This window comes from Malus domestica, chromosome 03 (genome assembly GCF_042453785.1).
Source record: "Malus domestica chromosome 03, GDT2T_hap1".
In the NCBI taxonomy this organism is placed as follows: domain Eukaryota; kingdom Viridiplantae; phylum Streptophyta; class Magnoliopsida; order Rosales; family Rosaceae; genus Malus; species Malus domestica.
The window spans coordinates 7,682,709-7,826,887 of record NC_091663.1 but is presented as its reverse complement, the minus strand read 5'-3'; the positions used below and the strand labels follow the sequence as shown (position 1 = coordinate 7,826,887).

Genomic DNA, 144,179 nt, shown 5'->3' with positions numbered 1-144,179 from the left:
CGGGCCGCCAACACGGTCACGGCGTCGTTGCAGCTTCCCATTTCATTGCATTTGCCGAGCTTTTCACTGACCGTTGTCGGAATGGCTTTCACGTAGACGACGTTGACGAGAGCGTCGTTATCTCTTTCGTACCTCAGGCCACACTGTCGTCTTAAGCTTCGAGGCTGAAATCGGTGCTTCGTCAACATCAACGGCGTCGTTTGGTTGCCGGTCCAGAACTTGAGATTTGCGATTACCGGCTAGTGTTTCGAAATGTCTGTCTCCGAGAAACCGAGGTATGAATTTTGAACTCAAATGCACGTGATTTAGGAAAACCGAGTTGGGACTCTGTATTTTTGGGTAACCAAACAGAGGATTAGCTGAGAAATTTATGATTTCGTGTATTGATCTTTGTGATTCTGCTTTTTTTGTTGTTTGCAATTTGAAATGGACTGTTTGGTTGCTGGGAAAATTTGGGGGCAAACAAAAGTAAAATGAATGGTAGAGTCCTGACTGATCAGTTTTTTGGTGGGTTTTATTTAAGTCTAATCCACAGATTCCACACACATCTTGACACATCTACCCTTGCAGATGTTTTGCTTGTTAGTTTTAAATCATAAATAGCTGATTAGTGGTACAAATCTTCTTGCGCGTAGATTTGAGTTGTTTAGAATATCGTTATAAGAAAAGAATTTATATAATAAATAGCAGACGCGCTTAGGCCTTTTGGTTAGGATATTATGCTCTCACTTGCGCATTCGAGTTCAAACTCCCTTATCCGGTAGTTTAGCTATCGACTTGTCATTTTTTTATGTAATAATACATTTTGAAACCGATAACTTTTAAAACTATAGCGATTCTGTCTACACCAATATGTAATAAATAACAACATTCATTTGTTAGATGTTTTTCTTGTATCTCATGATATACCGAAGCCAAAATATTTTACTTTAACATTTTCAAATACACAGAACTTCGATTAACTTCTTACTTTTCAAAAACGTTTGGCTAAATTTACCAAAGTCTAAAACTGCATAGATTCATGTATGTACTCATCCTAATTCACGACAAATAGATCTTGATGTCAAACATTGAAGATACAACATTTCCAATTGCAGGAGTACTACACCTTTTTACTTTTGACTTTTGTTCTAACAGCCATAAGCCCGAGCAGAGTACATGAACGGGTTTACTTAAAAAGTTACCAAATTTGGACGAAACTTATTCAATGGCAAACACTGAAGTAGCATTGAAAATATCTCGAAATGAAACGAAAGGGAAGTAAATAACCATGAAAAGAGATTAAAAAATGCAACAAATATATTTGAATTCCTTTGCTCTTGGAAACATTCTCCATGTTGTTTGACTAGCAGGTCCCCTCAGCATCTAGAATGAGGAAAGGAAGTTTGTAGTCACCATTTCTCCTGAAAGAAAAAAAGATCAAAGCACAATTCACACAGATATGAAAACACATCTATCTAAAAGCCAAATCATTATGCATCATAGAACTAGAAATTGAGGAAGGATGATATGAAACCTAAAACTTCTTGTACTACCTTGAATTGGGCAATTGACGAAAAATGATATGAAACCTAAAATTTGTTGTACTACCTTGAATTGGAAAATTTTCTATATTTGACTTGCTAGAACAAGTTCCTACATAAATTTTCGTTATGAACTGGATGGTACGATATTTGGTAATGTGGAATCGGTACTTATGCTTGTGTTTAGTTGCACGTCAAATTTACCATGTTCAAAGGAAAATGTTGAAATTGGTAAATAATTATCAAGACTCTATACAACAACAACAACAACAACAAAGCCTTTTCCCACTAAGTGGGGTCGGCTATATGAATCCTAGAACGCCATTGCGCTCGGTTTTGTGTCACAGCGACCCATGCTCACTTATCACTGTGCTCGGGCCACACAGCGCGCCACTTACGAGTGACGCCCTAGTTTTAGCGCGATTTCGTTCTGAATTCATTTTCATAAGGATTCGACGTAACCGAGGAGTGCCGGCTGTCGACTACCTGACGCCCTCCCCCTCCTCTTTTATCCGGGCTTGGGACCGGCAATGGAAGATAAACTTACACAGGCGGAGTAAAATTGGTATATTTATCAATCAATTACGACATCTTGCTGTATACGTAGGTTTACTTTTCTCAATACTCTTTGTAGGAAATCTTGAGTGGAGCAAGCTTAAAGAGCTTCGGTAGCTGTCAAGACTCTAAATGTTGAAATTGGTAAATAATTATCAAGACTCTAAATGCTCTTTTCTATTGCGTATATGTTCTGAATAGATTTAAAATTAAGAATTTTCTTTTAGCATCAGATGTAACTATATTAGTTGCGGGTAGCTTTGGAACATATATATAATTTTGTGCAGGGTCTCAAACATAAGATGTTAGATTTGTATCTGTTTAAAACCTCATCAATCTAGCAACCAATGTCCCGAACAAGCCTTGGTGTTTCTCCAACTATTGAATTTCTACCTATGTAACTACTATTTTACGAAATTATAGTTACTAACCCTTATGATATGATTGAATTAAATTCCATTGTTTTCCTCTTTCATGAATATTGGAGCAATATCACCTAGTCCCTATCACTATACCAATTTTGTCTTTTGATCAAAGAATATAGACTGATTTCTAGATGGGAGGTTGAGGAAACTGTTTCCATATGCTTATGATTATATGAATATATAATATCCGAGAAAAAAAAAATGATTGTCATCGAATGTGTTTAAATTTCGAGACTTGTATAGCAGTTAGATTAAATCACATTCATCGAACATTAATCCATGTGGTGATAATGCTCGCGGGCCGTTAAAACGGTAGAGCACATTAGTTGCTGTTGGATGCAAGCAAAATGCACTCTTCAACTAGCTTGGCAAAAAATGCACAATTGTTCAGAATATTTTGTGTTTAGCTTCTACCTTTTTTTTATACGACATATTTACACGATGGGAAATGCTAGGAAGACAATTTTAAACTAAATTTTATAAATCAAATGATGTGGATGTTGACAATTGAATTATTATTTAATTTTTTATTAATGTGCTTATTTACTATTGGTGACATATCATTTGATTTGCAAATTTAGTTTAAAATTTTGGTCTTCCTAGCATTATCCATACGCGATAGGGTGAGAAAACAAATTGATATGACGAACTAATGGTAAATGAAACGAACGGGAGATAGGTCTAGGAATTGCTCAACCAAGGGCGACGAAACACTCACTTCAATTGCACAAAGAAATATATATTTTTTTGGGGAAACTTGAAACAAGTCCAATTTTGTGAACAATTATTATTGGGTATAGTTGAATTTTATTTAATTATTGGATTAGATCCGATAACTCATTGTCCACATCAGTTTATTGTTATGTTTTTGCCAAAACTACCCCTTAATGATTAGTAAAATAATTAATATTATTACTTAATTTTATACTTACTTGTATTGTGAAATTAATTATAATTGATTATTTATCCTTAAAATAATCCCCTACTTGTAGAATTAGTTTTAAAGCATATCTCTTCTTCCATAACTGCCGTATACAATTTGTGCCGTGTTCTCCTCCCCTTCCTTCTTCTTCAATCTTCTTCTTTCTTCTTTCAAGCTCCTATGATTTCTTCCTCTTTTTTGAAATACAAGATCACAATTTCTACTTTCTTTGCAGTGGTATAGAGCTTTGAAGTATTGCCATGAAAATATAAGTTTCATGCGTGCACTATTAATTTCTTCCTAAGTTTTAGTTTGAACTTGGATTATACATATTTTTTTTTTTCTAAGTGAAAACTTTAGAGGAAATTATGCACTTTTTGTTTGCTTTGTTTATCTACCCGTATTATATATTTCTTTTATGAATCTATCTCTATATTTTTCTTATTCTACCTATACTATAGATTAATTGTATTCCTATATATGACAAATTAATTGTGTTATCTACCTATACAATAGGTTTTTGTTTGTAATCTATCTGTATCACAGATTATTTTGTATTATCTATCTATACAATATGTTTTTGTTCATAGTCTACCTCTATTATAGATTAATTAATATCATCTACCTACATCACAAATTTTTTATTTTATTTTTTATCTACCTCTGGCAATGTTTCTTTTAATTTTTGATAAACTTGTAAGATTTGTAATAATGTGTTTTTAAAATGTTTTAATTAGAAAACGGGTAGATAAAGGTATTTCAAGATTCAAATTTTAAAAATTCAAATTTAAAGAATTAAAAAAAAATTATTTTCAAGGGGAAAAACAGGTGTAATAGAAAATCAAATAAAATTGGATCCAATTCAAAAAGAGCTGAATTTTTTGAGCCTGGATCAAAGTACCTTTCTAATACAATATTTATAAGAATTCACAAGTTAATATACCTACATCTTCCAAAATAACTTAACTCATTCAAATTTTCAAACTCAATTAAGCCATATTCCCCATACCAATGACTCCCCTTTTCTCCTTTAAAGAAAAACAAATAGCTTGACTCTTGCCCTACCCTTGCCACGGTCTCTTTATTTAATTACCAATCGGACGCGTGCCTTTCATGCACCACATGATCAGAACAAAAATAGTCCATAAACAGTCATTATGTTCTCTTTTTCTTTTTAGGTTTTCAAGTTTATCTTTTCATCTTCCTGAACTCAAAGGAACGGAGTTTTTTGCGGAGGACTCAATAAGGGGGGTGAGGATTATCTTATCTGCATGAACAGTCATTATGTTTTTTGTTATTGTTCATAAAAATGAAATGCATTGGTTTCTAAGAAGAAATCAGAAAAAAGAAAGTGGAATATATATTGTGCTGATATAGTTTGGGGGCTTGTTCTTTGTATACCTTGTTTCCATCTAAATTTGGTTTTCTTCGAATCTCTAACATCTGTTTCTTCTATTTATTGTAGTTTTGAATTGGAAATGTCTCACAGTTTAGAAGAAATGGATATTGGTGAGTATGATCAAACTTCAAGATGCTCCATGCATGTTGTCTTTGCCTTTGAAAAGGGCTGCAAGATTAGCTGAATTTTGAATTTTTTATTCCATGTTAAATAGGAAAATTGCAACAAAATGTTCTTGACCACATCGAGAAGCTATTCTTCGAGCAGAAGGAAGCCTTGTCAAAATTTCAAACTGAAGTGTTTGGTCTTAAGAACGAGCTCGAGTTGAGTGAACGTAAAAAAAAGGAGTTTGAGTATATGCTTGTGCAGAATGCAGCACAAATGAAAGAGCTGCAGAAAAAGCTAGAGCATGGCGAAGCTCAGAAGAATGAGCTTCAGAGAAAGCACGAGCAGAGCGAAGCGGAGAAGGAAGAGCTTGAACGTAAAACAAAGGAGTTTGAGGATATGCTTGTGCAGAATGCAGCACAAATGAAAGAGCTGCATAAAAATCTAGAATGTGGCGAAGCTCAGAAGAATGAGTTTCAGAAAAAGGACGAGCAGAGCGAAGCGGAGAAGGAAGAGCTCCGGATAAAGCATGAAAGGAGTGAAGTTGAGAAGAAAGAACTTCAGAAAAAGCTTGACCAAAGTGAAGGGCTTCAGAAAACGCACGAGGAGAGCGAAGCGGAGAAGAAAGAGCTCCAGATAAAGCAGAAAAAGAGTAAAGCTGATAAGAAAGAGCATCAGAAAAAGTTTGAGCAAAGTGAAGTCCAGAACAAAGAACTTCAGAAGAATCGTAATCAAAGCGAAGTTCAGAAGCAAAAGCTTCAGAAAAATCTTGACCAGCGTGACGTGCAATTAAAAAAAAAGGTATGCTTAAATTACTTATTTCTGTCGTTGGCTAATCGACTGGCCAGAATATGACCGTCTAAGACATTATTTAACATGAGCTAATTCTGTACCTTTTTCTTTCAGCATAAGAAGCTTACCAATAGGGAGGCTGATGAGACAATTTTTGCACAAACGGTTTGTTTTCAATCTATTATTAAGCCTAGGAGAAATGTTTCAAATTAATCATAAACAAATGAGTTTTGAAATGTCCGTTTTGTGATTGACTGACAATGGCAGGAAGAAATTGTGCTACTTTATAGGAAAATCGAGGTGTTGGAAAAGTTTTGTTTTCAATATAAGGATCAATTTTGTGTTAAGGATGTCAAGCAGGAGCCAATGGAGCACGATCAGGATGATGAGGATGGGCATGTGATGGATAACATTCAAGAAAAGTTAGAACATATGAAAGAGGAGTTGGATAATGCTGAAGCTCTTAACACTACACTTGCTATAAAGGAGCGCATGAGTAATGATGAATTACAGGAGGCTCGTAAGGAGTTAATCAATGTATGTATGCTAAGGGTCTTCAATTTCTGTGCATGTATTTTATTCATTCTACTAATTTTAAATACAATTATTCAATCTGTCAAAAAAATATTTTGGATAGGTATCTACATTGAATTTAAATTAGTAAAAAATTTAACTCTAAAATAGAAAACTTTTCATCAAAGACAAATCATTCTGCATTAATCTTATCTGCATCTGTTGTTGATAATTTCTTTTTGTATTATTTAGATGTTTACATTATGCAGGTCCAATGTCAGATCCCATTGACCATATTCTTAAGTTTCTGAAATTTTGGTATACAATCACTACTACAAAAGGGTGTTATAGTGTCGGTGGGTGGTGTCGCTTTAATCTAACATAGTGGCGGATTAGGCCGTTACGACACTAACTGAACATTATATATATATATATATATATATATTAAATTAAATTTTATATCCCTAAAAACTATAATAATTATATATATATATATATATATTAAATTAAATTTTTAAAAATTGGTGATCATTGGATTGGCTTAAATATACATACGATTCAATTTCTTAAGTGTTATACATACAAAATAAATAAATTTAAATCTACTTAATATATATATATATATACACACACAATTGAACTTGATTGGATACGAATTCTATGAAACTAATTTCGACAGTTATAAACGAAAAATCACGATTTAACGGTTATTTTAACTTCGATTTTGATGATTTTTTACAGCTACACTCATTGACCCTATATCAATACAATGAATGAATTCGATCCTCAATTTAAAATATTTACACGAGTGGATACCACAAAATCTTATGTTATACTTAATGAAAGTATAAATAAACTTTAAGTGTTAGTCAATCTATTGTTTTGATGGGATACGAATTCTCCGAAACAAATTTCAACGATCCCAACTGTCAAACTTGTTTGTATATGCTTCGAGATCACATCAACAAAAAATCACAAAAAACAAACATTCAGAGATCAAGTAACGGGACAAAGCTTTTCGACGGTTATAAACGAAAAATCACGATTTAACGGTTATTTTAACTCCGATTTTGATGATTTTTTACAGCTACACTCCTTGACCCTATATGAATACAATGAATGAATTCGAGCTTCAATTTAAAATATTTACACAAGTGGATACCACAAAATCTTATGTTATACTTAATGAAAGTATAAATAAACTCTAAGTGTTAGTCAATCTATTGTTTTGATGGGATACGAATTCTCCGAAACAAATTTCAACGATCCCAACCGTCAAACTTGTTTGTATATGCTTCGAGATCACATCAGGAAAAAAAATCACAAAAAACAAACATTCAGAGATCAAGTAACGGAACAAAGCTTTTCGACGGTTATAAACGAAAAATCACGATTTAACGGTTATTTTAACTCCGATTTTGATGATTTTTTTACAGCTACACTCCTTGACCCTATATGAATACAATGAATGAATTCAATCTTCAATTTAAAATATTTACACAAGTGGATACCATAAAATCTTATGTTATACTTAATGAAAGTATAAATAAACTCTAAGTGTTAGTCAATCTATTGTTTTGATGGGATACGAATTCTCCGAAACAAATTTCAACGATCCCAACCGTCAAACTTGTTTGTATATGCTTCGAGATCACATCAACAAAAAATCACAAAAAACAAACATTCAGAGATCAAGTAACGGGACAAAGCTTTTCGACGGTTATAAACGAAAAATCACGATTTAACGGTTATTTTAACTCTGATTTTGATGATTTTTTACAGCTACACTCCTTGACCCTATATGAATACAATGAATGAATTCGATCTTCAATTTAAAATATTTACACAAGTGGATACCACAAAATCTTATGTTATACTTAATGAAAGTATAAATAAACTCTAAGTGTTAGTCAATCTATTGTTTTGATGGGATACGAATTCTCCGAAACAAATTTCAACGATCCCAACCGTCAAACTTGTTTGTATATGCTTCAAGATCACATCAGCAAAAAATCACAAAAAACAAACATTCAGAGATCAAGTAACGGGACAAAGCTTTTCGACGGTTATAAACGAAAAATCACGATTTAACAGTTATTTTAACTCCGATTTTGATGATTTTTTACAGCTACACTCCTTGACCCTATATGAATACAATGAATGAATTCGATCTTCAATTTAAAATATTTACACAAGTGGATACCACAAAATCTTATGTTATACTTAATGAAAGTATAAATAAACTCTAAGTGTTAGTCAATCTATTGTTTTGATGGGATACAAATTCTTTGAAACAAATTTCAATGATCCCAACCGTCAAACTTGTTTGCATATGCTTCGAGATCACATCAGCAAAAAATCACAAAAAACAAACTTGATATTTTATGTATTTTAAATATCAATTAGACTATATTTCAATTCATGTGTGATGATATTTTATCATAAAAATATATTATTGTTTTATCATATAATTATATTATTGTTTTTTATTATGTATTAAATATTATGTATTAAAATATTATATGAGATAACTTGAAATATTTTAGGCGGGAATGAATGTTTGAAATGTTTTAGACGGGAATGAATGTTTGAAATGTTTGAAATATTTTAGTGTGTTAGACCTTGCGTTGGTTTTAACCGACGCAACGATTTCTTATTTCGACGCAAAGATGTCCCTACTCCGACGCCACGACCTTTTAGTCAAAAGTGTGTCAGGCTGCTTGTATGTAGGTCGTGTCAAAGATAGTGTCGGTTTAAATCGACGCAAAGTTAAATTATTCCGACGCTACTGACAATTATTCCGACGCAATGTTCAATTATTCCGACGCTATTGACAAATTTGTCAGTTTGTCAGAGATAGTGTCGGTTTTGACCGACGTAACGTGTTCATATTTCGACGCTAAGTTTTAATCCATATTCAAACCCCCTTCTTTCCCATTACTTCCGTGCTTCCATTTCTGTCTCTCATTTCTGTCTCGTTTACTCCCTCTCCTTCTCCCATTTCAGCCTTACTCCTTCCCCCATTTCTTCCATACTCCTGCTCCTTCCACTAACTTGTGCTATGGATAATTCTAGTGAGATCAACGCTCTAACGAACATCATTTGGAAGATGAGGAGTTCGAAGCCAGTACTTTTTTGAATTATTATTAAATTCAGTTTTTGTTTTGTGTTTAAACTTATATTATGCTTAAACTGAAAATTTACTTTACTTTCCTGGTTTTTAATTGTTTTTTTTTTTTATTAATAAGGAACATCTCAATGGAGGCGCGGATCCTCAATTCCCAAATGGACGAAACAACTTTGTTCGTTTGATTCTTCCGGCAAATGCATTAGTGACAATTCTAGTACTTTTGCAAAATATGTAGCAGGGAGGTTAGAGACCACAGAAATATTCCGTTGGTGAGTGATTGGCGTAAGATTAAGGAAGAAGATAAGGAAGTTTTCTGAAATAGAATAAAGGTATAGATATTTTTATTTTTACTTGAAAATAGAAGAACAAGTCAATGATAATAATAATAATTGGTTAGCTTGGTTTTTTTTTTTTTTATGGATGTAGGGAAATATTTTTTTTGAAGATGCAGATATAGTAAAAATGTCTATGATCCGCCATATGACGCTTAAGGTTGCGGAGCATGCGCACAAAGAGTTTAGAAATAAGTTAAAAAAAAAGTTTTATACTAACAGAGCAGCGGAGGTGCGCAGCCACCCTCCTTGCGAAGTGAATCCTGCACAATGGGTTGCATTGGTGGCTTACTGGAATAGAGAAAAAACAAAGGTAATCGTTATGATTTATTTCATTATCACTTTAAATTTGTCTAAAAATTTCTGTTTTTTTTTCAGGAGGTTGCTGAAAAAAAAAAAAAGATTAATAGGCAAAAGAAAACAATGAACCATACTACTGGAATCAAATCTTTTGTAAGAGTGCGGCAAGAATTTGTACGGATTGTAAATTTTGGCACTATTTGTATGGATGAATTTTTGTATATTATGTGGAATGTTAAATAAAAAATATTCGTATATTTTGGCACTATTTTTCTTGTTAATTATTTTTATTAATGTTTGATTTGGCCTATACTTAAATTTATTATTTTGGTTATATAGTTTTTTTTAGTTACAATTAATTGGAAACAAGTGCAGATTCTCAATTTTTTTTTTATTATTATTAACAAAGGTAGTGTCGGTTAAGAGCGTCACTAGTTTGAATATTTTATTTTATTAATTGTTATCGGACGTCGATTTAAGGATATTCAAATAGTTTATTTTATCATGATGTCGGATAAAACCGACACTAGGTTGGATATTATATAGTTTATTTTATTAGTTTATGTCGCTTTGAACCGACACTAGGTTGAATTATACGTCGCTTTAAATCGACGTCAGCTTCAGTGTCGCTTTTAACCGACGCTGAGTAGTGGCGGATTAAGCGTACAAACCGACACTGAAGCTCTTTTGTGACGCGAGCATTAGTGTCGCTATTGCAATCCGACATTACATTGTTTTATGTCGGATTTTTGCCAAATTACCGACATAAATTGGATGTCTTGTCGGTTTTAGCTCTGCCGGGGATAGCTTGTATTGTAGTAGTGAATGGCATTGGACTTTAAGTGTTGCTACATCGCCTGTATATATATTAGCACTTGTGTTGTTTGAAAGATCATGCGGTAGGGTCTAAAGACCACCAGATAGAGGATTTATTTACACTGTGCAACATGCAATTCTCATTATAACATGCTTCTTTTCTGGTTTGATCTTTTGAATACTCTGTACAATTGGTTGGAGAATCCATAAATTTTTAGCTACAGTTTTATTTTATTTTATTTTTTTTAAATTCAATTGGCAATCATTGTTCTTGCTTGTGAATGTGATTTTCTCTTGTCGTTTGGTGGGATTACTTTGCAGGGATGGGAATCAACAAGTCCTGCTGTTATTGGCGTGAAGAGAATGGGTGATCTGGATTGTGAACCATTTCAAACTGCATGCAAGAGAAAATATCCAACGGACGAAGCAGCAGATGACCAGGCAGCAATGCTGTGCTCTTTGTGGGAGGATTATCTTGCAGATTCAAGCTGGTATCCATTCAAGATGAGCATGGATCCTTCTGGAGTTGCGAAGGCAAGTATTTTAACTTGTAAAGCACTATCAAGCATCCATAGAATACAATTGATTGTTGCTCCTATTACACCAGCTTGTACTTCTCATGAGTGCATGTGGTTTCACTTAAAAAAGTTATCCATGTTATTGTTCCATATCCAGTTTTTGTTCAGGATATATCTAAGCGCGACCGGTCCCATGAATTGGCATTTTCATATTTACTATGGCCTTTCTTCTTCAAGGTTTAGGTTTAGTCCTGTGAATTTGCATCTTCATGTATGCCTCCTATAGCCTTTCATCTTGAAGGTTTAGGCTTCTGAAGCTCGCACTGGCTAGGTTTTGTATAACAAGGAGCTTGTTCTGTGTGTTGAGTCAGGCTCCATTTATATGACATTGGCAGTGGTGTAGTGTACAGTCTATTCACATTTTGATTGCCGTTCTTTTGGCCCATCATTATCATGCTCTAATTTTGTTGTACTCAATTGATTTGTCATGCCCTTGTAACTGGATTATGTTTGTTTTAACCATACAGCAAACTATTGATGAGAAAGATGACAAACTGAAAAATTTAAAGCATGAGTACGGTGTTCATGTTTACAATGCTGTGACAACTGCCTTGCTGGAATTGAATGAGTATAATCCCAGTGGTAGGTACGCAATACCAGAATTATGGAACTTTGAGCAAAAGAGGAGGGCCTCACTGAAGGAGGGTATCTCAGCTTTACTGAAGCAGTTTGAACTCCAGAAACGGAAAAGAAGCTGACGGTCCGTACATTTCGTAAATTATTCTGGTTGTACATTCTCTTGTTACTTGTTTTGTTTGATCATACGTGTTTCACATCACTGAATTTGGAAGGGCTAGCTGGAGGAATTTGGATGGAAGTATATAGTTGACAACATCTTTTCTAATTTCTATGAAGTTCTCGTGAACACACACAACCCCTACACACACCTAGGCGCACCCCATGGTTTCTTCAGAATTACCATAGTTTAGGCAGTTCATGTTGATCGTTTTCCTACATGCCAAACACACAGATGTTTTTCTGAAGACCACTCATCACTTCACTGATAGAGATATGCTGACGGTAGATTTGATTTCGATCAATTCCTCATGTTTTCTCCTGTATCATAATTTAGTTTAACCGGTGCCACTAATAGTTATACTCTTAATTCCCTGTTAATTAATTTCACTGATATAGATAGGCTCCACGACACATCTTCACTTGTCATCAATGTGGGAGATGGGGACTGCAAGAAAACACATTGATAAACAAAAAGGTTATTTTTTACGAATGAAATATTTGAAATCGTTGTTTGGATGCTGCGCATGAAGTATGATTACATTTTTCTTAATTTTGCATAATATGACTACTTTTTTTATTTTATTTTTATAAATTTCGCATCAATTTGAACGGCGTCAAATGCTTGGAAAACCCTAAACCTTGATTTTCGGCCGTCGGATCGGATAAATTGAAGAAGATCAAAGAACAGAAATTAACAAGGGGTGTGGGAGAAGTAAAAAGGGGTGTGTGGATAGCACACCCCTAAGTTATTTCAGTGGATACGTGGTAAAATATTGAATCCTTTCATTTGTCACGGATTCACGTACTCTAAGGTTAGAGCCTACTGAAAATACGCACAGCTTCGGTAGGTACCTGCTGAAATTACATATAGTTATGATAGATATAACTGTTGAAATGTGTACAGTTTTGGTAGACACATGCTGAAACTTTATGTGGAGATTGTGGACCATGTGATTAGTTTGGGTAAGCTGGATGTTCTCTAAATTATTTAGGGTTGTCTTAAGGTGACGTCATTGACACTTTGAAAAATTATTATACACTTCTAAGTGTATTTGTTGGAGAGTGCACGGTAAGGTACATTAAGGTACTTTTTTTTTGTTTTTTTCAAGGTACATTAAGGTACATAATCTCTCACATTCTGTTAGAGAAAAAATGATAAACTTTATAAGATGAAGCCACAAATTCCATCCACAAAAACAAACCATGTCCAAAATTAAACCAACCCCTTGACTGCCACAATTGGACTTCAAAGTAGGGCAATTAAAAAATTTCACCCAATTGAGCACCTCTAGCTCAAAGTTTGAGTCGAAATAGGTAAGTTGATAATACAATGAATAGTGGGACATGTTTTTGACTTAAAGTTGGGGTGAGTTTTTGATGGATGAAATTGAAATAAAGTTTTATTCCAAAACTTCAGTTCATATCGGATACATATTTCCAAAAGGGTTTTTTTATTCACACTCCACATTGTATTGAATACACCATACATGGTGAATACACTCTACATCTACCATTTCAATTACAATTCTAAAAGAAAAAACAAATGATACAACTAATGTGGAGCTTCGATTTTCAATTATTCTTTCCGTCCTACCACTTGAGTCTTGAGTTACATCATGACCTTATTTATCTTAAGTAAAAACACCATAACGCTAAAGCTTGTTGAATAATCTTCAATCCATTGCATGACAAATTGAATATAATCTCGAAGAAACATGTCACTCTGATCTTTCTTCCAGCATTTGAACGCCAAAATACCTGCCCAAAGAACAAAATTTGGCGTGGGAAAAGAACAACTATATATTCTTACACAAATAAATAAAAAAACCAATTTAAGGACTTAGTTAAATATTTACTTAGTTGTATTATGTACATGTAATTTCTTGTGGTTGTGTACTTAAATGCACATGTAACATGCATACCTGCCCAACATCATAAGAGTGGCTTGAGGATTGGTCCCTGGTGATAATACATTGAATACAGATCCATCAACAACACGTAATGCCTTGATCCCCATGACCCGCAAATCTTCATCAACTACCTTTCCGACCAGGCATCCACCATGGTAGTGCCAAAATGTGGCTACTGTATCTCGACAAAAGGTTTCAAAAGATGCATCGTCTGACTGGTTCACTGGTAAAGGTGGTCCAAAAAGGTTGAAACCTTCTACACCGGGCAAATCTTGAGCCTTATACGGTTTCAATGAGTTTGTTTTTAATAAATCACCTATTTTCCTCACGGCACTAACACAATGAGAAAGGTCTGCCTCCTGTGCAAAGTAGTTGAATTTGACATTTGGAGCAACTTTGACATCATAGGATGATTGCAGTTCAAGAGAACCATAGGACAAGGGTCCTGGAAATTTGACCATAATGTGCCCGAAACTTGAATTTATGGTCATGGGAATAGTTGGACTGGGGAAAAGACTAAAGGCCTGTCTAGAAAATGGCAAGCCGGAGAAAGTCTCTATGTAATAATCACTAGTGATACCGACAACCTGTACAGTAGAAGCTTCTACTTGAAACGGGGGCAAAATGGTAATGTAATTACGAGGATTATCACGCATAAACTGCCCAACGTAAGGTTGTGGGTGAACAACTGGGATTTTACGAGATGAAAGGTAAGATTTTGGGCCAACACCACTAAGTAGTAGAAGTTGAGGACTTCCAATTGCACCTGCACTCAATATAACCTCACCCTTACCACGTATCAATGCCCGATGAGACCTCCCGTTAGAATCACTGTATATGATTCCTTTAGCCGACAAACCTACATAAAATCGATATTAGAATTGGACATATATTTAATTTACAAGTAAACAGAATAGATTCAAATCCTTCAAATATATCAAAGATTCTCTCTTTTTAAAGCCATGATAGATTCAATTTTGGTTTATGGAAATTTTGTTGAGAATGAATGCTATATTAATGGAATGATGAACCTTGCATAGGCTTATAAGTAACTTGGATCACTCCCCGTATTGTCAATTGGTTTTACGTTTGAAGCTCAACTATCTTCAAATTTAAATGACCTATAATTGTATATATCAAATGTGTTTGGATACCTGATGCTTTGGAAGAGAAAATGATCCTCTCTACTGTGGCAAGAATTGCAACTCTCAGGTTTTTTGGATGTGCTTTATTTAGGTGTTCCACAGCTCCATGTCTTTTTCCACGATCGTCAAAGAGCGTAGCCGAGACTTTACTTCCCAGAATGTGATCCAAAGTCAGTCCATTGTCTGGACGAACACCAGCTTCTAACATTGCATCTTTCACAACAGACTGCCAGTGTGTTACATTCGGACGGAATGCTACAGTGTTTTCAACCCATTCATATGAATTATTGACTAAGTTCATGTCCAATTTAATTCCTGATTTCTGGTAGAATTCACCGTCGGCTCTTGAGTAAAAACCAATATTGATCATACTTGACCCGCCTAGGATCCGTCCTCTTAGATTAGCTACACCATCTTCTGATGTGAACCTCTGGGCCGGCGTCTTACCGTCATCTTCTTGCATGAAATTTGCAAGAGTCCCATTGGCACGCAACACATTTGGATATGCTGATGGAATATTACCCCTTTCTAGAAGGAGCACGGAGTAGTTTGCAGATAAAGTTGTTGCCAACGGGCACCCTGCCGTGCCCCCTCCCACAACAATGTAGTCATATTCTTCTTGTAATGGTAGATCAGTTGCGTTACGTACAAATTTCACGTAGCTAAAATCTGCATTATATGAACAAAAGAGATGAGGAAAAAAGTTTGTATAAGGAGAACTGCTTTTTATTAAATTTATTTGTCATGTAAGTTACTTTGAAAAACCAATGAGACTTTCATACTATATTTACCAAGGTCATCAGATGGATTGGCGAATGAGGGAACCCCTGGTTGAGGGCAGAACCCAAAAAAGTACAAGAGCAATAATATAGCAGCCGTTGTTGATTTCTCCATATTACGTCTTTCTATCCTGAAAATAAAATATATACAAAAAAAAAGGTTAGTCTCATGCCAGTTTGTTTTTTATGTAGAAATAATAACATGCTTATTGATAATATCTAGTTATTGTAAAAAAAAATAATTGAAATTTGGAGAACAAGTAATGAAATCCCTGGCCATGATTTAGTTGAGAACATTTCACAATGCTCACAGATGACTCATCGTTAACGGTAAGTTATTTTAAAGCATGCATATATATCATAAACAAGAGACGATATTTACCTCAGACCAAAATATTTCCGTTGGTTTTGAAGCTGTTTCCAATAACTCCTTAAGCACAATGGATGGATCTTGATATAGGAGGACTCCGATTCCTTCTTATATAGATGCGCGGTAGGCACCTGAAAATATTGTTGGGTGCCAAATTTTTGACATCTGTCACTTCCCTCGTTGTGCGAATTTTATTTCTTCAGTTCTCATGATTCCTAATTGGTTGGTTTTTGAACAAAGATACAGCTGAAATATACAGATATTTAAGACACGGAAGGCGGCGATTAGATACTGACCAGGATACGCAACGCAATGCATTTATCCGGTTCAACCTTAATTTGGTCCATGAAGTTGGCAGGCATTTTTATTATAATAATGGAGAAGTTACACATGAGTTTGGTCAACTAAATAATTGAGTCTCACAAGTGTAGGAGAGGACTCCTCTATATGGGAGGGACTGAGGTAAATTAGATTGCGGAAGAGACAGAAAATCAAGCCAAAAGGTGCAAATCGAGCAGCAAGAATAACGCTTTATAGATAATATGAGCTTCAGTGTTTGATTTGGAATCATTATATATCGTTTCGAAAAGACTTACGATGCATATCAAACTCATTACTATAAGGTGTTAACATTTCGAAGAGACTGTTGTTTTTTATTTTTTGTTACTTGTTTAATTGTATTCCTATTTACTCTTCTAGAGTTTCTAGGGCTATATACAGGAAGAGGTACCATAGATAAAATGTTTAGCGTGTTATTTTATCAATTGTCATTCAATTTTGTTTGAGATTTTCTAATTAATACTTTATGATAAATTTCGGTAATATTTTGTTTGGTTTATGTTCTCGAATGTGGAATAATGTGGAATTGTGGTCATTCTCATTCATAACTTATCCCAACATATCAAAACTTAATTTATAGTATTTTAATGTTAAAGAAGTTACATAATTGATATGTAAAGCTTGATGAATGCGATAGGAAGGTATCCTTTGAATCGATGTACATAATTCCATCGAAGAGAAAAATGGCTAGGTATATATGGAATTGTGCATGTTCGGCGTTGAAACAAAACTCTGTTAAGTATCTGAAGTGGTAGGCGGCGGCGTGTGGTTATCTTTCCACCTCTGCACTTAGACATTTGGTGGCTTGGTGGTTCCAAGTTAAACACATTTACACATTTATTTATTGGGAGTTTTAACAAAACACTCCCGGTACTGTTCATTTTTAACGAAAAACCACATTTTTACCTTTAACTGGCACTATTCACTATACCTTTAAAAATGATTTTTGTTTAAAAGAGAATTTTTTTTTTACTTTTCATTAGTTTTCCTTTATTTATTTGTTTATCAACTTGCATGCATTTTTTTTCCAAAAATAGAACTATTTGCACCCCGTTTGAAATAACAATTGAAACTGTGATACTATATGGCCCACTGATTGAGTTTATATTCACACATGAAGAAAATTAGGACAATAGTTAGCCTCAAGTGTCATTGAATAATCCGACGAGGTATTAGATGACATATTCACCCATGAAAAAAGTTGTTGAATAGAAATATTTACGTGCCCCGTTTGAAATATCAATTGAAACTATGATACTCTATGGCCCACTGATTGAGTTTATATTCACCCATGCAGCAAATTAGGACAATAGTTACCCTCAAGTGTCAACGAATAATCCGATGAGGTATTAGATGACATATCCACCCATGAAAAAAGTTGTTGAATAAAAATATTTGCGTGCCCCGTTGGAACTAACAATTGAAACTGTGATACTATGTGGCCCATTGATTATATTCACCCATGAAGCAAATTAGGACAATAGTTAGCCTCAAATGTCATCGAATAATCCGATGAGGTATTAGATGACATATCCATGCTCCGCCGCACGATCTGACCTGCAGGTTTACACTACTACAATATTAGCTTTAGGTAGGCCTGGCAATTCCTGACACGACCCGATAACCCGACACGACACGACACGAAATTAACAGGTGTTCGAGTCGACACGATAATGAATTGGGTGTTATCGGGTAACCCGATAAGCACCTGTTAAGATAACGGGTTGGTTCGGGTATACACGCGGGTAACACGATACACGATAAGCAGAATATTACTTTAATAAATTTACAACCCTAAAAAATACTATAATTATATATATATATATATATTAAATTAACTATAATAATCATATATACTATAATAATTATATGTATATATTAAGTTTTAAATTAAATTATATACCCCTAAAAACTATAATAATTATACGTACAAAATAAACAGATTTAAATCTACATAATATATATATATAGACACACCATTGAACTTGATGGGATACACGAAACTAATTTCAACAATCCAACCGTTAAACTTATTTATATATGCTTCTAGATCGCATCAGCAAAAAATCGCAAAAAACAAACATTCAGAGATCAAGTAACGGGACAAAACTTTACTACGGTTATAAAACAAAAAATCACGATTTAACGGTTATTTTAACTCTGATTATGATGATTTTTTACAACTACACTCCTTGACCCAATACGAATACAATGAATGAATTTGATCGTCAATTTAAAATATTTACACAAGTGGATACAAAAAAATCTTATGTTATACTAAATGAAAGAATAAATAAACTCTAAGTGTTAGTGAATCTATAGTTTTAATGGGATACGAATTCTATAAAACTAATTTTAACGATCCAACCGTCAAACTTGTTTGTATATGCTTCGAGATCCCATACACCAAATATCACAAAAAACAAACATTCAGAGATCAAGAAATGAGACAAAACTTTTCGACGGTTATAAAACAAAAAATCACGATTTCACGGTTATTTTAACTCCGATTTTATTAATTTTTTACAACAACACTCCTTGACCCTATACGAATACGATGAATGAATTTAATCGTCAATTTAAAATAATTACACAAGTGGATACCACAAAATCTTATATTATACTTAATGAAAGTATAAATAAACTCTAAGTGTTAGTGAATCTATAGTTTTGATGCGATACGAATTCTATGAAACTAATTTTAACGATCCAACCGTCAAACTTGTTTGCATATGCTTCGAGATCGTATACGCAAAAAATCAAGAAAAAACAAACATTCAGAGATCAAGTAATGAGACAAAACTTTTCGACGGTTATAAAACAAAAAATCACGATTTAACGGTTATTTTAACTCCGATTTTGATGACTTTTTACAACTACACTCCTTGACCCCATACGAATACAATGAAGGAATTTGATCGTCAATTTAAAATATTTACACAAGTGGATACCACAAAATCTTATGTCATACTTAATGAAAGTATAGATAAACTCTAAGTGTTAGTGAATCTATAGTTTTGATGGGATACAAATTCTATGAAATTAATTTTAATGATCCAACCGTCAAACTTGTTTGTATATGCTTCAAGATCACTTACGCCAAAAATCACAAAAAACAAACATTCAGAGATCAAGTAATGAGACAAAACCTTTCGACGGTTATAAAACAAAAAATCACGATTTAACGGTTACTTTAACTCCGATTATGATGATTTTGTACAACTACACTCCTTTACCATATACGAGTACAATGAATGAATTCGATCGTCAATTTAAATTATTTACACAAGTGGATACCACAAAATCTTATGTTATACTTAATGAAAGTATAAATAAACTCCAAGTGTTAGTGAATCTATAGTTTTGATGGGATACGAATTCTATGAAAGTACTTTTAACGATCCAATCGTCAAACTTGTTTGTATATGCTTCGAGATCGCATACGCCAAAAATCACAAAAAACAAACATTCAGAGATCAAGAAATGAGACAAAGCTTTTTGACGGTTATAAAACAAAAAATCACGATTTAAAGGTTATTTTAACTCCGATTTTGATGATTTTTTTACAACTACACTCCTTGACCCTATACGAATACATTGAATAGATTTAATCGTCAATTTCAAATATTTACACAAGTGGATACCACAAAATCTTATGTTAAACTTAATGAATGTATAAATAAAATCTTAGTGAATCTATCATTTTGATGGGATACGAATTCTATGAAACTAATTTTAACGATCCAACCGTCAAACTTGTTTGTATATGCTTCGAGATCGTATACGCCAAAAATCAAGAAAAAAAAACATTCAGAGATCAAGTAATGAGACAAAACTTTTCGACGGTTATAAAACAAAAAATCACGATTTAACAGTTATTTTAACTCCGATTTTGATGATTTTTCACAACTACACACCTTGACCCTGTACGAATACAATGAATGAATTTGATACAATTTAAAATATTTACACAAGTGGATACCACAAAATCTTATGTGATACTTAATGAAAGTATAAATAAACTCTAAGTGTTAGTGAATCTATCGTTTTGATGGGATACGAATTCTATGAAACTAATTTTAACGATCCAACCATCAAACTTGTTTGTATATGCTTCGAGATTGCATACGCCAAAAAGCACAAAAAAACAAACATTCAGAGATCAAGTAATGAGACAAAACATTTCAACCGTTATAAAACAAAAAATCACGATTTAACGGTTATTTTAACTCCGATTTTGATGATTTTTTACAACTACACTCCTTGACCCTATACGAATACAGTGAATGAATTTGATCGTCAATTTAAATTATTTACACAAGTGGATACAACAAAATCTTATGTTATACTTAATTAAAGTATAAATAAAATCTAAGTATTAGTGAATCTATTGTTTTGATGGGATACGAATTCTACGAAACTAATTTTAACGATCCAACCGTCAAACTTGTTTGTATATGCTTCAAGATCGCTTATGCCAAAAAAAAAAAAAAAAGAAACATTTAGAGATCAAGTAATGAGACAAAGCTTTTCGATGGTTATCAAACAAAAAATCACGATTTAACGGTTATTTTAACTCCGATTTTGATGATTTTTTTCAACTACACTCCTTGACCGTATACGAATACAATGAATGAATATGATCGTCAATTTAAATTATTTACACAAGTGGATACAACAAAATCTTATGTTATACTTAATGAAAGTATAAATAAACTCTAAGTGTTAGTGAATCTATAGTTTTGATGGGATACAAATTCTATGAAAGTAATTTTAATGATCCAACCGTCAAACTTGTTTGTATATGCTTCGAGATCGCATACGCCAAAAATCACAAAAAACAAACATTCAGAGATCAAGTAATGAGACAAAACATTTCGACCGTTATAAACAAAAAAATCACGATTTAACAGTTATTTTAACTCCGATTTTGATGATTTTTTACGATTACACTCCTTGACCCTATACGAATACAATGAATGCATTTGATCGTCAATTTAAAATATTTACACAAGTGGATACCACAAAATCTTATGTTATACTTAAGGAAAGTATAAATAAACTCTAAATATTAGTGAATCTATCGTTTTGATGGGATACGAATTCTATGAAACTAATTTTAACGATCCAACTGTCAAACTTGTTTGTATATGCTTCGAGATCGCATACACCAAAAATCACAAAAAAACAAACATTCAGAGATGAAGTAATGTGACAAAACTTTTTGACGGTTATAAAACAAAAAATCACGATTTAACGGTTACTTTAACTCCGATTTTGATGATTTTTTACAACTACACTCCTTGACCCTATTCTAATACAATGGAGGAATTTGATCGTCAATTTAAATTATTTACACAAGTGGATACCACAAAATCTTATGTTATACTTAATGAAAATATAAATAACCTCCAAGTGTGTGAATCTATAGTTTTGATGGGATACGAATTCTATGAACCTAATTTTAACGATCCAACCGTAAAACGTGTTTGTATATGTTTCGAGATCGCATACGCCAAAAAACACAGAAAACAAACATTCAGAGATTAAGTAATGAGACAACACTTTTCGACCGTTAGAAAACAAAATATCACGATTTAACGGTTATTTTAACTCCGATTTTGATGATTTTTTACAACAACACTCCTTGACCCTATACGAATACAATGAATGTATTTGATCGTCAATTTAAAATATTTACACAAGTGGATATCACAAAATCTTCTGTTATACTTAATGAAAGTATAAATAAACTCTAAGTGTTAATGAATCTATCGTTTTGATAAGATACGAATTCTATAAAAGTAATTTTGGCAATCCAACTGTCAAACTTGTTTGTATATGCTTCGAGATCGCATACACCAAAAATCACAAAAAGCAAACATTCAGAGATGAAGTAATGAGACAAAACTTTTTGAAGGTTTTAAAACAAAAAATCACGATTTAACGGTTACTTTAACTCCAATTTTGATGATTTTTTACAACTACACTCCTTGACCCTATTCTAATACAATGGATGAATTTGATCGTCAATTTAAATTATTTACACAAGGGGATACCACAAAATCTTATGTTATACTTAATGAAATTATAAATAACCTCCAAGTGTTAGTGAATCTATATTTTTGATGGGATACGAATTCTATGAAACTAATTTTAAGGATCCAACCGTGAAACGTGTTTGTATATGCTTCGAGATCGCATACGCCAAAAAACACAAAAAACAAACATTCAGAGATCAAGTAATGAGACAACACTTTTCGACCGTTAGAAAACAAAATATCACGATTTAACGGTTATTTTAACTCCGATTTTGATGATTTTTTACAACTACACTCCTTGACCCTATAGGAATACAATGAATGTATTTGATCGTCAATTTAAAATATTTACACAAGTGGATATCACAAAATCTTCTGTTATACTTAATGAAAGTATAAATAAACTCTAAGTGTTAGTGAATCTATCGTTTTGATGGGATACGAATTCTATAAAAGTAATTTTGGCGATCCAACTGTCAAACTTGTTTGTATATGCTTCGAGATCGCATACAAAAAAAATCACAAAAAACAAATATTCAGAGATCAAGGAATGAGACAAAACTTTTTGACGGTTATAAAACAAAAAATCACGATTTAACGGTTATTTTAACTCCGATTTTGATGATTTTTTACAACTACACTCCTTGACCCTATACGAATACAATGAATGAATTTGATCGTCAATTTAAATTATTTACACAAGTGGATACCACAAAATCTTATGTTATACTTAATGAAAGTATAACTAAAGTGTTAGTGAATCTATCGTTTTGATTGGATACGAATTCTATGAAACTAATTGTAACGATCCATCCGTCAAACTTGTTTGTATATGCTTCGAGATCGCATACGGAAAAAATCACAAAAAAAAAACATTCAGAGATCACGTAATGAGTCAAAACTTTTCGACGGTTAAAAAACAAAAAATCACAATTTAACGGTTATTTTAACTCCGATTTTGATGATTTTGTACAACTACACTCCTTGACAGTATACGAATACAATGAATGAATTTGATCGTCAATTTAAATTATTTACACAAGTGGATACCATAAAATCTTATGTTATACTTAATGAAAGTATAAATAAACTCTAAGTGTTAGTGAATCTATAGTTTTGATGGGATACGAATTCTATGAAACTAATTTTAACGATCCAACCGTCAAACTTATTTGTATAGCTTCTAGATCGCATATGCCAAAAATAAAAAAAACAAACATTCAGAGATTAAGAATTGAGACAACACATTTCGACGGTTATAAAACAAAAAATCACGATTTAACGGTTATTTTAACTCTGATTTTGATGATTTTTTACAACTACACTCCTTGACCCTATACGAATACAATGAATGAATTTGATCCTCAATTTAAATTATTTACACAAGTGGATGCCACAGAATCTTATGTTATACTTGATGAAAGTATAAACAAACTCTACGTGTTAGTGAATCTATAGTTTTGATGGGATACAAATTCTATGAAACTAATTTTAACAATCCAACCATCAAATCTATTTGTATATGCTTCTAGATCTCATACGCCAAAAATCACAAAAAACAAACAGTCAGAGATTAAGAAATGAGACAAAACTTTTCGACAGTTATAAAATAAAAAATCACGATTTAATGGTTATTTTAACTCCGATTTTGATGATTTTTTGCTACTACACTCCTTCACCCTATACGAATACAATGAATGAATTTAATCGTCAATTTAAAATATTTACACTAGTGGATACCACAAAATCCTATGTTATATTTAATGAAAGTATAAATAAACTTTAAGTATTAGTGAATCTATCGTTTTGATGGGATACGAATTCTAAGAAACTAATTTTAACGATCCAACCGTCAAACCCGTTTGCATATGCTTCGAGATCGCATACGCCAAAAATCATAAAAATCAAACATTCAGAGATCAAGTAATGAGACAACGCTTTTCGACGGTTATAAAACAAAAAATCACGATTTAACGGTTATTTTAACTCCGATTTTGATGATTTTTTACAACTACACTCCTTGACCCTATACGAATACAATGAATGAATTTAATCGTCAATTTAAAATATTTACACAAGTGGATACGACAAAATCCTATGTTATACTTAATGAAAGTATAAATAAACTCTAAGTATTAGTGAATCTATCGTTTTGATGGGATACGAATTCTATGAAACTAATTTTAACGATCCAACCGTCAAACTTGTTTGTATATGCTTCAAGATCGCTTATGCCAAAAATAAAAAAAAAAGAAACATTTAGAGATCAAGTAATGAGACAAAGCTTTTCGATGGTTATCAAACAAAAAATCACGATTTAACGGTTATTTTAACTCCGATTTTGATGATTTTTTACAACTACACTCCTTGACCCTATACGAATACAATGAATTAATATGATCGTCAATTTAAAATATTTATACAAGTGGATACCAGAAAATCTTATGTTATACTTAATGAAAGTGTAAATCAAGTGTTAGTGAATCTATCGTTTCGATGGGATACGAATTCTATGAAACTAATTTTAACGATCCAACCATCAAACTTGTTTGTATACGCTGCGAGATCGCATATGCCAAAAGTCACAGAAAACAAACATTCAGAGATCAAGTAATAAGACAAAACTTATCGATGGTTGTAAAACAAAAAATCACGATTGAACGGTTATTTTAACTCTGATTTTGATGATTTTTTACAACTACACTACTTGACCCTATATGAATACAATGAATAAATTTGATCGTCAATTTAAAGTATTTACACAAGTGGATACCACAAAATCTTATGTTATACTTAATGAAAGTATAAATAAACACTAAATGTTAGTGAATCTATAGTTTTTATGGGATACGAATTCTATGAAACTAATTTTAACGATTCAACCGTCAAACTTGTTTGTATATGCTTCAAGATCGCATACGCCAAAAATCACAAAAAACAAACATACAGAGATCAAGTAATGAGACAAACCTTTTCGACAGTTATAAAACAAAAAATCACGATTTAACGGTTATTTTTTCTCCGATTTTGATGATTTTTTACAACTACACTCCTTGACTTTATAAGAATACAATGAATGAATTTGATCGTTAATTTAAAATATTTAAACAAGTAGATACCACAAAATCTTATGTTATACTTAATGAAAGTAGAAATAAACTCTAAGTGTTAGTGAATCTGTCGTTTTGATGGGATACGAATTCTATGAAACTAATTGTAACGATCAAATAGTTAAACTTGTTTGTATATGCTTCGAGATCGTATACGCCAAAAATCAGAAAAACAAACATTCAGAGATCAAGTAACGAGACAAAACTTTTTTACGGTGATAAAAGAAAAAATCAAGATTTAATGGTTATTTTAACTCCGATTTTGATGATTTTGTACAACTACACTCCTTGACCCTATACGAATACAATGAATGAATTTGATCGTCAATTTAAATTATTTACACAAGTGGATACCACAAAATCTTATGTTATAATTAATGAAAGTATAAATAAACTCCAAGTGTTAGTGAATCTATAGTTTTGATGGGATACAAATTCTATGAAACTAATTTTAACGATCCAACCGTCAAACTTATTTGTATATGCTTCTATATCGCATATGCCAAAAATCACAAAAAACAAACATTCAGTGAACAAGTAATGAGACAAAACTTTTTGACGGTTATAAAACAAAAAATTACGATTTAACGGTTAATTTAACTCCGATTTGATGATTTTTTACAACTACACTCCTTGAACCTATACGAATATAATGAATGAATTTCATCGTCAATTTAAATTATTTACAGAAGTGGATACCACAAAATCTTATGTTATACTGAATGAAAGTATAAATAAACTCTAAGTGTTAGTGAATCTATAGTTTTGATGGGATACGAATTCTATGAAATTAATTTTAACGATCCATCCGTCAAACGTATTTGTATATGCTTGTAGATTACATATGCCAAAAATCACAAAAACAACCATTGAGAGATTAACAAATGAGACAAAACTTTTTGACGGTTATAAAACAAAAAATCACGATCTAACGGTTATTTTAACTCCGATTTTGATGATTTTTAGCAGCTACACTCCTTGACCCAGTAGGAATACAATTAATGAATTTGATCGTCAATTTAAAATATTTACACAAGGCGATACCACAAAATCTTGTGTTATACTTAATGAAAGTATAAATAAACTCTAAGTGTTAGTGAATCTATCGTTTTGATGGGATACGAATTCTATGAACGTAATTTTAACGATCCAACTGTCAAAATTGTTTGCATATGCTTCAAGATCGCATACGCCAAAAATCACAAAAAACAAACATTCAGAGATCAAGTAATGAGACAAAACTTTTCGACGGTTATAAAACAAAAAATCACGATTTAACGGTTATTTTAACTTCGATTTTGATGAGTTTTTACAACTACACTCCTTGAATCTATACGAATACAATGAATGAATTTTGTGACAACCCGTCCCTGATTTTAAGAGTTTTAAAGTTTTAATAAAGGATTTTACAAAAATGCCTTTTGAGGTACGCGCATTATTCGAGATTAATCGTTGTGTCATGCCATCTAAGATTTGTTTTCTTGACATATCCTCGTAGTACTCGTCGCTACGGACGTGTGGGCGCTGACGGTTCGTTATTTGGAGTTATAACGAAAAAGATTTTAAAGTTTGAAGTTTGGGCATTTTATAAATTTTATTATTAAAATTTGGATGGCCCAGATTAAAGGAATTTGAAATGGATGGTGGTGATGAGAGAAAGAAGGTTTGTGCGTGTGTGTGCATAAGAAGAAGAAGAAGAAGAATGAGGATTGGGCATCGGGAAGAAGAAAGGAAAAATGGGATTAGGCAAAACTGCCCAATCAGAAAGAAGAAGAAGGGGACGAATCAGGAGAAGAGAGAAGGAGAATCTGGCCAACCAGGAAAGAGGAAAGGAGGAAAGGAGGGAGAGAGAGACACGGGGGATCGGCCGGATCCCCTTGGCCCATTTTTGACGCGGTCGGCACCCATGCCGATTTTCGGTGATTTTCACCCGTTTTTCCGGCGAATTGCTTCATGAAAATTCATGGGAAACACTCTAGGAGCCTTCCTCTATCCATTCCATCTCAAATTTGGAGAGATTTGGCTTTGAAAATGGAGAAAACCGAAAGAAGGGGTGCGGCGGCTTTGGCTTCGAATCACCCAATCCTGAAGCAATTTCTTCCAATTTCCACTACCCATAGCTTCCTCTTGAGGCCTAGAACAAAGCCCAAGCAGTAGTTGGAGCATCGGAGTTGATTTGAAGGTCGAATTGAAAGCACCCAATTCTAGGGTTCTTCATGGTTTTGGTGAAATTGAAGTGTTTCCAAGCCAAATTGGCTTTTTCCTCAGGTATAAAGTTTACTCTACTCATTGAGATCTTCAATTCTGTATTTTTTGAGAATTTTTGGAAATAGTTGGATTTTCCGGCGAGCCGGGGCGGCCAACCGCCATCCGCGGAGGCCCGTGCGGCGGCGCATGGCCAGTGGCCCGCCAATATCATTCTTAGCATATGTTTAATGTTCTAGGTTCAGTTTTGATAATTGATGGACGTAAATTGAGTAATTGAACCTAAGTTCGTTACGATTCGTGGTTAGGTGAAAATGTGAATTGACGATCCGACCGTTGGATCGTCACCAAACTTTGATACGTTGTAATACGTAATATTTGAGAATTATAGGAACTTACGGATTGGGAATCCGATTTACGGATCTTCCGGAATTAGAGTTGTAAGTTCATAAAATAGAATGTTAACCGTCACTTGGTTTTGGAAATTGACGGAGATCCGACCGTTGGATTGTAATGAAATTTTAGGATGTTGTCCTAGAGGTATATTGTGGACCTCTGGAAGTTATGGATTGGAAATCTAAGTTGCAGATCTTCCAGATCGAATTACGTAGTGACGTGTTTTATATAAGTTACATATTCTATCGATATGAATTCTGAGGTTGGATTTGATTATTGTTCTAGGCGCCGATCGTCATGACGCCTTGATGTGTGGTGCTAGGGAGTTGTTGGGCGAACTCCAGGTGAGTGGGCAGTATTTTCTGTTAATACCTATATACTATGAATTTTCCTAGAAATTGAGTTTTAATGAAAGTATGTTTCTAAAATGCCATGCATGCATAATATGAATGATATGAATGATATGAGTTATATGAATTGATAATTGATGCATATATATATGTGAATTGGTGCTGTGGACGCACACGTAAGTATCAGGTGAGTTTTATATTATTCATGTGCATTTTTGATGATGTATATTATGTTGATAGCTCATAACCTGCAATCATGGTGTTAGTGCTTATATTATTCACCTCGCACCGCACGCTCACCTTGGATCCAAGTAGGTGCATGTCGTACAAACCATGAGAGGGTTCCGACTGATAGGTGACCTTAGATATGTGCACAGATTATTGATGAGAGAAGCACTAGAGCGTATTATTACACCATTCATGTCATACAGACTACTTCAGGTAGTTCCGACTTATATGCAGTGTAGTACCGTACAGGTCACCGAGGTGACTCCGGTTAGATTGGATGTTGAGCTATAGAATTAACTGTACATGATCAACTGCAGGGTCTCCGGTTAATTCATTATTTCACCTGTTACATTGATGCATCATTCATTTTGTTTTTGAAATTATAACATGGCATACTTTCTGGTTTTTGAGAAAAATTGATGATTTGAGATAAATGAAAAGTATTATGCTATTATGCTATTTTCTGGGAAAGTATACAGGTTTTACAGCGAGGGGTTAGAAATGTTTTAAATGAAAAGTTTTCGAAAAACTTTGTTTTACTAACCCACTCAATTTTGTTTTGCGCCCCTCTAGGTTCTAGATAGTAGAGTTTTGGTGGCCACGAGGAATCCAACGGTGTTCTGACAGAATTCACAAAAGTAGGACTCACCCTCGGGTGTTTCATCTTAGTAATTGTATTTTTAAAGCTTCTGAACTGTGTAAATGGTTACGTCACTCTCACGTGACGGCCAGCATGCCCTCCTTCGGGACGGGGTGTGTCAATTTGATCGTCAATTTAAATTATTTACACAAGTGGATACCATAAAATCTTATGTTATACTTAATGAAAGTATAAATAAACTATAAATGTTAGTGAATCTATAGTTTTGATGGGATACGAATTCTATGAAACTAATTTTAACGATCCAACCGTCAAACTTTTTTGTATATGCTTCTAGATCGCAGATGCCAAAAATCACAAAAAACAAACATTCAAAGATTAAGAAATGAAACAAAAATTTTCGACGGTTATAAAACGAAAAATCATGATTTAACGGCTTTTTTAGCTCCGATTTTGATGATTTTTTACAACTACACTCCTTGACCCTATACGAATACAATGAATGAATTTAATCGTCAATTTAAAATATTTACACAAGTGGATACGACAAAATCCTATGGTATACTTAATGAAAGTATAAATAAACTCTAAGTGTTAGTGAATCTATCGTTTTGATGATATACGAATTCTATGAAACTAATTTTAACGATCCAACCGTCAAACTTGTTTGTATATGCTTCAAGATCGCTTATGCCAAAAAAAAAAAAAAACAAACATTCAGAGATCAAGTAATGAGACAAAGCTTTTCGACGGTTATCAAACAAAAAATCACGATTGAATGGTTATTTTAACTCTGATTTTGATGATTTTTTACAACTGCACTCCTTGACCCTATACGAATACAATGAATGAATTTGATCATCAATTTAAAATATTTACACAAGTGGATACCAGAAAATCTTATGTTATACTTAATGAAAGTGTAAATAAAGTGTTAGTGAATCTATCGTTTCGATGGGATACGAATTCTATGAAACTAATTTTAACGATCCAACCGTCAAACATGTTTGTATATGTTGCGAGATCGCATACACCAAAAATCACAGAAAACAAACATTCAGAGATCAAGTAATGAGACAAAACTTTTCGACGGTTATAAAACAGAAAATCACAATTTAACGGTTATTTTAACTCCGATTTTGATAATTTTTTACAACTACACTCCTTGACCCTATAGGAATTCAATGAATGAATTTGATCGTCAATTTAAAATATTTACACAAGTGCATACCACAAATCTTATGTTATACTTAATGAAAGTATAAATAAACTCTAAGTGTTAGTGAATCTATAGTTTTGATGGGATACGAATTCTATGAAAGTAATTTTAAAGATCCAACCGTCAAACTTGTTTTTATATGCTTGTAGATCGCATATGCCAAAAATCACAAAAAACAAACATTTAGAGATCAAGAAATGGGACAAAACTTTTTGACGGTTATAAAACAAAAAATCACGATTTAACGGTTATTTTAACTGCAATTTTGATGATTTTTTACAACTACACTCTTTGACCCTATATGAATTCAATGAATTAATTTAATCGTCAATTTAAAATATTTACACTAGTGGATACCCCAAAATCTTATGTTATACTTAATGAAAGTATAAATAAACTCTAAGTGTTAGTGAATCTATCGTTTTGATGGGATACGAATTCTATGAAACTAATTTTAACGATCCAACCGTCAAACTTGTTTTTATATGCTTCGAGATCGCATACGCCAAAAATCACAAAAAACAAACCTTTAGAGATCAAGTAATGAGACAAAGCTTTTCGACGGTTATAAAACAAAAAATCATGATTTAACGGTTATTTTAACTCCGAATTTGATGATTTTTTACATCTACACTCCTTGACCCTATACGAATACAATGAATGAATTTGATCGTCAATTTAAAATATTTACACAAGTGGATACCACAAAATCTTATGTTATACTTAATGAAAGTATAAATAAACTCTAAGTGAATTTATCGTTTTGATGGGATACAAATTTTATGAAACTAATTTTAATGATGCAACCGTCAAACTTGTTTTTTATTAGGCTCTTATTTTTTAGTGTAGATGTAATACTTAAATGACAAATCTGTTTTAATGTTTTGAAGTAATATTTATGTGGTAATGTGTGGTATGTGCAAATTTAGGAAAAAAATTTATTTTTCTTAATGGGTCATAACGTGTCGGGTAAAGTGACCTGACTTGTTAAGCACCCGTTAAGATAGCAGGTGTGACACGACACGACCGGTTAAGATAACAGGTGTTACACGAAAACAACACGAACACGACAGACACGACCCGTTTGCCAGGCTTAGCTTTATGTGTCGGACGATCTTGGCGGTGTTGAGCAAAAATTGTACATAATATGTAAACAAATAATTCACTCGACACAATTTCACCCTCGTTCATTTTTCCGAATAGGGTTTTATTAATTCGAGTTCGACCAATTCTAGGCTATGCGCCTATTAATTACAACCCTTCTTTTAGGAAAGGAATACCCTTTGATTCCAATTCGAATAAAATGTAACTTGAGGATTTTGGTGTTTGTTTGATTTTGTGACTGCACCTAGGTCGAATCCTAGATTGCCTACGTACCCTCTTGATGGATCAAGTTACTCGTAGTTCAGGTATTTGTTGAGATTTGATGCCTTGTGCAGTTTCAGTTCGTGCAGGCAATGAGCATTTGATGCCTTGTGCAGTTTTAACTCGTGCGGGTGAGGACTTTAAGCCATTGGAGCTATATGTAACTTCGTGATTTTTGAGACTTGTTGCAGCTTTGTGCCATTTGATACTTGATACGGCTTCATGCCATTTGAGACTTTTCTTCAGCTTCGTGCCATTGGCCACTTTTCTTCGGCTTCGTGCCATTTTGGTATTTGATAGCAGGAGTGAATTTAGTTTATATAAACCAGGGATTCGTTTCGGTTTCACAGTTGCGTCTAAAACTTGATATTAGACTGCCTACGTATCCTTAACGGAATCAAACCGGCGTAGTTCGTTATGTGCTTGATTTGGATTTGCATACTTGTATTCAGACTTGGCAAACTGAGTAGTCAATTGGATTTATTTAGAACCCATATATGACCTTCGTATTTGCCTAATAGGCTTTGTGAAGTAGGGGTTTTATTTTGTCTTTCCCTTACTTAATTGCTTGATGGAGATCTTTATTTCAATTCCTAATCTTAGGAATTTCGAATGGGACTTGGCCATCAATTGCACTAATTTTGGTATGGCTTCATTCCGTTTGGGCTTCTGAATAATTAATAGGTAAATGACCTATTAATTAGTATTGAGTAAAACAATCTTGGAAGGGCTTTAAGGACCACGTCACATCCACCCTTTTGTTTTTTTTTTTATAAATGGAACTTGATGGCGCCTTGTCCTGTCTTGTTGCATTTCTTGTTCTTCTATTTATTATGGGGTTTTGGACCATTTGACCCAAATATCTTTCCAATCTGACATCCATTTTCTTTATGTAACTTTTAAGACTTCTAAGTCCAAATAGGACTCGGTTTCAACAAACTCTCTTCCTCTTCACGTGAGCCAACTCCCACGTGAACCATTTTTCCTTCCTTGCGTTCCTTTTTCTTCTCAATTTGTCAGTTTGTCCTATAATAGGGATCCATGACTTTCTTTTGTTTTTCTCATGAGTGGCCTTCCTGTATGGGAAGAAGACTACATCAATCATTTTTTAATTTTTACTTTTGCTATAACAAAAGCTTCTTTTGATGACGTTGGCTGGAACTCTTCTCTTCCTTGTGGGTTTTAAACTCCTTTTTTTTTGTCCTCTTTCTCCAACTTTGAATTTATCTTTTGCCCAATATTTGACAATGGCTTACTCATCTTGAAGGTGCCACGTGCTAAGCTTTTTGAAAGCAAGCATTTTTTAGTTTTACCACTTCCTACATGGATTTGTCCTCGCAAGGAAAAAAAAATTTTCTGCAACTGTAGTCATGAATCCTTTTTGTTTGCTGGAGATTTTCCTTCCAATTCCCTTTGTTTTCTTCTTTTCCCTCTCTACTTTTCATTTTCTACTTTCTTTTGCAGAGTTTGTAATCTTCATTTACGGAGCAGCATCAACACACCAAGCTCCTAAAATGGAGCAGCAGCAACACGCCCAATTTTCCGAGTTGAATTCTTCTATTCTTGATGCGAAGTTTCTCAATGAGCTCCTAGCAGTAACCATTTCAATTCTACATGTGAGATACTGCGGTTGTTGTTCACACGGCGGAGGACTTCGTCTACGACAGCCTTCTTCTATGCTGTTGATGAGAAAAGGTAACAAGCTGCTGTCCAGATTGAAGAACGGCTTCGGGAACTCCGTGATGGTGTTTGAAGTGCCGGTGTTTGGGGGAGTTGATAGAGAAGGTTGCTGCTGTTTCTCTTTTCCTTAGGCCGCCATTGTTAGGCGGTACTAGACCATTGTAGCGTCTTGGAGTCCTGGGGGCTGTCTTCTCCGTTGTTGTCGGTTGATGGGTTTGCAGTAGCTGTTGATGAGGGCAAAGGCGCGGCGACGACAGTGCTTTTCTTTGTTGGTGCCGTTACTGGTGCTAGGATCTTTGACGAAGGATTGCAGAGAAGTTGAAGGTGTCGACAGGGTGGCGGTGACGGGTGTTGATCTATTCTTTCATTAACGCGATTTTCTTCGGGTTCTTCTGGTTTTATGCAACACGGCATTACCAAACCCATCTCTTTCAAGCCGCATAATACACGGACTTCTTCTAGAGGACCACCATTATACAATACTGCATCATCAAATCCATCTCCTTCATGTTGCGGAGTGCATGGGCTCATTCTAGAAGAGCACCGGACGGCTGGAGAGCGGTAGTGTTTGCGGTTTGGTTGCTGCAACTTGGGAGGACGTTGGGGAATGGTAGAGGTTGGAGAAGCAAATTGCTTATTTTCTTCCTGCGAAACCAAGAGAAACCAAACAAAGAAAAATTTAGAAGGATGGATTTGTACCTTTAGATGCTTTGTTGCTTGTAGTTTGCTCTCCTTCTTTGAAAGGCTTGGTTTGGAGTCACCGGTATTACTTTGTTGCTTCTTTCCTCCCTCAATTTCTATCTTAATTTCTGCAGCGTCTCCTCTCTTATTTTCGTTTCCCTCCCAGTGGGACTGATGCTTATTTATAGGCGTCATCAGAAGCCTCTGGAGCTTTTACGTGGGGGAGATAGAGGCCATATTTTTCGCCACCCTTTCCTGCTAACTGTGTAACCTCCCATGTTTTGCAGAAAACCTTCCACGTTTTGCAGAAAATGGGTAGTTTTTGCTCCACGTTCTCTCCCCTTTTGTAGGAAGAAACGTATTTTCTTTCTCTTCTTTTATTTTATTTTATTTTGGGTTCCTGTTTCCTTGTGGACTTGGATTCCTAAGTCTAAACTTCCTCACATGGGCAGCACTCCTATTTCCTTTTGAAGAGTTTGTTTGCCGCAAACTTCTCTTTTTATATATTTTTTATTTAGGGGTTTATCTCATGCTAGTTAACAGGGAAGGGAATTCAAATTCCCCTATTTTAGCATTCTCCAAAACCCTATTTGAATTTCTTTTGATCAGTTCTTCTGCACAAGCTTCTCCCGTACCATTTTTATTGTTCGTTATTTTTTGGAAAGAAGAACAGAACGGTCAGTAAAGCTTCATACTTTTTTTTTTGTTTTGTTTTGGATTTTAATGAATATTCTGCAACTTCATTTTTTTTTTCTTGATTTGTTGCAGGTGTCTTTTGGTGGTGACCCCTTGCTTTTGAAGGTTTGCCTGATGTCTTCGTACAAAACAGTAGGACTCTTTTTGTTTCTTTGATTTTGATGTACAGCCTTTCTTCCATTTATCTTTATTTGTATGTTATTTTTTTGTTTCAACGATACTTGTATGGAAGGAAACAGTGAGTATTCATCTACTGTACCATGAGGAACAAAGGAAATTATTGTGCCTTCTGTTTCGAGGAATCCCTCCTTTTATTATTATTTTTTATTTTTTTAATGCATGCATGGGACCTGGAAGTATTCAACGCATGCATGGGATTTGGATGCAGTGGGTATTTGGTCTTACTGTACCACAAAGACAATTTTGTACCTTCTGTTCCGAGGAGCCAACCTCCTTCAATTTATTTTTTATATTTTTTTTTTGTTCAACCGGCGGTTAATAAGTCATTCTGACGGATAAAAGATATTCGATACATAATTTATTTACTGTCGGATTAAAGTTATTTTCTGTCGGATATATCTGACATAAATTCCTGTCGGATTTTTCCTGGCGGATTTAACCGCCATAAAATTATTATAACCCTTAGTATTTTTGAATTCTTTTTTTTTTTAATATTTTTAACATATTCTGGCAGTTTCTAAGTTAATGGTGGCGGTTATAACCGACATAAATTTACTATTTTATTATTTTAAAATGTTACATTGATTAAAAATAAATAAATAAATAAACAAATGGTTAAATTTTTTTTTTCACTTACGGTCCCGTTACCTAATCTCTGAATGTTTTTTTTTTTTTTTGCGATTTTTTACACATGCTATCTCATAGTATATACAAACATATTTGACGGTTGGATCGTTGAAAATAGTTTCGTAGAATGCATATCCTATCAAATTGATAGATTTAACAAACACTTAAGAGTTAATGTTATACTTCCATTAAGTATAAAAATTATCCACTAGTGTAAATATTTTAAATTGAAGATTGAATTCATTCAATGCATTCTTATAGGGTTGAGTAGTGTAGCTGTAAAAAATCATCAAAATCGGAGCTAAAATAACCGTTAAATTGTGATTTTTTTGTTTATAACCATCGAAATTTTTTGTTTCGTTACTTAATATCTGAATGTTTGTTTTTTATGATTTTTTATGTATACAATCTCAGAGTGTGTAAAAATAAGTTTGATGGTTGGATCGTTGAAAAAAGTTTCATAGAATGCATACTGCATCAAAACTGTAGATTAAACAAACACTTAGAGTTAATGTTATACTTCCCCATCAAGTATAAAATAAGATTTTGTGGTATCCACTAGTGTAAATATTTTAAATTGAAGATCGAATTTTTTCAATGCATTCTTATAGGGGTCAAGGAGTGTAGCTGTAAAAAATCATCAAAATCGGAGCTAAAATAACCGTTAAATTTTGATTTATCGTTTATAACCGTCGAAAACTTTTGTTTTGTTACCTAATCTTTGAATGTTTTTTTTGTGATTTTTTTACGTATGTGATCTCGGAGTATGTACAAACAAATTTGACGGTTAGATCATTGAAAAAAGTTTCGTAGAATGTGTATCGCGTCAAAATGGTAGATTAAATAAACACTTAAGAGTTAATGTTATACTTCCATTAAGTATAAAACAAGATTTTGTGGTATCCACTAGTGTAAATTTTAAATTGAAGATCAAATTTATTCATTGCATTCTTATAGGGTCGATGAGTGTAGTTGTAAAAAATCATTAAAATCGGAGCTAAAGTAACCGTTAAATTGTGATTTTTCGTTTATAACCGTCGAAAACTTTTGTTATGTTACCTAATCTCTTAATGTTTTTTTTTTGTGATTTTTTACGTATGTGATCTTGGAGTGTGTATAAATAAGTTTGACGGTTGGATCATTGAAAAACGCTTCGTAGAATGCGTATCGCATTAAAACAGTAGATTAAACAAACACTCTAGTTAATGTTATACTTTCATTAAGTATAAAATAAGATTTGTGGTATCCACTAGTGTAAATATTTTAAATTGAAGATCAAATTTATTCATTACATTCTTATAGGGTCGAGCAGTGTAGCTGTAAAAAATTATTAAAATCGGTGCTAAAATAACCGTTAAATTGTGAATTTTCGTTTATAACCGTCGAAAACTTTTGTTCCGTTACGCAATCTCTGGATGTTTGATTTTTACAATTTTTTATGTATGCAATCTTAGAGTGTGTACAAATAAATTTGACGGTTGGATCGTTGAAAAATGTTTTGTAGAATGCATATCGAGTCAAAATGGTAGATTAAACAAACATTTAAGTTAATGTTATACTTCCCCATCAAGTATAAAATATGGTATCCACTAGTGTAAATATTTTAAATTGAAGATCAAATTTATTCATTACATTCTTATAGGGTCGAGGAGTGTAGTTGTAAAAAATCATTAAAATCAAAGCTAAAATAACAGTTAAATTGTGAATTTTCGTTTATAACCGTCGAAATTTTTTGTTCTGTTACGTAATATCTGAATGTTTGTTTTTTACGATTTTTTACGTATGCGATCTTGTAGTATCTACACACAAGTTTGACGGTTAGATCATGGAAACTAGTTTCGTAGAATGCATAAATTTGCCTAAATTTTGAAGTGAGAAAAGTAATTTGTGCTAAATTTTTATTTATGTTTTTCAAGTATTGATTAGACAATATTTAGTTTGTGTGATGACATTTTCATTGTACAATTCTCTTTTTGTTTCTTTATCGCATATTTTACATGGATTATTATCTATTAAACCAAAAGTGTAAAAATAATCTATTAAACCAAACAATTATTTATTTAATTTTTAAAAACTTATTCTATTTAATTACATATTATTTATTTATTTATTAAACCAAACAATTATTATTTTATTTTTTAAAATTGTAACAAAATTTCGGGGGGAATTTAAAATTTTTAGAGGGAATTTTGACGCAATTTTTTTTCTGTCGGTTATAACCGACAATAATAAATTTTTTCTGTCGCTTTTTATTTTTAAAAAATATGTCTGTCGGTTTTAACCAACAGTAATGAAAATAACCTAAATTTATAAAACTCCTCAATCTTCCCTGCACCGCTGCTTCTCCCTTCCCCCTTTTCTCCACTCGACTCCACTCCTGTCATCCTCCTCTGTACCTCCCTTTATAACACCTACACCATAAACCCTTCTTCTTATTCTCTCTCTTCTTTAGCTCCATCTCACTCTTCGTTCTTCCCTTTCTTCTTGGTCTGTGAAATAATCAAATCTCCAAGGTATTTTCACAGCCCCTAATTTCTCTCAAATTTTTCGATTTTAATTACCGAATCTTTGAAATTGGACACGGATTGCACCAGTTTTTTTTATCTCTAATGTTGTCATTCTCAGAGGATTTTAAGAAGCTATGAAGCTTGACACTAGCGGTCTCAAAGCATCTAGAAGCAGAGTCGCGCCTCCGTCTCTTCCAGATCGACCTTATCGACTACAACTCCATGCTCGCCGCCGTAAATGGCTGCTTCGGCGTCTTCCACCTCGCCTCTCCCTGCATTGTCGATCAAGTCCATGACCCCGAGGTTTGCGCCAGTACACATTATCAAATTCCTTCTAATTTTGATTATATTTAATTAATTATGCGTATTTTGAAAACGTGGTGCTATTTTTTGTTTAATTTGCAGAAGGAGCTTCTGGAGCCGGCGATCAAAGGAACGCTTAATGTTCTGACGACGTTTTAGCTCCTCCGTTATTCGAGGTTCCTATCACCAATGATGTGAGTTCCAATGTGCTTTTTGTGCTCTCTTTTCGTGGTCCTTAGTCTTTTGTGTGGTACGGTTTGGCTGATTTATGGTTATTTTTTTCTTCTTTTCCTGCTATTTCAATTTGATGGATTTCAGAAGGAAGCTATCCAGATGGTGAAGCCGGCCAAAGGGACAACCTCGCTTGCGTTCATCTTCAAAGATGGTGTCATGGTGGCGGCCGATTCTCGGGCTAGCATGGGCGGCTATATCTGTAAGTTGCTTTATAATGTCTATCCTATGTGAAGTCGTTGTATGCTTTGCACCATGAAGTTTTTGTCGGAGTAATTTGTAGTGATGCTTAAAAAAGGAGGGAGATAAGCTTTCTCTGTGCTCTCTGAAACTGCAAGTAGTGGTTAGATGGTGAATGCAGGGGATATGGAAAATGCAGAAGGTGATTTATATTGTTTATTATTATTAATTAATTCATGTTGGTTTTAGCCGACAGAAAATGCTAATATTTAATGATTATTAATTCTTTTCTGTCGGTTTTATCCGACATGAATTACTATTATTTATTCTTTGTTAATTCATTTCTGTCGTTTTCAGCCGACAAAAATGCGCTTATTTATTTATTATTAATATATTATCTGTCGGTTATATCCGACACAATTTCTGTCGGTTTTAGAATATTTTATGTCGGAAAATTCATTTCCTGATGCAGGCAATGCTGTCGCTTATTATATCCGTCACTGCATCCATTTTCTATCGGATTTTGCTTAAAATCCAACAATAATATATATTTTTTGTCGGTTTTCAAAACGCCACTGATAACTGGTTTTGTAGTAGTGTTAGACCGTGACCATGGAATGTTTGACGTTGCATGAAAGTACTAGATTGGTCATTGGCCATGATATGACTTGGTTTTTAGAAGCAGATGAGCTGCTGCTAGGCAAAGATGGAGACATTGCCACCGGCCAAGTGTAAGGTGGTTATGATAGACCTGAATAGGAAGGGTTAACTTAGGACAAGGATTACAAAAAACAATATAGCAGACGTTTGAAGTATTTAATTTAGAAAAGTATAATTTAACAGGATACATCCTTCGTTCCTTGGGGAATCTCTCGTTTCTCAGGAAGTCTGATGCATATATGAATAACCAAAATACCATGTTTTCAGTTTAGCTATCAATGGAAAAGTCAACCAAAACAATTCTATAAATATTACTTGTTGATGCACAAAATCAGCGGGGACTTTGGTACAACAAAAAATGTTATGTTTGTGACCTTCGCTAGATTGCATTGGTCACTAGGGTAATGTATCAATTTCATTTGAAGCTTACTTGTAGTTTCAGGCTTGGTCAAGCGCGATACAAACCATGTAGTAGGAGTCTCCCAAGTCACCGAGCTAGGAGATTTGGCAAAAGAGATGATAGACAAGGTAAGTAATCAGAGTTCCAAGCAATCAGTCTTAGATCAGAAGTTTGATTTCGAGTTTCGGCTGATTGTTCTCATTCTCCCTATCTTGTAGGCAGCAAGAAGGATAAAGAGAAGAAAAAGGAGAATATATGATATGAGATGCTTTTGCTTTTGAAGAAGTAACTTTCCACATACTTATTCTTGAACTGGGCTGGAGGGTTTTCTGGTTTCTTCCAGAATATAAGGCCGACTTAAGAATTTGAGGGTCAAAACAAGTCCATCAAATCTAGAGTACGTTCCACCCTGATGATATGCGATACTTTTGTTGTTGACAAAGTATTGGATGTGAGTAAAGGTTGGGCATTTTTGCCAGTCTGCCCTATATGCGAAACAACTATAAAAACGTTAATTTAAAGCACATAACCAATACTAGCTAATAACTTATCATACATTGCTCAAATAGGATGTTTGAATATACCAACGTGATCTACACAACCTCACAAACATCCTCATATTTTTAGAAAAATTTTTCGACGTCCCACGCGCCGGCAAGGGCACGGTAACACACGCCGGCATGGGCACGGCAACACACGCCGGCAAGGGCACGGCAACATTTGCCGCCACGTGCAAAGACCCTAACAGAATCCCTTAACCCCGTTAGGAATATTCCGTTAAAAAGTAACAGAAATCGTTAATTCTACCTGACGGCGTCAGAATATTCCGTCAACTTTGACGGAATATTCTATCTTCTTCTCCGGTTAGCCTCACCGGTCGCCGTTGCCGTCGCCGTTCGTCGGAAACTAGAAAAACACGAAAACCTTCATATCTTGTTCAATTCTCAACCAATTTCCATGAAACTTGAACCAAATTGAAGCTTAGGACGAGTATAACACAACTATACCTGTTTTGGGACCTAAAATCCATGGAAATTTACTGGAGAACCTTCGATAGTCCGACCAAACTTCAAATGCATCTATCTTGACTTCCCGACGTCTAAATCGTGCCATTTTTCTTCTCCGAGCTTCATGGAGAGATCCTTAAGCTCCCTATGAGCTTGAAATCTCCCAAAAATTCCACATTCACGTGTGCATGAACAATACCTCTATTCGGGGTTCTTGGTTCTCATGATCCCGAAGCTTCCACGTCTTAAAAATGGTATGGATGGGTTCTTGACGATGAGATGAAGATGATGATGGTGTTTACAAGCTCGATCCGTGAAGAAATGGGTGGTTTCGAAGGTTGTCCATACAGGTTGTACGGAAGTGGAAGAAGATCCGAGAGAGAGAGAAGGGAGAAAGGTCAACGGGAGGTGTGTGTGTGTGAGTGTGTGGTCCAGTTTTGGGTCACTAATCACCACAAAAAATTACTAACTTTTAGTTCCAAAAACTTAGGAACTAACCCATTTAGTTTAAACCCAAACTTAAACCATAACACCACATAAACATGCTCAATGTCCAAGGGCAATTTAGGCATTTCACACCATCGATAACAATAATTCGGGACGGGCTGTGACACGATGAGTAATGCTAGGAAGGCCAAAATTTTAAACTAAATTTTGTAAACTAAATGATGTGGATGTTGACGATTGAATTATTATTTAATTTTTTTTTATTAATGTGCTTATTTACTATTAATGACATATCATTTGTTTTGCAAATTTGGTTTAAAAATTTGATCTTCCTAGCATTATCCATATGAGATAGGATGAGAAAATAAATTGATATCAAACTTGTCATTCTCGAGATTTAAACCTAACAACTCTCACTTATAAGTGAAGATAATAACTCTTACTTATAAGTGAAGAAAAATACTATTAGATCATAGCTTCCACCTTTGAGACTATTAGTTTTAGTTATATTTTGGAGAGAGGCTAATTTTTTTCGTGGATGCCTTAGCTTCTCCCCCTCTATTAGTTTTACTTTTATGCTTGTGACCCTTGCCGCAGGACGAACTAGTGGTAAATGAAACGAACGGGGGATAGGTCTCCGATTTGCTCAACCAAGGGCGATGAAACACTCACTTCAATTGCACAAAGAAATATAATTTTTTTTTTTTTGAGAAAACTTGAAACAAGTCCAATTTTGTGAATAATTATTGGGTATAGTTGAATTTTATTTAATTATTGGATTAGATCCGATAACTCATTGTCCACTTCAGTTTATTGTTATGTTTTTGCCAAAACTACCCCTTAATGATTAGTAAAATAATTAATATTATTACTTAATTTTATACTTACTTGTATTGTGAAATTAATTATAATTCATTATTTATCTTTAAAATAATCCCCTACTTGTAGAATTAGTTTCGTTTGTACCATACTTGACCAATCCCGAAACTACTAAGCACCGGTCAACGTTATACCGTCAAGGACCCAGAAGAGTTTCCCTACAACCAGGAGGCCAATCACAGCACGACACGTGTCGACATTAGAAGCCAATCATAGTGCGACACGTGTCAACATCAGAAGCCAATCACAACACGACACGTGTCAATGTCAGAATGAAACTAGAAACTCTCTTCTATAAATAGAGATCATTCTCTCACAATATTTCATAATGTCATTTGTACTAAATCATTCACTAGTACTTACTAAAGGAGAGCTTGAACCTATGTACTTGTGTAAACCCTTCACAATTAATGATAACTCCTATACTCCGTGGACGTAGCCAATCTGGGTGAACCACGTATATCTTATGTTTGCTTCCCTGTTCCTATCCATTTACATACTTATCCACACTAGTGATCGGAGCAATCTAGCGAAGGTCACAAACTTACTACTTTCTGTTGTACGAAAGTCCCCACTGATTTTGTGCATCAACATTTGGCGCCGTCTATGGGAACGACACTTATTCCCACTCTCTTCAGCTTTGTCAAGTTGGTTTCCACCATTCGTACACTGTCTTTTGACCAGGCATCCCTCTCCAACATGGGGAGCGAAGGAAGCCACAACACATAGAATGACACCCCTCTTGCACCTAGTGCGAAGCAACGAAAGAAGGAAGGAAAAAGGGTTGCTCTTTAAGCTAAAGTCGATGAGCTAGAAGCTCAGAATAACAAGATAGTAATAAAGAATGAGGTCCTCCAGGAGCAGTATGAGAAGCTATTTGAGACGCTCCATGAAACTAGGCATACTCAAACACGTGAGCTCGTTGCCTATGTGGACATCAACCATCATCTGGGTGCCCTCCAACACGGAGGGTTACCTTCCTTCGACATGGGTATCCCTGATGAAGAGTGAGCTAATCATCAAAACATTGATCAATATGAGACATCTTTCAACCCAGTTGCTTTGACCCGAAACAAGAGAAGTGGAGGAAGACACCTCATTGCAGAAGGATTGGAAGGATTAAAAGCCGTTTATCGTGACTGCCGAGACTTCCTAAAGCAACGTCGAGAGAATCCCCTCCACATATGCTTAAAGATCAATGACCCAGGGGTTTTTGAAAGACTCGGTCCCCTCCCACGATCCAGGCCATTTGCTAATCTAAGGAAGGAATGACAGGTCCCAGAGGGACATGAAGGTACATGGGACTCCGAGGTATTCCGACAGACTCGCCCTAGAAGTCAGTACGGCGAGTCCAAGGAAAAATCACACGCCTTTGCTCAAACTTTCCTACTTCAAAGAGGCGATGGAGACTTACGAAAGAAAATCCCAGTGGTACATGACTCCACTCAGGACCCCCTTGTCCTACAACTCATTGAGGAAGTAAACAAGTTAAAGCCCGAATGTCAGGCTGAGATACCTGATTGGAACCAACCCAGGCCTGGCCTTCTTACAAGGAGGATCCTCGACACCCCCCTTCAAGCAAAGACAAAACAAAAGCTTGGTTTACAACTCTATACTGGAAATGAAGACCCAATTGAACACCTTAACCTCTTTGAGTCCACCATGGCATATCGGATGCACATCGACGAAGAGCGATGTCTTCTCTTCCTCTCTACCTTTTCTGGCGGAGCTCTAAATAGGTATTGCCGTCTTCCACCTGAGACAGTAGACTCATTTGAGGAACTGAGGAAACTGTTTGTCTCTTAACACATCTTCCAAACCGATTTCTTGCATTCTGCAGATGACTTGTACACTATTCGCCAGATGTCGGACAAGTCACTACGAGAGTATGCTGGTTGTTTCAGCCATGAGTATTCTCGCTGCGCTGAGGCAGATGACAAGACCGCCCTCAAGGCCTTCACGGTAGGCCTACATGATTGTTTCTTCAAGTACATGATCAATGCCAACACTTGGAAGACTTGCTCTGAGGTGATGGCACAGGCTTACAACCATGCCTCCGCCGAGGCAAGGACATATCAAGGGAAACCCCCCACAACCACCCCTTATCAGCAAGTAGGGAGTGGAAGCCAAATCCAACCAAATGAAGACCTCGATCTTCCAAACGGCAGCGGTGCCTCCCCATGCCTTACTTCATACTTTGCCAAGTCAACAGACATATCAATCTCAGGGCAAAAGGAAAGATTTCCATCATCACCAATCTCATTTTAGTAAAAGGAGTAAGGGACACTACCGCGATAACCAAGGGTCTCGCCATGATAATCCCCGACCCCAGGCAGTCAACACAGTGGGTCAAGCACGTGTTAGGATAGCCTCTACCCCGAGGTATGAGGCATACACACCTTTGAACGCCACATGCATGGCCATTTACCCCAGTATAGCACATTTGATACCGAAGCCAAAGCCGAGGCACCCGGATTACAAGCCCACAAAGAATACGAGCACGTTTTCCTGCTACCACGAGCATAACGGCCATGACGGCAAGAAGTGTCTCACCATTCGTGATCATATTGAAGCTTTGGCACGTGAAGGAAAAATTGATCAATTCCTCCTTCACCCTCTAAGGGGTAACCGTAACCAACGCCAGGTAAATGTGATATATTCCATAAGTGGTGGCACACCCATATCTAAATCTTCCAACAGGGCCATGAAAAATAGTGAACGAGCTTTAAGGTCTGGCCACCAAGTGTTTCATGTGGAAGACATCAGGGGAGGCAAGTATCAAAAGCCCAATTGGGATCCAGTATGTTTCTACCCTGAGGAAGAAAGAGGTATCATCTACCCTCATAACGACCCACTGATCGTGGAAGCTCACATAGCCAACTTTGAAGTACGACGAATCCTGGTAGACATAGGGGCTTCGGTCAATATCATGTTTGCTGAAGTTTTCAGGGCATTTAATGTAGCTGAACACTTAATCGACCGCTCGATTTCCCCTCTGTTAAGCTTCTCCGGTGATATCGTTCAACCTTTGGGAAGCATACACTTACCTTTCACCATTGGTACAGGCTCTTACACAGCTACCATTACCACTAACTTCCTGGTGGTTGATTGCCGAACGACATACAATGTCATCTTCGGACGCACATGCATCAATGATCTCAAGGCCATGGTATACACACATATGTTGTTGATGAAATTTCCAACCCTTTAAGGCAATGGTTACATCAGAGGATATCAACTTAGTGCACAATCATGTTATAACACTTCGGTCAAGCAACAGCACCTGTATATGCCCAAGGAAACCCTTTCTATACATGACCAAGTCATGAAGACCAGCCCAGACGAAGCCAACTTAGATCTTCACAGTGGCAACAATCAACCCGACGATCCTCGAGATGACTTTTTCACCCAGCAAGCACAACCCGCTGAAGAGTTAGAGAAGGTATCTGTCTCAAAAGATTATCCGGATCACATGGTGAAGATTGGCACCACCTTGTCACCACCCATTAGGTTGACATTGATCTCTTTTTTGCAAGAGAACACTGAGGTCTTCACCTGGTCATACGAGGATATGCCATGCATCTCTCCCGATCATCTGTCATCGCTTAAGTATTGACCCCAAGACCAAGCCAGTGAGATAGAAGCGAAGATCTTATGACGCTGAACGGTATGAGGTAATGAAGGCAGAAGTTGAAAAACTCAAAGGCATAGGCTTCGTCCGCGAAGTTAATTATCCAACGTGGGTAGCAAATGTTGTCCTTGTTAAGAAGAATCCGACCAAGGAAAGTCTCCTGCTCCAAAAGGTCTTATGGAGAATGTGTGTCGATTACACCGACCTAAACAAATGATGCCCGAATGATAGTTTTCCTCTTCCTCTTATAGACAGACTTATAGACTCTACGGCAGGGTGTGAATTTCTGAGCTTCATGGATGCTTACTCAGGATACAACCAAATCCTCATGAACCCTCCGGACCAAGAACACACAGCCTTCACTATTGACAGAGGACTATATTGCTATAAAGTCATGCCTTTTGGCCTAAAGAATGCAGAAGCGACTTATCAGAGACTGGTTAATTCAATGTTCGCCGAACAGATTGGGAATAGCATGGAAGTTTACGTTGATGATATGCTATTCAAGAGCAAACATGCTGACCAACACATCACCAACCTATCTGAAACTTTCACCATTCTGAAGAGGTATCGAATGAGGTTGAACCCCAACAAATGTGCATTCGGCGTAAGCTCTGGCAAATTCTTAGGTTTCATGATAAGCCAACGAGGCATTGAGGCTAATCCCTAGAAGATCAAAGCAATCCTTGACATGAAGGAATCGGTAACTTCAAAAGACATCCAGAGCCTTACTGGCAAGGTGGCAGCCTTAACTAGGTTCATCTCTAAGGCCACAGACAGATGTGCTCATTTCTTCAAAGCATTTAAGAGAAGTAAGAAGTATATTACATGGATTGATGAATGTGCTGAGGCATTCAAGAACCTCAAAGACTACATGAGTAAATCCCCTCTACTCTCCAAACCTGAGGTTGGTGACACTCTCATTATCTATTTGTCGGTATCGGCTTCAGCAGTAAGTTCCATTCTCATTCGAAATGATGGTAATGTCGAACAGCCTGTCTACTACGCTAGCAAGGCCTTGCAAGATGCAGAGACACGATACTCCAACATTGAGAAATTGGCTCTAGCATTGGTCATGTCCGCTCGAAAACTTCGCCCTTACTTCCAAACACACTCCATCATTGTGCTTACCAATCATCCGCTTCGACAGATACTCCAAAGTCATGACACTTCCGGACGAATGATCAAATGGGCAATAACATTGGGTTAGTTTGACATCTCTTACCAACCAAAGCCAGCTGAGAAAGGCCAAACAATGGCAGACTTCATCGCCGACTTCACATATCCTGTCGACATTGTTTCTACGCCTAAAGAAGTGGTTTCATTACCCTCAGAAGCTCAGAAAATAGAACCAACAGCCCCAGCATGAAGTCTATACGTTGATGGCTCGTTCAACCAATAGGGTTGTGGAGCAGGACTAATCCTTACGACCCCCGACAAAGTGGCGATGGAGTATGCTCTTCGTTTCAAATTCAAGGCGTTGAACAATGAAGCTGAATATGAAGCTCTCATAGCAGGCTTACGTTTAGCCAAACACCTTGAGGTTAAACAAATTTATATCTTCAGACCCAGTTGGTGGTTAACCAGGTCACCAACAACTTTGACGCTAAGGATAGCTCCATGACAGCATATCTGGCACAAACACAATTGTTGCTCAGGCACTTCCACTACCAAATCACCCAAATTCCTCAAGTGGCAAACAATCATGTAGATGCTTTGGCTCGCCTCGCTTCAGCGGTGGAAGACAAGATTGGGAGAAAAATTCAGGTCGAATTGTTGGCAGCATCAAACACCATGGTTGCGGAAGTGTGCAACTTACAACAGGGAGATAGTTGGATTGCCCCGATTTATAGATTCCTTGCTCATGGCACCCTTCCAAATGACAAAGTCCAATCTAAGCAGATTCGATACAAGGCTACATGTTACTTGATCATTAATGACCAACTCTACAAGCGGGGTTTTAACCTACCATACCTAAGATGCCTTACGCCCGCAGAGGCAGAAACTGTCATTCGAGAAATACATGAAGGAGTTTGCGAAGATCATGCTGGATCTCGATCCCTAGCACACAAGGCTTTTCGACAAGGATATTACTGGCCAACATTCCACCAAGATATCATCAGAATATCCCGCTCATGTGATAAGTGTCAACGCTACGCAACTATTCCTCACTCCCCTCCCGAGCCACTCACTCCTATGATCAGCCCTTGGCTCTTTGCCCAATGGGGACTTGATTTGATCGGCCCAATGCCTGCAGGGAAGGGTAAGGTTCGCTATGCAATCGTTGCAATTGACTACTTCACGAAGTAGGCTGAAGTAGAACCCTTGGCAACCATTACTGAGGCAAAAATAGAAGACTTCGTATGGAAGAACATCATTTGCAGATTCGGCATTCTCAATGCGATAGTCACTGACAACGGGCAACAGTTCGACAATCATAAGTTCAGGATGTTCTGCTCTAAGTTCAACATCAACTTATGTTTTTCCTCCCCAGCTCATCCCCAATCTAATGGACAAGTTGAAGTCATCAACAAAATAATCAAGCGAACTTTGAAAACCAGCTTGGACAAGGCTAAAGGTTATTGGCCAGAATTTGTACCCCAAGTTCTTTGGTCATATCGCACTTTGTATCGGACATCAACAGGAGAAACCCCATTCTCACTTGCCTTTGGTACAGAGGCAGTTGTCCTAGTTGAGCTTGAGCAAGCAACGTTCTGAGTCCAGAACTACGTGCAAAGCGAAAATGACAAACAACTTACCCTCAACTTAGATCTAGTCGAGGAACATAGAAACCAGGCTCACTTGAGGAATGTCGCCTACAAGCAGCGCATCTCCAACTACTATGACTCAAGGGTCAAACCTCGTTCTTTCAAAGTGGGGGGCTGGGTATTGAAGAAAAGATTACTCTGTGACAGAGTCCTGAGTGAAGGAACACTTAGTCTAAACTGGGATGAACCGTTTGAAGTTGTTGGCATCAGTCGCCCTGGCTCTTACAAGCTTAGAAGCTCTGATGGCAAGACCCTTGGCCATCCATGGAACGCTGATCACTTGAAGTACTATTACAAGTAAACTCACATTGTATAAGTGTTAAGCTTCAGCCGTTCGACATCCTATGTAACGAAGACTATTTGGCATGAATTCAATAAAAAGGTGATTTAGACAACTCGATCATAATCCTCTTACATTCCTAGCAATGAAACACTCGGGTTCAAAGCTTCAACATGAATGCTTCCAACATGAAACAAAGTCTAAGTATATGTCAACAAGACTATACAAATAAACGAACAGCTTCACAGTATATTCGTTCAATCATACATTCCAACACATTCATACATAAGCCAACTGTGCTTTGAAAGGGTTCAACATATTTTGTGTCATTCGACACTTGTTATAATGTGCCCAGACACCTTGCCTTTATTCTCACCAACCAGGTGATGAAAGGTGAAGAATGAACTCATCTTCATGCCACCAACCAGGTGATAAAATGTACAACCCGTACTCTCCTTCATGCCACCAACCAGATGATGAAATGTACAACCCATACTCTAATATCATTTGGCAACTTGCCACTCATGCCACCAACCAGGTGAAAAAGAAACTCATCTTCATGCCACCGCCCAGGTGATGAAATGTACAACCCGTACTCTCATTCATGTCACCAACCAGGTGATAAAATGTACAACCCGTACTCTAATATCATTTGGCAACTTCCCGTTCATGCCTCCAACCAGGTGATGAAATGTACAACCCGTACTCTCCTTCATGCCACTAACTAGGTGATGAAATGTACAACCCGTACTTTAATATCATTTGGTAACTTGCCACTCATGCCACCAACTAGGTGAAGAAGGAACTCATATTCATGCCACCAACCAGGTGATGAAATGTACAACCTGTACTCTCCTTTATGCCACCAACCAGGTGATGAAATGTACAACCCGTACTCTAATATCATTTGGCAACTTGCCATTCATGCCACCAACCAGGGGAAAAAGGAACTCACCTTCGTACCACCAACCAAGTGATGAAAGCAACTCACCATTTATTCCACCTACCAGAAGACGAGTGGTACAACTTGTACATGTGAACTCCTAGCATTCACAAATAATAAAAAACCCTAAAGCTTGACAACTCAACTAGAGGAGCACTTATGCCCAACAAGAGTTATAATCACAAACAAAGTCTTATTGCAAGCCAACAACAACTTCAGTTCATGGCATATGAAGATCAAGCTATTCAGCCCTCTTACATCAGTTTCAAACATTTCCCCTCTGTAACAATGCAAACACTACAACTCGTAGAAAGCTTCACACACTCTTGATCAAGACAGTGTGAAGCAAAACCAATTTATGGTGCCAACAAGAGTTTCATCAATGGAGGGCAACCACAATTCTCAAAAGCTTCACACACTTTTGATCAAGACAGTGTGAAGCAAAACCAATTTATGGTGCCAACAAGAGCTTTATCAAAGGAGTTTAACCACAATTCTCAAAAGCTCCACACACTCTTGATCAAGACAGTGTGAAGCAAAACCAATTTATGATGCCAACAAAAGCTTCATCAATAGAGGGCAACCACAATTCTCAAAAGCTTCACACACTCTTGATTAAGACAGTGTGAAGCAAAACCAATTTATGGTGCCAACAAGAGCTTCATTAATGGAGGGCAACCACAATTCTTAAAAGCTTCACACACTCTTGATCAAGACAGTGTGAAGCAAAACCAATTTATGGTGCCAACAAGAGCTTCATCAAAGGAGTTTAACCACAATTCTCAAAAGGTTCACACACTCTTGATTAAGATAGTGTGAAGCAAAACCAATTTATGGTGCCAACAAGAGCTTCATCAAAGGAGTTCAACCATAATTCTCAAAAGCTTCACACACTATTGATCAAGACAGTATGAAACAAAACCAATTTATGGTGCCAACAAGAGCTTCATCAATGGAGGGCAACCACAATTCTCAAAAGCTTCACACACTCTTGATTAAGACAGTGTGAAGCAAAACCAATTTATGGTGCCAACAAAAGCTTCATCAAATGAGTTCAACCATAATTCTCAAAAACTTCACACACTCTTGATCAAGACAGTGTGAAGCAAAACCAATTTATGGTATCAACAAAAGGGCAACTACAATTCTTAAACCTTCGAAGTAAATTCAAGACTGTTCGAAGCAAATTCAATTTATATGGTTCATCCAAACCTTCGACTACTACAAGGTGTGACTTGCATCACAATCTCTTGCTCAACAGTGTGGAAGCAAAATTTGTATATGTTGTCTCTCCCACATTTTCAAATTTCTAGTTTCCAAAAAAAAAAAAAAAAAAAAAAAAGGGAAATTCAACAAAGCTTCATCAATGGAGGACAACTACAAATTCTCAAAAGCTTCACACTATCTTGATCAAGATAGTGTGAAGCAAAATCAATTCATGGTACCCAAAAAAAGCTTCACCTACAAAGCTTCACCTATAAAGCTTTAACACAAAAGCTTCACCAACAAAAGCTTCATCAATAGAGGACAACTACAAATTCTCAAAAGCTTCACACTATCTTGATCAAGATAGTGTGAAGCAAAATCAATTCATGGCACCCAACAAAAGCTTCAACTCCAAAGCTTCACCTACAAAAGTTTGACCCACAAAAGCTTCACCTACAAAAGCTTGACCCATAAAAGCTTGACCCACAAAAGCTTGACCTACAAAAGCTTGACCCACAAAAGCTTGACCCACAAAAGCTTGACCCACAAAAACTTGACCCACAAAAGCTTCACCTACAAAAGCTTGACCCACAAAAGCTTGACCCACAAAACTTCACCCACAAAAGCTTCACCTACAAAACTTCAACACAAAAGCTTATCCTACAAAAGTTTCACACTATCTTGATCAAGATAGTGTGAAGCAAAATCAATTCATGGTGCCCAACAAAGCTTGACCCACAAAAGCTTGACCCACAAAAGCTTGACCCACAAAAGCTTCACCTACAAAACTTCACCTACAAAACTTCAACACACAAGCTTATCCTACAAAAGCTTCACACTATCTTGATCAAGATAGTGTGAAGCAAAATCAATTCATGGTGCCCAACAAAGCTTGACCCACAAAAGCTTGACCTACAAAAGCTTGACCCACAAAAGCTTGACCCACAAAAACTTGACCCACAAAACTTCACCACAAAAGCTTCACCTACAAAACTTCAACACAAAAGCTTATCCTACAAAAGCTTCACACTATCTTGATCAAGATAGTGTGAAGCAAAATCAATTCATGGTGCCCAACAAAGCTTGACCCACAAAAGCTTGACCTACAAAAGCTTGACCCACAAAAGCTTGACCCACAAAAGCTTCATCTATAAAAGCTTGACCACAAAAGCTTGACCTACAAAAGCTTCACCCATAAAAGCTTGACCCACAAAAGCTTGACCCACAAAAGCTTCACCTACAAAACTTCAACACAAAAGCTTCACCTATAAAAGTTTCACACTATCTTAATCAAGATAGTGTGAAGCAAAATCAATTCATGGTGCCCAACAAAGCTTCCACCTCAAAGCTTCACCTACAAAGCTTCAACATCAAAGTTTCACCTACAAAGCTTAAAATATATATATTTCTTTTTTTCCGAAAATCCAAAAATTCGAAAATTCGAAAAAAAATAAAATTGCCTAGGCCTCATCTTCTTTGGGCCTAACAACTTTCATAACAAATATATATGAAGGAGGAGTTTTGGGCTACCACTTAGAAAGGAAATGTCTCATTCGTCAACTCCCTCGACCGGAGACTTGGGGGACTCCTATCATATGCTACTGCACCTTGATACTCAGAAGTCTCACGACCACTTAGTGACTTGGATTTTTCAAGTCTCCAACCGAGAAGTTTTCCTCACTCGGGAAATTAAGGGAGCACTACCTCATCCTACATGCTTCACTCACAAAGCTTCAACATACAAGCTTCAACAAAAGGAAAATTCAAAGAACTTAGTGAAGAAGGCCTTGGTCTATTTAACACAATACGTTGAAATGAAGCAAAGCTTGTTTATTGATATCTCCGATAAGTTACAAATATGTACATACACATGAATCAAAATAAACAAACAAGAAGGAACCTTCACAAAGGTTGCTCAGAAGAACTCTCAGCAGTCGGCAGAACCCCAGAAAGAGGAGGCACCAGAGGGTGATTATTCAAAGCCTCAGTATTAGGCAGAACCCCAGAAGGAGAAGGCACCAAAGGTTGATCATTTGGAGCTTCATTACGTGGTACATCCCCAGAAGACGAAGGCAATAAATGCCTTTGGAACAAACCCATAAACCTCTAATGATCAAATAAAATCTGACCATCAAATTCCTACAGCTGGTCGAGCTTCATCTTCATGTTTATAGAATAGTCATGTGCGAGCATGTGCAACTGTTTATTCTCATGCTTGAGCCCTTTGATCTTCTATTTGAGACTTATCACTTCAGCCGCTAATGATTCAACTTGGCGGGTTCGAGCAAATAGGCGTTGAGCCATATTAGACACAGAACCTGCACACTGAACACTAAGAGCCAGAGAATCCTTAACAGCCAACTCATTAGACCGTTTGGAAAGTAGTCTGTTATCTTTAAGAGTGAGAAGGTTCCTGGCCACCGCTGCAGCGGTCATATCATTCTTCATCACAGAGTCCCCAACGGTAAGAGGACCAGTAGGATATAAGAAGGATGGGCGCCATATGTTATCTTGAGAAGGCAGTGCTACCTCTTTACCAAAGTTCAAGTCAAAACGACGGTCGGATGGGCCAGACATTCTCAGAAATGATAAAGGAGAAATGAGGTGCAATAAATCTCTGAAGTAAGGGGAAAATTCCTACAAGCAATAACTCTTTGAATTTACTTCTTGCAACCAATTGGTGCCCTTATAAAAGAAAGGGCAACAGGGCCGTTGGTTCAAAAATCGAAGAGGCACCACTCTTTGGATTTCGAAGAGGCACCACTTTCCACACGCAACATCAGCTCCTCGGGTACCACAAATAACTTTGCCAAAGATATCTGACAAAGTTTAGACATATAAATTTTGAAGATCCAGCTACCCTACTATTACCCATAAGGGTAAAGGAACAACACCACTGCTTGATAACTAGAAAGTCCCAATATGTGTCAACCTCCGTACTCCGTGGCAAGGCAGACTGGAAAAAATGCCTAACCTTTACTCACATTCGAGAAAACACTCCCAACAAGATTGCTTGCTAAAAAATCGAAGATGCACCACTCTCCGAATCTCGAGAGCCAGACTCTCAATATGATTACTTTCTCAAAAATCGAAGAGGCACTGCTCTCTGAATCTCAAGAGCCAGACTCCCAACAGGATTGCTTTCTCAAAAATAAAAAAGGCACCGCTCTTCGAATCTCGAGAGCCAGATCCCCAACAGGATTGCTTGTTCGAAAACCGAAGAGGCATCGTTCTCCGAACTTCGAGAGCCAGATTTCCTTGGATAAAGCTTTTCTATGCAAACCAGCCACACCAGAACAAGAGTCTCTCATATCATCAGGGTCAAAAGCAAGAGTATCCCATATCATGCTTTTTCCATGTCTTTTCCTTTGCCCTTGTTCTTACCTGCAAGACAAGGAGAAAGAGAGCAATCAGTCAGCACTTGGAATCAAGCTTCTAGTCAGGAACTGACTGCCTGTAACCCCTTGCCAGATTACTTACTTGGCATTGCTCTCGAGTACTCGTCTTCAACATCTTATGCTTCCAGAAAAGATACCACATCTACCTGAGGAACAGATAGGGCAAGTGAGAAGGATACAAGGAAGCATGCGGAGAGAAGCGCAACATAACACATGCCGATTCACCTATTACTTCATCAACAGCAAAAGTATCCTATATTATCAAGGTCGAACGCACTATTGATTTGATGGACTTGTTTTGACCCTCAAATTCTTGAGTCGGCCTTATACTCTGGAGGAAACCAGAAAACCCTCCAGCCCAGTTCAAGAATAAACCTGTGGAAAGTTACTTATTCAAAAGAAAAAGTATCTCATATCATCTATTCTTTATTTGCTTCTCCTTATCCTTGTTGCTGTTTACGACACAAGGAGAAGGAGAACAATCAACCGGAAGCCGAAGCCGAATCTCCGATCCAGGTTACTTGCTTGGAAGTCTGATTGCTTACCTTGTCTGTTACCTCTTTCGGCAAATCTCCTAGCTCGGCGACTTGGGGGACTCCTATTATAGGATTTTGTATCGCACTTGACCAAGCCCGAAACTACAAGTAAGCTTCAAGTGAAATTGATACATTACCTTGTGCATCTTCATCGGTTAAAGATACCACCCCTGGATGGAGGAAAAGTACTTCCAAAGAAGATGCCACATCTACGTATGAGATAGATAGGGCAAGTGAAAATGATACCACACTTTGGTACTTAGAAGTTTCGTGATTACTCAATGGCTTGGATCTTGCAAGTCCCCAACCGATGAGCTTCCCTCACTCGGGAACTTAGGGGAGCATTGTTTATACCATACTTGACCAATCCCGAAACTACTGAGCACTAGTCAACGTTATACCGTCAAGGACCCAGAAGAGTTTCCCTACAACCAGGAGGCCAATCATAGCACGACACGTGTCGACATCAGAAGTCAATCATAGTGCGACATGTGTCAACATCAGAAGCCAATCACAACACAACACGTGTCAATGTCAGAATGAAACTAGAAACTCTCTTCTATAAATATAGATCATTCTCTCACAATATTTCCTAATCTCATTTGTACTAAATCATTCACTAGTACTCACTAAAGGAGAGCTTGAACCTATGTACTTGTGTAAACCCTTCACAATTAATGAGAACTCCTCTACTCCATGGACGTAGCCAATCTGGGTGAACCACGTACATCTTGTGTTTGCTTCCCTGTCCCTATCCATTTACATACTTATCCACACTAGTGACCGGAGCAATCTAGCGAAGGTCACAAACTTAACACTTTCTGTTGTACCAAAGTCCCCACTGATTTTGTGCATCAACAAGTTTTAAAGCATATCTCTTCTTCCATAACTCCCGTATACAATTTGTGCCGTGTTCTCCTCCCCTTTCTTCTTCTTCAATCTTCTTCTTTCTTCTTTCAAGCTTTTATGATTTCTTCCTCTTTTTTGAAATACAAGATCACAATTTCTACTTTCTTTGCAGTGGTATAGAGCTTTGAAGTATTGCCATGAAAATATAAGTTTCATGCGTGCACTATTAATTTCTTCCTAAGTTTTAGTTTGAACTTTGATTATACATATTTTTCTTTTTTTCTAAGTGAAAACTTTATAGGAAATTAATGCACCTTTTGTTTGCTTTGTTTATCTACCTGTATTATATATTTCTTTTATGAATCTATCTCTATATTTTCTTATTCTACCTATATTATAGATTAATTGTATTTTATCTACCTATATATCACAAATTAATTGTGTTATCTACCTATACAATATGTTTTTGTTCGTAGTCTATCTATATCACATATTATTTTGTATTATCTATCTATACAATAGGTTTTTGTTCATAGTCTACCTCTATCATAGATTAATTAATATCATCTACCTACATCACAAATTTTTTATTTTATTTTTTTCTACCTCTGGCAATGTTTCTTTTAATTTTTTATAAACTTGTAAGATTTGTAATAATGTGTTTTTAAAATGTTTTTAATTAGAAAACGGGTAGATAAAGGCATTTGAAGTTTCAAATTTAAAGAATTTAAAAAAAAATTATTTTCAAAGGAAAAAACAGGTGTAATAGAAAATCAAATAAAATTGGATCCAATTCAAAAACAGCTGAATTTTTTGGACCGAGATCAAAGTGCCTTTCTAGTACAATATTTATAAGAATTCACAAGTTAATAGACCTACATCTTCCTAAATAACTTAACTAATTCAAATTTTCAAACTCAATTAAGCCGTATTCCCCATACCAATGACTCCCCTTTTCTCCTTAAAAGAAAAACAAATAGCTTGACTCTTGCCCTACCCTTGCCACTGTCTCTTTATTTAATTACCAATCTGACGCGTGCCTTTCATGCACCACTACATGACCAGAACAAAAAGAGTGCATAAACAGTCATTATGTTCTCTTTTTCTTTTTAGGTTTTCAAGTTAATCTTTTCATCTTACTGAACTCAAAGGAACGGAGTTTTTTTGCAGAGGACTCAATAAGGGGGGTGAGGATGATCTTATCTGGATGAACAATCATTATGTTTTTTTGTTATTGTTCATAAAAATGAAATGCATTGGTTTCTAAGAAGAAATCAGAAAAAAGTAGGTGGAAAATTGTGCTGATATAGTTTGGGAACTTGTTCTTTGTATACCTTGTTTCCATCTAAATTTGGTTTTCTTCGAATCTCTAACATCTGTTTCTTCTATTTATTGTAGTTTTGAATTGGAAATGTCTCACAGTTTAGAAGAAATGGATATTGGTGAGTCTGATCAAACTTCAAGATGCTCCATGCATGTTGTCTTTGCCTTTGAAAAGGGCTGCAAGATTAGCTGAATTTTGAATTTTTTATTCCATGTTAAATAGGAAAATTGCAACAAAATGTACTTGACCACATCGAGAAGCTATTCTTCGAGCAGAAGGAAGCCTTGTCAAATTTTCAAACTGAAGTGTTTGGTCTTAAGAACGAGCTCGAGTTGAGTGAACGTAAAAAAAAGGAGTTTGAGTATATGCTTGTGCAGAATGCAGCACAAATGAAAGAGCTGCAGAAAAGCTAGAGCATGGCGAAGCTCAGAAGAATGAGCATCAGAGAAAGCACGAGCATATCGAAGCGGAGAAGGAAGAGCTTGAACGTAAAAAAAAGGAGTTTGAGGATATGCTTGTGCAGAATGCAGCACAAATGAAAGAGCTGCATAAAAATCTAGAGTGTGGCGAAGCTCAGAAGAATGAGTTTCGGAAAAAGCACGAGCAGAGCGAAGCGGAGAAGAAAAAGCTCCGGATAAAGCATGAAAAGAGTGAAGTTGAGAAGAAAGAACTTCAGAAAAAGCTTGACCAAAGTGAAGGGCTTCAGAAAACGCACGAGGAGAGCGAAGCGGAGAAGAAGGAGCTCCAGATAAAGCAGAAAAAGAGTAAAGCTGATAAAAAAGAGCATCAGAAAAAGTTTGAGCAAAGTGAAGTCCAGAACAAAGAACTTCAGAAGAATCATAATCAAAGCGAAGTTCAGAAGCAAAAGCTTCAGAAAAATCTTGGCCAGCGTGACGTACAATTGAAAAAAAAAGGTATGCTTAAATTACTTATTTCTGTCGTTGGCTAATCGACTGGCCAGAATATGACCGTCTATGACATTATTTAATATGAGCTAATTCTGCACCTTTTTCTTTCAGCATAAGAAGCTTACCAATACGGAGGCTGATGAGACAATTTTTGCACAAACGGTTTGTTTTCAATCTTCTATTAAGCCTAGGAGAAATGTTTCAAATTAATCATATACAAATGAGGTTTGAAATTTCCGTTTTGTGATTGACTGACAATGGCAGGAAGAAATTGTGCTACTTTATAGGAAAATCGAGGTGTTTGGAAAAGTTTTGGTTTCAATATAAGGATCAATTTTGTGTTAAGGGTGTCAAGCAGGAGCCAATGGAGCACGATCGGGATGATGAGGATGGGCATGTGATGGATAACATTCAAGAAAAGTTAGAACATATGAAAGAGGAGTTGGATAATGCTGAAGCTCTTAACACTACACTTGCTATAAGACCATCTCCAACCCTTGGGCTAAAAGCCAAATTTTTTAGCCCGGAAAATTTTGCTTTTTGTCCAGAAACATTTTTTCTGTTCCAACCCTTTTGGGCTAAAATTTTAGCCCGGAATTATTAAAGAATGAACTTAGGCTAATTTTTTTCTTAAATAATTTTTTTTAAAATAAATAAATATGTAGACTATTATAAATTAATTTTATGAGCATTTTAATCTAAAAAAATTTAAATTCCGATAAATATTGAAAAATCATTAAATTTTTCACAAAGCAAGCTTTCAACTTTCGCCAAGCATAAAGAAACATCTTCCTCACAGGTCCAATTATGACCTCTAACATGCTCTCTTGCCATGTTGAACAATTTGGAAATGGAAAGACATGGTAGAAAGATAAATTGGAAGAATTGTATGAGAAAATTGAGTTTTGTGTGGATGTTTGAACAAATACATAGGTATTTATAGAGTTTTTGGGTAAATTTTGTGTTAAATAAATTTATTTAATTATTTTAGCCGTTGGATTTTAATTTGGGCCGTTAGATCTTTTTTTTTTACCGTTAGATTTGAGTATATTCAATCTCAACCATTGGATTCAATGTATTTTAAAATAACATATTTTTTAAAAATGAAATTTGAATATGGACCGTTGGATCAACCAACAGTCCTTAAACGATGGTCGTCAGATGCGGAAAAGAGCCATTGGGCTCGAGCAAGTGGCCGACATGGCCCTGATGTAACATCCCACATCACCCAGGGGAGTGATCCTTAAATGTATATTCTCATCCTTACCTAGCACGAGGCCTTTTGGGAGCTCACTCGTGAGTTTCCAAAAACAAAACCGTGAGGGAATGGTAAGCCCAAAGCGGACAATATCGTGCTACAGTGGTGGAACGGGCCTGGGATATGGTGGACCCGAGCTGGGATGTGACACCTGACGCTGGGGTCCCACGCTGTCGGGACGTGATGGCAAGCAGCCCGTGTGGGGCGCATCTGCGAGTGACCGGGTCGAGACTGGCCCAAAATCATGCGAGTCCACACGTGTTTGGGGGGAATTTGGGGGGGAATTTGGCCCAGCTTTAGCATTTGGCTTTTAGCCCAATGTTTTAGCTTGGGTTGGGTGGTGTTTGGGGGAAAATTTTGGGGGAAAATTTGGCAAATAGCCCAGGATTGGAGTTGGTCTAAAGGAGCGCATGAGTAATGATGAATTACAGGAGGCTCGTAAGGAGTTAATCAATGTATGTATGCTAAGGGTCTTCAATTTCTGTGCATGTATTTTATTCATTCTACTAATTTTAAATACAATTATTAAATCTGTCAAAAAAATATTTTGGATAGGTATCTACATTGAATTTAAATTAGTAAAAAATTTAACTCTAAAATAGAAAATTTTCATCAAAGACAAATCATTCTGCATTAATCTTATCTGCATCTGTTGTTGGTAATTTCTTTTTGTATTATTTAGATGTTTACATTATGCAGGTCCAATGTCAGATCCCATTGACCATATTCTTAAGTTTTTGAAATCTTGGTATACAATGGCATTGGACTTTAAATGTTGCTACATCGCCTGTATATATATTAGCACTTCTGTTGTTCGAAAGATCATGTGGTAGAGTCTAGAGACCACCAATAGAGGATTTATTTACACTGTGCAACATGCAATTCTCATTATAATATGCTTCTTTTCTGGTTTGATCTTTTGAATACTCTATACAAATGGTTGGAGAATCCATAAATTTTTAGCTACAGTGTTTTTAAATTTTTTTAATTTATTTTAAATTCAATTGGCAATTATTGTTCTTGCTTGTGAATGTGATTTTTCTCTTGTCGCTTGGTGGGACTACTTTGCAGGGATGGGAATCAACAAGTCCTTCTGTTATTGGCGTGAAGAGAATGGGTGATCTGGATAGCGAACCATTTCAAACTGCATGCAAGAGAAAATATTGTAAGCAGTATATGAATAAATAAACTACTGCAACATAGCAAACCAACACAACCCTAGGATTACCAACTAATATCAGATTCACCATAACTAGAGAAACACCAGTTTATAATCTGCAAGATACTCACCTGGAGGCATCGCCATTGAAGAAACAACAGAAGAAGAAGTCTTCTACTTCCAACACTCGAAAGTCTCTTCTCTAAGTGAATAGGGTATTAGATAATATCAAGAGCGTACGTGAGGAAGCAGGAACTTCAACTATATATATCCATCCATTTAGCTAGAGATTCACTCAGTCCAGCCTATTATCAGAAAGAGTGATAATCTCTATCTCTTAATAAGTTTTAGTCCTATCATGACTCGATATACTGGTATATATTTGATAAGGATCAAAATAGAACAGCTGCAACGTATAAAACTCCACAATTCTTGTCATACTAAAGCTCTCAGACTCCTTGTGTTTCGCATAACTAGTATAACTAGTTAGACGCCACCCAAGTAGTCCAGTTGTAATCTCATTGTCATTCAAACAAGTTTTACAAATATCCAATGGACGAAGCAGCAGATGACCAGGCAGCAATGCTGTGCTCTTTGTGGGTGGATTATCTTGCAGATTCAAGCTGGTATCCATTCAAGATGAGCATGGATCCTTCTGGAGTTGCGAAGGCAAGTATTTTAACTTGTAAAGCACTATCAAGCATCCATAGAATACAATTGATTGTTGCTCCTATTACGCCAGCTTGTACTTCTCATGAGTGCATGCGGTTTCACTTAAAAAAGTTATCCATGTTATTGTTCCATATCCAGTTTTTGTTCAGGATATATCTAAGCGCGACCAGTCCCGTGAATTGGCATTTTCATATTTACTATGGCCTTTCTTCTTCAAGGTTTAGGTTTAGTCCTGTGAATTTGCATCTTCACGTATGCCTCCTATATGTTAACTTTTCTAAAGAACAGAGAACAAAGAACAAAGAATAAAAGAAAGAGCTATCGAAGAGAAGAAGAGAGAAAGAATGAGATTTTTCATATATGTTTTTGTTAACCATCAATGGCTGTTTACATTTGGTTTTATAGAGCTAGATTGATGAGTTCAATTACACTAATACCCTCTAACAACTCTTAACCAATCTTATCCTTATAACAACCTAACAACACATTTCAACTACCTCTAACAACACTATCAAGAGATCAGCCATGTCATCACTAATGACTATGGTTAATACTCTCCCCTCAAGCTAAGTAGCCATAGCTTAGATTGCTTGACAGACATCTTCAAACACTTCTAAGTCTCGGAACTAGTGGTAGCAGCTTGAGAGAGAGCACCAAGATTGAGATTATGACAATGTTTGCTGAAAATTGGACTATGGAGGCCTTTAGTGAAAACATCAGCAACCTGTTCTTCAGTAGGAATGTACTACAATGTGATATCTCCTTTCTGTACCCGTTCCCGCACAAAATGATAATCTGTGTCAAGGTGTTTAATTTTAGAGTGAAACACTGGATTCAAACACAATGCAAGGGTTGACAGATTATCACAATGTAAATATGGTGGTACTGGAAGAAACTGAAAGAGGTATTTGAGTAAAGAACGAATCCAAAACACATCAGCTGCACAATGAGCTAATGCCTTATACTCGGCCTCTGTATAACTTCTAGATACAGTGGATTGTCATTTAGACTACCATGAAATTGGATTAGCACCAATATAAACCACATAACCTATTATAGACCGACGGGTATTGATGTCAGCCGCCCAATCCGAATCAGAGTAAACTGAAATGACAAAGTCAGGTGACTTTGTATACTTTAAACCATAATGGATTGTACCCTTCAAATACCGCAAAATTCTTTTCACTAAATGCATATGAAGGTCAGATGGTTGAGTCATATACTGACACACAACATTAACAGCATGAGCTATATCGGGTCGTGTGAAAGTCAGGTACTGAAGTGCCCCCACGATGCTTCTGTAATGGGTGGGATCAGCCATAGGACTTCCGTCAGATATGAGAACTTGAGAATGAGGTTTGGAAGGGGTTGAAGTAGGTTTGCAAGACTCCATACCTGCTCTCTTTAATAACTCGGTGGTATACTTGGATTGATTGACAAATATAGACCCATCTACTTGATAATGAATCTGAAGGCCTAAAAAATATTTCAAATGCCCCATATCTTTTAAGTCAAATACTTCTGCAAGTTGAGAGATAACAGATTGGACCTTTGTTGTACTTGACCCTGTCAATATTATGTCATCAACGTATAAGAGCATGATAACCACATCACCATCATCTTCCTTTACAAATAAACTTGTGTCAGCCATTGATGTTTTGAACCCCAAAGAAGGTAAGAAGCTAGTGAACTTTGAATTCCAAGCTCGTGGAGCTTGTTTAAGACCATAAAGAGATTTTACAAGTCTGCAAACGTGTGTTTGGTGTTTAGGATCCACAAAACCTTGTGGTTGTGTCATATAGACCTCCTCATCCAATTCTCCATGTAAAAATGCATTTTTCACGTCTAACTGTCTTAAACTCCAATTGTTTTGAACAGCCCGTGCAAGAATCAGTTGCACTATAGTATGTCGAACTACTGGACTGAAAGTCTCAGAATAATCCAAACCCTGTTCTTGACTATAACCTTGAGCAACCAACCTTGCTTTATACCTTGCAACTGTCCCATCCAGATTTCTTTTAACCTTATAGACCCATTTACTACCAATAACAGCCCGTTGAGCAGGAGGTGGAACTAATCTCCAAGTTCCTTGAACTCGTAATGCATCAAACTCTTCTTGCATGGCATTATGCCATTGCACCATTGTAGAAGCTGCCCTAAAATTCTTAGGTTCTGTCACTTCAGTTACATCAGCAATAAAAGATAATCCACCACTTATACAATTGAAGTCTGTAGAATCACACGAATCATGGAAATTTAATGATTGTAACTCTGGGAATGCAGCAACAAAAGATGAGTAATCCTTTCTTGTAATAGCTCATGTCTTCAACCGAGTTTGAATACTATCATTTATATGTGGAGAGGTAATAGGAGAATGAAGTGGAGAAATATGAAGAATTACCTGGAGTTGTGCAGAAGCAAAGAAGGTGTATCAGGTAAGGAGGAAACAGTATAGCCTATTACAGGAGCTGAACCTTAAATCTGATCACTGATATCTTGATGAATTGCAGTTGGAGATTCAGCAGAATTAAGATGTGTGCTAGTAGATTCCTCAGTATGGACAGAAACACTACCAGGCTGACTATATGAAAAAGCTGAATGGGAATAGTCACTTGGAGTATCGACATTCGCATGATGATCACTTTGTAGTGGAACCAGAACTGGAACAATAACTGGCCTAATCGCAGGAGAATGTGCACCCATATCATAAGAAGAAGCATCATGCCTTTTGGAATCTTGACTGTAGGGAAAAACCATTTCATCAAATAAAACATGCCTTGAAATAACACATTTCCTGGTTTTAGGATTAAAGCAAATGACCCCTTTATATCCCAATGAATATTCCAAGAAAACACATCGCTCAGACCGTGATTGAAGTTTATTGTTGTTATATGGACGCAACCATGGATATACAGCAGTACCAAAAATCCGCAGAGACTTCAAATCAGGTGGTTTAGTATACAACACTTGATAAGGAGATTCAAAAGGACAAAGATTTACAAACCATCATATTTATCAGAAAGACGGAGTGTGCATATGCATAATACCAGAATTCAGTAGATAACCCAGCAGTAATGAGCAAAGTAATACTTGTATCCACTACATGCCTGTGTTTCATTTCAACTAATCCATTCTACTGTGGTGTGTATGGACAAGCAATCATGTGTTCTATCCCTTTGGAATCAAGAAACCCTTTAAAAGCAAAACTGGTGTATTCACCTCCTCCATCAGTTTGCAAACATTTAATTGCAGTGCCAAACTGAGTGTGAACAAAATTATAAAACCTCATAAACACAGCAAGTATATCAGATTTATTGCACAATGGGAAGATCCAAGTATACTTTGTATATTCATCGACAAACAATACATAGTATCTATGCCCTTCAATGGATTTTACAGGAGATGGTCCCCAAATATCTGAGTGAACCTTTTGAAATGGCACAGAACACTTATCATTTCTAATCAAAAATGGAACTCTTGACATTTTTCCTTTTATACACTGAGAACATATACTATGTGTACTATCAGTATCTATACTAATATTTGCCTTTTTCAACATAACAGCCAATATGTCATGTGTGGGATGCCCCAATCTCTGATGCCACAAATTTGACTTGACCAATTTTCCCAAGAAAGCTGAACTCTGCATTGTAGACTGTACTCCTCTTGCTCATTTCATAACTAGAATTTGAAACAACTCCTTAGGCTTACTCTTTCCTTGATTCAACACCTCCTTTGTCTTCTTGTCCTGCACAAAGAACTCACTTTCATCACAAATAAACCAACTATGGTTATCAGCACAGAGTTGTTTTACAGACAGAAGACTTCTTGCAATTTTAGGGACATGTTTTACATTATTAAGAATCAATTCATGAGATTTATGTTTAAGAGTAGTAGAGCCAATATTGTCAATGGTTAAACCTGTTCCATTGCCAATAGTAATTTTATCAGAACCAGCAAAGGGAGTGACGTGACTCAGGGCATTCACATCGGCAGTAATATGGTGAGAAGCCCCGGTGTCAACAATCCAGGAATCTTGGTGACCATAGTGAGATGTTTGCTGTGCAGCCATATCAGTCATTGGTGATGGTGGAGAAGCCTATTGGAAAGCATAATTTGCCCTGTGAAAGCATTCAAGTGCCGAATGCCCTCTTTTCCCACAAATATGGTTAATACTATAGCCTTTCATCTTGAAGGTTTACGCTTCTGAAGCTCGTATTGGCTAGGTTTGTATAACAAGGAGCTTGTTCTGTGTGTCGAGTCAGGCTTCATTTATATGACAGTGGCAGTGGTGTAGTGTACAGTCTATTCGCTCTCACTTTGTTGTACTCAATTGATTTGTTCCAGCACATCTCATTTCTCATGCCCTTCTAACTGGATTATGTTTGTTTTAACCATACAGCAAACTATTGACGAGAAAGATGACAAACTGAAAAATATAAAGGATGAGTTCGGTGTTCATGTTTACAATGATGTGACAACTACCTTGCTGGAATTGAATGAGTATAATCCCAGTGGTAGGTACGCAATATCGGAATTATGGATCTTTGAGCAAAAGAGGAGGGCCTCACTGAATGAGGGTATCTCAGCTTTACTGAAGCAGTTTGAACTCCAGAAAAGGAAAAGAAGCTGACAGTCCGTATATTGCAATTTGACTTTCTATAGAAAAATGCATGTTGAATTAGGTAGAGCTTTCAACTTGGGTGATAGAAGGTTTATGTAGAAATTTATGTTAAAAGTTGGATAATAGGACTTTTGTTAATGGAGAATTGGTTATTCTATTGTTCAGTTCGATGTTATAGTTTGTGTGTCGCAAGGTTTATTGTTGAATTGGACTCCCGTCTTATCTTCCCTTGTTATGCCTAAGGGCCAGTTTTAAATCTCGGTTCGAAGCTTCAAAAGAACCTCTACAATTCTTGTTTTTGTCAAAGGTTGTTGTTGGTACATGTGTTAGTTGAGTTTATTTTTCTCGCCAATAAAACATTTTGTAAACTATTATGGTCGTACATTCCTTGTTACTTGTTTTGTTTGACCATATGTGTTTCACATCACTGAATTTGGAAGGGCTAGCCGAAGGGATTTGGATGGAAGTGTTGGGGCTTAAAAAGACTTCACTACTTAGGAGATGCTTATCTCACAAAGAAGAATGTAATGCAGCGGAATTGATAGGCAAGAGAAAGAACGAACACTCAAAGTTTTTTACACAAAACTTTTTTATTCACTCACAAACTAGTACAAGAGGAAACACTCAAACACTCTTAGAAGCTTTGTTGCTTCTTCTCACTTCTCACTACTTTCTTTCTTGGTTGTTTTTCAATACACACACACACACACACCTATTTATAGGCATGTTTGCCGACTTCAATGATGCTAGAATTTTCTAGCATATTATTATACACACACACCCACCAACCTAATTGGATAATGCTAGAATTATCTAGCATATTGTTATGCCTGCATGATGCACCGACTTTGGTGCTAGAATTTTCTAGCATTTGCACATTGGCTTTGGGTTGGATCACTCGTGTTGGGCTGAAAACAAGATTACTTTTTAACATCCCCCCTTAATCTTGTCTTGTGACGCCGATTGAGTTCCTCAGTCTGATAAAGTCTTCTTGTTTGAGTGGCTTGGTGAATATGTCGGTGACTTGGTCTTGAGACTTCACGTATTCCACTTGCACATCCTTTCTTGCAATGCACTCTCTTATGTAGTGATAACAGGTATCTATGTGCTTGCTCCTGTCATGAAATACTGGATTCTTTGCTAGAGCTATTGCAGCCTTGGTGTCGACATAGATCTCTGTTGGCTCTTCTTGTGGCATGCTTAATTCTTTTAGCAAGTTTCTCAGCCAAATTGCATGGCAGACACATGCGGTAGCAGCTACGTATTCAGCTTCGCAGGTAGAGAGAGTGACAATCGGTTGCTTCTTCGACATCCATGTGAATGCAGTGTCTCCCATGAAGAACACAAATCCAGTAGTGCTTTTTCTATCGTCGGAATCTCCTGCCCAATCACTGTCGCTATATCCAGCAAGTTTGTAGTTATCAGAACTTGAATAGAACAAGCCAAAGTTAACAGTACCTTTAAGGTATCGAAGAATTCTTTTGGCGGTTCAAATGTGTAGTTGTAGGATTCTCCATGTAGCGACTGACCAATCCGACGGCATAGCGAATGTCTGGTCTTGTGCAAGTCAAGTAGCGTAAACTTCCAACTAGACTTTTGAAAAATGTTGGATCTACCCTTTCTCCTTTGTCATGCTTGGTTAGTTTGACTCCGCACTCTACTGGCGTGCTTATGGGCTTGCAGTCGTCCATTTTGAACTTTTTCAATATCTCCTTTGTGTAGCTTTCTTGGGAGATAAAAATGCCTTCTTTGTTCTGCTTGACTTCGATGCCTAGGTAGTATGCCATCAAACCGATGTCGGTCATCTCGAATTCTTCGGTCATCACTCTCTTGAACTCTTCATACATGCTTGGATTACTTCCGGTGAAGATTAGATCATCCACATATAAGCACACAATCAGAATATCTTCATCTTTGACTTTGACGTAGAGAGCATGTTCATGAGGGCACTTGATGAAGTTGTTTTCTTGGAAGTACTTGTCGATGCAACTATTCCATGCTCGTGGTGCTTATTTTAACCCATAGAGGGCTTTCTTCAGCTTCAGAACTTTGTCTTCATGCCCTTTGATTTCATAGCCTGATGGTTGCTGAATGTAGACTTCTTCTTCAAGGACTCCATTTAGGAAAGTGGACTTCACATCCATTTGTTGAATCTTCCATTTGTTTTGAGCTGCCAAAGAAATTAGTAATCGTATAGTTTCCAACCAAGCAACGGGCGCAAATACCTCATCATAGTCGATTCCGGCTCTTTGACTATAGCCCTTTGCCACTAATCTCGCTTTGTATCTTTCGACCTCTCCGTTGGCATTCTTCTTTGTCTTATACACCCACTTGACTCCGATGGCTTTGTGTCCTTTCGGAAGAATAGCGAGTTCCTATGTATCGTTCTTCTGAATTGCTTCAATTTCTTCATCCATTGCTTTCATCCATTTAGTATCTTGCGCTGCTTCTTGGAAGTCAACTGGTTCACAATCAGCAAAGAGACAGAAAAGTGTAGGATTATCCAATCTTTCAGCTACCTCATAGAGATCTCGTAGACTTCTTGTGCGTGGTACTTCTCTTTCATTTAGACTCCCACTTGATGATGCTAATGCTAGTGAATTGCCTTGATTGGTTGATGTTGGTGAAGCAGGTGGAGTAGTGGATTCTTGTTGAACCTCTCTTGTTTGCTCCATCATCCCTTGTTCATTTTCTTCTTCAAACTGAGGAAAGAAATGAAGATCACCTGCATGAGGGCCAAAATCCTATTCTCCTTCTTCATTGAACGTCACATCTCGACTGATCACCATCTTCCCATTGTTTGGATTATACAACTTATAGCTTTTTGAATTTGAGTCATAACCGATGAAGCTGAACTTCTCACTTTTGTCGTCGAGTTTCGTCCTCCTCTCATTTGGTACATGTACATGGGCTATGCTTCCAAAAACTCTTAGATGAGAGATACCTGGTTTTCTTCCACTCCATGCTTCTTGCAGAGTCTTTCCCCACACACTTCTTGTTGGAGACCGATTGGATAGGTAGACAGCACATGATACAGCTTCTGCCCACAATTCCTTAGGCAATCTCTTACTTTTGAGCATGCTTCGAGCTATGTCGAGGATGGTTCAATTTTTTCTTTCCGCTACACCATTTTGTTGAGGGGATCTTGGAACTGTCAAAGGTCGACGAATTCCATTATCTTCACAGAATTCTTGAAATTCCTTTGAAGTGAATTCTCCTCCTCGATCAGATCTCATGGTTTTGATCTTGCAACCACTTTCTTTCTCTACAGCAGCTTTGAACTTCTTGAATGCTCCAAATACCTCTGATTTCTGCTTTAAGAAATATACCCAGGTTTTCCTTGAAAAATCATCAATGAAGAGAAGGAAATAATTATTTTTACCCAAAGAGCTTGGTTTTATTAGACCGCACACATCGGTGTGAATGAGCTCGAGTGGCTTCTGGGCTCTTGTGGTCGACTCATTTGGAAAGCTTTTCCTTAACTGTTTCCCAAGTAAACATCCTTCGCAAGCTTGATCAGGGCGACTGATGCACGGTAAGCCTCTCACCATCTCCTTCTTGGATAATAACTCCAGTCCCCCAAAGTTAAGATGCCCAAAACGAAGATGCCAAAGCCAGGATGTGGCTTTGTAACATATCTTGAGACACTTTGCAGCATCGTTTTGAATGTTCATGGGAAACATCCTATTCTTTGACATTTTCACCTTGGTAATTAATCTTCATTTGTCATCTCTAAGAAAAAGGCTATAATTTTTCATGTGAATATCATAACCTTTTTCTAAGAGTTGTCCCAAGCTCAAAATGTTGCTTTTCATATTGGGCACATAATAGACATTTGAAATTAATTGGTGACCGCCATTTTTTAGGGGAATAAGGATGTTACCTTTTCCTTTGACGGGTATTTTGGATTCGTCTCCAAAAGAAACGTTGCCACTCACCAATTCATTGAGCTCTACGAACATGCTTCTTCTTCCGCACATGTGGTTGTTAGCGCCGGTGTCAAGGTACCATGTATAGTCTTGGTCTCCATCATTGTTCTTGCATGCTAGTAGCACAATGCCATTATCTTTTTTCTCTTCTTTCACATAATTGACCTTCTCATCAGGCATGTTGCTTGGAGCTCTACATTCCCAAGCATAATGCCCAAACTTTTGACAATTGTAACATTGAACTTGAGATTTTTCATACCTCAAGTTTGAGCGTCTTCTTCCATGACCATTTGTTGAGCTTCCTCCTCTTTCGTAGTTGTTATGATTGTTGAAGTTCCAACCACGTCCACGTCCATGTCCACGTCCGCGACCTCGACCACGACTTCTTTCGTACTGGCTTCTCTCGTTGTCCAAGCTTTCTTCTTTCTTCTTTGGTTGGACATGCGTCTTGAGGAGCTGCTCATCATTCCTTTGCCTCTTCTTATGTTTCTCTTCATATGCTTGTAGTGAACCCATTAATTGCTCTATACTAATTTCTTCCAAGTTTTTAGTTTCTTCAATCGTCACGACAATGTGCTCGAACTTGGGGTCCAACGAACGTAGTATCTTCTCCATAATTCTAACATCTTCTAACTTTTCTCCGTTTCTTTTTAATTGATTGGAAACGGCTAAGACTCTTGAGAAATAATCAGAGATTGATTCAGACCCTTTCATTTGTAGAGATTTGAACTCACCTCTTAATACTTGAAGACGAATCTTTTTCACTTGTTCGGCTCCTTTGTAAGAGGTTTGAAGCTTCTCCCATGCTTGCTTGGCAGAGGTTGCACTCGAGACCTTCTCAAAGCCATTGGCATCTAATGCTTGGTAGATGAGGTAGAGAGCCTTCTTGTCTATCTTTCTTGAATCTTTCAAACTCTCCTTCTGAGGTTGGGACAAAGTAGCTTCATCTTCTGGCTCAGTGTAGCCTTTCTCCACGACTTCCCATACATCATGTGCTCCCAAAAGGGCCTTCATTTTGATAGTCCAATTATCGAAGTTGTTGTTGTTGAGCACTGGAACTTGGAAGGCTGCCATAGCGTTGCTAGCCATAGCTCTGGTACCACTTTGTTGGGGCTTAAAAAGACTTCACTACTTTGGAGATGTTTATCTCACAAAGAAGAATGTAATGCAGCGGAATTGATAGGCAAGAGAAAGAACGAACACTCAAAGTTTTTTACACCATTTTTTTTTATTCACTCACAAACTAGTACAAGAGGAAACACTCAAACACTCTTAGAAGCTTTGTTGCTTCTTCTCACTTCTCACTACTTTCTTTCTTGGTTGTTTTTCAATACACACACACACACCTATTTATAGGCATGTTTGCTGACTTCAATGATGCTAGAATTTTCTAGCATATTATTATACACACACACCCACCAACCTAATAGGATAATGCTAGAATTATCTAGCATATTGTTATGCCTGCATGATGCACCGACTTTGGTGCTAGAATTTTCTAGCATTTGCACATTGGCTTTGGGTTGGATCACTTGTCTTGGGCTGAAGACAAGATTACTTTTTAACAGGAAGTATATAGTTGACAACATCTTTTGTAATTTCTATGAAGTTCTCGTGAACACACACAACCCCAACACACACTAGGAGCAGTGGAGCACCCTATGGTTAATTTCTTCAGAATTACCCGGTTCTAACATGGTTAACGCAGTTCATGTTTATTGTTTTCCTACATGCCAAACACAGAGATGTTTTCTGAAGATCACTCATCACTTCACTGATATAGATATGCTGACGGTAGATTTGATTTCGATCAATTCCTCATGTTTTCTCCTGTATCATAACAACTTGGTAGGAAAGCTTTTGCCTATGTTGTGTTTATACTTGTTAGTGTAAATTGAAATATAGCTCAGTAAATTCGGGAACTCTCATTCTCCGACAACTATCCTAGCGTTGTGGTAGGCTCTACGACACATCTTCGCTTGTCATCTATGTGAGAGATGGGGATTGCAAGAACACACATTGATTAAAAAAAAAAAAAGCTTATTTTTTGCGAATGAAATATTTGAAATCGTTGTTTGGATGCTGCGCATGAAGTATGACTACATTTTTCTTAATTTTGCATAATATGACTACATTTTTTTTTTTAAATTTCGCATCAATTTGAACGGCGTCATAATGCTTGGAAAGCCCTAAACCTTGATTTAGGTTTTTTGTAGGTTCCTATCGGAACTTTAACGATTTGGTAGGTCTTGACCAAATGGTTAAGTTATGGGATGTGATATCCACACACCATTTTTTACTCCTCTCACATCCTTTTAATTTTTGGCCGTCAGATCAGATGAATTGAAGAAGATCAAAGGACAAAAATTAACAAGGGGTGTGGGAGAAGTAAAAAGAGGTGTGTGGATAGCACACCCCAATATCGAGGGCTTTTCGTTAAAGTTCCCGTTATTGGGAAAACTAATTAAAAGGACTTGAAAACTTTGAGTTTTAACAATAAGGACAAAATAAAGGGTAAAGTGAATAGTACCATGATTGACTTTTTAGTGTAAAAATGTGGTTTTTCGTTAAAGTGAACAGTACGCGAGGACTTTTCGTTAAAGTTCCCTAAGTTATTTTAGTGGATACGTGCCAAAATATTGAATCCTTTCATTTGTCACAGATTCATGTACTCTAAGGCTGGAGCCTACTGAAAATACGCACAGCTTCGGTACGTACCCGCTGAAACTACATGTAGTTATGACATATATAACTGCAGTTTTGGTAGATACATGCCGAAACTTTATGTGGAGAGTGTGGACTATGTGATTAGTTTGGGTAAGATGGATGTTCTCTAGATTATTTAGGGTTGTCTTAAGGTGACGTCATTGACACTTTGAAAAAATTATTATACACTTCTAAGTGTATTTGTTGGAGAGTGCACAGTACGGTACATACTCTCTGATATTCTGTTAGAGAAAAAATGATAAACTTTATAAGATGAAGCCACAAATTCCATCCACAAAAACAAACCATGTCCAAAATTAAACCAACCCCTTGACTGCTATGAAAAACACAATTGGACTTCAAAGTAGGACAATTAAAAAATTTCACCCAATTTAGCACGTCTAGCTCAAAGTTTGAGTCGAAATAGCTAAATTGATAATACAATGAATAGTGGGACATGTTTATGACTTAAAGTTGGGGTGAGTTTTAGATGGATCAAATTGAAATAAAGTTTGATTCCAAAACTTCAGTTCATATCGGATACATATTTCCAAAAGGGTTTTTTATTCACACCTCATATTTTATTGAATACATCATACATGCTGAACACACTTTGCATCTACCTTTTCAATTACAATACTAAATGAAGAAACAAATGATACAACTAATGTGTGCCTCTAGCTTCGATTTTCAATTATTCTTTCCGTCCTACCACTTGAGTCTTGAGTTACATCATGACCTTATTAACTAAGTTTATCTTAAGTAAAAACACCATAACACTAAAGGTTGTTGAATAATCTTCAATCCATTCCATGACAAATTTAATATAATCTCGAAGAAACGTGTCACTCTGATCTTTCTTCCAGCATTTGAACGCCAACATACCTGCTCAAAGAACAAAATTTGGTGTGGGAAAAGAACAACTATATATTCTTACACAAATAAATAAAGTAATTTAAGGACTTAGTTAAATTTTTACTAAGTAGTTGTATTATGTACAGGTAATTTCTTGTGGCTGTGAACTTAAATGTACATGTGTAACATGCATACCTGCCCAACATCATGAGAGTGGCTTGAGGATTGGTCCCTGGTGATAAATTGAATACAGATCCATCAACAACACGTAATGCCTTGATCCCCATGACCCGCAAATCCTCATCAACTACCTTTCCGACCACGCATGCACCATGGTAGTGCCAAAATGTGGCTACTGTATCTCAACAAAAGTTTCAAAGGATGCATCATCTAACTATTTCACTGGTAAAAGCGGTCCAAAAAAGTTGAAACCTTCTAGACCTGGCAAATCTTGAGCCTTATACGGTTTCAATGAGTTTGTTTTTAATAAATCACCAATTTTCCTCACGGCACTAACACAACGAGAAAGGTCTGCCTCCTATGCAAAGTAGTTGAATTTGACATTTGGAGCAACTTTGACATCATAGGATGATTGCAGCTTAAGAGAACCATAGGACAAGGGTCCTGGAAATTTGAAAATAATGTGCCCGAAACTTGAATTTATGGTCATGGGAATTGTTGGACTAGGGAAAAGACTAAAGGCCTGAGTAGAAAATGGCAAGCCGGAGAAAGTCTCTATGTAATAATCACTTGTGATACCAACAAACTGTGCAGTAGAAGGTTCTACTTGAAACGGGGCCAAAGTGGTAATGTAATTACGAGGATTATCACGCATAAACTGCCCAACGTAAGGTTGTGGGTGAACAACTGGGATTTTACGAGATGAAAGGTAAGATTTTGGGCCAACACCACTAAGTAGTAGAAGTTGAGGACTTCCAATTTCACCTGCACTCAATATAACCTCACCCTTACCACGTATCAATGCCCGATGAGACCTCCCGTTAGAATCACTGTATATGATTCCTTTAGCTGACAAACCTACATAAAATCGATATTAGAATTGGACATATATTTAATTTACAAGTAAACAGAACATATTCAAATCCTTCAAATATATCATTTTTAATGCCATGATAGATTTAATTTTTGTTTTATGGAAATTTTGTTGAGAATGAATGTCATATTGATGGAAGGAAGAACCTTGTTTAGGCTTAAAAGTAAATTGGGCTACTCCCCGTATAGTCAATTTGTTTTATGGTGAAACCTCAACTTTCTTCAAATATAAATGACCTATAATTGAATATATCAAATGTGTTTGGATACCTGATGCTTTGGAAGAGAAAATGATCCTCTCTACTGTGGCATGAATTGCAACTCTCAGGTTTTTTGGATGTCCTTTATTTAGGTGTTCCACAGCTCCATGTCTTTTTCCACGATTGTCTAAGAGCGTACCCGTGACTTTACTTCCCAGAATGTGATCCAAAGTCAGTCCATTGTCTGGACGAACACCAGCTTCTAACATCGCATCTTTCACAACAGATTGCCAGCGTGTTACATTCGGACGGAATATTACAGTGTTTTCAACCCATTCATATGAATTATTCACTAAGTTCATGTCCAATTTAATTCCTGATTTCTCGTAGAATTCACTGTCGGCTCTTGAGTATATACCAATATTGATCATACTTGACCAGCCTAGGATCCGTCCTCTTACATTAGCTACACCATCTTCTGATGTGAACCTCTGGACCGGCGTCTTACCGTCATCTTCTTGCATGAAATTTGCAAGAGTCTCATTTTGACACAACACATTTGGATATGCTGATGGAATATTGCCCCTTTCTAGAAGGAGAACGGAGTAGTTTGCAGATAAAGTTGTTACCAACGGGCACCCTGCCGTGCCCACTCCCACAACAATGTAGTCATATTCTTCTTGTAATGGTAGATCAGTTGCGTTACATACAAATTTCAAGTAGCTAAAATCTGCATTATATGAACAAAAAAGATGAGGAAAAAAGTTTATATAAGGAGAACTGTTTTTTATTAAATTTATTTGTATGTAAGTTACTTTGAAAAACCAATGGGACTTTCAAACTATATTTACCAAGGTCATCAGATGGATTGGCGAATGAGGAAACCCCTGGTTGAGGGCAGAACTCAAAAAAGTACAAGAGCAATAATATAGCAGCCGTTGTTGATTTCTCCATATTGTTTTCGAAGCTAGATTTATGTCTTTCTATCTTGAAAATAAAATATATACAAAAAAAAGGTTAGTTTCATGCCAGGTTTTTTTTTATATAGAAATAATAACATGCTTATTGATAATATCTGGTTATTGTAAAAAAAAATAATTGAAATTTGGAGAACAAGTAATGAAATCCCTGGCCATGAGAACATTTCACAATGCTCACAGATGACTCATCGTTATTGGTAAATTATTTTAAAGCATGCATATATATCATAAACAAGAGACGATATCTACCTCAGACCAAAATATTGCCGTTGGTTTTGAACCTATTTCCAATAACTCCTTAAGCACAATGGATGGATCTTGATATAGGAGGACTCCGATTCCTTCTTATATAGATGCCCGGTAGGCAACTGTAAATATGGTTGGGTGCCAAATTTTAGACATCTGTCACTTCCTTCGTTGTACGAATTTTATTTCTTCAGTTCTCATGACTCCTAATTGGTTTTGAACACACATACAGCTGAAATAGACAGTTATTTAAGACACGGAAGCCGGCGATTAGATACTGACCAGGATACACAACGCAATGCATTTATCCGGTTCACCCTTAATTTGGTCCTTTAAGTTGGCTGGCATTTTTATTATAATAATGGAAAAGTTACACATGTGTTATAATGAGTTTGGTCATCTAAATAATTGAGTCTCACAAGTGTAGGAGAGGACTCCTCTATATGGGAGGGACTGATGTAAATTAGATTGCGGAAGAGACTGTTGTTTTTTATTTTTGTTACTTGTTTAATTGTATTCCTATTTAGTCTCCTAGAGTTTCTAGGGCTATATATAAGAAGAGGTACCATAGATAAAATGTTTAGCATGTTATCCTATTAATTGTTATTCAATTTTGTTTGAGATTTTCTAATTAATATTTTATGATAAATTTCGGTAATGTTTTCTTTGGTTTATGTTCTCGAATGTGGAATAATGTGGAATTGTGGTCATTCTCATTCATAACTTATCCCAACGTATCAAAACTTAATTTATAGTATTTTAATGTTAAAGAAGTTACGTAATTCATATGTATAGCTTGATGAATGCGACAGGTCGGTATCCTCTGAATCGATGTACATAATTCCATCTAAGAGAAAAATGGCGAGGTATATATGGAATTGTGCAAGTTCAGCGTTGAAACTAAATTCTGTTATGTATCTAAAGAGGTAGGAGGCGTCGTGTGGTTACCTTCCCACCTCTACACTTAAGACATTTGGAGGCTTGGTGGTTCCAAGTTCAACACATTTACACATTTATTTATTTGTTTATCAACTTGCATGCATTTTTTTCCAAAAATAGAACTATTTGCATGCTCCTGTTTGAAATAACAATTGAAACTGTGATACCATATGGCCCACTGATTGAGTTTATATTCACCCATCCATGAAGCAAATTAGGACAATAGTTAGCCTCAAGTGTCATCGAATAATCCGATGATGAGGTATTAGATGACATATCCACCTATGAAAAAAGTTGTCGAATAGAAATATTTGCATGCCCCGTTTGAAATAACAATTGAAACTATGATATTATATGGCCCACTGATTGAGTTTATATTCACCCATGGAGCAAATTAGGACAATAGTTAGCCTCAAGTGTCATCGAATAATCCGATGAGGTATTAGATGACATATCCATGATTCGCCGCATGATCTGACCTGCAGGTTTAGACCGTGACCGTGGAATGTTTGACGCTGCATGAAAGTAGTAGATTGGTCATTGGCCGTGATATGACTTGGTTTTTAGAAGCAGATGAGCTGCTGCTGGGCAAAGATGGAGGCATTGCCATCGCCAAGTGAAAGGTGGTTATGATAGACCTGAATAGGGTTAGCTCAGGACAAGGATTACAGAAAACAATATAGCAGACATTTGAAGTATTTATAATTTAGAAAAGTATAATTTAACATGACAGATCCTTCATTCCTTGGGGAATCTCTTGTTTCTCAGGATCTGATGCAGATATGAATAACCAAAATACCATGTTTTCAGTTTAGCTATCAATGGAAAAGTCAACCAAAACAATTCTATAAATATTACTAATTCAAATTAATTACATGATTGTCACTTAATTCTACCATGTTTTTCGACCGAGCAACTTTTTCTTGAAACCGATTGATCAAATTTTCCGACGACCAACATGACCTTCAAATTTTTAGGCGACCGATAACTTTTTTTAATCTCAATGTCACTCTCTAACAATGACCTTCAAAAGCACAAGCTAAGTAATGAATTTTCTCATAATTTCTCTAGTTTTATTGTAATTACATGTTTGGAAAAAAATAAACTCACACAACAAAACATAATTGAAAATGAAAAAGTTGCATGTATTTTTTTAAGTCACTGTGTAAAAGTGACTTGAAAAATTTCAGCGACTAGAAAAATTTGTAACCACCAGGATTGTGGCCAACAACAATTTTTGAAACTGGCACTGGTGGTATGTGGATCACGTGCAATGGGGACAAAAATATAAATGTTTGTATATAAGTGTATTTATTCACAATTTTTAGAAGGGATTAGTGGTATTTTCCCTAAAATCTTTATTGAAATGTGGTATTTCATCTGAATTTGCCTTACTTTTTAACTTTTAGGGGTGTGGTGTTTGTTGTATGCAGTGTCCTATTGCGATCAAAGAAAAGATAACTCTTATTCTTTATTTTGTCTATATTCTATAACAACTACAACAAAAGCCCTTCAAGTGCTTTAGAATTTGTAGCATTAATTTGTAGAATTTCTTACACAAGTTTTGATGCAATGCAAATTTCTGTTTTATGGCTGTGTCCCAGCAATGAACAAGAACGAGTTCCTTAACTTACCTGGAGATTAAAAACTTTTAGTCGAGGGTTATCGGGCAATGACGGTTTTAGAGGATACTTCTCCTCCACATACTTATCCAAACACATTGTACTCGGAACAAAACTAACGGTACAAAAAAACTGATAACATCAACAACTCCTTAATCAGTGAGTCATGAGAATCGCGTGGACAAACATATATGGACCTCTGAGTGCACTGGTAAATGCTCTTAACCAACTGAGCTACAAGCATATTCCTTTGTCCTATTCTTTTATCGTTGCCGTATGCCTCCTATTTAGGGTACGTAGTAGAATATGAAGGTTTATGAATTCCTCCTTATGGTGTTGTATTCCCTCGTTCACGCCTTTGTGTGTTGCTGACAAGCCCCGATCCCGATGTTCGGGGGACATCGGGATGGCCACGTTCTGGTCGACACCCAAGGATGACGCAAGCCATTTAATGAATGCATATGTTGAGAACATGTGAAACATGCATGTAAATTTCGCGCGAACTACGCAATGTAATTTTCCAACATAAACCTTATAAGATAATATAATAATATTTAACTCTCAACAATGATATTGATAGTGATAATGCATGACATGTTCAAAGCATACATCTAATTCAGAATACAAGCGGAATGTGCTATTACAATGATGTTAAGCAAAAAGGATGGCATGATGTCACTGGTAGGGGAATGCCTCGTAGCTCGGATCGTACGCCTCGTTCCTATGTCCTGATAGGGTGCAAAACAAACATGAGTGAACGCGCAAAACAAACATGAGTGAACCAAGTTGATATATATAATACTAAAACATATATTCATCAACGTACTAACCCCCAAAGTTTTATGGAAACTCAATAGTATAATATGTAATAGGTTTTCCGAAAACCCTAGCATGCCATAAAACTTCTTAAAACATATATCGTATATAATGTGCTAAATAGTGGTATCATAATCAACCCGTAAGCCCTTACATCACCCGAACCGTAAGCCAAAAATATGAATATCCTTCCGATCCGTAGGCCCCTACATCACCCAACCCGTAGGCCAATAAATATCTTCCAACCTGTAGGTCACTACATCACCCGACCGAAGCCAATATAAGTATCATTGCCCGTAGGCAAAACAGTGACCACTAGATAAGCACAAAACATTGAATATAATCTTTCCAACATAAGTAAATATATCTCAAAACATCTTTATAGTATATAGTCATCCATCATATATACTATAAAGAGTGAAAAAACATGTTCATAAATAGTATATAGTCATCCATCATATATACGACAAAGAACATAAATTTGATAAAGTATGGTGCTCCAAAATATTCTCAGTAAAGCATGATAATCATAAAGTGTAAATCCAATTTACTCATAAAATGTTTCATAAAACATAACCATTAAATCATGATTTTCATGTATGCATTTTTACTATTAAAATATGCATTTTAGAAGGGGTCTAGTCACAGATACTTCGTCGTCAAAGAGTCATGTGAAATAGGAAGGACATAAACGCTGCTAATAATTGCACCTAAGCACATAAAGGGTCCAATTAATAAAACTCTAACATAACGATTAAATTTTGGAAAACAGATGTCATAAACGGATTCAGGACATCAAAAAACATAAAAGAGGATCTCAGGTACCCTCACGCGCTGCCACAAGGTGGCGGCTCCGAATGCCACGCGCCGCTGTAGGTTGCTGAAGAGTTGGCCGGAAAAGTCATCGGCGCCGATGTGGATGGCGGCGCGTGCACTCCACGCGTCGACACCGGCTCGGCCTCACGCGTGGCTGGGCTCATGGTTTGGGCCAATTCTGGGTTTGGACTTGAGGGTTTTGGGTTGACTTAGTGGACTGGGCTAGGCCTATTGGGCTTTTGGGCTTCTCAAATGGGCCGGTTCTATGGCCCAAAGATCGAGGTTCCCTTGGGTTTCAAGTTAAGGGTTGGGTTGGGTTTCAAAGGGTTTAGCCCGAGGGTTTAACGGGCCTAAGGCCCGACTTGGATAGCCTAAGGGCCTGGTTTTCTTTGGGTTTGGGGTTGGGCTTTAAAGGGTTTGGGCTTGAAAGCCTGGCCCAAGGGTTTGGGCTAAAGGACTTGGGCTTCGGGTTTGGGTCAAAACAACCCGGTTCTCATGCTAGATTCACGAAGGAGGAAACCAGAGCTTCCCGAGCTCCGATTGACCTTGTTTCTCCACTAGAACCTATAACTAACTACCAAAGTGGAGATAAAAAAATGTAGGTTAGAATGGTACCTTTGGTTTCTCAAGTAGTGGCCGGAGTTGGCCGGATTTTGGCTCGAAAGCCATGGGGCTCGCCGGATCTGGGTTCTTGGGTTCTCTATGCTTCACAGAGACAAGAGAATGAGAGAGAAAGCCATCACGGTGGTGGTGGTGTCGTTGTTCGTTGTGGTGTCACGGTTAGGTGTGTGGGTGTGTGTGTTGCCGGGAAGGAAGAGAGAGTGTGTGTGTCGCTGGGAAGGGAAAGGGAGAGGGGTCCGAGAGAGAGAGAAAGTGAGTGAGCTGAGAGAGTGTGTGTGTGTCTCGAGGGGGTGAAGAGAGAAGAAGAGAAAGGGAGATATGGAACTGCCACGTGACAGGCAGAAAAAGGAGGAAAATTAGGGGAAAATCTAAAAAGGGGATCCGGATTGGGTAGGGAACAAAGGGTAAAAATGGTAATTTCATATGTTCATGTATATAAAATTACATAGTTTGGGATGGGGTTTAACAGTTGCGATAAAAAGTTGATTTAAATCATATTTATTAGTCTTTTCTTCTTCAACCTACGGTGTTTTGAATTCAAACCTTTATTTCTTTTTACTGTAAAATATCGTTTGTATTATGAAAAAACGCTAATTCAAATGGTTTTCATTTTCATGTTGTAGAGATGAAGAGTGGGTTCGGCCCACCAATATACATGCTGGTGGGCATGAGCAAAGTAGTCCACTTTCTTCTTCTTCGTTGAGAAATCCTCCCAAGAATTCCGAGTTCTCTGTTCTACTGTCCACTTGTTCAAACAAACACTGCTCAGATTTTCTTCTCTCACAAAACCCAGCTCTCTTCTCGCCCCAAAAATGGAAATTAAATAAATAAAAAATATTAAACCTGCTCTCCTTATGAATTCATGCAACAAAGCTAATTGGTGGGCTGAGGAATCAAAGCCCCCTTCACCTCACCGCCCTCAATTTCCATCAGTCACATAGTTGACTGTAAATTCTGCTTCTTTTTTCAATCTGCTTTTGCTTTCTGCCCAATTGTCAAAAGCACTTTTTTTTGCATGTGGGATCTTCTAATTCCCAGAAAATTGCGGTTTCAGAGATCCCCAGATTCCCCACAAGCTTAATCTGCCAGAAAAGCACAAAACCCAGGTGGGTTTTTTGTGCTGGAGTTCTGAAATGGCCAACTGCTTAGAGGAATTGGATAATGCAATTGGTGAGTTTTGAGTTTTTATTAGATACCCATGTTTCCATTTGCCTTTGATAATGGCTGCATGTTTTAAATTTCATTTCTTTTTGTTACAATTTGATTGGCCTGTAGTAGCTTACTAGATTTATTTTTGTTCTTTTTTTATGCTGTTAAATAGCAAAATTGCATCAAAACTTTCAGGAATTGAGGTACCACCTTGAGAAGTCGTTCTTAGAGCAGGGCAGGGCCCTGTTGAAATTTGAAGCTCAGTGGAAAGATCTTAAGAAAAATCACAGCAGAGAAAACGAGCAGCGGCAGGTTCGCCTGCAACAAATGGTATATTCTTATTGTTCTCTCAACTTAACTTTGGTTTTGCATATGGTGCATTTTCGTGTCAGTTTCAATGTGATCTGAATTTTAAGTTAGTGCATTGCCTTTGGGATTCGTCACACTTGTTCTAGAATTCTAGGAGTGCTTTTTGATGTTCAATGAAAATAAAAGGGATCTATATATACTCCTCCCCGGCTTCGTTCTGCGTCGAAGTTGATCACACACCTTGCAAACACAAAAGTAATCTTTACAAAGTAATCTTTCCAACATATCACCTGTCAAGGGTTCCAAATATCTAATGATAGATGGTGAATCAAACCCCACATAAATTCCCAGTCTACGCTGAGGTCCCATTTTAGTGCGTTGCGGGGGTGCAATAGGCACATAAACAGCACAACCAAAAACTCGTAAATGTGAAATGTTTGGCCGACGTCCAAACACGAGTTGTATTGAGAAGTATTGGTGGTTAGCTATAGGTCTCAATCGAACTAATGATGCAACATGTAGGATGACATGTCCCCATGCAGAAACTGGCAATTTGGTTTTCATAAGCAGAGTGCGGGCTATTAACTGAAGCTGCTTAATCAATGCTTCTGCTAAACCATTTTGAGTATGGACATGAGGAACATGGTGTTCAACATCAATGCCCAATGTCATGCAGTAATCATCAAAGGTTTGAGACGTAAATTCACCAGCATTATCAAGTCAGATTGACTTAATGGGATAATCTGGGAACTGTGCTCGTAATTTAGTTATCTGAGCAAGAAGTCTCACAAAAGCTACATTCCGAGTAGACAAGAGACAAACATGTGACCATCTGGTGGATGCATCAACCAAAACCATAAAATATCGAAATGGTCCACAAGATGGTTGAATAGGTCCATAAATATCCCCTTGAATTCTTTGCAGAAATGATGGGGATTCAGCATCAACCTTTAGTTGTGATGGTCTAATTACCAACTTCCCTTGAGAACAAGCCTTGCAAGGGTTATCATTTGAGATAACAATATCTCTGCTCAATAATGGATGTCCATTAGAGTTCGTAATGATCCTACGCATCATGGTGGATCCTGGATGACCTAGACAGTCATGCCAAAGCATGTAAACCGTTGAATCAATGAACTTCTGGTTCATGACAGTATGTGATTCAATTGTCCTTATGTATGTATAATATAATCCACTCGAAAAACCATGCAACTTCTCCAATATACGCTTCTGGGTATCATTGGAGGTAATGCATAAATACTCCACATTTTTTGCACTTTTCGTTTCAATGTGGTATCCATTTAAACGTATGTCTTTGAAACTCAACAAGTTACGAGTAGATCGAGTAGCATACAATTCATTTTGTATGGACAATGTTGTTCCATTTGGTAACATAATTTGGGCTTTCCCTGAGCCTTCAATTACATCTGAAGGTCCTGATATTGTTGTTACCCCTACTCTTGAAAGCATTAAGCTTGAGAAATACTTTCGATCACGAAGTATTGTATGTGTGGTTGTACTGTCTGCAAGACAAATATCTCTGCCATTTCTCATGTTATGAGAATAACCACAGTTTTTATCCATGCTTTCTGAGTAAATGGAATCACAGTTAACAAACAATTTATAACAGGAAATTTACATGCCACTTTTATTGAATATGAAAAATTAGTTTTACACAACAAGTTTAGCATAATAAAAGTACATTAAACATAAACGATTTAGTCGGACCGGTATACTTCATTTCCCTTTCCATAATGAAGTCTGAAACATCTAGGTGAGTTGTGTCCAATTACCCTGATAAATCAAACACTGGATCAGGTATATCCATTGGTTTAGCCTGGTTGAGAAAATTGGTCTTGACACCCTTCTCCTTGAGGGAGGCTTGATACAACTCTACTAGATGTTTTGGGGTACGATAAGTTCGTGCCCAATGCCCATTGCCACCACACCTATGGCAGGCTCCTTCAATGTTCCTGGGAGCATTGTTCATATGAGCTTTGCCTTTGTGACAATTCACATTTTTAAAGCTCGGGCCTGAATTATGCCTCAGAACCTGGTTGTGAAACTGAACACCATGGTTATTGCCTTTCCTATTCCATCGACCTCGCTTGTGGCTACGTCCTCGTTTATGATTATCACCACCAGAGGATGTGGCATTCACTTCGAGGGAAACAGCATTCACTCTGGGAATGGTGCAGATCCAGTAGGTCGGGAATTATGGTTTTTCATCAGGAGCTCATTATTTTGTTCAACTACCAGGAGCACAGATATCAGCTGGTTGTATTCAGTGTAGCCTCGCACTCTATACTGCTGCTGCAGGAGCACATTATTGGCATGAAATGTGTTGTAAGTCTTTTCCAGCAACATTTCCTCAGTAATGGTATCCCCACAGAGCTTCATCTGAGAGGTAATCCTGAACAACGCAGAATTGTACACTGCCACTGATTTGAAATCTTGGATTCTCAGGTGAGACCACTCATAGCGAGCTCTTGGAAGAATTACTGTTGTCTAGTGATTGTATCTGTTTCTCAAGGCCTCCCAGAGAGCTAACGAATCTTCAACCGTTAAGTACTCACTCTTTAGTCCCTCATCAAGATGGCGGCAAATAAAGATCATGGCCTTCGCCCGATCTTGAGAGGATGAGTTGCTTTCTTCCCTGATGGTATCTCCAAGATTCCATGCTTCCAGACGGATCTTGGTATCCAGTACCCAGGTAAGGTAATTCTTCCCGGTAATGTCCAGGGCAGCATATTCAAGTTTTGCCAAGTTCGCCATTTTCTTTTCTGAAAGAAAATGACATGTGTAAGAACTTGCAATAATATGTATTCCTGGAGGAATGTAATGTTAGAACTTCTGGTTCTTACAAATTTTTCATTTTGATCTTCAGGCCAAAATGATAAGCACTCGAAACTTTTGGCTCGAGATTTTCAGTGTGAATGAGAAGGGTGATTGTACCGCACCATTCTCATTGAAATAATGTAACATAAAATGGGCGATTATTCTGCACTACTCAAGTAGTAAGAAAATTGAAATACGCAGAGCAGGGTGGGCGATTATACCACACCACCTAAAAATTGCAATGAAATTAAACAGCGGGTAAATTTAAATTTGCAGAGCAAGGTGGGCGATTATACCGCTCCACCTGAATTTTGCAGTAAAAGTAGATCTGCAGTCCAAGATAGGCGATGATACCGCACCATCTTGGATTGCAGTAAGATGCAATTTGCAGTTCAAGATGGGCGATTGTACCGCACCATCTTGGATTGCAGTAAATCAAAGATGTATGTAACCGCCAGTTGGAGAACTACGAGCAGGCATGGAGCAAACAGTTCGTCGCGAGGGTATACCGCGCAGTTGAGGCAGAGGAAGAAGATGAACAGGAAAAATCGTAGAGGAAATATTTTTTTTTTTCGTTCGGCGGAGAGAAATGAGAGAATGATTTCTTTTTGGTGAATGTAAATGAGACATGGTTATATTTAGAAACTCGCGCTGATAACGTGTTATAAATATGTCAAAGTTAGAGGGATAACCTTTTAGATAGGTGCGAAGCAGATGTAAAATATCACACTGAAACTATAGCTCAAGTGAATGACAAATAAAAGATGGAGGAAGAGATTTCTTTTTTTCTGTATGCTTTCTCTCTGTATCTTCTTGTAGGCATATAGAGCGCTTTATTTATAGAGCAGCTCCGATCAAACCCATTAATTGTACATTCAAAATTTACAGCATATACTTTGAAAATGTGATTCCTACAATTCCAAAGTCTATTGCCAATATTTTCATTAGTCTGCAATGTTGAAAATCCATTTGTGGGCATTCAATTATCAGCCAATGTTGTCAACAATGCTGATATTTTCAACAAGCTTTAGTTAAAAACGAATAAAGCTTTAGTTAACTAACAGCCATACGATCCCATTAAAAGATAGGTTTATTAGTCAAAATAGTCCCTGAAATTTGCATAACACATCACTTTGGTCCCTAAGATTTGAAATCAATAGAAGTGGTCATTGAGATTGTCCACTATCAATCATTTTAGTCATTCCGTACAAAATTACGTTAAATAAGGATCAAAATGACAAATATACCTCAATTTATAAACAATGGGCTAAAATGATTTAATAAAAACTAGGAGTATTTTGGTCATTCTTATTTAATAGAGATTTTTCAAGGAATTGCCAAAATGATTGATGGTAGACAAACTCAGGGACCAATTCCATTGATTTCAAATTTTAATGACTAAAATGAGGAGTTATATGCAATTTTCATGAATCATTTTGGATTAAAAAAACCTAAAAAATATGTAATGACTGAGTCTGAGCATGTGATTCCCATTTTTTTGGGTCACCTGAAGAACCTGAATATTATAGGATTTAATTTAATTTAAGTCCAATTTTCATAGTCAATATTAAGAACAATCTATTTCTCGTGATTGTTGACATAAGTTCATTCCACGTCATTTTTATTATCTTTTAAATTATTAATCTTTATTTCAATTTTCCCTTATATTTTAAATAATCTCTATTCTTTTATTCAAGGATTTTTATTTCTCTTTTTAAATATCCATTGCTAGTTTGAATTTAGGGAGTTTTAACGAAAAGCCCGTGGTACTGTTCACTTTAACGAAAAATCACATTTTTACATTAAAAAGTCAAACCTGGTACTATTCATTTTACCCTTTATTTTGTCCTTATTGTTAAAACTCAAAGTTTTCAAGTCTTTTTCATTAGTTTTCTATTGAATTTAAGGGCGTTTTGATATAGAAGCCTCATTTTTAAATGCGATGGGTGATTTCAACCTTGCGCTCGTCATCGTCGCCATTGTTCTCTGCATCATCGTCTTTGTCTTCAATGTCTACCTGCTCATTAATTACCAGCACCTCGACAGCCGGGTCAGACCTACAAGTGAACTTCCCTTCACAATCCGCTTGCGTCCCACAATCGGGCTCCCTTAGCGACATATTTGATGAAATTTTATAAAACTAGGGTTTGGTGGGTTGGTGCAGAGGAGAGAAGGGAGGGATAAGGGAGGAAGAAGGAGATAAGGGAGGGTGGTGCAGTTTGTAGAAGAGAGAAGGGAGGGAAAGGGTGCGGGCTACAGAAGAGAAAAGGGAGGGAGAAGGTGCGGGGGGATGAGGGAGAGAGGAGACCGGGCTTTTTTCATTTTCTTTTTTTTTTTGAATTTTTTTAAGTCATTCTCAAAAAATATAATAATAATAATAATTCCACGTGAAATCTCTTAATGACACGTGGCGCCCAGTCATTGTCCACATGGGCACCACATCATCACTTAACGGGAGAATTAACAGTTTGACTAACGGATGTATGAGACTGTTCCAAAATTTACACTTTAGGTATGACTCTAGGATGAAAAAAACTTGATATACTAAATATTGAAAACCACGAAACTTCAGGATAGTAAACAGAGATTAATCCTAAATTTTAATGAAACAAGCATAATTTTAATAAAAAGGACAAAAAATCTGACGCGCGGACTCACGGTACACTGTGTATGAAACTTACTACACTATTTATGAAACTTAGGACACTGTTTATGAAAACTTACTACAAGGAGTGCCTCAAGAACCATGCAGTAGCCATAGAAGGGACTGCTACGGATGGCTATGGCGAATTCATGCCTAATGGAGAAGAGGGCACCATCAAAGCCCTCAAGGGCCTCACCTTTTCAATGGTGGATGTTATGTTGTGTTGCATATCCTTTCAACCACTGTGGCTATGCACACGCGTTCCTTTCTCTCTTGCATTTTAAATGCAAAATCAATTTGAACTCTGAACAAATCTCTATTTCTTCCCTTTATCAATGTTGGCATTAGGTTTTCTGAAAACTTGACAAAAGTATTCCACATATATTGGCACAGATGATGACTCAGTTAATTCAAGTTTTTTCATTATTATAACTTTAGTCACATTTTGCAGCCTGGATATCTTCGTGATCTTTTAGGCATTACATCGAACACTTGGCAGGCGTGCTAAGTGGAGCATATTTTCTTCAACTTATCGGTCGTAGATTCGTCCACTGAGTACTACAATCGCAAGAAACCCCAATTGGGTTCACCAGAAACTCACACGGAAGCGTCGAAAACCAAAAAAAAATAAAATGATGTTTCAGAAAGAAACTTGAAAGTAGAACATGACAACAAGGTCACTACGTCCACACTGATAACGGCCAAAGTGGGTTGGGAACTGGGGAGTGAGATCTTTCTAGCTTACACCAATGGAAGCATTCACCACAACAAAAGACCAAAAAGAAAAATCGAACTCAGTTTGTTCATTGTAACCTTTCCTTCCATATCCATTTGGATCATACACCATTATTTACCTTGTTGAGGACCCATAGGGAGTGATTGTAGGCCCTGAGGAAAAGCTCATGGAGGGCTTGGTCGTCGCTGGCCTTGTCGTCGCTGGCCTTGACAAAGTCCTCACGGGCGTACTTGGCGTAGTAAGTAGGGGTTGCACCAAACTTTTGTTATGTATTTTTTTTTTCTATTGTCCTTATCATTAAATAAAGTTAGTAGGTGGTTTTTAGTTAAAACGCAAAGTTTTGAAGCTCTTTTCATTAATTTTCATTTGAATTTATTCTTTTTGAATTCCAAAAAGATGGAGCAGCAGCCTATTTTTAACCTGCACATGAAATCAAACACATAGATAATGTAACTTGCACAAAAATTTGCTGACGTAGGGTCTGTACGCTGTAGTCCAGGTACGTTGGATCACATCCATTACGTGCCAATGAAAATGCATCTCTATTGAAATGCCCCAATATTATACGAGAAATGCTAAGAATTTTTTTTTTAAATTGAGATTTTATAAGCAATTCTTATCACTTCATAATTTAACGTCAATTATTGTACCAATATTTTAGATCATTATGCGAAAAAAAAAAAAAGTATCAGAAAATTTATCTAGAGTTGTACTTTTAAGAGAATAGCATTAATATTTCTCGATGTCGTATGGTATATAGACAAGAAAATATTATGGGATAAATTTAAATAATAAGTATAAGGCCATGTAGTCGTCGAAGAAATATCACACTTTTCACCAATCAGCTTGATGCCCCTCACTTCAACATTTGACTGATGAGTATGAATTCTGATCCTCTGCATGTTATTTTCCCTACCACGCTATTTCGTTGAGAAGAGATGATAAGGGGTGGGAGCCACCAACTCTGCTTTGGTATACATTTTGCTCGGGATCAAAAGTACATTATTGTCTTAATGCCTCATGTGGGACCAAGACTAAAGAGAAAATGAATTTTTTTAGGCAAAACGATAATGGTTTGATTAGCATTTTTTTTTAAAGTACAAACTTCATATAGAGTATCTTAGATCAAATTCGAATGATCCTCAAACAAAACGGTTCCAAAACAAAAAATAAACCCAACTTGACCAATCTAATAGTTACCATATCGGCAGATCTTCGAGTGTGACTAGCATGATAACACATCTAGCACTCTAAAGCTAAAAGTACTATAATCTTGGCAACTAAAAATTCAATCACTTCAAATCCGCCTCATGAGAAACTTTGCATACAAAATTGCCAACAAAACTAGTAAAGAGCACTGTTTACATATACAAGCAACGTCAACTTCAAAGAGGAATTGCAAAATAAATAAATAGTGACCATTACAATAAGGACTTTGCACACAAACCTACCAATGAAGCTATCGATTGCATCATGATCAATCCCATCAACGTCACCATGAGACATAAAAGAAAGACACAAAGCTCAAAAAGGTAAATTTAACATGGACGAAAGCCGCATTATATCTAGACAACCCACACCATAAAAATTCAGCTCCATCTCTTGCCACACCCCACACTACCCAAACAACCATAGAGGGAAGATTTTGAGAGGAAAAATGGATTGAAAAAGGACAAAAAAAATAAGTGATAGAGAACTCAAATCTAAGCAAGCTTAGACACAAACTTAATCACCACAAAATGGACTAAAAGGATTAGTATGTCATCGATGTGTGATAAAAAAAAAATTTACTTGGTGGCTTCGCCACAATAGTCTACTTTTTGGAGATCGAAAAGACTCACAGAGTCATTTCAACTTTCTTAACCATTATCATGTGAAACACACGCGTTAACAATCTAATCCAAAACGTACCGTGTATGAAATATAAGTTTGAAATTCGTTTTCAATCAGTGGGTCATCCCCTAGCAGGTTATAGAATGACCGTTTTCAATATAAAAATCAAAAGCGCTAGACCAAGGGCTGGTTTGGTATTGCTGTGCTTTGAAAAAAAAGCTGTTGTGAGAATAAGCGGCTGTGCTGTGAGAATAAGCGGCTGTGAAATAAATCAGCAAAGTGTTTAGTAAACTTTTTTGTAAAAGTGCTTTTGGAAAAAAAAAAAACAGTCTGATAGTGGGTCTTTTCATTAAAGGAGCACTGTAGCTCTGTGTGCTTTGAAAAAAAAGCCAGTTTTCCAAAGCTACAAATAGCAGCTTCAGCTTTTTCCTTTGATTTCAGTTTATTCTCACAGCAGCTTCCAAAATAAGCCATTTTTTTTCAGTTTACCAAACATCTAAAACCCTCACAGCTTTTTTTCATGGGTGCTTTTTTTTTAAGCACCTCACTCCCAAACCACCCCCAATTCCAGTGTACAGTTTTTTTTTTGTAAGGTTATTTTAGTGGGGGCAACGATATTAAGATTATGCACACATCACACAGAAGACAATCCCATCTTACTTGCATGTTGCAACGAACAGATAAGGAAAGGGTAGTTTTAAATATTTTCAATGTCTCGTTTTTCTATCTTCTGAAAAGTATTTTTGGAAGAGTAATCAACACGTCATTATTAATTAAATTGTCATTTTCAAGAGTTTTATAAAGGAAAGCATAATTTCAAGTATTTTGAATGTGTTACTATTTTTATATTTTGACTTTGTAAAGATAGATAGATAGATAGAATATAGACAAAAGTATTTTTGAACCACATTATTGTTAATTTATTTTGAGGCTAAACTCATTCTACTTCTTTTAGACCAAATCCAACCCTGGGCTAATTGCCAAATTTTAGGTTTAATTCTCCCCCAAATCCAACCCAACCCAACCTAAATGTGTGGGCTAAAAGCTAAAACCCAAACAAAAGCCAAATTCCACCTAGGATTTAGCCTAGATGCACGTGGACTCGCCAAAACCCAGCCCAGTCTCGGCCCAACCACGTGCCTCAAACGCCCCACGCGGGTTGAAGCCTTTAGCGCCCGACAGGGCCCACTGTCAGGGTAGCTGTCGGCCACCATTAGTGTGAAATCCCATTTCCGGATTTCACTGTTATAATCTACGTTTTTGTATTATTGAGATTTTATATTATTTCTAGAGAATTTATTTTAAATTGTTTGGATTTAGATTTTAATTAAACTAGTTACGAAGAGTGAAGTTTGGAAAATAATTATTTAAAATTCATTGACCTTTTGAGGTCACAAGTAACGTTTTCGAATAGGTCTCGAAGTCACGAGCGTATAGGAGAAAGCCGTTTGTGAGTCCGAATTATAACAGTATAGTTACGGAAGTTTGAAGTTGTGAACTATAGATTGTGGGAACTATTTAATTCCCACATGTGGGTTAAAGGTTAAGTGAGCTTAATAAAAGAGTGAGGGACCAATTAGAAAGAGAAAAGTTTTCAGAAAAAGGAAGGAGGGGTCTGGTTTTGACCCGTTTTTGGGGCGTTTTCAACCCTTTAACCCCTTGACCCGCTTGTATCTCCTTTATCCGAGCTCCGTTTTGGGTGATCTTGGTGTCCATGAAAAGCTCTTGATGAGCCTTACATCTTTGTAGTGTTAAATTTTCCATTTTCTTATCTATTTTTCCAATTCGAGGCAGCAAATTTCCGTGGGTTTTCCGACGGTTTTATCATTTTTCCGGTGATTCCGGCAATCATTTCCTTCGAGTGAGGTATGAAACTTCATCTACTCTTCATAATCTTCAAGTTGGTATGCTTGGTTTGTGCTTTCGTATTCGTTTTAGAGTTGGGTGTTAGAACCCTAGAAACTCGGTTTTCCCCGATGAATTTAGATGGTTTCCGGTTTGAATTTGTCATTGGTCTAGTTGTGATTAATGTTTCCCTTGTTGAGCTCTAGTTACCACGTAAATTTGAGCTCATCTAGTTAATGTTGAAAATTTGGGTTTTCAAACCCTTCACCATGACTAGCATCGTGTGTAGCTGTGCATGGGACCGTCCACAAGTGTTGTCTAAATACCAAATACCTTCTAGTGACCATATGAACCTATGTCTAGCTCAGTTTCCCGAAATTCAATTGTTCTGTGTGGTGATCAAATTGGACCACCACTTGTTTGCACGATTCACGACAATCCGATCGTTGGATCGTCGTACAATTTTATGATCATCCCAATTATCAGTTGTTGGACCTTAGGAACTTACTAGTGAAAATCTAGTGGTTGGATCTTACGGAGCAAGTGATGTAAGATCATGGACCATACCTTTAATCGACGGTTTGATTCTCATTAAATGTCATTGTGGGAGACTAATGAGAGTTTTAGGTATGTGAATTTATTGAGAGAAATCTAAATGTGGACTTGTGCTTTGTTTTTGGCAGTGATAGAGCTTGATGCCTTGAATTTCATGCTAGAGTGCGTTAGTGTGGACCTCAGGTGAGTGACTTTAATATATGTGATATTGGTGATTACCCTGTTTTCGTAATTGTTATCCTATGTGGATATTACTTAGTCTTATAAATATGTTTTCTATTGAATTGTTATTTTCAATGTTTAGCCAATGATTTAAGTTTATGAAATGAGATTTGACATGTATATATTGAAATATGGTTTGATTGGTTTGATTGACATGTTGTGATGAAATGTGAGGACTAGTGGTAGACTGTTAACCCGTGGTGATGGGGATTTGTTGTTTCGATATGGTTTCATCTTCCACTTTGTTGATTAGTTCTAAATTTAGTATTTGTGCCTTATTTCCCTTGGTTGAGCTTTTGTAAATTAAGTAACTTGTGCTTGTCTCATTTCTTTGAGCCGTTGTATATATGGTTGTTGGCCCTCCGCGATTCCATTGAGTGATGGTCCGGAATCGTATCCACTCGAATTCCGTTGAGAGATGGTTCAGAATACTTTCTAGTCCGCGATTCCGTTGAGTGATGGTCCGGGATCATATCCACCTCGGGTTTCATTGAGTTGGATTGAGATAGCTTCCAAGATGTAGGCTTCGGCCGAACTGCGTCCCTTTAGCCTAGTTTTTAATGTACATATGAACAATGGTTTTTGGGAATCTTGGGGTTTGAATTAGAGAAGCCGTTGGATGTCTAGGTGACTCATTTGCAGTTTTCAGCGACTTGATTATGATTTCATAAAGCATGATTCTATACTTGATATTTTGTTTCTGTTGAGGGGTTCATAACCCTATGTTGTTGGATTCTGTTGAGTGGTCCAGAATCCTTGCTTTTGCTCATTCCCATAAGATTAGTCTAGAACCCTAGATTCGAGTGAATGGGAATTACCCACAATAGACCTTGTGAATTTATATACCATGTTATTACTCATAACCTAAGTAGAGAATTATACAGAGTTCTCTAATTGAATTGGTGAAATGGTATGTTATCTCATTGGTTGATTAATATAGTTAAAGGTTAAAATCGTGCATCTTTGATTCATGAATTGATTAATTGACGGGATTGTGGAATGACGTTGGATATAGTTGCTATTAATACGATTAGATTAGTTAATGAATGTGACTTGAGAAATATTGTGCTTGGTTGATCCTTGATATGTTACATGACTGGATTGTAATATTATGTTGAAAACATAGTGACTTATATGATTGGTGGAATGGAAACCTTGATTGTCATATTGGATTGTTATGTAGCCTTGAATCTAGTACTTCCATACTTGTCAAGTTCTAATGATTGATTGAGGAATGTTATATCTTTCGGCTTGAATGTACTATGGTAAATGTAGATGGGTAGTGAGTGACGAACTACGAATGGCTTGATTCCTGTTGAGGGTACGTAGGCAGTCTAACGAGAAGGTTAGATGTAACCATAAAATATATGGAAATTACTACGCAATTTGGACCTTGAGTGGTGGTTTATTCATATCCAAGAGGCAAGGTACGTTAGATATACGAGTATTTGGTGACGTTGCGTGTCGATCTTGGATGTATGTTGGGATTGGGGCGTGACAATCAGGAGCCGAACGACTCTTTTGTTCATCCAACTGCTGATATATTTGGACCGTTGGTTGATCCAACGGTCCAGATTCAAATTTTGTTTTATTAAAAAATGTAATTTTAAAATACATTGAATCTAACGGCTGATATCGAATGTAATCAAATCGAATCGTAAAAAAAAGATCTAACGGTTGAAATTTAAATCCAATGGCTAAAATAATTAAAAAAAAATTATTTAACTCAAATTCACCCAAAAACTCTATCATGTGTTTTGTATGTATTTTGGTATGTATTTTGTGTGTGTCATGTGTTTCACATGTTTAGTGTGTTATACATCTCTATCATGTCCTTTGTATGTGCTTCATATGAGTTTTGTGTGTCTTGTGTGTTTCATGTATTTTGAGTTTATACATCTCTATCATGACTTTCATATTCTTCAGTAATGTTTCATGAGTGTCATGTATTGATTTAGTGATTTTTCAAAATTTATCGAACTTTAAATATTTTTAGGTTAAAATGTTCATAAAATTAATTTAGGATAGTCTACATAATTTTTTTTAAGTTAATTTAAAAAAAAAATAGCCTAAATTCATTCTTTAATAATCTAGGGCTAAAATTGTAGACTAGAAGGGTTGGAGCAGAAAAACTGCTTCTGGGCTAAAAATTTTAGGTTTTAGCCCAAGGGTTGGAGATGGTTTTAGTGTAGAAAATATTGTTTTTTTTTCTTTCAAAAAAGTAAAGAGAGTATAGTTTTGAAAAGTAATCAATCACGTCATTAACAAGCGAGAAAAGTCTTCCAAAAGCTACATAACGAAGCATCAATATGAGTAATTGCTCAAAAAAAAGCACAGATGAAGCAGCTCTAGAGGAGCACCAAAGTAGCAGTTGCTGCCTTCTCTAAATGGTCCCCTTGTTCTTCTCTAAAGAGACTCTTAAACTAACCAAGTTTTGTTTTCATGTGGTGGAAATATGGTAACTCATAAATAACTAACCAATTATATTATTACACGTATTAATTATGATTAAAAAATAAAATTAAATATATGCGGGTCAGTTTGGTTAACCGCACCCTAAGAATTTTGGGAACCAATTGCCAAACCGATTAAGATCGGTGCGGTTTGGTTTAGCCATTGAAAATAAAAAAACAAAAAAAAAAAACAAAACCAAACCAAGCCGCGGGTGCAATTCGAGCAATTTAGTTGGTTTTTTTTTAAATGCCCAGCACTATGTTCTACGTAGAACCCAACATAATTTTTTCTCTTAATAACTAAGATCCACATAAGCAAATTCATCAATTATACTTTACAGATTTTACATTTTTCGAATGCTTAAAATATTCCTATTGCATGTTTGATGTACACAATTAATTCTATGTGGGTTTCTATGTTTGATTATTGTCAAAGGAAAATTTGAACCACATTATTATTAACCTATTGTGAAGCTTAGCCCACTCCTCCACCTCTTTAATTTAGATAATATCTTTTGTTCAAAAAACAAAAAAAAAACAACGACAATCTATCTTTTACCTTTTAGTTAGTCATAATTTTTTTCATTTCTCCCCTCAACATGCCTCGAAGATAAAGAGTTATCTATTTCAAAACAACCATATGTACGAAACGAGAAATTTTTCATTGTGATCGGAATACGGATAGTACACCACATGTTTCTATATAAATGGTGCAGAATTTTATTTTTTAAGTTATTAACTTTTTAACACACATATTTCACTATTTATATAGTGACACATGGTGTAACACCCTGTGTTCGGATCACACTGAAAAATATCTCATACTAAAGCCCATACTCCTATATATACGTGTGTGTATGACAAGGCAAATCAACTTAAGCCTTTACCCAGTTCAATAAAAATCATTTTGCCTCTAGCTTTCTAATGATTGAGTTGCAAAAATGGATTCTCTCCCATATGCAAACTCTATCACTGCTGGCTTGTTCACAGTAATCATCGTGTTCTATTACTTATCACGAAGATGGAGAGCTGCAAATCACAAGGGCAAATTATCACTACCTGAAGCCAAGGGTGGATGGCCTATATTTGGTCACCTTCCTTTGTTTGGAGACTCCATACCTCCTCACAGAACTTTGGGAGCCATGGCGGACAAGTACGGACCCATTTTTACTATCCGCCTTGGCGTCCATCCGGCTTTGGTGATAAGCAGCAGTGAGATCGCAAAAGAATGCTACACAACCAAAGACGTGAGCTCACTCTCCCGCCCAAAGATGGTGGTTGTAGACCACGTTAGCTACGACTACGCCATGTTTGGGTTCGGACCATCTGGACCCTATTGGCGAGAAATTCGCAAGCTAGTCTCCTTGGAGTTGCTCTCAGTCCGGAAGGTTGAGCTGCTCAAGCACATTCGAGCATATGAAGTGACTGCTTTCTTGAAAGATTTATACGAACTTTGGAGTACAAAGAAGGAGAGCTCGAAAGATGGAGTGGTTGTAGACCTGAAACCATGGCTTGGGGACATGATGCTGAACGTGATTCTTAAAATGGTGGTCGGAAAGCGGTACTCCGTGGCTGCCACTGGGGATGAGAAGAAAGAAGCGCTTAAGGTTCAGACTGCATTGAAGGAGTTATTTGATTATATGGGCATGTTTTTGGTGGGTGATGCAGTTCCTTATCTGCGGTGGTTGGATTGGGGTGGATATGAGAAGGCGATGAAGAAAAGTGCAACGGAAATGCACGCAATTGCTGCAGAGTGGCTTGAAGAGCATAAGCAGAGGAGAGCAAAAGGTGATGCAAAAGGAGAACAGGACTTCATGGATGCGATGCTTTCTGTGCTTGATGGTGCAGACCTTGGCGGTTTTGATGCTGATACGATCGTCAAAGCCACAAGCTTGGTACGTACATATAATTCATTAATTTGCAGGCGAATAATTAACCATAAAAGGCTGGAGTTAAGACACTCAACACATCAAGATTTTATTTTTAGTGTCAATACTTAATTAAGCTAAATGCATGGTTTATAAAAAGAAAATGAAAACATAAGACAAGAAATTTTTTTGAAAACATATGATTTCCAATTTTATGTATGCCTCATGCAACATATTTGAGTGCTCACCAATAGGTGATGGTAGATAGATTATCTTTTTAGACTGTCTCTGTAGACCACATGATATGACGGTTGATCGTTAGATTCTTTCTTTAAACCTTTAAAAATAGAATCCAACTATTAACCGCCACATTCTTTGATTTTACAAGATGTGATTTATAAAAATAGTCTCTTTATTTTCGTCACCTAAAGAATGTATAGATGTTAAATATAGATATCCCCTAATCAATCAAGCAAATATTTTTTTTGGCAGACTGTTATTGCAGGAGGTAACGATACCACCATGGTGACAATGACGTGGGCAATATCGTTATTGCTGAACCACCCTCACGCTATGAAAAAAGCCCTAAACGAACTGGACACCAAAATAGGCGGACAAAGAGTTGTGAGTGAGGAAGATTTGAGCAACTTGGTCTACATCCAAGCTATTGTAAAGGAGACGTTACGTTTGTACCCAGCAGGACCATTATCAGGGCCGCGTGTATTCGAGGAAGATTGCACCATTGCTGGCTACCATATCCGAAAGGGCACCCGATTTATCCCAAACCTCTGGAAGATCCAAGTTGACCCAAAAAATTGGTCCGAGCCATTAGAGTTCAAGCCAGAGAGATTTCTAACCACGCACAAGGATGTTGATCTGAAGGGTCAGCATTTTCAGTTTATTCCTTTTGGAAGTGGTAGAAGATCATGCCCTGGTATGGCATTTGGCCTTCAATTGGTGCAATATACGTTGGCTAGTTTTCTACATGCATTTGAAATCTCAAACCCGTCGAGTGCACCAATTGATATGACGGAGAGTTTTGGACTGACCAACGTTAAGGCAACTCCACTCAATATTCTCATCGAACCTCACTTATCTTCTGAATTCTATGGATAAAAGAAGAAAACATAGAATATTATGTGTGTGATATGAATAAGAGGTTTTCGTTGTTATATATCTATGTAATCGTAAAATCAATAAAAACATTGGACAATGTAAGATACAAAACCTAGCAATAATGTGTGTTTGAGGAATAGGGATATTGCGCAGAGTATATTGACCTTCCCTAAGCAATAAATGGTATGTGTTTATTACATTTCCAATTAGGCTCTCTTTTGGACCTGTTGCCTTCGGATATATTTTTTTTAATTTTAAATTTGTTTGAAAAGAACCCACCCATTCGCTAGTACACAAACAGGACAACCAAAAAAAAAAAAAAGTCCATCTACGATTATTATCGAAAAGCTAACTTTTTGATTAGTTTTTTTTTTTTTAATTATTGATTGAAAAAAACTGAGAGAGATTTTAATATCAAACTAAAAATTTGCATAGCAATGATGTGTACTGCTTACATCACTTTGCTATATATAAGTAATGTGATATTTCTAACTTTATTTGTAGGGTAGGAAAGAAATCCGATTCGAAAAATCTGAACCAAACTCAAAAAAAAACAAAACCTGAAAATCCTGAATTATTCGGTAATGGAAACTGAATAATACCCGAAATTTCGATATGGAAATCGGGACTACAACACAGTATGTTCAATAATACAAAACCAAATCAAATATAATTATATAATATATATTGGTTCGATTGTCAATGTCCGTCTCTCTCCTCTCTATAATTATTTGCAAACTCCCTTACAAATTATTTTGTTGAAAATACTAGTGGGTATTGAATGCCCACGTAGAAACTGAAAATATTTGTAGAAGTTTTCAATGACCATGCAAATTAGAAAGTGACTTTGGATGCAGGAGATCATGTTTGTCAAAGGTTGCATGCTGTAAATTTCCATATGCAATTAATACGGTTGTTTGAGTTGCCCTATAAATAGAGCACTCGAATGCAATCAAAGGATACGGAAAAACAGATAGAAAACAAACAGATCAATAATATCATCCATTCCTCCCTCCTTAATTTATCAACTCCTTGTGTTTTAATTACAGTGTGATATTTTACTTCTGCTTCGTTCCACTCACTATAAAGGTTATCTCTCTAACTTTGACATATTTATAACACGTTATCAGCACGAGTCTCTAAATATAACCATGTCTCATTTACATTCACTAAACAAAAAGGAAATCATTCTCTCATTTCTCTCCGCCGAACGAAAAAAAAAAATGTTTCCTCTAAGGTTTTTCTTGTTCATCTTCTTCATCTGCCTCAACTGCGCGGTATAACCTCGCGACGAACTATTTGCTCCATGCCTGATTGTAGTTCTCCAACTAGCGGTTACATACATCTTTGATTACTTGTTTGGTTTGGATATTGATTACTAACCCAGTATTTATTTTACTGCAATCCAAGATGGTGCGGTACAATCGCCCATCTTGAACTGCAAATTTCATCTTACTGCAATCCAAGATGGTGCGGTATCATCGCCTATCTTGGACTGCAGATCTACTTTTACTGCAAATTTTTCAGGTGGAGCGGTATAATCGCCCACCTTGCTCTGCAAATTTAAATTCACCTGCTGTTTAATTTCATTGCAATTTTAGGTGGTGCGGTATAATCGCCCACCTTGCTCTGCATATTTCAATTTTCTGTTACTTGAGTGGTGTGGAATAATCACCCATTCTATGTTATGAGAGTGGTGCGGTACAATCGCCCTCCTCATTCATCTGGAAAATCTCGAGCCAGAAGTTTCGAGTGCTTATCATTTTGGTCTGAAGATCAAAATGAAAAATTTGTAAGAACCAGAAGTTCTAACATTATATTCCTCCAGGAATACATATGATTGCAAGTTCTTACACATCTCATTTTCTTTCAAAAAAGAAAATGGCGAACTTGGCAAAGCTTGAATATGCTGCCCTGGACATTACTGGGAAGAATTACCTTACCTGGGTACTGGATACCAAGATCCATCTAGAAGCAGGGAATCTTGGAGATACCATCAGGGAAGAAAGCAACTCATCCTCTCAAGATCGGGCGAAGGCCATGATCTTTATTCGCCGCCATCTTGATGAGGCACTAAAGAGTGAATACTTAACGGTTGAAGATCCGTTAGCTCTTTGGGAGGCCTTGAGAAGCAGATACAATCACCAGACAACGATGATTCTTCCAAGAGCTCGCTATGAGTGGTCTCACCTAAGAATCCAGGATTTCAAATCAGTGGCAAAATACAATTCTGCGTTGTTCATGATTACCTCTCAGATGAAGCTTTGTGGGGATACCATTACTGAGGAAATGTTGCTGGAAAAGACTTACAGCACATTTCATGCCAATAATGTGCTCCTGCAGCAGCAGTATAGAGCGCGAGGCTACATTGAATACAACCAGCTGATATCTGTGCTCCTGGTAGCTGAACAGAATAATGAGCTCCTGATGAAAAACCATAATTCTCGACCTACTGGATCTGCACCATTCCCAGAAGTGAATGCTGCTTCCCTCGAAGTAAACGCCACATCCTCTGGTGGTGATTATCATAAACGAGGACGTAGCCACAAACGAGGTCGATGGAATAGGAAAGGCAAGAACTGTTGTAAACTGAAAATAGAAAGGAACGAAGTTACCCGAAAAAATGTAAAAGCCTTGAGTGGTGAATGATTCTTGGGATGAGTCGCGGACTAAGTCGCTCTCTTTAAGACGTTTCGCGGCTCTGCCCAAAGTGTGCAAGCAGTTCACAAACACCACGTAGTCCCCAGGATAAAACAGCCCATAACATTCTTCTGATAAGATTCTTCCTTGCACATCGGAAGAACCTTCGAACTTACACCTTACCAATATGTTGCTTTTTATAAATCAATATATATAAAACTTTTCTTACTTCGTCTTTGTTCTGCACTTTTTCTAACCTATATATAATCTATATATATATAAAGAAATAGACATTGGAGGGTTTGAAACCGTAAGAAATCATGGATGTTTATGGGATGCACGTTGGAGGGTGTGAAACCGTACAAAATCAAGGATATTTATGGGGATTTATGGGATGCAAAACTGTCTACAATCAAAGGATGATAACAAATTATGTTTTAAATTTAATGTTTGTAATAAACTAAAATATAAATATTTAAAACATTTAAATAAAAACATAATTGCTCCAACAATCCCCCACTTGTTTTTATTTAAAAAATATATATCAAGCAACATATCATAAAGCTATGCATAAGTAAAGGTGTTTCTCAACTTGAACCTGTACATAGTGTTAGTGATCCAGATTATACTAGAGTAACTTATAGTTTTGAACTCTATCTCTGACAACACCACACACATAACTTTATTAAGGTGAAGTTCAAAAAGCCAGCACATTACGGCCATGTGCTTGTATCCCAGTATAGTGAACGCTCTAGAAACTTGCCCAAGATTTCATATTGATCAAACTTGTACAAAGTAATCTTTTGTGTTCTGCGTCGAAGTAATCTTTTGTGTTCTGGGTCGAAGTTGATCAAACTTGTACAAAGTAATCTTTCCAATAGAAAACTATGGTTGAACTGAGTTTCTAGGACTTTGCAAACACAAAAGAAATAAATGAGTTTTGTTCTGAAATTTATAATAGAAATTCGATCACACACCTTGACATTCCAAATTTTGTCTGAACATATTCCAATTAAAAGGCGTAACTGAATATCTAGGGTTATTCTGTCATATTGTTACTGTATAGGTACATCTTTTGTTACTGTCAAGGCAAATGCAGTGGTGGGTTTACTTCTGTCAACACATGGATAGTTGTTGTTGTAATCCTGATAATTCTTGCAGTTCCATTCGCTCATCACTTAAGCTTTTGGGGCCAGTGGTTATGTTTGGAAGAGGTATTGGGTTCAAAACTTTTGATCTTGATGCCTGCTTCTATGCTGTGTGAATGATGCACGGTCAGGCTGCACTATTATGTTATTTTTCTCCTACCATCTGTTTGTACCTCCACATGCTGCATGTGAGGGAGGGTGTAAGCTTGGCATCCCTTGTTCAGCCATTCCCTAACATCTTAAGCTTTTGGGACCAGGGGCTGTGTAATCTGTATGTATGGTAGAAGAATCTAAATATGGAATGCTTTCCCAATTAAAACTTCTTGCGGGGAGATTCAATCAATGGAAGAATATTTATTAGGCTTTGTTACAGTTATGATATGCGTCTAGCTCCCCCATCCCCAACCCCCTCCCTCCCTCCCTCCCTCCTTATGCCTTGTGTTTCAAAACACCCACATAGCTTCCCCCCTCCCTCCTTATGATATGCCTTGTGTTTCAAAATACCCCATTCCATCAAGTCTGTTGTGTTTCTGTTAACCAACCAAGTTGATGTGGCGTTCACGTGGAAAAAATTTATGGACATTTTGTTATATTTTTATTATTTCATTTCCTTATTGTGTTTCTTTGGCTCATCATTATCATGCTCTAACTTTGTTGTACTCAATTGATTTGTTCCAGTACATCTCATTTCTCATGCCCTTGTAACTGGATTATGTTTGTTTTAACCATACAGCAAACTATTGATGAGAAAGATGACAAACTGAAAATTTTAAAGGATGAGTACGGTGTTCATGTTTACAATGCTGTGACAACTGCCTTGCTGGAATTGAATGAGTATAATCCCAGTGGTAGGTACGCAATACCAGAATTATGGAACTTTGAGCAAAAGAGGAGGGCCTCAATGAAGGAGGGTATCTCAGCTTTACTGAAGCAGTTTGAACTCCAGAAAAGGAAAAGAAGCTGACGGTCCGTATATTGCAATTTGACTTGGGTGATAGAAGTTTTATGTAGAAATTTTTGTTAAAAGTTGGATAGTAGGACTTTTGTTAATGGAGAAGTGGTTATTCTATTGTTCAGTTCCATGTTATAGTTTGTTAATGGAGAAGTGGTTATTCTACAATTCTTGTTTTTGTCAAAGGTTGTTGGTACATGTTTTAGTTGAGTTTATTTTTCTCGCCAATATAACATTTCGTAAATTATTCTGGTTGTACATTCTCTTGTTACTTGTTTTGTTTGACCATACGTGTTTCACATCACTGACTTTGGAAGGGCTAGCTGGAGGGATTTGGACGGAAGTATATAGTTGACAACATCTTTTCTAATTTCTATGAAGTTCTCGTGAACACACACACACCTAGGAGCACCCTATGGTTTCTTCAGAATTATCCGGTTCTAACATAGTTAAGGCAGTTCATGTTGATTGTTTTCCTACATGCCAAACGCAGAGATGTTTTTCTGAAGATCAATCATCACTTCACTGATATAGATATGCTGACAGTAGATTTGATTTCGATCAATTCCTCATGTTTTCTCCTGTATCATAATTTAGTTTAACCGGTGCCACTAATAGTTATATTCTTAATTTCCTATTAATTAACTCATCATATATAGGTTCTACCCACACACTGTTATCTAACAACTTGGTAGGAAAGCTTTTGCCTATGTCGTGTGTATACTTGTTAGTGTAAATTGAAATATAGCTAGTAAATTGATATTTTGGAAGAAGAAGGAATTGAAGAGAGATGAATGCACAAGAAAGAGAAAATGGTTGCTTCTTTCTCTCTGCAAATCACAAGGGAAAATATTCTTCTCATTGATTGTTACTCTCACTCCCACACAAGTCGTGTAAAAGGGAATAATACCGTTAGAAACTCTTTAGCTGGATCTCTCTCTAGAAACTGTTCTCAGCCACTCATCTAGTTAATAACTACGATCATTACACATGACACTCATGGCCTTACATATTTGAGCCTTACACTTGGCAATATTAAGCACAAGTGAATACACAATTAAACATATGGATTATTCAGTAATACTAATCAGCTCAGTTTTTTTGAGGTCCTTATACTCATTATGCCTGGCATTGAATAGACAGGGAATTCACCTTATCAATATCTCAAATCAATGAGGGGTTCTGGCACCTAAATGGGCAACCGAATCGGACCAAACCCTTTGTCAGGCTATTGTTCTCTTGTTTTGTTCCCTAAAAGTCATAGAGTAAGACATCAATTTCTCAATAAGATCAAATCTTTTTGCTTATAATTCAACAATACTGTCCAGTAGCATATCAGTGTAGGGTCTTTGTAATCAAGTACACTAATTGTTGGAATGGAAAAATTTGAGTACTCTCATTCTCCAACAACTATCCTAGTGTTGTGGTAGGCTCCACGACACATCTTCACTTGTTATCAATGTGGGAGATGGGGACTGCAGGAACACACATTGATAAAAAATAAAAATAAAAAAAGCTTATTTTTTGCGAATGAAATATTTGAAATCGTTGTTTGGATGCTGCGCATCATGTATGATTACATTTTTCTTAATTTTGCATAATATGACTACATTTTTTTTTCTTTCTTTTTTCGCATCAATTTGAACGGCGTCATAATGCTTGGAAAACCCTAAGCCTTGATTCAGGTTTTTTGTAGGTTCCTATCGAAACTTTAATGATTTGGTAGGTCTTGACCGAATGGTTAAGTTATTTCAGTGGATACATGCCAAAATATTGAATCCTTTCATTTGTCAGAGACTCACGTACTCTAAGGCTGGAGCTTACTGGAAGTATGCACAGCTTTGGTAGGTACTTGTTGAAACTACATATAGTTTTTTATAGATGCCTGTTGAAACGTGTACAGTTTTGGTACATACATGGTGAAATTTGTGTGGAGAGTGTGGACTATGTGATTAGTTTGGGTAAGGTGGATGTTCTCTAAATTATTTAGGGTTGTCTTAAGGTGACGTAATTGACACTTTGAAAAAATTACTCCCAAGTGTTTGTTGGAGTGCACGGTACGGTAAGTAATCTCTCACATTTTGTTAGAGAAAAAATGATAAACTTTATAGGATGGCACCACAACTTCCATCCCCAAAAACAAACCATGTCCAAAATTAAACCAGCCCCTTGACTCCTATGAAAAACACAATTGGACTTCAAAGTAGGACAATTCAAAAATTTCACCCAATTGAGCACGTCTAGCTCAAAGTTGGAGTCGAAATAGGTAAATTGATAATACAATGAATAGTGGGACATGTTTATGACTTAAAGTTGGGGTGAGTTTTAGATGGATCAAATTGAAATACAATGAATAGTGGGACATGTTTATTCACACTCCACATTTTATTAAATACACCATACATGTTGAATACACTCTGCATCTATCTTTTCAATTACAATTCTAAAAGAAGAAACAACTGATACAACTAATGTGCCTTTAGCTTTGATTTTCAATTATTCTTTCCCTCCTACCACTTGAGTCTTGAGTTACATCATGACCTTATTAACTAAGTTTATCTTAAGTGAAAACACCATAACACTAAAGGTTGTTGAATAATCTTCAATCCATTGCATGGCAAATTGAATATAATCTCAAAGAAACGTGTCACTCTGATCTTTCTTCCAGCATTTGAACGCCAACATACCTGCCCAAAGAACAAAATTTGGTGTGGGAAAAGAACAACTATATATTCTTACACAAATAAATAAATAAATAAGCAATTTAAGGACTTAGTTAAATATTTACCAAGTAGTTGTATTATGTACAGGTAATTTCTTGTGGTTGTGTACTTAAATGCACATGTAACATGCATACCTGCCTAACATCATAATGCACATGTAACGTGCATACCTGCCCAACATCATAAGAGTGGCTTGAGGATTGGTCCTTGGTGATAAATTGAATACAGATCCATCAACAACACGTAATGCCTTGATCCCCATGACCCGCAAATCTTCATCAACTACCTTTCCGACCAGGCATCCACCATGGAAGTGCCAAAATGTGGCTACTGTATCTCGACAAAATGTTTCAAATGATGCATCATCTGACTGGTTCACTGGTAAGGGCGGTCCAAAAAGGTTGAAACCTTCTAGAACTAGCAAATCTTGAGCCTTATACGGTTTCAATGAGTTTGTTTTTAATAAATCACCCATTTTCCTCACGGCACTAACACAACGAAAAAGGTTTGCTTCCTGTGCAAAGTAGTTGAATTTGACATTTGGAGCAACTTTGACATCATAGGATGATTGCAGCTTAAGAGAACCTTAGGACAAGGGTCCTGGAATTTTGACAGCAATTTGCCCGAAACTTGAATTTATGATCATGGGAATAGTTGGACTAGGGAAAAGACTAAAGGCCTGAGTAGAAAATGGCAAGCCGGAGAAAGTCTCTATGTAATAATCACTTGTGATACCAGCAACCTGTGCAGTAGAAGGTTCTACTTGAAACGGGGGCACAATGGTAATGTAATTACGAGGATTATCACGCATAAACTGCCCAAAGTAAGGTTGTGGGTGAACAACTGGGATTTTACGAGATGAAAGGTAAGATTTTGGGCCAACACCACTAAGTAGTAGAAGTTGAGAACTTCCAATTGCATCTGCACTCAATATAACCTCACCCTTACCACGTATCAATGCCCGATGAGACCTCCCGTTAGAATCACTGTATATGATTCCTTTAGCCGACAAACCTACATAAAATCGATATTAGAATTGGACATATATTTAATTTACAAGTAAACAGAATAGATTCAAATCCTTCAAATAGATTCAAATCCTTCAAATATATCAAAGATTCTCTCTTTTTAAAGCCATGATAGATTCAATTTTGGTTTATGGAAATTTTGTTGAGAATGAATGCTATATTAATGGAATGATGAACCTTGCATAGGCTTATAAGTAACTTGGATCACTCCCTGTATTGTCAATTGGTTTTACGTTTGAAGCTCAACTATCTTCAAATTTAAATGACCTATAATTGTATATATCAAATGTGTTTGGATACCTGATGCTTTGGAAGAGAAAATGATCCTCTCTACTGTGGCAAGAATTGCAACTCTCAGGTTTTTCGGATGTGCTTTATTTAGGTGTTCCACAGCTCCATGTCTTTTTCCACGATCGTCAAAGAGCGTAGCCGAGACTTTACTTCCCAGAATGTGATCCAAAGTCAGTCCATTGTCTGGACGAACACCAGCTTCTAACATTGCATCTTTCACAACAGACTGCCAGTGTGTTACATTCGGACGGAATGCTACAGTGTTTTCAACCCATGCATATGAATTATTGACTAAGTTCATGTCCAATTTAATTCCTGATTTCTGGTAGAATTCACCGTCGGCTCTTGAGTAAAAACCAATATTGATCATACTTGACCCGCCTAGGATCCGTCCTCTTAGATTAGCTACACCATCTTCTGATGTGAACCTCTGGGCCGGCGTCTTACCGTCATCTTCTTGCATGAAATTTGCAAGAGTCCCATTGTCACGCAACACATTTGATGGAATATTGCCCCTTTCTAGAAGGAGCACGGATTAGTTTGCAGATAAAGTTGCTGCCAACGGACACCCTGCCGTGCCCCCTCCCACAACAATGTAGTCATATTCTTCTTGTAATGGTAGATCAGTTGCGTTACGTACAAATTTCAAGTAGCCAAAATCTGCATTATATGAACAAAAGAGATGAGGTAAAAAGTTTATATATAAGGAGAACTATTTTTTATCAAACTGATTTGTCATGTAAGTTACTTTGAAAAACCAATGGGACTTTCAAACTATATTTACCAAGGTCATCAGATGGATTGGCGAATGAGTGAACTTCTGGTTGAGGGAAGAACCCAAAAAAGTACAAGAGCAACAATATAGCAGCAGTTGTTGATTTCTCCATATTGTTTTCGAAGCTAGATATACGTCTTTCTATCCGGAAAATAGAATATATATATATATATATATATATATATATATATATATATATATATATATATATATATATATATATAAAGGGTTAGTTTTGTTTGTACCATACTTGACCAATCCCGAAACTACTGAGCACCGGTTAACGTTATACCGTCAAGGACCCAGAAGAGTTTCCCTCCAACCAGGAGGCCAATCACAACGCGACACATGTCGACATCAGAAGCCAATCATAGCGTGACACATGTTAACATCAGAAGCCAATCACAACACGACACGTGTCAATGTCAGAATGAAACTAGAAACTCTCTTCTATAAATAGAGATCATTCTCTCACAATATTTCCGAATGTCATTTGTACTAAATCATTTACTAGTACTCACTAAAGGAGAGCTTGAACCTATGTACTTGTGTAAACCCTTCACAATTAATGAGAACTCCTATACTCCGTGGACGTAGCCAATCTGGATGAACCACGTACATCTTGTGTTTGCTTCCTTGTCCCTATCCATTTACATACTTATCCACACTAGTGACCGGAGCAATCTAGCGAAGGTCACAAACTTAACACTTTCTGTTGAACCAAAGTCCTCACCGATTTTGTGCATCAACATTTGGCGCCGTCTGTGGGAACGACACTTATTCCCACTCTCTTTAGCTTTGTCAAGCTGGTTTCCACCATTCGTACACTCTCTTTTGACCAGGCATCCCTCTCCGACATGGGGAGCGAAGGAAGCCACAACACACAGAATGAAACCCCTCTTGCACCTAGTGCGAAGCAACGAAAGAAAGAAGGAAAGAGGGTTGCTCTTCAAGCTAAAGTCGATGAGCTAGAAGCTCAGAACAACAAGATAACAATGAAGAATGAGGTCTTCCAAGAGCAGTATGAGAAGCTCTTTGAGACGTTCCATGAAACTAGGCGTACTCAAACACACCAGCTCGTTGCCCCTGTGGACATCAACCATCATCTGAGTGCCCCCCAACACGGAGGGTCACCTTCCTTCGACATGGGTATCCCTGATGAGGAGCGAGCTAATCATCAAAACATTGATCAACATGAGACTTCTATCAACCCAGCTACTTCGATCCGAAGCAGGAGAAGTGGAGGAAGACACCTCCTGACATAAGGGTTGGAAGGATCAAAAGCCGTTTATCGTGATTGTCGAGACTTCCTAAAGCAACGTCGAGAGAATCCCCTCCACATATGCTCGAAGATCAATAACCCAAGGGTTTCTAAAAGACTCGGTCCCCTCCCACGACCCAGGCCAGCTGCCAATCTAGGGAAGGAACGACAAGTCCCAGAGGAACATGAAAGTACATGGGACTCTGAGGTATTCCGACAAACTCGCCCTAAAAGTGAGTACGGCGAGTCCAAGGAAAAACTACACGCCCTTGCTCAAACTTTCCTACTTCCAAGATGCGATGGAGACTTACGAAAGAAAATTCCAATGGTACATAACTCCACTCAGGACCCCATTGTCCTACAGCTCATTGAGGAAGTAAACAAGTTGAAGGTCGAACGTCAGGCTGAGATACCTGACTGGAACCAACCCAGGTCTGGCCCTCTCACAAGGAGGATCCTCGACACCCCCTTCAAGCGAAGACAAAATAAAAGCTTGGTTTGCAACTCTATACTGGAATGAAGGACCCAATTGAACACCTTAACCTCTTTGAGTCCACCATGGCATATCGGATGCATACCGATGAAGAGCGATGTCTTCTTTTCCCCTCCATCCTCTCTGGCGGAGCTCTAAACTAGTATTGCCGTCTTCCACCTGAGACAGTAGACTCATTTGAGGAACTGAGGAAACTGTTTGTCTCTCAACACATCTTCTAGACTGATCGCTTGCATTCTGCAGATGACTTGTACATTATTCACCAGAAGCCGGACGAGTCACTACGAGAGTATGTTGGTTGTTTCAGCCATGAGTATTCTCGCTGCGCTGAGGTAGATGACAAAACCGCCCTCAAGGCCTTCATGGCAGGCCTACGTGATTGTTTCTTCAAGTACATGATCAATGCCAACACTTGGAAGACTTACTCTGAGGTAATGACACAGGCTTACAACCATGCCTCTGCTGAGGCAATGACATATCAAGGGAAACCCCCAACAACCACCCCTTATCAGCAAGTAGGGAGTGGAAGCCAGATCCAACCAAATGAGAAGACCTCGACCTTCCAAACGGCAGCGGTGCATCCCCCTACCTTACTTAATACTTTGCCAAGTCAACAGACATATTAATCTTAGGGCAAAATGAAAGATTTTCATCCTCACCAGGCTTATTTTAGTAAAAAGAGTAAGGGACACTACCGCAATAATCAAGGGTATCGCCATGATAATCCCCGACCCCAGGCAGTCAACACAGTGGGTCAAGCACGTGTCAGGACTGCCTCTACCCCAAGGTATGAGGCATACACACCTTTGAACGCCACATGTGTGGCCATTTACCCCAGCATAGCACACCTGATACCGAAGCCAAAGCCGAGGCACCCGGATTACAAGCCTACGAAGAACACGGGCACGTTTTGCTGCTACCACGAGCATAACGGCCATGACGGCGAGAAGTGTATCACCCTTCGTGATCATATTGAAGCTTTGGCACGTGAAGGAAAAATTGTCAATTCCTCCTTCACCCTCCAAGGGGTAACCGTAACCAACGCCAGGTGAATGTGATATATTCCATAAGTGGTGGCACACCCATATCTAAATCTTCCAACAGGGCCATGAAAAATATTGAACGAGCTTTAAGGTCTGGCCACCAAGTGTTTCATGTGGAAGACATCAGAGGAGGTAAGTATCAAAAGCCTAACTGGGATCCAATATGTTTCTACCCTGAGGAAGAAAAAGGTATCATCTACCCTCACAACGACCCACTGATTGTGGAAGCTCACATAGCCAACTTTGAAGTACGACGAATCCTGGTAGACACAGGGGCTTCGGTCAATATCATGTTTGCTGAAGCTTTCAGGGCACTTAATGTAGCTGAACACTTGCTTGATCGCTCGATTTCCCCTCTGATAAGCTTCTCTGGTGATATCGTGCAACTTTGGGAAGCATACATTTACCTTTTACCATTGGTACAGACTCTTACACAGCTACCATTACCACTAACTTCCTGGTGGTTGATTGCCTAACAGCATACAATGTCATATTCGAACGCACATGCATCAATGATCTCAAGGCCATGGTATCCACACATATGTTGTTGATGAAATTTCCAACCCCCTATGGCAATGGTTACATCAGAGGAGATCAACTTAGTGCACGATCATGTTACAACACTTTGGTCAAGCAACAACACTTGTCTGTGCCCAAGGAAACCCTTTCTATACATGACAAAGTCCTAAAGACCATCCCAAACGAAGCCAACTTGGATCTTCACGGTGGCAACAGTCAACCCGACAATCCTCGAGATGACTCTTTCACCCAACAAGCACAACCCGTTGAAGAGTTGGAGAACGTCCCTATCTCAAAAGATTATCTGGATTGCATGATGAGGATTGGCACCACCTTGTCACCACCCATTCGGTTGGCATTGATCTCTTTTTTGCAAGAGAACACTGAGGTCTTTGCCTGGTCATACGAGGACATGCCAGGCATCTCTCTCAATATCATCTGTCATCGCTTAAGTATTGACCCCAAGACCAAGCCAGTGAAACAAAAGCGAAGATCTTATGACGCTGAACGGTACGAGGCAATGAAGGCAGAAGTTGAAAAACTCAAAGGTATAGGCTTCGTCCGCGAAGTCAATTATCTAACGTGGGTAGCAAATGTTGTCATTGTTAAGAAGAATTCGACCAAGGAAAGTCTCCTGCTCTAAAAGGCCTTGTGGAGAATGTGTGTCGATTACACCGACGTAAACAAAGGATGCCCGAAGGATAACTTTCCTCTTCATCTCATAGACAGACTTATAGACTCTACGGCAGGGTGTGAACTTTTGAGCTTTATGGATGCTTACTCAGGATACAACCAAATCCTCATGAACCCTCCGGACCAAGAACACACAGCCTTCACTACTGACAGGGGACTATTTTGCTATAAAGTCATGCCCTTCGGCCTAAAGAATGTAGGAGCAACTTATCAGAGACTGGTCAATTCAATGTTCGCCGAACAAATTGAGAAAAACATGGAAGTTTACGTTGATGATATGCTAGTCAAGAGCAAACATGCTGACCAACACATCACCAACCTATCTGAAACTTTCACCATTCTGAAGAGGTATCGAATGAGGTTGAAACCCAACAAATGTGCCTTCGGCGTAGGCTTTGGCAAATTCTTAGGCTTCATTATAAGCCAACGAGGCATTGAGGTCAATCCTGAGAAGATCAAAGCAATCCTTGACATGAAGGAACCGGTAACTTCAAAAGACATCCAGAGCTTTACTGGCAAGGTGGCAGCCTTAACTAGGTTCATCTCTAAGGTCACAGACATATGTGCTCCTTTCTTCAAAGCACTTAAGGGAAGTAAGAAGTACATTACATGGACTAATAAATGTGCTGAGGCATTCAAGAACCTCAAAGACTACATAAGTAAAGCCCATTTGCTATCCAAACCTGAGGTTGGTGACACTTTCGTTATCTATCTGTCGGTATCGGCTTCAACAGTAAGTTCCGTTCTCATTCGAAATGATGGTAATGTCGAACGACCTGTCTACTACGCTAGCAATGCCTTACAAGATGCGGAGACACGATACTCTAACATTGAGAAATTGGCTCTAGCATTAGTCATGTCTGCTTGAAAACTTCGCCCTTACTTCCAAGCACACTCCATCATAGTGTTTACCAATCATCCTCTTCGATAGATACTCCAAAGTCCTGACACTTCCGGGCAAATGATCAAATGGGCGATAACATTGGGTGAGTTTGAAATCTCCTACCAACCAAAGCTAGCTGAAAATGGCCAAGCAGTGGCAGACTTCATCGCCGACTTCACATATCCTGTTGACATTGTTTCTACACCTAAAGAAGTGGTTTCATTACCCTCGGAAGCTCAGAAAATAGAACCAATAGCCCCAACATGGAGTCTATACGTTGATGGCTCGTCCAACCAATAAGGTTGTGGAGCAGGACTAGTCCTTACAACCCCTGACAAAGTGGCGATGGAGTATGCTCTTTGTTTCAAATTCAAGGCGTCGAACAATGAGGCCGAATATGAAGCCCTCCTAGTAGGCTTACGTTTGGCCAAACACCTTGGGGTTAAATGAATTGATATCTTCAGTGACTCCCAATTGGTGGTTAACCAGGTCACTAACAACTTTAAAGCTAAGGATAGCTCCATGACAGCATATCTGGCACAAACACAATTGTTGCACAAGCACTTCCACTACCAGATCACCCAAATTCCTCGAGCGGCAAACAGTCATGCAGATGCTTTGGCTCGCCTCGCCTCAGCGGTAGAAGACAAGATTGGGAGAAAAATTCAGGTCGAATTGTTGGCAGCACCAAGCACCATGGCTGCGGAAGTGTGCAACTTATAACAGGGGGATTATTGGATTACCCCGATTTATAGATTCCTTGCTCGTGGCACCCTTCCAAATGACAAAGTCCAAGCTAAGCAGATTCGATACAAGGCTACCCGTTACTTGATCATTAATGACCAACTCTACAAGCGAGGTTTTAACCTAGCATACCTAAGATGCCTTACGCCTGCAGAGGCGGAAATTGTCCTTCGGAAAATACATGAAGAAGTCTGCGGAGATCATGCTGGATCTCGATCCCTAGCACCCAAGGCTTTTCTCCAAGGATATTACTGGCCAACACTCCACCATGATGCCATCAGAATATCCCGCTCATGTGATAAATGTCAATGCTACGTAACTATTCCTCACTCCCCTCCCGAGCCGCTCACTCCTGTGATCAGCCATTGGCCTTTCGCCCAATGGGGACTTGATTTGACCAGCCCAATGCATGCAGGGAAAGGCAATGTTCACTATGCAATCGTTGCAGTTGACTACTTCACAAAGTAGGCTGAAGTAGAACCCTTGGCAACCATTACTGAGGCAAAAATAGAAGACTTCATATGGAAGAACATCCTTTGCAGATTCAGCAATCCCAATGCGATAGTCACTAACAAAGGGCGACAGTTCGACAAGAATAAGTTCAGGATGTTCTGCTCTAAGTTCAACATCAACTTATGTTTTGCCTCCCCAGCTCATCCCCAGTCTAATGGACAAGTTGAAGCAATCAACAAAATAATCAAGCGAACTTTGAAAACCAGCTTGGACAAGGCTAAAGGTTGTTGGCCAGAATTTGTACCCCAAGTTCTTTGGTCATACCGCGGACATCAACAGGAGAAACCCCATTCTCACTTGCCTTTGGTACAGAGGCAATTGTCCCAGTTGTGCTTGAGCAAGCAACGTTGCGAGTCCAAAACTACTTCCAAAGTGAAAATGACAAACAACTTACCCTCAACTTAGATCTAGTAAAGGAACACAGAAACCAGGCTCACTTGAGGAATGTCGCCTACAAGCAGCGCATCTCTAACTACTATGACTCAAGGGTCAAACCTCGTTCTTTCAAAGTGGGGGACTGGGTATTGAAGAAAATATTACTTTGTGACAGAGTCTTGAGTGAAGGAACACTTAGTCCAAACTGGGATGGACCGTTTGAAGTTGTTGGCATCAATCGCCCTGGCTCTTACAAGCTTAGAAGCTCCGATGGCAAGACCCTTGGCCATCCATGGAACGCTGATCACTTAAAGTACTATTACAAGTAAACTCACATTGTACAAGTGTTAAGCTTCAGCCGTTCGACATCCTATGTAACGAAAACTATTTGGCATGAATTCAATAAAGAGGTGATTTAGACAACTCGGTCCTAATCCTCTTACATTCCTAGCAATGAAACACTCGGGTTCAAAGCTTCAACATGAATGCTTCCAACATGAAACAAAGTCTAAGTATATGTCAACAAGACTATATAAATACGAACAGCTTCACAGTATATTCGTTCAATCATACATTCCAACACATTCATACATAAGCCAACTGTGCTTTGAAATGGTTCAACATACTTTGTGTCATTCGACACTTGCTACAATGTGCCTAAACACCTTGCCCTTATTCTCACCAACTAGGTGATGAAATGTGAAGAATGAACTCATCTTCATGCCACCAACCAGGTGATGAAATGTACAACCCGTACTCTCCTTCATGCCACCAACCAGGTGATGAAATGTACAACCCGTACTCTAATATCATTTGGCAACTTGCCACTCATGCCACCAACCAGGTGAAGAAGGAACTCATCTTCATGCCACTAACCAGGTGATGAAATGTACAACCCGTACTCTCCTTCATGCCACCAACTAGGTGATGAAATGTACAACCCGTACTCTAATATCATTTGGCAACTTGTCATTCATGCCACCAACCAGGTGAAGAAGGAACTCATCTTCGTGCCACCAACCAGGTGATGAAATGTGATGAAGGAACTCACATTCGTATCACCAACCAAGTGATGAAAGCAACTCACCATTTATTCCACCTACCAGAAGACGAATGGTACAACTTGTACATGTGAACTCCTAGCATTCACAAATAATCAAAAACCCTCAAGCTTGACAACTCAACTAGGGGATCACTTATGCCTAACAAAAGTTATAGTCGCCAACAAAGTCTTATTGCAAGCCAACAACAACTTCAGTGCATGGCATACGAAGATCAAGCTATCCAGCCCTCTTGCATCTACTTCAGACATTTCTCCTCCGTAACAATGCAAACACTACAACTCGTAGAAAGCTTCACACACTCTTGATCAAGACAGTGTGAAGCAAAACCAATTTATGGTGCCAACAAGAGCTTCATCAATCGAGGGCAACCACAATTCTCAAAAGCTTCACACACTCTTGATCAAGACAATGTGAAGCAAAACCAATTTATGATGCCAACAAGAGCTTCATCAAAGGAGTTCAACCATAATTCTCAAAAGCTTCACACACTTTTGATCAAGATAGTGTGAAGAAAAACAAATTTATGGTGCCAACAAGAGCTTCATCAATGAAGGGCAACCATAATTCTCAAAAGCTTCACACACTCTTGATCAAGACAGTGTGAAGCAAAACCAATTTACAGTGCCAACAAGAGCTTCATCAATTGAGGGCAACCACAATTCTCAAAAGCTTCACACACTCTTGATCAAGACAGTGTGAAGCAAAACCAATTTATGGTGCCAACAAGAGCTTCATCAATGGAGGGCAACCACAATTCTCAAAAGCTTCACACACTCTTGATCAAGACATTGTGAAGCACAACCAATTTATGGTGCCAACAAGAGCTTCATCAAAGGAGTTCAAACACACTCTTGATCAAGACAGTGTGAAGCAAAACCAATTTATGGTGCCAACAAAAGCTTCATCAATGAAGGGCAACTACAACTCGTAAAAAGCTACACACACTCTTGATCAAGACTGTTCGAAGCAAATTCAATTTATATGGTTCATCCAAACCTTCGACTACTACAAGGTGTGGCTTACATCACAATCTCTTGCTCAACAGTGTGGAAGCAAAATTTGTATATGTTGTCTCTCCCACATTTTCAAATTTCTAGTTTCCCCAAAAAAAAAAAAAAAAAAAAAGGAAATTCAACAAAGCTTCATCAATGGAGGACAACTACAAATTCTCAAAAGCCTTACACTATCTTGATCAAGATAGTGTGAAGCAAAATCAATTCATGGTACCCAACAAAGCTTTACCACAAAAGCTTCATCAATTGAGGACAACTACAAATTCTCAAAAGCTTCACATTATCTTGATCAAGATAGTGTGAAGCAAAGTCAATTCATGGTACCCAACAAAGCTTCACCAACAAAAGCTTCATCAATGGAGGACAACTACAAATTCTAAAAAGCTTCACACTATCTTGATCAAGATAGTGTGAAGCAAAATCAATTCATGGTACCCAACAAAGCTTCACCACAAAAGCTTCACCAACAAAAGCTTCATCAAAGGAGGATAACTACAAATTCTCAAAAGCTTCACACTATCTTGCTCAAGATAGTGTGAAGCAAAATCAAGTCATGGTACCCAACAAAAGCTTCAACTCCAAAGCTTCACCTACAAAGCTTCAACATAAAATCTTCACCCACAAAAGCTTCACCACATTAGCTTCACCTACAAAAGCTTCACCCATAAAAGCTTCACCAACAAAAGCTTCACCCACAAAAGCTTCACCCACCACAAAAGCTTCACTCACCACAAAAGCTTCACCTACAAAAGCTTCACCCATAAAAGCTTCACCAACAAAAGCTTCACCCACTACAAAAGCTTCACCTATAAAAGCTTCACCAACAAAAGCTTCACCCATAAAAGCTTCACCAACAAAAGCTTCACCCACCACAAAAGCTTCACCTACAAAGCTTCAACACAAAAGCTTCACCTACAAAGCTTCAACACAAAAGCTTCACCTACAAAAGCTTCACACTATCTTGATCAAGATAGTGTGAAGCAAAATCAATTCATGGTACCCAACAAAACTTCAACCTCAAAGTTTCACCTACAAAGCTTCTACACCAAAGCTTCACCTACAAAGCTTAAAATATATAGATATATATATATATATATTTTTTTTTTTTCGGAAATTCAAAAATTCAAAAATTTGAAAATTCAAAAATTAAAAAAAAAATTCGAAAAACAAAAAACAAATTGCCTAGGCCTCCTCTTCTTTGGGCCTAACAACTTTTATAACAAATATATACGAATGAGGAGTTTTGGGCTACCCCTTAGAAAGGAAAATGGTGAAGTTTTGTTACTTTAGAAACTTGGCTACTAGCAAGACACCTCCTTTGTCAACTCCCTCAACCGGGGACTTGGGGGACTCCTACCATATGCTACTGCACCTTGATACTCGGAAGTCTCACGACCACTCAGTGACTTGGATTTTTCAAGTCTCCAACCGATAAGTTTTCCTCACTCGGGAAATTAAGGGAGCACTATCTCAACATACATGCTTCACTCACAAAGCTTCAACATACAAGCTTCAACAAAAGAAAAAATTCAAAGAACTTAGTGAAGAAGGCCTTGATGTATTTAACACAATACGTTGAAATGAAGCAAAGCTTGTTTATTGATATCTCCGATAAGTTACAAATATGTACATATACATGAATCAAAATAAACAAACAAGAGGGAGCCTTCACAAAGGTTGCTCAGGAGAAGTCTCAGCAATCGGCAGAGCCCCAAAAATAAGAGGCACCGGAGGGTGATTATTCGGAGCCTCAGTACTAGGCAGAACCCTAGAAGGAGGAGGCACCGAAGGTTGATCATTTGGAGCTTCAGTACGCGATACAGCCCTAGAAGACGAAGGCAATAAATGCCTTTGGAACAAACCAACAAACCTCTGATGATCAAGTAAAATCTGACCATCAGATTCCTGCATCTGGTCAAGCTTCCTCTTCATGTTTGTAGCATAGTCATGTGCGAGCCAGTGTAACTGTTTATTCTCATGCTTGAGCCCTCTAATCTCCTGTTTGAGACTTATCACTTCAGCAGCCAATGATTCAACTTGGCGGGTTCGAGCAAACAGGCGTTGGGCCATATTAGACACAGAACTTGCACACTGAACACTGAGAGCCAGAGAATCCTTAACAGCCTACTCATCAGATAGTTTGGAAAGTAGTCTGTTATCTTTGGGAGTGAGAAGGTTCCTAGCCACCACCGCAGCGTTCATATCATTCTTCATCACAGAGTCCCCAACAGTAAGAGGACCAGTAGGGGATAAGAAGGATGGGCGCCATATGTTGTCTTAAAAAGGCATGGCTGCCTCTTCACCAAAGTTCAAGTCAAAACGATGGTCGAATGGGCCAGATATTCTTAGAAATGATGAAGGAGAAATGAGATGCAATAAATCTCTGAAGTACAAAAATAAGGGGAAAATTCCTACAAGCAATAACTCTCCGAATGTACTTCTTGCACACAATGTGTGCCCTTATAAAAGAAAGGGCAACAGGGCCGTTGGTTCAAAAATCGAAGAGGCACCACTCTTCGGATTTCGAAGAGGCACCACTCTCCACACGCAACATCAGCTTATCGGGTACCACAGATAACTTTGCCAAAGATCTCTGACAAAGTTTAGACACATCAATTTTGAAGGTCCAGCTACCTTACTATTACCCACAAGGGTAAAGGAACAACACCACTACTTGATAACTGGAAAGTCCCTATGTGTGTCCACCTTCGTGCTCCATGGCAAGGCAGATTGGCAAAAATGTCCAACTTTTACTCACATTTGAGAAAACACTCCCAACAAGATTACTTGCTCAAAAATCGAAGAGGCACCACACTCCGAATCTCGAGAGCCAGACTTCCAACAAGATTACTTTCTCAAAAATCGAAGAGGCACCGCTCTCCGAATCTCCAGAGCCAGACTCCCAACATGATTGTTTTATCAAAAATCGAAGAGGCACTGCTATTCGAATCTCGAGAGCCAGACTTCCACCAGGATTACTTTCTCAAAAATCGAAGAGGCACCGCTCTCTAAACCTCGAGAGCTAGATCCCCAATAGGATTGCTTGTTCAAAAATCGAAGAGGCAACGCTCTCCGAATCTCGAAAGCCAAATCCCCAACAGTATTGCTTGTTTGAAAACCGAAGAGGCACCGCTCTCCGAACTTCAAGAGCCAGATTTCCTTGGATAAAGCTTGTCTGCAATCTTCACACGCAACATTAGCTTTCCAGATATCATAGACCACTTTTTCAAAGTGCTCTGACAAAGTTAAAACACTTGAATCTTGCAACTCCCACTACATTGCTATGACCGAGAAGGGTAAATGAACAATGTTACCACTAGCTGTTAGGACAATTCCTATATATGTCAACCTTCATCCTCCACAGCCAAGCAGACCTGCAAATAAAAAAATGCTCAACTTTTCTTCACATCCGAGAAGGCACTCTCAGCAGAGTCTCTGGAAATACTTAGCTTCTTTTCCCCCCGATAACACATCTGCAAACAAGCCACACCAGAGCAAGAGTATCTCATATCATCAAGGTTAAAAGCAAGAGTATCATATATCATGCTTTTTCCCTATCTTTTCCTTTGGCTTTGTTCTTACCTGCAAGATAAGGAGAAAGTGAGTAATCAGTCAGCACTTGGAATCAAGCTCCCAGTCAGGAACTGACTACCTGGAACTCCTTGCCTGATTACTTATCTGGCATTGCTCTCGAGTACTCATCTTCAACATCTTATGCTTCCAGAAAAGATGCCACATCTGCCTGAGGAACAGATAGGGCAAGTGAGAAGGATACAAGGAAACATATGGAGACAAGCGCAACAGAACACGTGCCAATTCATTTATTACTTTGTCAACAGCAAAAGTATCCCATATCATCAGGGTCGAACGTACTCTAGATTTGATTGACTTATTTTGACCCTCAAATTCTTGAGTCGGCCTTATACTCTGGAGAAAACCAGAAAACCTTTCAGCCCAGTTCAAGAATAAGCCTGTGGAAAGTTACTTCTTCAAAAGCAAAAATATCTCATATCACCTCTTCTCCATTTGCTTCTCCTTATCCTTGTTGCTGTTTACGACATAAGGAGAATGAGAACAATCAACCGAAAGTTGAAGTCGAACCTCCGATCTAGGTTGCTTGCTTGGAAGTCTGATTGCTTACCTTGTCGGTTATCTCTTTTGGCAAATCTCCTAGCTCGACAACTTGGGGAACTCTTACTATAGGGTTTGTATCTCACTTGACCAAGCTCGAAACTACAAGTAAGCTTCAAGTAAAATTTATACATTACCTTGTGCATCTTCATCGGTTAAGGATACCACCCCTGGATGGAGGAAAAGTACTTCAAGAGAAGATGCCATATCTACATATGAGACAGATAAGGCAAGTGAAAATGATACCACACTTCCATACTTATAAGTTTCGTGATTATTCAATGGCTTGGATTTTGCAAGTCCCTAACCGAAGAGCTTCCCTCACTCGGAAACTTAAGGGAGCACTGTTTGTACCATACTTGACCAATCCCGAAACTACTGAGCACCGGTTAATGTTATACCGTCAAGGACCCAGAAGAGTTTCCCTCCAACCAGGAGGCCAATCACAGCGCGACACGTGTCGACATCAGAAGCCAATCATAGCGCGACACGTGTCAACATCAGAAGCCAATCACAACACGACACGTGTCAATGTCAGAATGAAACTAGAAACTCTCTTCTATAAATAGAGATCATTCTCTCATAATATTTCCGAATGTCATTTGTACTAAATCATTCACTAGTACTCACTAAAGAAGAGCTTGAACCTATGTACTTGTGTAAACCCTTCACAATTAATGAGAACTCCTCTACTCCGTGGACGTAGCCAATCTGGGTGAACCACATACATCTTGTGTTTGCTTCCCTGTCCCTATCCATTTACATACTTATCCACACTAGTGACCGGAGCAATCTAGCGAAGGTCACAAACTTAACAGTTTCTATTGAACCAAAGTCCTCACCGATTTTGTGCATCAACAAGTTTCATGCCAAGTTTTTTTATATAGAAATAATAACATGCTTATTGATAATATCTGGTTATTGTAAACAAAATAATTGAAATTTGGAGAACAAGTAATGAAATCCTGGCCTTGATTTAGTTAAGAACATTTCACAATGCTCACAGATGACTCATAACGGTAAGTTATTTTAAAGCATGCATATATATCATAAACAAGAGACGAGATTTACCTCAGACCAAAATATTGCCGTTGGTTTTGAAGCTATTTCTAATAACTCCTTAAGCACAATGGATAGATCTTGATATAGGAAGACTCTGATTCCTTCTTATATAGATGCCCGCTAGTAGGGAAGGCAATTTAACCCGTCAAATCCGATCCCCGCAAGTAACCGATCCGAATGGTTCGGTTTCGGGCATCTAATTTCGGGTATTTTACGGTTATGGGTAACCATTGGGTAAATTTTTCGATTTCGGGTTCGGTTTTGGTTATTGGGGTATCCGCCCCAAACCCATACTCGAAACCGAACCATTTCATCTATGAATAAAAAAATATAAATATTTATTATATAAAAAGTGGTTGTTAATAATCATGCATTATTAAATATGAAATTAATTATTTACTTTTATATCATTAATAATAGGAATTATACGCTTATAATTTCCAAGAGTGTAAATGTTTTCTTAGTAATATAAATTTTTAATATTACTTATTAGATGCATTGTATTAATAATAGCAATTTATTTAATTTTCTTCATTTAGTTAATAATATAAATAACTATATAAATAACATAATGGGGAAAACCGTCCCCAATCAAAAATCTGTCACCTGACTGGTTTGGTTATGGGGAAAACCCATTCAGGGATTCTACGAGTTCGGGTTTGGGAAAAATAAACATGTTCGGGGTATGAGGATGGCACATCCGAACCAATCCACCCCATTGCCATCCCTACCCAATAGGCACCTAAAAATATGGTTGGGTGTCACTTCCTTCGTTGTACACAACGCAATGCATTTATCCGGTTCACCCTTAATTTGGTCCATGAAGTTGGCTGGCATTTTTATTATAATAATGGAGAAGTTACACATGTGTTATAATGAGTTTGGTCAACTAAATAATTGAGTCTCACAACTGTAGGAGAGGGCTCCTCTATATGGGAGGGACTGATATAAATTAGATTGCGGAACAGACTGAAATCAAGTCGAAAGGCGCAAATCGAGCAGCAAGAATAAAGCTTTATAGATTAATTTGAGCTTTAGTGTCTGATTTGGAATCATTATATATCATTTCAAAAAGACTGACAATGCACATCAAACTCATTGTTATAATGTGTTGACGTTTCGAAGAGATTGTTGTTTTTTATTTTTTTGTTACTTGTTTAATTGTATTCGTATTTAGGCTCCTAGAATTTCTAGGGCTATATAAAGGAGGAGGTACCGTAGATAAAATGTTTAGCATGTTATCTTTACCAATTGTCATTCAATTTTGTTAATTGTATTCGTATTTAGTCTCCTAAAGTTTCTGGGGCTATATACAGGAGGAGGTACCATACATAAAACGTTTAGCCTATTATCTTATCAATTGTCATTCAATTTTGTTTGAGATTTTCTAATACTATATGATAAATTTCAGTAATGTTTTCTTTGGTTTATGTTCTCGAATGTGGAATTGTGGTCATTCTCATACTTATCCCAACGTATCAAAACTTAATTATAGTATTTTAATGTTAAAGAAGTTACGTAATTGATATGTATAGCTTGATGAAGTTACGTAATCGATGTACATAATCGTTGGATTTTTGGATCGGTGGGGCCCATGGGGTTTCACTTTAATACTGTTTCTAACTTTACCACCTGCCAAATCCGTCAAATATGAAGTTTTACCATGAAAAATCACAATGTTAATTAATGTAAGGCAATCATATTTAAACCCATAATTTTCTTTTTCACCCACCGATGTGGGATTTCAACAATAATTCCATCTAAGAGAAAAATGGCGAGGTATATACGGAATTGTGCAAGTTCAGAGTTCAAACTAAACTCTGTTATGTATCTAAATTCTAAAGTGGTAGGCGGCGTCGTGTAGTTACCTTTCCACCTCTGCACTTAGACATTTGGTGGCTTGGTGGTTGCAAGTTCAACACATTTACACATTTATTTATTTGTTTATCAACTTGCATGCATTTTTTTTTTCTTCCAAAAATAGAACTATTTGCATGCCCTATTTGAAATAACAATTGAAACTATGATACTATACTGCCCACCGATTGAGTTTATATTCACCATGAAGCAAATTAGGACAATAGTTAGCCTCAAGTGTCATCAAATAATCTAATGAGGTGTTAGATGACATATCCATGCTCCACCGCACGGTCTGACCTGCAAGTTTAGACCGTGACCGTGGAATGTTTGACACTGCATGAAAGTAGTAGATTGGTCATTAGTCGTGATATGACTTGGTTTTTAGAAGCAAATGAGTTGCTGTTGGGCAAAGATGGAGGCATTGCCACCGGCCAAGTGGAAGGTGGTTATGATAGACCTGAATAGGGTTAGCTCAGGACAAGGATTACAGAAAACAATATAGCAGACGTTTGAAGTATTTAATTTAAAAAAGTATAATTTAACAGGATAGATCCTTCATTCCTTGGGGAATCTCTCGTTTCTCAGGAGGTCTGATGCATATATGAATAATACCATGTTTTTTCAGTTTAGCTATCAATGGAAAAATCAACCAAAACAATTCTATAAATATTACTAATTCAAATTAATTACATGATTGTCACTTAATTCTACCATGTTTTTCGACCGAGCAACTTTTTCTTGCAACTGATTGATCAAATTTTCCGACGACCAATATGACCTTCAAATTTTCAGGCGACCGACAACTTTTTCCAGTTTAATGTCACTCTCTAACAATGACCTTCAAAAAGAACATGCTAAGTAATGAATTTTCTCATAATTTCTCTAATTTTATTGTATTTACGTACATATGTGAAGAAGAAAAAAGTAAACTCACACAACAAAACATAATTGAAAATGAAAAAGTTGCACGTATTTTTTTAAGTCACTATGTAAAAGTGACTTGAAAATTTTCAGCAACTAGAAAAAATTTGTAACCACAAGGACTCTGGCCGACAACAATTTTTGAAATTGGCACTGGTGGTATGTGGAGCGCTTGCAATGGGGACAAAAATATAAACGTTTCTATGTAACGCTTGCAATGGGGACAAAAATATAAACGTTTCTATGTAAATGTATTTATTCACAATTTTTAGAATGGACTAGTGGTATTTTTCCTTAAAATCTTTATTGAAAGGTGGTATTTCATTTGAATTTGCCTTACTTTTTAACTTTTAGGGTGTGGTGTTGTTGTATGTAGCATCCTATTGCGATCAAAGAAAAGATAAGTCCTATTCTTTATTTTGTCTAAAACAACTAAAACAGAAAGCCCTTCAAGTGCTATAGAATTTGTAGCATTTGTAGAATCTTCTTACACAAGTTTTGATGCACTGCAAATTTCTGTTTCTTGGCTGTGTTCCAGCAATGAACAAAAATGAGTTCCTTAACTTACCTAGAGATTAATAACTTTTAGCTGAGGGTTATCGGGTAATGACGGTCTCAGAGGATACTTGTCCTCCACATACTAATCCAAACACATTGTACTCGGAACAAAACTAACGGTACAAACAAACTAATAACATCAACAACTCCTTAATCAGTGAGTCATGAGAATCGCATGGACAAACATATATGGACCTCAAGTGCAATGGTAAATGCTCTTAACCAAATGACCTACAAGCCTCTCCCTTTGTCCTATCCTTTTATCGTAAACTTGGCTATTGCCATATGCCTCTTGTTTAGGTTATGTAGTAGAATATAAAGATCTATGAATTCCTCCTTATGGTGTTGTATTCCCCCGTTCATGCCTCTGTATGTTGCGATAAAAAGTTGATTTAAATCACATTTATTAGTCTTTTCTTCTTCAACTCACGGTGTCTTGAATTCAACCCTCTCATTCTCCTTACTGTAAAATATCGTTTGTATTAGGAAAAAATGCTAATTCAAACTGTTTTTATTTTCATGTAGCAGAGATGAAAAGTGGGTTCGGCCTACCAATATACTTGCTGGTGGGCCTGAGCAGAGTAGTCCACTTTCTTCTTCTTCGTTGAGAAATCCTCCCAAGAATCCCGAGTTCTCTGTTCTACCGTCCAGGTCAAACAAACACTTCTCAGATTTTCTTCTCTCACAAAACCCAGCTCTCTTCTCACCCCAAAAATGGAAATTAAATAAATAAAAAATATTAAACCTGCTCTCCTTATGAATTCATGCAACAGAGCTAATTGGTGGGCTGAGGAATCGAAGCCTCCTTCACCTCACCGCCCTCAAATTCCATCACAGTCACATAGTTGACTGTAAATTCTCCTTCTTTCTTCAATCAGATCCCCAGATTCCCCACAAGCTTAATCTGCCAGAAAAGCACAATACCCAGGTGGGTATTTTGTGCTGGAGTTCTGAAATGGCGCCAACTGCTTAGAGGAATTGGATAATGCAATTGGTGAGTTTTGAGTTTTTATTAGATACCCATGTTTCCATTTGCCTTTGATAATGGCTGCATGTTTTAAATTTCATTTCTTTTTTGTTACAATTTGATTGGCCTGTAGTAGCTTACTAGATTTATTTTTGTTCTTTTCTGTTAAATAGCAAAATTGCATCAAAACTTTCGGGAATTGAGGTACCACCTTGAGAAGTCGTTCTTAGAGCAGGGCCTATTGAAATTTGAAGTTCAGTGGAAAGATCTTAAGAAAGATCATAGCAGATAAAACGAGCAGCGGTAGGTTCACTTGTAACAAATGGTATATTCTTATTGTTCTCTCAACTTTATATCAATTTAGCTTTGGTTTTGCATATGATGCATTTTCGTGTGAGTTTAAATGTGATCTGAATTTAAGTTAGTGCATTGCCATTGGGATTTTTCACATTTGTTCTAGACTTCTAGTTGTTCCAGTACTTATTTGATGTTCAACGAAAATAAAAGGATCTATCGATACTTCTTTCCAATAGAAAACTATGGTTGAACTGAGTTTTTCGGACTTTCCAAACACAAAAGAAATAAATGAGTTTTGTTCTGAGATTCTTATATAGAAATTTGATCACACACCTTGTCAATCCAAATTTTATCTGAGCATAGTCCAATTAAAAGGCATAACTGAATATCTAGGGTTATTCTGTCATATCGGGACTGTATAGGTACATCTTTTGTTCGTGTCGAGGCAAATGCAGTGGTGTTTAACTTCTGTCAACCCATGGATGTTTAGTCGTTGTTGTAATCCTGATAATTCTTGCGGTTCTATTCCCTCATCACTTAAGCTTTTGGGGCCAGTGGTTAACTAACATGGTATTAGAGCCTTGTTAGTAGTTTGCAAGAGGTATTGGGTTCAAAACTTTTGATCTCGATGCCTGCTTCTATGCTGTGTGAATGGTGCATGGTCAGGCTGCACTACTATGTTCTTTTTCTCCTTCCATCTGTTTGTTCCTCCACATGCTGCCCATTCTGCATGTGAGGGAGGGTGTAAGCTTGGCATCCCTTGTTCACCCATTCCCTAACATCTTAAGCTTTTGGGACCAGGGCCTGTGTAATCCGTATCTATGGTAGAAGAATCTGAATATGGCATGTTGTATGCTTTCCCAATTAAAACTTCTTGTGGGGAGATTCAATCAATGGAAGAATATTTATTAGGCTTTGTTACAGTTATGATATGCGTCTAGCTTCCCCCCTCCCTCCTTATGATATGCCTCATGTTTCAAAATACCCCATTCCATCAAGTCTGTTGTGTTTCCGTTAACCAAGTTGAAGTGGCACTTACATGGAAAACATTTATGGACTTTTTGCTATATTTTTATTATTTTATTTCCTTATTGTGTTGCTTTGTGGTATTTAATGGTGTTGAATGTACTCCCTTAAAGCATTTGAATATACCACTTTTGTCAGCATCGATTTTTCTAATATTTGATGTCATTTTCAAAGACCCCAGATCTGTTTAGCTAGCTTCAAAGTTCATGTTATAGTGACAAATTCCCCTTCTACACTTTGTCGGAAAATAATCGAAGGGGCAGAAAAAGTTGTGTTGCACTTTCAACTGCAGGTGCTGAATACATAAGTGCATCTGAAGCCGCAGCTCAGGCAATATGGTTGAGGTTTGTTCTGGAGGATTTTGGAGAATTACAAACTGAAGCAACCCCTCTTCACTGTGACAACACATCTGCCATTGCCATTACCAAGAATTATGTGTTCCATCAAAAGACCAAGCACATTGATAGGAGATATCACTTTATCAAAGATGCATTGCAGAAAGGCATTATTGACTTGGTGTGTTGTCCCACAGAAGAGCAATTGGCAGACATCTTCACAAAGCCACTCGCAAAGGATCGATTCAGTCTTCTCAAAAGAATGCTTGGAGTGAAATCAGCTTTAGACTTAAAGGGGAGTGTTGAATTTTAAGTCTATGGCTGATTTGGAAATAAGCTGTGTATCAAATTTGTGCGTTCACTAGAGTTTAAAATACCAAGTGTGCAGCTCATAACGTTGTGGTAGGCTCCACGACACATCTTCACTTATCATCAATGTGGGAGATGGGGACTGCAAGAAAACACGTTGATAAAAAAAAAAGGTTATTTTTTGCGAATGAAATATTTGAATCGTTGTTTGGATGCTGCGCATGAAGTATGATTACATTTTTCTTAATTTTGCATAATATGACTACATTTTTTTTTTAATTTCGCATCAATTTGAACGGCGTCAAATGCTTGGAAAACCCTAAACCTTGATTCAAGTTCACTACTACAAATCCATTTATTAGTGTCGCTATGAAAACCGCCAAGAAATGTGTATTACTGTTGGATATTAAGCAAAATCCGACAGAAAACGAATGCAGTGGCGGATATAATAAGCGACAGAATTTCCAGCATCAGGAAATGAATTCTCCGATAGAAAATACTCTAAAACCGACAGAAATTGTGTCAGATCACTAGTACAAAAACATGTTTGCGCGACGTAGCAAATTTCGTCGCGCAAAGTATGTTTGCGCGACGCTAAAAATAAAACGTCGTTCAAAGCTGTTTTGCGCAACAAAACTTTGCGCGACGAAGACTGGCATCGCGCAAAGACATTTTGCGCGACTCCAGTCTTTGTCGCGCAAAGTTTTGGTGCCAAACCAAGATGTTTTACCGCTTTTTTCCTAATTTTGCGCAACGTAGGTACACCTGCGTCACGCAAAGGTTTTTTTTTTTTTTTTTTTTTTTTTTGCATTACTAAAGAAATCTCATGTCATAAAATTTAATTCTTAAATTGGATTAATTTTAATTATTAATATGCATCAATTGACGACCTTTTGTTTTCTTCCTGTTAATTCCTTTGTCTTTGGCTACTTCTGGGACGACATGTCCTTGAGTACTTGCGGTGAAGAAAGAACAAATTTTATGAATAAGAAAAAAATAATTTAAACAATTAAAGAAAATTAAAAATTGTTAGATGAGTAAGGACCGTAAGGTAACACCGAAAATGATATGACATGCAGTTGGGAAAGACGAGAGCAATGTTCCAACATCAACTTACTTATAAGGTCTTTTCTTGAGGAATCAACACTCAATAACAACCATAAGCTTTTTGCTCAACCGAGAAAGAATTCAACCCTTTTTTTACATACATTTTAAAAATAACAAAATATTAATTATTTGCAAATTTGCATTTTTACGTGTTTGTAATTACATCTTTGCCGTATGTTTTTGGATTTTGAAGTAGAGCTAGCCGTAATTGTACTTTGGTATGCATTGACAAAATTTTAGATACACCCTTTAATGCTAATCCAAATCAATAATGATTCTATTGAAGGATATTTAAAAAAAAATAAAAACTTTGCGCGACGTAGGTGCCTCTACGTCGTGCAAAGATGTTTGGCGCGACGCAGAGGTACCTACGTCGCGCAAAGTTTTTTTTTTTTTTTTTTTTCCCTTTTGCTTTTCTTTTGGGGTTCTTGCATTACCTTTTTCTTTTGTTGTATCCACTTGTTTAAATTTTTTTAATTGACGATCGAATTAGTTCATTGTATTCATATAGGGGTTAGGAGTGTAGTTCTAAAAAATCATCAAAATCGAAGTTAAAACTACCGTTAAATCGGGCTTTTCGTTTATAATCGTCGAAAGGTTTTGTCCCGTTACTTGATCTCTGAACGTTTGTCCCAAGGCCCATCTTTTGACAATTAAATATATATTAATTATATATTAATTATAATTAATTATATATATTAATTACCAATTAATTAGTACATCCTAAAGCCCAACCCCAAGGGTGAGCCCAATTTTAGTCTCCAGGCCTATTACTCTAATCACTTTCTATAAAGGACAAAGTCTTATAAAGTGATAAAATCTTTTGAGAATTGCCAATGTGGGACAAAGAAATTTCTACTCAAACTACTCAAATTTCCAACAATTAATTTATCCAGTTCTTCTCATTTCCATCTGCCCTTCTAATTGGATTATATTGGACGACGATACAGCAAAACTATCAGACTATACAATCATTGGTGATGAGTTCATTTTCTGCCATGTGGTTCCAAATGGAAAACAAAATAAAATTCATGTTGTCATTCCTGCAAATACGGGCACATTTGTTTGTAAAGGCATACGCATGTGGTCAATCCTGTGAACTCGCAGTCCTCAGGTTTCTTTTCTGCTCATTGTTTACAATTTATCAAGCTTTAGTGTCCTTTCTTCTTTATGGGTTGCGCTTATGTAGTATTTCGCTATGGCAACAAGAAGGGAGATTGTGTTTTCCCTTATAAACTAGATCCTGTACAACAAGGCGCTTGTTTTGTTTGCTGGAGTAGGATTCTCTCCCATCTTTTTTTTTCCTCCCCTTCCCTCCCCTCCTATTTGAATGGTCACGGTTAAGCCACGTCAACATCATCTATTAATTTTTTATAGCAAGAGAAAGACAAAATAAGAGAATGTGAGAGGAGGAGATGGAAGGGGATGAAAAGGGATGGAAAGAGGAAGGGAGAGAATCCTAGTCCTTGTTTGCTGAACCATTGTCAGAGTCCGTTTATTTGACCTAGTACTTCTCGTCACTGAAGTTAGTGCAGTTTAAGGGCATTAAAAATTGTCATTCTCTTGATTGATCATTCTCCTGCTGTGTGTGTATAATCTCAAGCAAGTGTTTGCTTCTATTGGCATCCATTTTCCTAACATTGAGGTTTTCCCTTTCATGCAATCAATGCACTATGGTGCATTGTCAAAATCCAAAACAGGTATAAAACTCAACTTTGACAATTGCATGATCCTATCCCTTGAAATGTGTTCTAGTCTTTTATGCCATAACATATAAGAATTGTCAAAATTATGCATTCTTTTGGCAGTTGTGTTCAAAATACTTAACTCATTGTTCAATAATGTGCATTGTATTTTCTACAAGTGATCATGCAAAACAGCTTTTCCTATTAAAGACCCCTTACTAAAAAAAATTATGCATTCCTTATTACCTATGAAAGTGACACCTTCATCTACTAACTTAGATGCAGACAATAGGCTTCTTCTCATTGCAGGCACATACAACACATTGGATAACTCTAACACAAAGCCAAAAGACAATTTGAGTTTTACCCTTCCTATAGACTCAACTGTAACTCTGGTTCCCTCACCAACATAAACGTTATATGCATTTGCTTGTTTTTGTTTCTCAAAACCATGCAGTGAATTTGTTATATGCAAAGATGCACCAGTATCAAACCATCAAGAATTTACAGGAATTTCAATGAGATTTGATTCCTCACAGACATACACATTAGTCCTACCCTTAGTCCTCAGCCATTCCTTGAATATTTCACAATCTTTTCTATAGTGACCTTTTGTTTTGCAATGGTGACATCTAACCTTTTCTATGTTTTTAGTTTTAACCTTAAAATTGTTAGACTTAGAGGAGTTGGGATTCTTAGCAGGCACATAAGATTTATCAAGGTATTTGACATAGAAGTTTTGCCAGAATTTGGATTGAAGTCTTTCTTTTTTGAAGTCTGCACAAAGTAGTCTCAACTTCCTTTCCTTGTCCAGCTTCTGTCGATTTTCCTCTTGAACACACTGAGATATAAGCTCATCCACTAACCATGACTTATTTTGAGTGTTGTAGGAGACCTTCAGCTGACTAAACTTCAAAGTAAGTGCTTGCAAGATCATAAACACCAGCTGTTTTTTCACAAATATTCATGTCTAATGAATTAAGTTTTTCAGCCTCATCGTTCATCTTCATAATATGATCTCTTATTGAACCACCCCCTTCAAACTTGTAGGTTGTAAGAAGAGTCATATACTAAGCAATTTTCAGCCTTTTGTGATTCCTTGAATTTGTTCTCAAAGGATCACACCTTTTGATGCCTCCACGCACAATGTCAATCATCCCACTTTCCAAAATTGACAATGCCACTTTGTTAGCTCTTGTCCATCTTTCAAACTCTAACTTCTCAGCCTTTGAACTCTTATCAGTAAGAGGTGCAGGCTATGGGGTATCCAGTGCTATGTCATACTCATTCAATGTCAAAAGCAATTTTATTTCCCTTCTCCACTTTCTGTAATTGCTTCCACCAGTGAGTATAGGCACATCAACCAAATTCATTGTTTTTAGTGAAACTGCAGAAGATAGCAATGAAATCATCACTTTGAATCTTTTGGGATTCTTGATTTCTATCTATTTCACCATGTAATCCTCACCATGAGTCAATTTTGTCATACACATGATCTCATATTTTAACAAAGATAACCATACATAGAACAAACAACTCACAGAGGATTGCATTCAGGAATCACATTCAAAAGTGCAATTTTGTGTTATATCACACCATATATATCAAGAATAAAAAATTCAATAAACTCAATGTAAAACAGCAGCGGGAACTTGAAATAATTGTCAATTTAGCTTATTGATTTTGATATCCTTGATTCGAATCAGCAAGATCCTAGTATAAATCTCAATTATATGCAGAGACATGGTGTTCTTTAATTCAAAATAATTTAACTATAGTCTAAAGAAAGGTTTAGAATTGGCACTGTAGAAATGAATAGTGGTTAATTTCAAATTAATTACAACCATACCATTGGTATTTCTGTTGGTTTTGGGTCAGTAGCCCGGCCCTCAGCCAGCCCCAAATGTGTTGGTTTTAGCTGGGAAGCCCGGCCCTCAGTAAGGCCTAAATTATTTAATTACGTTTTTGCCCATCACAGATTACAATCCAATGGTAGCCATGGTTTTTTATGAAGGGCAATTTTGTCCTCTCAGATTTGGGCGAGATTGGGGTGTCAGCGGGCAGCTATCATTTGGTCATGTTCTATTAGGGTTTCGGGGTAGGGCCTGCGAGAGAGAAAGAGAGAGAGAGAGAGAGAGAGAGAGAGAGAGGCACAGAGACAGAGAGAGAGATGGCGATGGAAGGAGAGCGAGGGGGAGGGGTAGGGGTCTCGGCACTGTTGATGCAGATGGGATGGTGGGTATGGTCTGAGAAGACCATATGGGTCGTCGGGATTTCAGGGAGACGGGGTAAGGGACATCGACAAACCCTACTAAGGGTGGGGTGTGCCGGATCTTGCGCTGCATGCCTGAAATCCAAAGATAAGTTTCTTTTTAAAATTGTATTCTTTAATGTTGCCTTGGATTTTCTGATTGTTTAGTATGTTAGGTCCGGTTTTGGGGGAGTTGTGATTTTCTAGAGAGAGATGGATGGGGAGATAGAGGTAGACAGAGATAGGAGAAAGCATGGATGTGTTCATTTTTTTGGATTAATTAATGGGTTAGTGCACAGGGTCAGTGAGGAGAGAGTCACAGAAGGGTGTATGGCAGGGTATGGCTTTTCGGTTTTTCCTTCTGATTGAATAGGGTATGTACTGTTTCAAACTAATTGTTTATTGTTTTGTTTTCCTTTTGCTTTGTTAGAACCAAAATTTTCTAGTGTTTGCTTCTCATTCCTCTGTTGGTTGATTTTTTTTTTACCCATCTCTTGGTTCCTTATGTATTCCTTGGCTCTGTCTAATTTTTGGTTGTGGGCTGATGCTTGCAGGTGAACTATGTGCACGGTTTTTTGGACGAGTTAGGAAGATCCACATGAACTGGTATGCTGCTTTGTCTTTCTGTTGGATTTTTATGTTTATGTTCTGTTGCTCAGAGGATTTTAAAATATTCTAAATCTGTTTTGTAAATGTGCTTAAAGATTGAACGCGTTCTTGAGTATTAGGCATGTTGTTTGGATTGAATATTGGAGAAGATAGAGGGTTAGTTCCTTTGTTATGAAAAAAGGAATTGCTGTCAGAACAACAAGGATAGAGGGTTAGTGGGTGAATGGTGAAGGGAAAAAGGTAGGGAAGATGATACACATGGAGTGTTGGGTGGTCACTTTCCTTAAACAATAACAATGCTTGGAAAACCCTAAACCTTGATTTAGTTTTTTGTAGGTTTCTATCGAAACTTTAACGATTTGGTAGGTCTTGACCGAATGGTTAAGTTATTTCAGTGGATACGTGCCAAAATATTGAATCCTTTCATTTGTCACAGACTCACGTACTCTAAGGCTGGAGCCTACTGAAAATACGCATAGCTTCAGTAGGTATCTGCTGAAACTACAAATAGTTTTGAAAGATACCTATTGAAACATGTACAGTTTTGGTAAATACATGCTGAAACTTTATGTGGAGAGTATGGAGTGGACTATGTGATTAGTTTGGGTAAGGTGGATGTTCTCTAAATTATTTAGGGTTGTCTTAAGGTGACGTCATTGACACTTTGAAAAAATTATTATACACTCCTAAGTGTATTTGTCGGAGAGTGCACGGTAAGGCACGTAATCTCTCACATTTTGTTAGAGAAAAAATGATGAACTTTATAGGATGATCGCCACAAATTCCTATTTGTTAAATGGTTTCGTTAAGTACTTTAAAATCTAGTGACTTATATTAGTCGAGCTCAATCTAACGTTCTAAAACTCTAATTTCCTGCTTGACAACTTAGTTATATGGGAATGATTGTTATTATTTTGATCAGATTAATTATTTAATGTGGCTAGAGAATGGTTTTATGCTTCGTCAGTTCTTAAATATGACGTATATTGTGAATGGCGATGTGATGAGACATAATGATTTATATGTTGGATGAAAGAGAAATCATGATTTTCATGGGGGTTTGTTATGTAGCCTGAGTCCAGGAATTTCATGTTGTCAGGTTATAATAAATGATGGAGGTATGCTATACTTTTCTGCTTGAACTAAATGTGATAAACATTTGATTTTGTGAGTGATGAACTACGAATGGTTTGATCCTTGTTTAGGGTACGTAGGTAGTCTGACGAGGAGGTTAGATGCAGCCATAAAACTTACGAAAAATTATTACGTAGTTGGATATTGAGTTATGCCTTGTACATATATCGGAGGCGGGATATGTTAGATATACGGATGCTGGATGACGTCACGCGTCGATCCTGGACGTATGTTGGGTTAGGGGCGTGACAATTTTAATGGTATCAGAGCAAATGATCCTACTCTGTAATATGCAGTGTTCTCGAGTTCTTGTTGGTGTGAATGATGATATGCATTATGGTTGCATGATTTCACAATTTTTGTGAATAAAGTGGCATGCATGTGATATATATGTGTGTGATGCATATATGATTTACATTGTGATTGTGATGCAATTACCATGGTGATTATGAAATTCCGTTAATGTGGATTATGAATTTCATTGATATTGCATTATTTTATAAATTTTATTTATGTGCACTGTCTATATTGTCAATCCTTATGAAATGCATTGGATTATTTGAACGTGAAGGAATTTACTAGAATATGAGCATTTGACTCAAGTTCTGGATAAATCTTAAATTGGATTGGTATTATGTTATGAGTTGTGAAAATATTTGAATGTAAAGTGATTGTGAACTGGTTTTTTGTTAAACAATACCAATGCTTGGAAAACCCTAAACCTTGATTCAGGTTTTTTGTTGGGTGGTCACTTTTATTAACTAAGTTTATCTTAAGTAAAAACACCATAACACTAAAGGTTGTTGAATAATCTTCAATCCATTGCATGACAAATTGAATATAATCTCGAAGAAACGTGTCACTCTGATCTTTCTTCCAGCATTTGAACGCCAACATACCTGCCCAAAGAACAAAATTTGGTGTGGGAAAAGAACAACTGTATATTCTTACACAAATAAATAAAAAAAGCAATTTAAGGACTTAGTTAAATATTTACTAAGTAGTTGTATTATGTACAGGTAATTTCTTGTGGTTGTGTACTTAAATGTACATGTGTAACATGCATACCTGCCCAACATCATAAGCGTGGCTTGAGGATTGGTCCCTGGTGATAAATTGAATACAGATCCATCAACAACACGTAATGCCTTGATCCCCATGACCCGCAAATCTTCATCAACTACCTTTCCGACCACGCATCCTCCATGGTAGTGCCAAAATGTGGCTACTGTATCTCGACAAAAGGTTTTAAGGGATGCATCATCTGACTGGTTCATTGGTAAAGGCGGTCCAAAAAGGTTGAAACCGTCTAGACCTGGCAAATCTCGAGCCTTATACGGTTTCAATGAGTTTGTTTTTAATAAATCACCCATTTTCCTCACGGCACTAACACAACGAGAAAGGTCTGCCTCCTGTGCAAAGTAGTTGAATTTGACATTTGGAGCAACTTTGACATCATAGGATGATTGCAGTTTAAGAGAACCATAGGAAAAGGGTCCTGGAGATTTGACAGAAATTTGCCCGAAACTTGAATTTATGGTATTGGGAATGGTTGGACTAGGGAAAAGACTAAAGATCTGAGTAGAATATGGCAAGCCGGAGTTAGTCTCTATGTAATAATCACTTGAGATACCAACAACCTGTGTAGTAGAAAGTTCTATTTGAAACGGGGGCAAAATGGTAACGTAATTACGAGGATTATCACGCATAAACTGCCCGATGTAAGGTTGTGGGTGAACAACTGGGATTTTAAGAGATGAAAGGTAAGATTTTGGGCCAACACCACTAAGTAGTAGAAGTTGAGGACTTCCAAGTGCACCTGCACTCAAGATAACCTCACCCTTACCACGTATCAATGCCCGATGAGACCTCCCGTTAGAATCACTGTATATGATTCCTTTAGCTGACAAACCTACATAAAATCTATATTAGAAGGGATGTGTTATCCACACACCCCTTTTTACTTCTCACACACCTCTTGTTAATTTATGTTCGTTGATCTTTTTTAATTCATCCGATCCGACGGCCGAAAACAAAAAATGTGTGAGAGAAGTAAAAAAAGGTGTGTAGATATCACACCCTTATTAGAATTGAACATATATTTAATTTACAAGTAAACAGAATCGATTCAAATCCTTCAAATATATCAAAGATTCTTTCTTTTTAATGCCATGATAGATTCAATTTCTGTTCTATGGAAATTTTGTTGATAATGAATCCTATATATATTGATGGAATGAGCTACTCCCCGTATAGTCAATTAGTTTTATGGTTGAACCTCAACTTTCTTCAAATTTAAATGACCTTTAATTGTATATATCAAATGTGTTTGGATACCTGATGCTTTGGAAGAGAAAATGATCCTCTCTACTGTGGCAAGAATTGCAACTCTCAGGTTTTTTGGATGTCCTTTATTTAGGTGTTCCACAGCTCCATGTCTTTTTCCACGATCGTCAAAGAGCGTAGCCGTGACTTTACTTCCCAGAATGTGATCCACAGTCAGTCCATTGTCTGGACGAACGCCAGCTTCTACCATCGCATCTTTCACAACAGATTGCCAGTGTGATAAATTCGGACGGAATGCTACAGTGTTTTCAACCCATTCATATGAATTATTGACTAAGTTCATGTCCAATTTAATTCCTGATTTCTCGTAGAATTCACCGTCGGCTCTTGAGTATAAAGCAACATTGATCATACTCCCCCGGCCTAGGACCCGTCCTCTTAAATTAGCTACACCATCTTCTGATGTGAACCTCTGGGCCGGCGTCTTACCGTCATCTTCTTGCATGAAATTTGCAAAAGTCCCATTGGCAAGCAACACATTTGGATATGCTGATGGAATATTGCCCCTTTCTAGAAGGAGCACGGAGTAGTTTGCAGATAAAGTTGTTGCCAACGGGCACCCTGCCGTGCCCCCTCCCACAACAATGTAGTCATATTCTTCTTGTAATGGTAGATCAGTTGCGTTACGTACAAATTTCAAGTAGCTAAAATCTGCATTATATGAACAAAAGAGATGAGGAAAAAAGTTTATATAAGGAGAACTGTTTTTTATTAAATTTATTTGTCATGTAAGTTACTTTGAAAAACCAATGGGACTTTCAAACTATATTTACCAAGGTCATCAGATGGATTGGCGAATGAGGGAACCCCTGGTTGAGGGCATAACCCAAAAATGTACAAGAGCAATAATATAGCAGCAGTTGTTGATTTCTCCATATTGTTTTCGAAGCTAGATATACGTCTTTCTATCCTGAAAATAAAATATATATACAAAAAAATGGTTAGTTTCATGCCAGGTTTTTTCATGTAGAAATAATAACATGCTTATTGATAATATCTGGTTATTATAAAAAAAAAAATTGAAATTTGGAGAACAAGTAATGAAATCATGGCCATGATTTAGTTGAGAACATTTCACAATGCTCATAGATGACTCATCGTTAACGATAAGTTATTTTAAAGCATGCACATATATCATATCATAAACAAGAGACAAGATTTACCTCAGACCAAAATATTGCCCTTGGTTTTGAAGCTATTTCCAATAACTCCTTAATCACAATGGATAGATCTTGATATGGAAGGACTCCGATTCCTTCTTATATAGATGCCCGGTAGGACCTGAAAATATGGTTGGTGCCAAATTTTAGCTAGGCATCTGTCGTTGTACGAATTTTATTTCTTCAGTTCTTATGAGTCCGAATTGGTTGGTTTTTAACAAAGGTAAAGCTGAAATATACCGTTATGTAAGACATGGAAGGGGGCGGCGATTAAATACTGACCAGGATACACGTTTTATAATAGTGGAGAAGTTACACATGTGTTATAATGAGTTTGGTCAACTAAATAATTGTCTCACAACTGTAGGAGAGGGCTCCTCTATATGGGAGGGACTGATATAAATTGGATTGCAGAACAGACTGAAAATCAAGTCGAAAGGCGCAAATCGAGCAGCAAGAATAAAGCTTTATAGATTAATTTAAGTTTCAGTGTTTGATTCGGAATCATTACATGTTGTTTTAAATAGACCGACGATGCAAATCAAACTCATTGCTATAAGGTGTTGACGTTTCGAAGAGATTGTTGTTTTTTATTTATTTGTTACTTGTTTAATTGTATTCCTTTTTAGTCTCCTAGAGTTTCTAGGGCTATATACACGAGGAGGTACCGTAGATAAAATGTTTAGCGTGTTATCTTATCAATTGTCATTCAATTTTGTTTGATATACTTTATGATAAATTTCAATAATGTTTTCTTTGGTTTATGTTCTCGAAGTGGAATTGTGGTCATTCATAACTTATCCAAACATATCAAAATTAATTTATAGTATTTTAATGCTTAAGTAGCTACGTAATTGATATGTATAGCTTGATGAATGCAACAGGCCGTCATCCTTCTTTTATTCAGCGTTCACTCATCCCTCAGGTCTGCGACTATGAAGTTCCTTCTAGCCCCTTATGCCCTTCTGCATTTTGGTGGTGACTGTTGTCCAATTTTACACGCCACTGTGGTCCTCGCAAACTTCCAAAATAGGTAGTTTTCGTTATCCAAAACACTGAAAAGTATTTTCTGTAGGGCCGACTTCTTTTTTTTATTCAAGATACACAAAACAAGTCGCATGACGACGAAAAACTTGTATTATATAAACGCCGTTCCATTTCCGGAGTGATTTTTCAACGTAAATATCCTTCTCCTTTTTCCTTTTTTCTTTCTAATGAATCATCCCGCTAATGTTAGGAGATGAAAAGTAAACTTCGATCCATTGACAAATTGTTAGGAATGTCAGTACTACAAGATAGAGACTGAACAAAATACAGTAGAAAATAGATACCAAGAATTTACGTGGTTGTCAATTTGTGCCTACGTCCATGGAACAACGATCAATCTTCACTATATGAAAATGATGAGTACAACATGAGTAGTCTTGCCAAGCAAAAGACATGGTTTGATGGATACAAGAAAGTATAACAACAATTTCTCTCACACTAAACTTCACGCACACAATGTGTAGTGGAACACTCTCACTCTTAAACTTGAAGTGGAACAACTCTTATAATCCTCACTCTTTGAGTGGAAAACTCTGACTTCACCTCATAATACATACATGCACCCCTATTTATAATTGAGTATTGACTTATTCACAAGCCCGCCAACTTGGGCTTGCATGACAGCCTCAAAATTATTCAAACAGCTAGAACTTTCTAGCTTATGCACTTCACCTACTTAAACATTGCTAGAGGTATCTAGCATATTCATGCTATTTTCTTGTCATGGGGACCAACTTAACAAATGCTAGAATTGTTCAACATACTCCAACCACCTCACTTGCTTAATAGAATAATCTAGAACATTTATCATGGGCAAAACCATATACCAACACAAATTACCCCAAAAAAAATTTGCCACGGAAAGATAAGTGGCCACTAGCTGTGAGATTGAGGTCGACGAAGGAAACTAACACGTTCCCATTTGCAATAAGTGATCCATTCTTAGTTGACCTGCCATGTGCTCCTGCATGCACTCGCTGCTACCTACATTTACTGTAAATTTTGTTTAATTGTTTGTGTTTGGTCATCACCCCTAGAAATGAGGTTTTAACCAAAATTGTCCTGAAATTTCATAACTTCTCAATTTGGGTTTTGAGATTGTTCATCGTCAATCACTTTGGTCATTCTGTAAAAAAAATTCATTAAATTGAAGGTATTTTTGTCAAATCAACTCCCCACTTGAATTGGTGAACTTCAATATAACTAAGTTTTTCATAGAATGACCAAAATAATTGACAGTGGACAATATCAAAAACTATTTTGAATAAAAAGCCACTAGAAAAGTTGTTTCACAAGTGAACTTCAATATAACTGAGTTTTTCACAGAATGACCAAAATAATTGACAGTGGACAATATCAAAAACTATTTTGAATAAAAAGCCACTAGAAAAGTTGTTTCATGTAGTTGTGTTGCGGTCCAAGTTAGGTTTTGATCACCCTCTACATGGCTCTGGGTCTAAAATGTTATAGGGCTATAGGCTCTTTTATAGCCCAAAATGAAGAAAAAACCATCTTCAATGGAGGTCCAAGCCAAAGAAAAAAGGAGACCCATTGGGCCAAACTCTAGCCCATGGTCATCAAGCTAGGCATTTGAAGCTAGTCAGCCAGCCCGAAAGCTGGGTCTAGCTGTCAGCAACGCAGATGCTAGCTGACGTCATCTAGCCATTAGATTTGAGATTTTTTTTTTAAGACGAAATTTATAAAAAAAAATTCTAATTTTTTTCCCTATAAATATCCAAGTCATTTCTCACATCTTTATCACCCTTTCATAGTATCTTACCTCATTTTATTTCAATTTTTCGGATTCTTTAAACTCCTATCCTTTTTTTTTTAAGCAAAACAAACATAGCATTCCGAAAAATTAGAAAGATTACATAAATAAAGATAAGAAATATAAAGAGTTACTCATTTATAAATATGGTAGTTTAATTAATTCAATTAACCAATAAAGTTAAAGAACTTAAAAAATAATAAATTATTGAGGGGACTAAAAAATAGCCCCATTCAGTTGGAGATGATATATAAATATGGTCTAACAGTGTTCATTAAAAAATAATTTTTTGCAAGACTATAATCTGGACGAGAGCTAAAGATGGCCAATTCGGTTGGAGATGACCTTAGTATTTTTTGAGAATTCTTTATATTTCTCTCCTTTTTACAACATTTTACAAAAGGACCAAAATGCTATATTGCTTTGAGCACTCACAACTTCTCCCTTCTAACTCGAAACCGTGTGCTTATGTCAATGGGTTATGTGGTAATTTAGGCTATTGTATGCATCGTTCAGTATATGAAATAGAACATGTCTAGATCCTTGGACGCTAGTCTAGTTTGAACATTTTTTCTACTATTACAATATTAGCTTTAGATGTCGGACGATCCTGGCGGTTAATAAGCCATTCTGACGGATAAAAGATATCCGACACATAATTTATTTACTGTCGGATTAAAGTTACTTTCTGTCGGATATATACGACATAAATTACTGGCGGATTTAACCGCCATAAAATTATTATAACCCTCAGTTTTTTTTTAATTCTTTTTTTTTTAATATTTTTAACATATTCTGGCGGTTTCTAAGTTAATGGTGACGATTATAACCGACAGAAATTGACTATTTTATTATTTTAAAATGTTACATTGATTAAAAATAAATAAATAAATAAACAAAAGGTTTAAATTTTTTGTTTTTTTCACTCACGGTCCCGTTACCTAATCTCTGAATGTTTTTTTTTTTTTTTGCGATTTTTTACACATGCTATCTCAGAGTATATACAAACATATTTGATGGTTGGATCGTTGAAACTAGTTTCCTAGAATGCATATCCTATCAAATTGATAGATTTAACAAATACTTAAGAGTTAATATTATACTTCCATTAAGTATAAAAAATTATCCACTAGTGTAAATATTTTAAATTGAAGATCGAATTCGTTCAATGCATTCTTTTAGGGTTGAGGAGTGTAGCTGTAAAAAAATCATCAAAATCGGAGCTAAAATAACAGTTAAATTGCGATTTTTTGTTTATAACCATCAAATTTTTTTGTTTCGTTACTTAATCTCTGAATGTTTGTTTTTACAATTTTTTACGTATACAATCTCGGAGTATGTAAAAATATGTTTGACGGTTGGATCGTTGAAAAAAGTTTCATAGAATGCATATTGCATCAAAACTGTAGATTAAACAAACACTTAGAGTTAATGTTATATTTTCCCATCAAGTATAAAATAAGATTTTGTGATATCCACTAGTGTAAGTATTTTAAATTGAAGATCGAATTCATTCAATGCATTCTTATAGGGTTAAGGAGTGTAGCTGTAAAAAATCATCAAAATCAGAGCAAAAATAATCGTTAAATTTTGATTTTTCGTTTATAACCGTCGATAACTTTTGTTTTGTTACCTAATCTCTGAATGTTTGTTTTTTGTGATTTTTTACGTATGTGATCCTGGAGTATGTACAAACAAATTTGACGGTTAGATCATTGAAAAAAGTTTCGTAGAATGTGTATCATGTCAAAACGGTAGATTAAATAAACACTTAAGACTTAATGTTATACTTCCATTAAGTATAAAATAAGATTTTGTGGTGTCCACTAGTGTAAATTTTAAATTGAAGATCAAATTTATTAATTGCATTCTTATAGGGTCGATGAGTGTAGCTGTAAAAAATCATTAATATCGGAGCTAAAGTAACCGTTAAATTGTGATTTTTCGTTTATAAACGTCGAAAACTTTTGTTATGTTACCTAATCTCTTAATGTTTGTTTTTTGTGATTTTTTACGTATGTGATCTCGGAGTGTTTACAAATAAGTTTAACGGTTTGATCGTTGAAAAATGCTTCGTAGAATGCGTATCGCATTAAAACAGTAGATTAAACAAACACTCTAGTTAATGTTATACTTCCATTAAGTATAAACTAAGATTTTGTGGTATCCATTAGTGTAAATATTTTAAATTGAAGATCAAATTTATTCACTACATTCTTATAGGTTCGAGGAGTGTAGTTGTAAAAAAAACATTAAAATCGGACTAAAATAACCGTTAAATTGTGAATTTTCTTTTATAACCGTCGAAAACTTTTGTTCCATTGCGCAATCTCTTAATGTTTTTTTTTTACGATTTTTTACGTATGCAATCTCGGAGTGTGTACAAATAAATTTTGACGGTTGGATCATTGAAAAAAATGTTTCGTAGAATGCATATCGAGTCAAAATGGTAGATTAAACAAACACTTAGAGTTAATGTTATACTTTCCCATCAAGTATAAAATAAGATTTTGTGGTATCTACTTGTGTAAATATTTTAAATTGAAAATCAAATTCATTCAATGCATTCTTATAGGGTCAAGGAGTGTAGCTGTAAAAAAATCATCAAAATCGGAGTTAAAATAACCGTTAAATTTTGATTTTTCGTTTATAACCGTCGAAAACTTTTGTTTCGTTACGCAATCTCTGAATATTTTTTTTTTTTATGATTTTTTACGTATGCAATTTCGGAGTGTGTACAAATAATTTTGACGGTTAGATCGTTAAAAAAAGTTTCGTAAAATGCATATCTCCGTTAAATTTGCCTAAATTTTTAAGTGGGAAAAGTAATTTGTGCTAAATTTGTGCTAAATTTTTATTTATGTTTTTCAAGTA

The 144,179-nt window shown here is 37.0% G+C and overlaps 7 protein-coding genes, 1 long non-coding RNA gene and 2 pseudogenes across 10 annotated transcripts; 5 read left to right on the top strand and 5 right to left on the bottom strand.

Moving 5' to 3' along the window:
* Positions 1–4,903: 4,903 nt before the first annotated feature.
* LOC114824152 (factor of DNA methylation 5-like) lies at positions 4,904–12,238 on the top strand. The gene is made up of 7 exons (XM_070819520.1): positions 4,904–4,934; positions 5,039–5,730; positions 5,836–5,886; positions 5,989–6,258; positions 9,791–10,009; positions 11,134–11,346; positions 11,858–12,238. Exons 1-7 carry the CDS (start codon positions 4,904–4,906, stop codon positions 12,086–12,088), a joined length of 1,707 nt encoding a protein of 568 aa, XP_070675621.1. The 3' UTR covers positions 12,089–12,238.
* Positions 12,239–13,562: 1,324 nt separating this feature from the next.
* On the bottom strand, positions 13,563–16,557 carry LOC103429959 ((R)-mandelonitrile lyase 3-like). The gene is made up of 5 exons (XM_008368090.4): positions 16,345–16,557; positions 15,975–16,093; positions 15,193–15,852; positions 14,051–14,897; positions 13,563–13,886 (listed from the first exon to the last, which is right to left on the bottom strand). Exons 2-5 carry the CDS (start codon positions 16,075–16,077, stop codon positions 13,847–13,849), a joined length of 1,650 nt encoding a protein of 549 aa, XP_008366312.2. The 5' UTR covers positions 16,078–16,093; positions 16,345–16,557; the 3' UTR covers positions 13,563–13,846.
* A 22,238-nt stretch (positions 16,558–38,795) lies between these two features.
* Positions 38,796–59,111, top strand: LOC139194631 (uncharacterized). Its single transcript, XM_070819519.1, has 8 exons — positions 38,796–38,870; positions 38,963–39,001; positions 39,179–39,293; positions 40,374–40,459; positions 41,689–41,746; positions 57,977–58,494; positions 58,619–58,669; positions 58,854–59,111. The coding sequence occupies exons 1-8, from the start codon at positions 38,796–38,798 to the stop codon at positions 59,109–59,111; spliced, it is 1,200 nt and encodes a 399-aa protein (XP_070675620.1).
* A 9,853-nt stretch (positions 59,112–68,964) lies between these two features.
* Positions 68,965–71,238, bottom strand: LOC139194630 (uncharacterized). Its single transcript, XM_070819518.1, has 2 exons — positions 70,104–71,238; positions 68,965–69,260 (listed from the first exon to the last, which is right to left on the bottom strand). The coding sequence occupies exons 1-2, from the start codon at positions 71,236–71,238 to the stop codon at positions 68,965–68,967; spliced, it is 1,431 nt and encodes a 476-aa protein (XP_070675619.1).
* Positions 71,239–73,402: 2,164 nt separating this feature from the next.
* On the bottom strand, positions 73,403–76,386 carry LOC114823911 ((R)-mandelonitrile lyase 1-like; annotated as a pseudogene).
* Positions 76,387–81,997: 5,611 nt separating this feature from the next.
* On the top strand, positions 81,998–103,323 carry LOC103407733 (protein INVOLVED IN DE NOVO 2-like). Its single transcript, XM_070819517.1, has 3 exons — positions 81,998–82,173; positions 82,325–82,482; positions 103,093–103,323. Exons 1-3 carry the CDS (start codon positions 82,137–82,139, stop codon positions 103,321–103,323), a joined length of 426 nt encoding a protein of 141 aa, XP_070675618.1. The 5' UTR covers positions 81,998–82,136.
* LOC114823912 (strychnine-10-hydroxylase-like) lies at positions 96,458–98,777 on the top strand. Its single transcript, XM_029099714.2, has 2 exons — positions 96,458–97,482; positions 97,948–98,777. Exons 1-2 carry the CDS (start codon positions 96,529–96,531, stop codon positions 98,569–98,571), a joined length of 1,578 nt encoding a protein of 525 aa, XP_028955547.1. The 5' UTR covers positions 96,458–96,528; the 3' UTR covers positions 98,572–98,777.
* Positions 103,324–105,724: 2,401 nt separating the features above from the next.
* On the bottom strand, positions 105,725–108,240 carry LOC114823913 ((R)-mandelonitrile lyase 1-like; annotated as a pseudogene).
* Positions 108,241–125,834: 17,594 nt separating this feature from the next.
* LOC114823914 (uncharacterized) lies at positions 125,835–128,408 on the top strand. 2 transcript variants are annotated; one of them, XR_003771987.2, is made up of 3 exons: positions 125,835–126,255; positions 126,402–126,553; positions 127,726–128,408. It is a non-coding gene; the product is annotated as an uncharacterized lncRNA (long non-coding RNA). The 2 variants fall into 2 exon arrangements; XR_011579218.1 differs by having other exon boundaries at positions 125,845–126,255; positions 126,402–126,531.
* A 7,279-nt stretch (positions 128,409–135,687) lies between these two features.
* LOC114823910 ((R)-mandelonitrile lyase 3-like) lies at positions 135,688–138,696 on the bottom strand. Of its 2 annotated transcripts, none has more exons than XM_070818890.1 (5): positions 138,491–138,696; positions 138,101–138,237; positions 137,319–137,978; positions 136,050–136,893; positions 135,688–135,880 (listed from the first exon to the last, which is right to left on the bottom strand). In XM_070818890.1, the coding sequence occupies exons 2-5, from the start codon at positions 138,201–138,203 to the stop codon at positions 135,841–135,843; spliced, it is 1,647 nt and encodes a 548-aa protein (XP_070674991.1). In that variant the 5' UTR covers positions 138,204–138,237; positions 138,491–138,696; the 3' UTR covers positions 135,688–135,840. The 2 variants fall into 2 exon arrangements, with proteins under 2 accessions (XP_070674991.1, XP_070674992.1); XM_070818891.1 differs by having other exon boundaries at positions 136,050–136,884; positions 138,491–138,631.
* Between the last annotated feature and the right edge of the window lie 5,483 nt (positions 138,697–144,179).

Excerpts from the sequence above, each read along its gene's own strand:
- LOC114824152 (XM_070819520.1), top strand. The coding sequence starts at position 4,904 with ATGTCTCACAGTTTAGAAGAAATGGATATTG. Across the intron at positions 10,010-11,133 it reads GGAATAGAGAAAAAACAAAG|GGATGGGAATCAACAAGTCC; the intron begins GTAATCGTTATG and ends ATTACTTTGCAG. Across the intron at positions 11,347-11,857 it reads ATCCTTCTGGAGTTGCGAAG|CAAACTATTGATGAGAAAGA; the intron begins GCAAGTATTTTA and ends TTAACCATACAG.
- LOC103429959 (XM_008368090.4), bottom strand. The coding sequence starts at position 16,077 with ATGGAGAAATCAACAACGGCTGCTATATTATTGCTCTTGTACTTTTTT. Across the intron at positions 14,898-15,192 it reads TTTCTCTTCCAAAGCATCAG|GTTTGTCGGCTAAAGGAATC; the intron begins GTATCCAAACAC and ends GATTTTATGTAG. Across the intron at positions 13,887-14,050 it reads ACTCTTATGATGTTGGGCAG|GTATTTTGGCGTTCAAATGC; the intron begins GTATGCATGTTA and ends TTCTTTGGGCAG.
- LOC139194631 (XM_070819519.1), top strand. The coding sequence starts at position 38,796 with ATGGCTGCTTCGGCGTCTTCCACCTCGCCTCTCCCTGCATTGTCGATC. Across the intron at positions 39,002-39,178 it reads CGATCAAAGGAACGCTTAAT|AAGGAAGCTATCCAGATGGT; the intron begins GTTCTGACGACG and ends GATGGATTTCAG. Across the intron at positions 58,670-58,853 it reads AGACAATTTTTGCACAAACG|GGTGTCAAGCAGGAGCCAAT; the intron begins GTTTGTTTTCAA and ends TTTTGTGTTAAG.
- LOC139194630 (XM_070819518.1), bottom strand. The coding sequence starts at position 71,238 with ATGGCTAGCAACGCTATGGCAGCCTTCCAAGTTCCAGTGCTCAACAAC. Across the intron at positions 69,261-70,103 it reads AATACCCGTCAAAGGAAAAG|AAGCTGTATCATGTGCTGTC; the intron begins GTAACATCCTTA and ends AATTGTGGGCAG.
- LOC103407733 (XM_070819517.1), top strand. The coding sequence starts at position 82,137 with ATGGCCAACTGCTTAGAGGAATTGGATAATGCAATTG. Across the intron at positions 82,174-82,324 it reads GGAATTGGATAATGCAATTG|CAAAATTGCATCAAAACTTT; the intron begins GTGAGTTTTGAG and ends GCTGTTAAATAG. Across the intron at positions 82,483-103,092 it reads AGGTTCGCCTGCAACAAATG|CAAACTATTGATGAGAAAGA; the intron begins GTATATTCTTAT and ends TTAACCATACAG.
- LOC114823912 (XM_029099714.2), top strand. The coding sequence starts at position 96,529 with ATGGATTCTCTCCCATATGCAAACTCTATCACTGCTGGCTTGTTCACA. Across the intron at positions 97,483-97,947 it reads TCGTCAAAGCCACAAGCTTG|ACTGTTATTGCAGGAGGTAA; the intron begins GTACGTACATAT and ends TTTTTTTGGCAG.
- LOC114823910 (XM_070818890.1), bottom strand. The coding sequence starts at position 138,203 with ATGGAGAAATCAACAACTGCTGCTATATTATTGCTCTTGTACATTTTT. Across the intron at positions 137,979-138,100 it reads CAATCCATCTGATGACCTTG|ATTTTAGCTACTTGAAATTT; the intron begins GTAAATATAGTT and ends CATATAATGCAG. Across the intron at positions 135,881-136,049 it reads ACGCTTATGATGTTGGGCAG|GTATGTTGGCGTTCAAATGC; the intron begins GTATGCATGTTA and ends TTCTTTGGGCAG.